The 121,896-nt window shown below is 42.7% G+C and overlaps 2 protein-coding genes across 4 annotated transcripts; both read left to right on the forward strand.

Moving 5' to 3' along the window:
• The first annotated feature begins 5,815 nt into the window (after positions 1–5,815).
• MPV17L (MPV17 mitochondrial inner membrane protein like) lies at positions 5,816–16,368 on the forward strand. 3 transcript variants are annotated; one of them, XM_030579080.1, is made up of 4 exons: positions 5,824–6,194; positions 10,615–10,688; positions 12,282–12,311; positions 12,715–16,368. In XM_030579080.1, the coding sequence occupies exons 1-4, from the start codon at positions 5,882–5,884 to the stop codon at positions 12,892–12,894; spliced, it is 597 nt and encodes a 198-aa protein (XP_030434940.1). In that variant the 5' UTR covers positions 5,824–5,881; the 3' UTR covers positions 12,895–16,368. The 3 variants fall into 3 exon arrangements, with proteins under 3 accessions (XP_030434942.1, XP_030434940.1, XP_030434941.1); XM_030579081.1 differs by having other exon boundaries at positions 5,831–6,194; positions 10,618–10,688; XM_030579082.1 differs by lacking the exon at positions 10,615–10,688 and having other exon boundaries at positions 5,816–6,194.
• A 12,056-nt stretch (positions 16,369–28,424) lies between these two features.
• Positions 28,425–116,987, forward strand: BMERB1 (bMERB domain containing 1). The gene is made up of 6 exons (XM_030578272.1): positions 28,425–28,720; positions 67,502–67,625; positions 100,986–101,059; positions 109,030–109,144; positions 111,869–111,951; positions 116,754–116,987. The coding sequence occupies exons 1-6, from the start codon at positions 28,603–28,605 to the stop codon at positions 116,864–116,866; spliced, it is 627 nt and encodes a 208-aa protein (XP_030434132.1). The 5' UTR covers positions 28,425–28,602; the 3' UTR covers positions 116,867–116,987.
• Positions 116,988–121,896: the final 4,909 nt, after the last annotated feature.

Consider the following 121,896-nt stretch of genomic DNA (forward strand, 5'->3'; position numbering starts at 1 on the left):
AATAAGACCATACCTAATTGCGATCCCTGGTCCCTACACAATATTCATACCCTAAATGCAATACATTGCTATCTGTCATTTTTCTTTCTCTGGCATTTTTAGCCAGATTTTGGCCTAAAAACCTTCCCAAGCCTATTTGAATTATTTTTTCTAGGAATGTTTCTGATACAGTCTAAAATGTATTAATAATATCCAAATATATGGCATGTGGATGTACTATCTCCTCCTTCACCCACTAATTCTGCAGTTCTCTCAGAAAAGACAATCAGTTTTGTCTAATTCCAGTAGTGCCCAAAGCATTCTGCTGGTGGGATCTACAGATGTCTTCTCAGCACCTAGAACTTGTCTGTCCTTTGGCTGTAGAGATTGCAGATTTAAATACTGGGCCAAACTATTAAGGGACAAACACAATTCCGCCTCCCCCTTTTTTTTAGCCTTTATAACCCTAAAAGATCTATAATTTGACTGGATAACAGGTGTCCTTTTTAATAGATTTGTCAGGCTCTCAACCTACATCAGCAATACACAGGTAATGTGCATCTGTTTCATAGGTATTCTAATCTTTATTGGATTTTCCTTTGAAATGATTTCACCAGGTGCTGGTATAATCTCCTACACATATGAGTTATTTAATGGTAAATTATACTCATTTCAGTGGAAATGTGGCCTCTTGGAATGAGTTAGCAGTCTTAGCCCTGGTCTACACTACAAGTTTAGGTTGAATTTAGCAGTGTTACATCGATTTAACCCTGCATCCGTCCACACGACAAAGCCGTTTTTTCGACTTAAAGGGCTCTTAAAATCAATTTCTGTACTTCTCCCCCGATGAGGGGATTAGTGCTGAAATCAACCTTGCTGGGTCGAATTTGGGGTAGTGTGGTCACAATTTGACAGTATTGGCCTCCAGGAGCTATCCCACCGTGCTCCATTGTGACCACTCTGGCCAGCACTCTCAACTCAGATGCAATGGCCAGGTAGACAGGAAAAAGCCCACAAACTTTTGAATCTCATTTCCTGTTTGGCCAGTGTGGCAATCTGCAGGTGAGTGCAGATCTCATTAGCACAGGTGACCATGATAGAGTCCCAGAATCACAAAAGAGTCGCAGCATGTACCGAATGGGAGGTACAGGATCTGATCGCTGTATGGGGAGATGAATCCGTGGTATCAGAACTCCGTTCCAAAAGATGAAATGCCCAAACATTTGAAAAAATCTCAAAGGGTATCAAGGTTCCTTCCCCACTCTGAACTTTAGGATACAGATGTAGGGACCTGCATGAGAACCTCTAAGCGTAATTACCAGCTTAGATCTGGTTTTATTGCCACCACCCAAATCCTGTAAGAGTTATTTGGGAAACTCTGTCTATCTTCCCCCCAGAGTATTTCCCTCTCAGTAGCCTGGAGAGACTTCACCACCAAATTCCTGGTGGACACAGATCCAGCCCCCTGGATCTTAAAACAAGGGGAAATTAATCATTCCCCCTCCTTTCCCCCCACCAATTCCTAGTGAGCGCAGATCCAACCCCCTTGGATCTTAAAACAATGAAAAATCAATCAGGTTCTTAAAAAGAAGAATTTTAATTAAAGAAAGGTAAAAATCATCTCTGTAAAATCAGGATGGAAAATAATTTCACACAGTAATTAGATTCATAGAGCCCAGAGGAACCCCATCTAGCCTTAGGTTCAAAGTTACAGCAAACAGGTAAATCCTCTTAGCAAAAAGGAAAATTTACAAGTTGAGAAAACAAAGATAAAACTAACATGCCTTGCCTGGCCATTACTTACAAGTTTAAAATATGAGAGACTGGTTTAGAAAGATTTGGAGAGCATGGATTGATGTCTGGTCCTTAGTCCCAAGAGCGAACAACCCCAAAAACAAAGAGCACACAAACAAAAGCTGTCCCCCCCCAAGAGTTGAAAGTATCTTGTCCCCTTATTGGTCCTTTGGGTCAGGTGTCAGCCAGGTTACCTGAGCTTCTTAACCCTTTACAGATAAAAGGATTTTGGTGTCTCTGGCCAGGAGGGATTTTATAGTATTGTACACAAGAGGGCTGGTCCCTTCCCTTTTTAGTTATGAGAGTGTCAGAGTCCAGGAAAGCACAATATGAATGCGAGGACAGGTGGTGGGCTGAAGATAATAAGTGGCGGGTTGAAGATGATAGGTGGCATCAGCTTGGTGACAGAAGCAAGAGGCAATGCTGATGCTACTGGAGGAACAAACTGATACGTTCCGGCTTATGGTTGAGGTTCAGGAAAGACAGCATGAGCACAGACCACCACTACAGCCCCTGTGTAACCAACCGCCCTCCTCCCCAAGTTCCATAGCCTCCTCACCCAGACGCCCAAGAACGCGGTGGGGGGTGGGGCTCTGGGCACTCCATCCCAAAGGACTGCCCAAGCAACAGAAAGCTGGCATTCAATAAGTTTTAAAGTGCAGTGTGGCCTTGTCCTTCCCTCCTCTCCCACCCCTCCCGGGCTACCTTGGCAGTTATCCCCCATTTGTGTGCTTAATTAATAAAGTGCATGAATGTGAAGCAACAATGACTTTATTGTCTCTGCAAGTGGTGATTGAAATGGGGAGGGGAGGGTGGTTAGCTTACAGGGAAGTAGAGTGAACCAAGGTGAGGGGTCATAAAGGAGAAACAAACAGAACTTTCACACTGTAGCTTGGCCAGTCATGAAACTGGTTTTCAAAGCTTCTCTGATCCCCCCATGCCCTCCTGTACTCTGCTAACCACCCTGGTGTCTGGCTGCACGTAATCAGTGGCCAGGCGATTTGCCTCAACCTCCCACCCTGCCATAAATATCTCCCCCTTACTCTCACAGATATTGTGGAGCGCATAGCAAGCAGTAATAAGGATGGGATTATTGGTTTTGCTGAGGTCTGAGCGAGTCAGTAAACCGCACCAGCATGCTTTTAAACATCCAAATGCACATTCTACCACGAGTCTGCACTTGGTCAGCCTATAGTTGAACAGCTTCTGACTACTGTCCACGCTGCCTGTGTACAGCTTCATGAGTCATGGCATTAAGGGGTAGGCTGGGTCCCCAAGGATAACTATAGGCATCCCCAACGGTTATTTTCTGGTCTGGGAAGAAAGTCTCTGGCTGCAGCTTTTGAAACAGACCAGAATTCCTGAAGATGCGAGCGTCATGTACCCTTCCCGGCCATCCCATGTTGATGTGGTGAAACATCCCTTGTGATCCACCAGTGCTTGCAGCACCATTGAAAAATACCCCTTTCAGTTTATGTACTCGCTGGCGTGGTGCTCCAGTGCCAAGATAGGGATATGGGTTCCATCTATCACCTCACCACAGTTAGAGAATCCCATTGCAGCAAAGCCATCCACTATGACCTGCACATTTCCCAGAGTCACTACCCTTGATAGCAGCTTTTTGATTGCGTTGGCTACGTGGATCACAGCAGTCCCCATAGTAGATTTGGTCACTCCAAATTGATGCCGAACTGAGTGGTAGCTGTCAGGCATTGCAAGCTTCCACAGGGCTATCACCACTCGCTTGTGAACTCTGAGGACTGCTCTTATGTTGGTATTCTTGCACTTCAGAGCAGGGGAAAGCAAGTCACAACGTTCTATGAAAGTGCCCTTATGCATCCGAAAGTTTTGCAGCCACTGAGAATAGTCCCAGACATGCAACACTATGTGGTTCCACCAATCTGTGCTTGTTTCCTGGGTCCAGAATCGGCATTCCCCAGCATGAACGTGCCCCATTAACACCATGATGTCCACACTGCTGGGGCTTGTACTTTGAGAGAAATCTGTCCATGTCCTCATCGCTCTCATCACTGGGCTGCCATTGCCTCCCTCGTCTGGTTTTGTTTTTGCAGGTTCTGGTTCTGCATATACTGCAGGATAATGTGCATGGTATTTACAGTGCTCAGAATTGTGATCTGAACAGGCTCCATGCTTGCCGTGCTATGGTTTCTGTGCAGAAAAAAGGTGTGAAATGATTGTCTGCTGTTGCTCTGATGGAGGGGTGACTTGGCTTACAGGGAATTAAAATCAACAAAGGGGGTGGGGTTGCATCACAGATAAACACAAACAACTGTCAGACAGAATGGCCCCCTCAAGGATTGCACTCAAAACCCTGGGTTTAGCAGGCCAGTGCTTACCACTGAGCTATCCCTCTCCTCGTTATTCAGAGGGGGGGAAGTAAATGAATACAAAACAAATCTGGTCTTTTGTTTTGATCCACTCCATCTCTCTTATATACCTTAGACTGGCAGTACGGTGCAGTATGGTGCAGTATGGTGCAGTACGACTGCTAGCCATCCTCGTCTTCTGGCTGCTCACCAGAAAACGGTGCAGTACGACTGCAGGTAGGACTGAATCTACATGGGACGAAACTTAAAAGGAGTATGACCTGGAGTCACTCCTATTTATGTCCAGGTGCCGAGGTCTGCCAGGAGCATCCATGTCTGCCCAGGCACCCCGACCAAGCTCACCGAGGTTGGTTAAAAGAGCACCCATTACAACGGCTACCAGTCATAATGCACTGTCTGCTGCCAAAAGGCAATGAACTGCTGCTGTGTAGCAATGCAGTCCCACGTCTGCCAGCACCCAGGAGACGTACGGTGATGGTGAGCTGAGCAGGCTCCATGCTTGCTGTGGTATGGCGTCTACACAGATAACCCCGGAACTAAGGCTCAAAACGATTGTCTGCCGTTGCTTTCCTGGGGGGGGGGCGGGGCTGACGACATGTACCTAGAACCACCCACAACAATGTTTTTGACCCATTAGGCATTGGGAGCTCAACCCAGAATTCCAATGGGCGGCGGAGACTGCGGGAACAGTGGGATAGCTACCACAGTGCATCACTGCAGAAGTCAATGCTAGCCTTGGTACTGTGGACGCACTCCGCTGAGTTAATGGTCTTGGAGTAGGGACACACACAATCGACTGTATAAAATCAATTTCTAAAAAATTGACATCTATAAATTCAACCTAATTTCATAGTGTAGACATACCCTTAGTTTATTTCTCATTGGTCAAGTGATCACATTGCAAAACCCACCACCACAGCTGTTAGTAGAGCTGTCACAGACTGAACATAAGAGCCTGAACTGCCACCTCCCTGCTGGAGCACAGCTCTGTGCACAGTTTCAATACAACTGTGCATAGGAGTCTGTTGTACAAATAGACATGACTTTTGCTCAGGAAAAACTTGGGATGATGGAAGTTTAATAAAATAATAAAGCTTGATACCAATAAAATATGTGGACAGGATATTAAACCTTGTGTTTCAAGGCTTAAAGAAATCTCCAGCTATGAGAGGTGAGGATGAGACATCTGTGGAATGATCTACCCACCACCTATATCTACAGGAGGGTTCTTACTGCATCCTCTGATGCGTCTGCTGGAGGATACTGTGCTTCGTGGTCTGATCCAGTACGGCTGTTATTGTGTTAACAGGGTCCAGGAAGTTTGAGAGCAACGGGGAGATGGTCTTCTGCTGGGTTTATGAACTGGGGCAGTCTATGGAGGAGCAGATGCGACGGGTCAGGAGAAATGTGGGGGGCTCTCTGAGAAGAAGACAAAGGTTTCACAGGAGAGGCAGGTGGGAGCGGGGGTAGTTCCTGCAGCGGGAGGGAGTGACAGGACTCGGAGCAGGTATGGAGGGAGGGCTGGGGCAAGGCAAGGCCAGAGGCGAACGAGAGGGCTGGGGTAAGGCGGGGCAATACCGGGAGGAGAGGGGCAGGCTAGAGGCGGGTGCAAGGCGGGGCTGGCAGGAGGAGAGCGGGCGAGAGGCTCGGGACTGGGCGGCTCCGGCAGGCAAGAGGCGGGGCGGAAAAGGCAGCACAAAGCGGCGTTGTGCGCTCTGGCCCGGCGGCGGGTGGAAGCCGGCACCGGAGGCCGGGAGCCTATGGCCGGGCCGCTGCTCCGGAGCGGGGTGCGCCGGTTCCCCTGGCTCTGCAACGTGCTGCTCTACGGCAGCCTCTTCTCGGCCGGGGACGCGGCTCAGCAGCTGCTGCGGCGGCGCCCGGGGCAGGAGCCCGACTGGGCGCAGACCCGGCACGTGGCGCTGGTGGCCCTCAGCTTCCATGGCAACTTCAACTACGTGTGGCTGCGGGGGCTGGAGCGGGCGCTGCCCGGCCGCGCGCCCGGCGCGGTGCTGGCCAAGGTGCTGTGCGACCAGCTGGTGGGGGCGCCTGTCGCCATCCTGGCCTTCTACACGGGTGAGTGCGGCCGGGAGCGGGCCTGAGGCCCCGACACCCTCCCGTGGCTCAGTCCCCGGAGTCCTCTCCCCACGGCCGAGCGCCTCCTGCGTCCCCTCCCCGGGGCCGAGCCCCCCGCGCCCCCTCCCCACGGCTGAGCCCCCTGCGCCCCCTCCCCGGGGCCGAGCGCCTCCTGCGCCCTCTCCCCACTGCCGAACGCCCCCTGCGCCCCCTTCTCGGGGCCGAGCCCCCCGAATCCCTCCCCATGGCTGAGCCCCCTGCGCCCCTTCCCCGGGGCCGAACCCCCTCCCCATGGCTGAGCCCCTGCGCCCCCTCCCCGGGGCCGAGCGCCTCCTGCGCCCTCTCCCCACGGCCGAGCGCCTCCTGCGTCCCCTCCCCGGGGCCGAGCCCCCCGCGCCCCCTCCCCACGGCCGAGCGCCTCCTGCGTCCCCTCCCCGGGGCCGAGCCCCTCGCGCCCGCTCCCCACTGCCGAGCGCCTCCTGCGCCCCCTCCCTGGGGCCGAGCCCCCCGAACCCCTCCCCATGGCTGAGCCCCCTGCGCCCCCTCCCCGGGGCCGAACGCCCTCCCCATGGCTGAGCCCCTGCTCCCCTTCCCCGGGGCCGAACCCCCTCCCCATGGCTGAGCCCCTGCTCCCCTTCCCCGGGGCCGAACCCCCTCCCCATGGCTGAGCCCCTGCGCCCCCTCCCTGGGGCCGAGCGCCTCCTGCGCCCCATCCCGAGGGCCGAGCCGCCCAAACCCCCTCCCCATGGCCGAGCCCCCCGAACCCCTCCCCGTGGCTGAGCTCCCTGCACCCCCTCCCCACAGCCAAGTGCCTCCTGCGACCCCTCTCTGGGGCCGAGCCCCCTGAACCCCCTCCCCATAGCCAAGCCCCCTGCGCCCCCTCCCCATGGCTGAGCTCCCTGCACCCCCTCCCCACAGCCAAGTGCCTCCTGCGACCCCTCCCTGGGGCCGAGCCCCCTGAACCCCCTCCCCATGGCCAAGCCCCCTGCGCCCCCTCCCCATGGCTGAGCTCCCTGCACCCCCTCCCCACAGCCAAGTGCCTCCTGCGACCCCTCCCTGGGGCCGAGCCTCCTGAACCCCCTCCCCATGACTAAGCCCCCTGCGCCCCCTCCCCAGGGTCGAGCCCCCTGAAACCTCTTCCCATGGCTGAGCTCCCTGCACCCCATCCCCGCAGCCAAGTGCCTCCTGCGCCCCCTCCCTGGCGCCAAACCCCTCCCCATGGCTGAGCCCCCTGCGCCGCCTCCCCGGGGCCGAGCGCCTTCTGCGTCCCCTCCCCAGGGCCGAGCCGCCCAAACCCCCTCTCCATGGCTGAGCCCCCCGAACCCCTCCCCGTGGCTGAGCTCCCTGCACCCCCTCCCCACAGCCAAGTGCCTCCTGCGACCCTCCGCGGGGCTGAGCCCCCTGAACCCCCTCCCCATAGCCAAGCCCCCTGTGCCCCCTCCCCGGGGTTGAGCCCCCCGAACCCTGTCCCCATGGCTGAGCTCCCTGCACCCCCTCCCCACAGCCAAGTGCCTCCTGCACCCCCTTCCCGGGGCCGAGCCCCCCAAACCCTATCTCCATGGCTGAGCTTCCTGTGCCCCCTCCGCATGTCCAAGTCCCCTGTGCCCCTCCCCATGGCTAAGCCCCCTGCACTCTGTCCCCATGGCCGAGGTCCATGTGCCCTCTTCCCATGACTGAGCCCCCTGTACCCCCTTCCCAAGGCTGAACTCCCTGCGCCCTCTCTCCGTGGCTCAGTCCTCCACACCCCCTCCCCATGGCTGTGCCCCCCGTGCTCCTTCCCAGTAGTCCAACTCCCTGCACCCCCTTCCCGCGGTTCAGTCCCCTAAGTCCTCTCCCCATGGCTGAGCTCCCTGCGCCATCTCCACGAGGCTGAGCCCCCTGCACCCTCTCCCTGCGGCTGAGCCCCCTCTCCATGGTTGGGTCCCCTGTGGCTGAGCCCTCCGAGCCCCCTCTCCCCATGCTTCCTCCCCATGGTCCGGCACCCTGCACCCCCTCACCATAGCCAAGCCGCCTGCAACCCCCCACTATTGTGGAACACTCTTCAGTCTCTCCGTATAGTTGAGCTTCCTGCACCTTCTGCACCCCTTTCCACTGACGGGCCCCCAAGACCCCCTATCCATGCCTGAGATTGTGCTCCTTCTTGCACCTCAACACCATGTCAGCGTCCCCTGCACCATCATCCCATGGTTCAAATCGCTGTGTCCTCTCCAGAAGGGGTTGGTTGAGCCCCTGCCCAGCCCCAGCAGCAAGGAATGGCTGTGCCCCTTGCACCATATGCCAATGTGACCTTTGTCCTCGGATTCATCCAAGCTTCTTCAGTCTCCGTGGTGGGATATTTGCATTCCATGTGCTTTACTGCACCATGAGTCTTTTAAACAAAACTTTTAAAGAACAAGGCCTAGTCTCACAGTGTGCTAGCAGTAAGGGCTAAATTTTTGGCCAGCCTTGGTTTTCAGGATGTGCACAGAGCACCTCACACATTATACCCATAGATGGGAAAGCAGTTCTGGGATTTTTTAGAATGAATTCAATTAATTAATAATACCAGCTACATAGTGAACATTTATATAGTGGGCTAGATTCACTTCAGCATGATTTGTGTTTTGCCTGAATTACGTCAATGATTTCAATGAATTACACCAGTGCAAAAGTGGTAATTCAGGCCTATCACCTTCAATTAATCCCAAATGATCTGAAGCACTTTACAGACTGCTTGTACCAGCTATATCTGATGAAACTAGTCTGTGTTACTTTACTCACGATTCTACATCGGCTACCTCCTAGCTGAACACAACTGCTGTTTAATAGCAAATATCAGCATTACACAACATGTTAGAAACTGAACTATGCCAGATCCAGTATTAGGAATATACACCAGTAGTGGAACACTGCTGTTAGAGATGGTGATGATAATATGTAACCTTAACAAAGCTAATGAATGTGAAGACTTCAAAAATGAGTCAGATGAGTAGAAAGAGAAATAATGTAAGAAACCATTATAGAAAAGACTAGTGTAAAATGAAACTATCATTTAATTTAAACCATGTGTGGGATAAGAGCTAAGAGCTTGTCTACTCCTGAAAATTCATCCAGAATAAGGTGGGCATGTGAATTTAAAGTGGACTAGCTATTATTGATTAGCTCCATGTGTGGATGCTCTTGTTCCAGAATAAGTGAGCCTTATTCTGAATTATCTTAATCTAAAATGATTACCTAAACTGCACAAAGGCACTCTTAGTGCAGAATAAGAGTATACACACATGAAGCTTGTGAGCAATAGCTATTTTGACCTTCTTTCTATGTAGACACGCCCTAAGTGGTCAGACTCTTTTACCATTGTAAGTATCATGAGATTCTCATTTTATGGTCAGACAGAGATCATTCAGGGTATGATTGGAAGGAAATGAAGGGAGGACAGACGCTCATAGCTAGTACAGACGTGACTGTCAACAAATGCTATCTGTCTAGTCGCCATTGTGAACAGATAGGTGCAATGAGTGGTACAGTGAGACACTACCTACCAGGCACACCATGGCATGCAAATATCCATTATAGTGGGCCAATCCTGAGTTGTGCTGACCATCTTCAACTCCCATTGGCTACAGTATGTGTATATTCATAGATTTGTAGATTTTAAGATCAGAAGGGATCATTATAATCATATAATTTAACCTCCAGCATAATGCAGGCTATAACTTCTGGTTGGATTAGAGCACATCTTTTAGAAAGACATCCAGCACTCCCAAACTCTATTCATAGTAATTTGTTCCAGGGGTTGATTCTCTTTACTGTCCAATACTTGCATTTGTCTAACTTCTATCTTCCAACCATTGTTGCACGTGCACAGCTCTCCTCTGGATCAGGCTCCTTTTGTGTAATGACAAAGCTCCCATGTGTATATTCTTAGGAGCCTAATGGGCAGTAGATCAGCTAGTGTGTGTATAAATTTCAAGCTGCTGTCCACAGTATATTAAACAAGTACATTTTAGAGCAACTCTGCTCTTCAGATCTACACTTTGGAGTTAATCAAAGGTGCTGTTTATGATGGCAAAAAATGGCATTTTGATCACTTAGTCAGCTAATCCTGAGCAAAATGCAGAGCCCTGTCTACACCACAGTTTCTACTGCTGCTACCATTGATGAATTATCCACCCCATTTTTGTCACTGTAGATGCAGCACAGTAGATTTAGTTTGGATCACCTCTTTGGTATCACCACTGAAGATTAAGAGAATCAGATCAGGAGATGTGATATAGCAGGATAAAGCAGCCATGCAGAACATTTGCTCTTTATTATCCCTCTAACTTTTCTTTCCTTCAAAGAGACTTGTAACATTGTGACAGAATGTGAAAATTCTGATGCAATAAATAAATGTTGGCCCTTTTTGCAATCTTTCTGATTGTCTCAAATGTTTTGCTAGCAGGCATGAGTATACTTCAGGGGAAAGAGAACATTTTTTCCGACTGTAAAAAGAAATTCTGGAATACATATAAGGTGAGGCAAATAGTTGATTAATCTCCCTCTTAAGCAAAACAATTAATGTTATTGAATGCTATAGTTAAATCAAAATAGGATGCTAGTCTCCAACATTGTTTCTGTTTTAATTCTGCTTCCTCTCACTTCTTTTGTTTTGGGATTCTGTGTAGGGGGCTCCATGCAGAGCTGCACTAACACTGAATTATAGGTAACCAGATGCCACTACCATCTCCAGTTGGACAAACTGATTCCATCCTTAAATTGTATAGCATATGTATTTACAAATGTATCGGAATCTGTGTCAATTACAGTATCCACAATGTAATAAAGACAATTATACTCAAGGGCTGTAATACCATTTATCTTGAGAAATAACCACCAGTAAATAGTTGTACAGTTGGCACCACTTTCTTGAACACCTGTTAATAACATTAGTTATGAAGACATCTTTTTTAGTTATCAGTTTCACTCTGTACTTTTCACTGACCGTTTTCCCTTTTTTTAAGAACACTTTTAAGACTACTGATGTCCAATTTAGATCGGTGACACTAACAAGTGTTGGGTTAAAGTAGCACAAATCCTAAATCTGAGCAAATCAGGGACTTTCAAGATTTTTCGGGCTTTGGAAGAAAAATTTATCATGAGAAAAAAATTTACAAGATAAACATTGCAACAAAGTCAGCATTTCACTTCTTATCATGGAACAATTACACTATGAGGATAAAAGGGCATTTTTGTCACCATGGAGGGTGTTCTTATAACCAGTGCCCACTATATCTTTGTAAGAACATTTGGTTTAACAGTGTCCTACTGATCTTGCTTACTCTGAGTAAATTAATCAATTCAGTTCTAAGAAAGAGGTTTACAGTATATGAGCAAGTAGAAGGAGCGTTGCAAGTGTGAAATAAATGTAAATTTCAGTGGTATTTTTCATTCACAGCTGAAATAAACATTCACTCATTTAAACATTTGTTCAACCATCTGGTAAATGTGCTTATATGTGAGGGATCACATGATTTTGAAGTTCGCATTGTCAGATTTTTGTATATAAACCGAGGCAGAATAATCTCTTAGACCAGGGGTCGGCAAACTTTCAGAAGTGGTGTGCCGAGTCTTCATTTATTCACTCTGATTTAAGGTTTCGCGTGCCGGTACAGTAATACATTTAAACGTTTTGAGAAGGTCTCTTTCTATAAATCTATAATATATAAGTAAACTATTGTTGTCTGTAAAGTAAATAAGGTTTTTAAAATGTTTAAGAAGCTTAATTTAAAATTAAATTAAAATGCAGAGCCCCCCAGACCGGTGGCCAGGACCCGGGCAGAGCGAGTGCCATTGAAAATCAGCTTGCGTGCCGCCTATGGCACGTGTGCCATAGGTTGCCTTCCCCTGTCTTAGACATTCTTAGGGTAGCAGCTGATGGGGGTTATTTGCAGTTCTAATATTACCACCTCTTATTTGAACCACCTGATTTGAATCTGAACACCTTTTATTAACTTTGTTGAGGTATTTCCTAGTCCTTGTTAAATACTGTCAATAAAAAGGAATACTTGAAATAAATCATTGTAACTGAATTACATAATAGTAATTAATCCATCACTTTCATTTCAGACTGGGCTGATGTACTGGCCTTTTGTGCAGGTGAGTTTCAAGTTAACATCAGTGCTAACTCAATAACCCTTTCTTAGCCATAGAGTCATAAGAACATAAGAATGGCCATACCGGGTCAGACCAAAGGTCCATCAAGCCCAGTATCTGTCTACCAACAGTGGCCAATGCCAGGTGCCACAGGGGGAGTGAAGCTAGCAGGCAATGATCAAGTGATCTCTCTCCTGCCATCCATCTCCATCCTCTGACAAACAGAGACTAGGGACACTATTCCTTACCCATCCTGGCTAATAGCCATTTATGGACTTAACCTAGCCTATCCTTAGTCCTATCCTGTGTTGTGCCCACCCAATGCTGCCATTGAAGTCAATGGAATTTTTGGTTGTATAAGGAATGCAGGATCAGGTCCTAACAATGAACTCTCTTTCCAACACAGCTTTCAAACTTCGTTCTGGTCCCTGTTTACCTGAGAACAGCTTACACTGGGCTCTGTGGCTTTCTCTGGGCTATCTTCATTTGCTTTTCACAACAGAGCGGTGATGGCACAGCAAAGTCGGCTTTTCTGTGGTTCCGAAGAGAAAAGGTCAATGCAGATGGAGAACCATCAGAGAAATGAGGAAGTTGTTTAATGGAATATTTATTTTAAATGGTTAAAATGTGCTTATAAAGGGCAATGAATTGCACCGCCAGCTGATTGCTGTGTTTTAAAATGAATCTTCATCCGAAGGCTCAGTGGTCATTATATACAGTGCAATCGTTTGGTTTTGCACCTGTTTATTTTCACAGAAAAGAGGCTCATTGTATATTGCTGTTTAATTATTTTCATGCTGGCAGCTAGTCTCCTCTGGGGACTCTAGCCACTTGCTTGTCACAGTGCAGCAAGAGCATTTGCACAACATGGTAGCCAGCCGCGTTGGGGAGAAATATTAGCTGTAATTTAATTTTCAAGCAACTTCTAATTGCTAGAAAAAGGGGGAGAGAACATTAAATCATCAGTGTTTATACCTGCCAGTTATTATGGGAGCAAGATTGCTTTTGCATTCCCTGGAGTTTTCTCTGAATTGCAACCTATGGTACTGAATCTATATTTATTCTGAGAAAAAAATGTACTCTTTTTTTTTATAGGAACCGATTATAACATTTTAAAAACTCTTGCCTTAGCCTGCAGTGAGAATCTGTACAACGACAATAACTTAGCCTTGCAAAATTTACCAGCCTAAGCACAAAATGTATTTGCTCACCCTCTACAATGATCAGTGACACAGAAAAATTAACAACATTTTATGTACTTGTCTATTTAGCATAGTTTCCCAACTGGAGTAAGTGAATGGAATTTTGCAAGACTGATGTAGCTGTTGAATTGTTATTGCTGTGTGTGTATTTAATATCCTCAAGATAATGAGGCAATTAAAAGATGGCTTTATTTATTCTGGTTAGAGCTTTTAAAATCAACATTATATTTGGATATTTGTACTCCTTTTCAGTAATATTCATAGTGTATGGAGTATGGATGAATGTGTATGATAGAGACAATATGCAACACTCAAAAGCAAATTAGAAATAATGTGCTCAAATTAATGCTTTTTGTGATAATTCTATTACAGGTAGTGCTTTTATTTTTATTTCTGCATGTGCCTTAAATGTATAGTGATGAACTGTATTCATTTAGAAGAAAGGAACTTGGGAGGAGTGCCACTGCAGGGAAAATAAGGGAAATTGACAAGGATTTCAAGAAAGAGTATACACAATCTCGATGTGATCTGCAGTAAGATGTGGAAAGCATTCAATTGGTATCGTTTTTGAACTTTTACCAATAAATGTGACAGCTATCAGGATTGCAAATAATAAGAAATAACGTTCAGTTTGATATCAGATTACTAATCCCTCCTACGGAGTTGAAAGACAGTTATTTTCTGTTCCCTGTTTCTTTACCTTGTCAGCATGCACAAAATGAAAAGAATATAGTTCTTGGAGAAAAAATGATGACTGAGATTTAGTGTTGCTTTGCTGTGTGCTATAACAATATGCCGATATGCCTTGAAGTAGATACAGTTCGTTAGTGGATGAAATGATTCATATATACTTATAATTGTTAGTAAAATTTGTAATGAGAGGAACACCCCTCTTATTTTTAAAGCTTTGGATGTTTATACAAGCTGTGCATTAGTGCTATATACTTTTCTGATGCCAGTTATTCAGGAACTTGGCTTAAATAGGATTTTTGTCTGGGTAAGAACTTCAGGATTTATCTCCATGTTTTTTCTGTTTGCAGTATATAGAAAGGTAGTTCTTTGTTCCTTTGCTCTTTTGTGTAATCACACTGGAGCATGTAGTTCTCATGTTTCAGTAAGCTTAAGAATCTAAGTAATCCTTTTACTCCCTCCATTTCTCTTGAAAAGTTGCTAAGGGCTACATAAGTAAACTAATCTCTCTTCCTGTTCTAAAACCTCTTTGTAATCACAAGCTTTGGCAGTTAGTAGGAATGTTTCAGGGGTGGGAGATGCAAAAATGTGGCTATTTTGGGCCAGATCCTCAGGTGGTATAAATTGGCATAGCTCCTTTGAAGTTTTTGGAACTCTGTCAGTATACACCATCTGAAGAACTGGCTCCTTACTTTTTGGAAATACTATAATTTCTTACCACTTTGTAGATTAGGAGACTCTAATATGACTTTTCCTACATATGCGGGGCTAATGAGTTGGTGATATAGTACTTACCAACAAGAACATACAAAGTAGCAAACCATGGACAAGCAGCTGGGCAGGTTTGCCCTCATGTCTGTTTGGATGCATGTTTCATAGATGGTTCCAGAGAGTCCACCTAAAGGAGCTGTAATAGACTTAATGCCAACTGAACACTGCACAAAATTCACCAAAAAAGTATGGCTAGATATAAGAAGTCAAGGTGGAACTCAGCTGATGGCAGAGAGTTCCCTCTGTTTGCTATCAGGCATGTATTCACATGACACCTCCATTTCATGGGGTTGTTTCTAAGATCAAATGAGTAGAGAAGGCAAATTCTGACCAAGTGTGACAGCAACTTGGTTTTATTCAATGTAGCGGTGTAGCTTATACAGGGTCTGAATTTGGCCAAGTGAGAATTTGAAAGTCTGTTCCAATTACACTAATTTTAAAAAAAATTACTGCCCTAGATCATTTTGATATCTGAGTCACATTCTGCTAGGAGTTCAGGTTGGTATCTAGAAAAAGCCCAGAAGAAGGTCTGAGTTTTTCCTGCCCTGGAAAGCAGCAGCCACTGACATTCCCAGAATCTTAGGTTTCACAATATTGTACATGAGAAGCTGCTTGGCTCACATATGTACTATGCTAATGAGCACTATCTAAGTATGTATAGCATATTAATAATAATATTGATGCCACATTTGCGACCTAGAAAGCTTCTGCCGTCCCATTTTCTCCTGGTATAGCCAATGCTCACTTTATGGCAATGGGAAAAGGGGTACAAGGAATATACCTATATTAGGGTGCGAAACATCCATTTTAATTTTACTTGGAAAATGGTTGTATTTTTGCAGAGAATCAGTAAACAGTAAAAGTCATTATTTGGACGTGACTGTCTTTAATGGTGTGTGTATAAACCCATGTTTTTGTGAAAAGTTCCATGGGATCATCGTGGACCATAAGCGGTGAAGACCTTAGTTTTACGTCACACCCAGAACATAGCACCTCCTATTGCAAAGTCCTTATCACAAAGAGCAGGTTATGGAATTACTAGGATCAGAGTTATTAACCTCATTTTACAGGTGAGGAAATTGAGTCTCAGAGAAGATTAATGACTTACTGAGGGTCATTCAGCAATTCAGGGGCAGAGCCAAGAACAGAATCTAGAACTTCTGCCTTCAAAGCGTTATGCTATAGCCACTGGACTCTACTCCCTCTCAGATTAGAGGAAAATAAAAATCTGGGATTATTATTAATTACTTATTATCTAATAAAATAATATATTTCCAGAAGCAAGCATGGACATCCGGGAGGAAAGAAAGGCATAAAATCTGCGGCTCCAGGCATCAGCGCTCCAAGCGCGTGCCTGGAGCAGCAAGCCATGGGGGGCACCCTGCTGGTCCCTGCAAGGGCAGCAGTCAGGCAGCCATCAGCAGCTTGCCTGCGGGAGGTCCGCCGGTCCCACTGATTCGGCAGTAATTTGGCGGCGGCTGTGCTGAAGCTGTGGAACTGGGGACCTCCTGCAGGCAAGCTGCCGAAGCCGTGGGACCGGGGACCTCTCGCAGGCGCGCCGCCGAAGGCAGCCTGCCTGCCGTGCTTAGGATGGCAAAAAAGCTAGAGCCACCCCTGCATAAAATGACAGCTTCAATAGATGTGTAAAATCAACATGCAAAGATTAGTGATGGTATGTTAGAGACTGCTAAATTTAATCATTTATTTATGAAATTATTGAAGAGGAAGCTGTCCAATGGATTTGAGGCAGTCTGAAGTAAACAACATGTAGTGCAATGGACAACAATTTAAACTACTTGTGCAAATGCCTGTGAGTTTAGAATTGGTTGTAATCTCTCAGGGGAAAGATCTATGGTCATTGTAAGCCACTCAATTAAGATGCTTGCTCAATCCATACCAATGATTAAAAAAGCAAATGAGATGATGGAGTATATTAGGACAGGGACAGAAAAAGTGTGAACCCATTCAAAGTAGTAGATATTTTATATTATTTTGATATTTATAAAGGAATTGTCCTCAGTGGAAACATTTTCTGCTTCTCTGAATGGAAATGAATTTTGCAAATAAAACCAAATCTGCAAATTTTTTAACATGAGGCAGAGCAACTGTCACAAAAAAGAGGTGCTGGAATCTTCCTGTATTGGAGATGTTTGTTTTGATGCTTCATAATAATACATTAATCATTTTCTCTACTGGTTCTGTAAGTCATTTGCTGCCCTTTCATCACTCCATTGATGTCAGTGTAGTATTGAGGGTGCCTGGCAGATAGAGCAGCAAATGAAGTGTGTTTCACTCCCCAGACCTGTAATACAATATGTACAGATTAGCATCAGTCAAAAAGTTTGTGTTCGTTTCTAAGATATACGTGCACAGTTCATAAAGTAGGTGAGTGCTACTTGTGTTAAAATGTATGTGGAATTCAAGCAGGAAAAGAGAATGCAGTGAAATAGCATGGGATGCTTGGCATTTTATTAAACTGTTTATCCATCCTTCTTTTCATGCAAATTGCATTTCTTTCTTGAAATGTACATGATAGGGCTGCTGTTGAAGAAAACAAAAAGGCTAGATTATTATTATTTAGAGATACACATTATACATGTGGAATACATTGGTCTGTTCCACTTGCTTTTCACACCAGGAAGAAAGGCAGCTTAATCAGATAGCTGGGGATTCCCCCATTGCAGGTGTATCTCCAAGTGGCACAGAGCTATGGTCCTGAGGCTTTTCTAATCTACACTGCAGGCTGAACCCAGCTGACCCCAGGATTAGAGAAGAAGAAAGATAGTTTAAAGTCATCTTTGCTCATTCGCTCCTCAGCTGCACAGTGCGGGTTATGGCCCTGTAAATTTAGTTGCTTATTTTATTTTATTACAGATTAACAATTGATACTGTAAATTATTTTTGTATACAAGCATTACAGAGATGTATCAGATGACCATGATAATGGAATACAGTCAGGGCCGGCGCTACCATTTAGGCAGCCTAGGCAATCGCCTAGGGCGCTAGGATTATTCGGGTGGCGGCATTTTGCCGGGGGGGGAGAGGGGCAGCAGACGGCTCCGGTTGACCTGCCGCAGGCATGCCTGCGGAGGGTCCACTAGTCCGCGGCTCCGGTGGAGCTGCCGCAGTCATGCCTGCGGATGGTCGGCTGCTCGCATGGCTCCAGTGGACTGCCCGCAGGCATGCCTGCGGCAGCTCCACTGGAGCCACGGACCAACAGACCCTCCGCAGGAACGACTGCGGCAGCTCCACCGTAGCCGCGAGATCAGTGCGGGGGGCAGCGAAATGGCTGTGCGCCTAGGGTGTGAAAAAACCTAGCGCCGGTCCTGAATACAGTAGAGGTAAATCTGTGTATGTTACAGGTTAAAACAGAAGAGGAAACTCTTTGGGACTTTAGAGGTCTTTTTAGGGTGAAGAGAAAGTGGTGCAATCAGACTTAGGGAACTCCCTGCTGGAAATATATGAATTGATGGATTAGCAGCAGCTCTGGCAAAAATTCTTTCAGACTTTTCAGAGATTCAGCAATTCCAAGGCCAGAAGGGGCCACTGTGAGCATTTAGTCTGCCTTCCTGTATAACATAGCCATAGAATTTCACCAAAATAATTCCTAGAGTAGTGTTTCTCAACCTGTGGTCTGCAGACCATGTCTAAGGGCTCAGCAAAAGACTAAGACTGAAAACTGACTAAACAAAATTCAATTACATATACAGACAATAGATTTCCAAAACATCCGCACCTCCATTCAAAAATTTCTAGAGGTCTGCAAATGAAAAAAGTTTGAGAACCACTTCTAGAGCATATCTTTTAGAAAAACATTCAATCTTGATATAAAAATTGCCTGTGATGGAGAATCCACCACAACCCTTAGTAAATTGTTCCAATGGTTAATTACCCTCAGTGTTAAAAATGTATAACTTATTTGACTTATGGTGAGAAAGATCAAGAGTCTCAAATGAAGACAAAAACCAAGAGAGAAAACTCATTGCATTTCTCCATGCTGAAAATGGGTCAATAATGTACAGGAGACCAGTATGAGGAGGCTGTATCAAATACAGTGGGGTCTTTTTTTAGTGAACTCACATATAGTGAAAACACCTTTCTAGGGAAGCAGAATGGAAGATCAAAATGGCCTCCCATTGTAATGTGCAAATTCCAGTTCTGGTTCTAGTGAACCTCTACTCAGAGTGAAGTTGGTTCAGTGAGAAATAGTTTCAATATAAGAGGGCCCCACTGTAGTGAGTGTTTGTAAAATGAAGTGATTACAGTGTAATATCAGTATCTAAGGAAAAAGTCAGATTTACCTACAGTATAATGTGTGGAAATATCATGAAGCTAAAATGACAAATGTGAGAACTGGAACAGTGTTAGCGACATAATTACATTGGAACTTCCATATAATAATTATTTGCATTAATTTCTACAGTATTTTTCATCTGAGCTGCTCAAAGCCTTTTACAAATGTTCAGGGGGGAAATCCTCCTCTTAGCACCCACCCAGAGTAACTAGGCTGGGGACCGATGATCTTTGTGGGAGCAGAGAGGAGTAATCCTCTCCCAGAGAACCTGCCCTGAGGCCCACTTCCCAGTCTCAGGAACAGAGTAGTCTCCGCAGCTCTTGCAGCCCACTCTAGATGTGTGTGGAGGCGGGGGAAGGATTTGGTCAGTGACCCAACGATCCTGTACCCAAGAAGCTGAGCACAGAAACACAGCCAGTCTACGTTGAACAGGGCTTTGACACACACAGTTTCCAACCCACATGAACTTCCAAAACCTGTACACACAGCACAACTGCACGGTTCAACAGCATCTGAGACTCTTCTGCCTGTGGAGAGATGGCAGCTTTTGCTCTGAATTAGTTAACCTTCCCAATGCCCTTTTGTGACTAGTTCATGGCTGGGGAAACTGAGGCACAAATGATTTCCCCATGGTCATACAGTGAGCATATGGTAGAGGACACTCATTCCCTGACTCCTGTTCCTGAGCTTTTATCAGAAGACCAGCTTTCCCCCCACTGCACCTGTGTTAGTGATGCCACAGGCTTTTTAGGTGGAGCTTTCTTCCCCTTACTTTCATGTTTTCCACTAGTGCATGGCTTATGTAACATCTTTAGTCTTTCTCTCACCCTCGTTGAGTGGCTGAGATTGAGGAATCTACGTTTCTGGCGTTCCTCTACTGCTTGTGGTGTTCTCATCTCACCGTTACTTTAACAGCCCAATCCTACAGCCATAGCTCAGGCAAAACTGCTGTATAATTCAATGTGTGTGGTTTGTCTGTATTAGGATTGCACACTCAGGCCCTTGATATAGTCTCGGTAATGATGAGGTTTGATATCTCACTCTTTGAAATAAGCGTCACATTTATTTATCTAATAAAATATACTCAGCTGCTTCCATTTCACGCATCACATACTTTTATTTTCACATCCAAAGCACAACAAGATAATTAGTTGTACCTGAGCTGCCATAGTAGGCCAGTGACATTGATTGAAGTACTTTACGTTAATTACATGCTCAATTGATAATGGTCACAATACATAGTGATGAGAGACTAGTAGAGTGTAGTAATTACATTTTGTGTTATGTAGAAGTACTTGTACTGTTCCAGTGCAATATTTCTCTTGTTCTGTAAGTAGGATTCTGAAAATTCAATGGGACATAGGCTCCTCAGTCACTTGGAGATGAATTTTTAAATGTATTTAGGCACTTAAAGATGCAGATAGGCACTTAGTGGGATTTTCAAAAGCTCCTAGCCCCAATTCCCACTGAGAGCTCAGTCCTGCACAATTCCCAATGGGAGTTAGGGATCTCGGTGCTTTGAAATTCCCATTAGGTGCCTATCTGCATCTGTAGGTGCCTAAATAAATACTTTTTAAAATCTAGCCTTTAAACACTTGTGAATATCCTGAGAGACATGGAGCACCTGCAGCTGCCACTGGCTCAGAGGAGTACAGGGGCTATTTTGTGTGTCTCTCTTGGTGCAAGGATCCCAAATGGAGCAGGCAGGCAGTAGGGTTCTGTGCTGACTCAGAGAATGGACTGGCTGCATTTAGTGGATCATGTTGCACTGTCCTTGCAGATGATGTAGCTTGCATAGCCCCATATTCACTGTTAAGGGAGGGAATTACAGCTCTTTTAGACATGTGGGGCTGTACAGTTCCACATTGTCCACTACTCAGCCTAGTGAATAAATGGCACAGTTTGACCCATCAGACTGAAGCAGGAGATGGAAGATTACAGCTGCCATTTCAAGGTGAAGGAGAGAAGAGAATGCTAAGTGGAAGGGACAGGCATACCTATGGTATTGCATATGTAAAATCGTTCTTATACTGAATCGAGTTTTTTGTTGTTCTTGTAGTTTTATTTCTTGTGGATCAGCAACAAAATAACACATCTTTCTTCTATGCTTCTGGGCCTGTGAACGTTTTTGAGCTCTCATGTAAGATCAGCCCTTGTGCAGGGAAAAGGGATGTCCACATGCAATTACCTTTAATTTTTGGACTTTCTAATGCCAATGCAGGTTAACTCTGAACCTAAGTGAGATGGCAAAGTGATACTATGTTGGCATGTTTTTTATGACTTTTTATTTTAACAGATGTATCTGTGTATTAAAGTTCAATACACTATTGTACACTTCTGTTAGCATGCAACCTATCATATCCTAGACCCTGTATCTGTGTGTAATTCAGGAATCTGTTTTTCTGTGTATCTGTTACCACCCAACACCCATGTAAAAACTCTGCTGCAAGATAATGGCTCACCTACATGACAAGGTGCTGAAATTGGTCCAAAGATGGAAAAATGTGAATATTATACTGAGGACTTTATTACCAGTACTATTTGTAATGTATCCAACTTTTACAAGTCAAGTAAAAGTACAGATAATATGATGGTTTTTAGTGTACTGCTGTAAAATTTACAATCAAAGAGCAAAGTGTGAATGTAACATGAGTTTACTGAGAAAAATAAGAAGTCAGATATCTTTTGTTGTGGTCCAAAGTACTGCCAGGTGAAACTTGGTCATTAAGCCTCAACTGGGATACTCAAACTGTTTCTGTTCTATCTGCCTGGACCTGTATATGCTCTTGTGTATGGAATACCAGTTTGTACTTCTAGGGCTGCTGTATTTTGTATTCTGTAATCTGACCTTTCACATAGAATGGAATCTGAGTAAATAGATTTTTTTAAAATGCTGTTGTGGTCTCTGTTACTCATCTCTCTGCAACCTTTGCAATCAGACTTTGTATAGACACAGACACCAAACCCCTGCCTTCAAACAAATCACTCCACTTAAACAAAAACTCAGCATAACCCACCATATTTTGACGATTTCCACCTAAAACCGTAAATCAGCTCAGCTTCTCTTGAAACCCAGTTCAGACACAAAGGTTTATAAGGCTTGGTCAACCTTGTCTGTGTATTAGGGGCTCAATCCTGCAAGAATCTGAGTGCTGTATCCCTGATCCAGCAAAGCCTTTAAGCACTTGTTTAATATTAAGCATGTGATAATGGAGCTGAATGCATGCTTAAGGGCTCTGCTGGATTGGGATCAGAGAGTTCAGCCTCTTGAAGGACTGAGCTTTAGGTTATTGATACAAAATGAGACCTTACATGGCCTGGCCTCACACAGTTTAAGTTACAAGTCAGAAAGACTGTGGAACAAAGTCATATGTGAGGCAAATTTGCAGATTTTTTCCCCAGAAAAACAACTTTGGGAACACAAAATGGTGCAGTATTAAATGAAGAAAATGTCCACTAAATTTTGCCAATCATGTCATTTTTTGCTTGGCATTTTATTGATAATGTCTCTTGTCATTTTTCAACACAAACTGTACTTTAAATACAAGTAAGTGGAAATAATAAAGAATTACTAATTAAATGCTAAGTTGATTAATTCATTCTTGATTAAACAGATAGTCAGTGATACGTTAAACCCAGAGGTGTACCCATTTAATAGTTCACATTCCAAGCACTAATCAAAAATCAAGAAGTCAGAATAAGATGACATATAACCCAGAGAACATGAATGCACATATGTGCTGATCCGCATCTTAAATTCAAGGAACTTCATATCTCCCTTTAATATGCTCCTTAGAATGCTTTGCCATACTGCCTTTAAACTACAGAGTACTTTTCCAATCCTGGCAGAAATGTAAAGCAGCAGCGGGAAAGGAGTAACACTCCAGTTTTTTACCTGCAACAAGTCTGAATTATATATGAAGTTATTTTGGCCTAAAATACATTTACAGGAATGATTAATGATAGGAAAAGCCATGTAAGTACATAAATCAGGCAGTAACTATTCATGGTATGGGAAAGATTCATAATGAGGAAGTAATATCAATACTGATACATGATACACGTTAATCTACTAGCCCTGACCCTGATCTTGCATAAGGATCTGCTAGAGCAATGGTTTTCAAACTTTTGTATTGGTGACCCCTCTCACACAGCAAATATCTGAGTGTGTCCCCTCCCCTTATAAATTAAAAACACTTAAAAATATTTAACACTATTATGAATGCTGGAGATGAAGCGGGGTTCGGGAGTGGAGGGTGACAACTCGTGACTCCCCATGTAATAGGGTGACTAGATGTCCTGATTTTATAGGGACAGTCCCGATATTTGGGACTTTGTCTTATATAGGCTCCTATTACCCCTCACCCACTGTCCCAATTTTTCACACTTGCTGTCTGGTCACCCAACCAAGTAATAACCTTGAGACCCGCTAAGGGATCGCGACCTCCAGTTTGAGAACCGCTGTGATGGAGCAGACTCTTGCATCCCTGTGGACTCCCACTGATGTGCAAGGGGGAAGGATCTGTGCCTCTAAGAGTTCTTCTTTCATGACAGCACACAACGGAACATAGTTATAAACTGCAAAAAGATATTAAGCTATCTCTTGCCCCTCTATTTTTAATTAGGATTTATATACTCTGAAGAAACAAATAAAATTTACTTTTGCCTAATATACATTTTAAAAGAAAATGTGATACACACAATATCAGAAACAAAGAGAGAAAGAGCCTTGATTTTTATAGGGCAGGAACATGAATGGTCTCATATACATTGGCAAGATCAAACTGTGTTATAATGTCACTGACATATTATACCCCAATCTCCTTACATAGTAAATTTGTCTGGATAGACAGCTCATGACATTATGGGGACAGGAGATTATGTTTAATGTGGTCTTGTTCACAGATCCAGATTCCCAAGCTATTGAGTTCATCTATGGCCTACATGCATCTCTGTTGAGGAATCTGGTTACAGCACACTTTGACATGTCCCAGACTTCCTGGACACTCTGAAAACACAGGCAGGTCCATTCTACACTACAAAATTGAATCATTGAGGGAGAATTTACATGGTTGAAATTCAAGTGCAGATGGTACCAGTATGAGCAGGAATTATTTCATGTAAACTGTGCTGTATTGTGTTTTAGAACAATGCTGTAAACCTCTCTAGGGTGTTTGTTTTTATATCCTAGATCTGTAGCTTGGTTTGGCTAGCAAGTTGCTCAGGAAACAAATCCCTGTGGTAGAATTGTGCTAGTGTCAACAACTTGTTGCTAACATGGTTTCAACTATAGTATAGCCAGTATAGTATATATAAAAGGCTCAATAAGGCTAAAAATAATAAAAAAAAAATCTGCTGGCCTCTTCCCACAAGAAATTAAAATCAGACACTGAAGTGTAAAGTATACATGAATATAAGCAAAAGATAAAATACTTTTACATATAATCCACAATTTAATTTTACTTTACTAGGTCAAATTTCAAAAGGTAAATTTTAATGATGAATAAATATAAACCTTTGCAGAAGTTTTACCAATATTTTTATGATGTTGGAATGACTGAACAGTCAGTCTTACAAGGAACAGTGCCCCTACTTCCTGCTTCCCCTGTGGCCAAGAATTAGCCAGATCTGGCCCTTGGAGAATATCATTAGTGTAATCAGATTGCCAGGATAATAGAGCCCTGCCTCCCTCTCCCCATTATGCTAGTCATAAGACTATGCCAGGAGCTTCCCCAGGGAAAGGGGAATGAAAAAAGTGCTGCTGTGATCTGGCTATTCTCAGCAACAAAAGTTTCTTGTGGGCCATTACAGCTGAGTGTATATTATAGCAGCCCTCTGGCTCCTCTAGCTTTCACCAACATTCAAATCATCCCCCAGCCAGCCCAGAATCTGTTATCCCATAAATGGACCATGAAGTACTTTTCCCCCTTGCCTTGTGAGCTGTTTTGAGCCAAAGCTCAGAACTGGGGTCAATGCATTTGTGATAAACATCAAGGAAAATATTGTCAGCTGGTTTTAGATTTGGTTTCAAGAAGGATAAGTCTACAGCAGCTTTAGCATATTCCAAAATGAAAGGGCTTGATGAAAACAGAATATTTTTTCTCCAGATGTTAAATAGGCCAACCATGAAACAAATGTAGTCAACTTTTCTGCTAAATCTCACTAAATTAAACTGAGCAGTAAGCTGCCTATAGCATCCACTTGTGAGACTGGGAAATTAGAGACAGACCGTTCCCTCCTTTGAAAAAATACCCCAAGGAAATAAAACACTTCTACATTGTTGTGAAGTCTCACAGTGGTTTCTCTTCTGTATCATTCCTTCACTGAGTTGGGATTGAGACCTGTGGAAAGAACAAGGCCTCTAGTACCCACATAAACAGGGGATCTGTGGGAGCCTGAAGCAAAAAAAATCTGTAGATCCCTGACAGCTATGTGAAGCCAAAGATTATTCATGCACACCTTCTTCTACTCTGATTTACACGGCATGCTGCCATTCTCTGAGTAAAGAGCAAACAGTATATATAGTGTCTTGGCTGCTGCAGGAGATCATTGGTATGTACTGGAGGGAAAGGGAGCAATAGATTGGCACACACAAAAACTGTCCAATTTCAAATGACTAGCCACAACACCTGAAGACATTACTTGATGAATAAATCATTGTAGGAACTGAAGCAGTCAGGTGGTATGATTTAATGAGAGAAATATAAATCAGACCTGAACATCTGTATTTTTCTACATCTCAAACTTCTGAATAACTGGAATGAACTGAGATTTTCATAGTTTCTTTCCCTATGATGCATTCAGTAAAAGAGAACAAATCTTGTGGGCATAAGAGTAAATATCTTTTTGAGGTGCATTCAAGGGCATCATTAGCTGCAGGGAAATTACTTCAACTGCAAATGATGCCACATCACAATAGCAAAAATGCTAGAACATAAGCAACTTAATTTCTTCTGATAAGACCTCAGTCCTGCAAATGCTTGCACGTTAACTCATCAGGACTACTCCAATACTCACATGTGTAACTGTTTGCAGGTTCAGCCCTAATATTATAATGTAGATTTATCAAAGGTAAGCAGGTGAAAACACACTATCAGAATATGATTAATTGACTGATATGCTCTGTCACCTACAGTTAATTTCTCCAAATATCATGATTTCTTACTATTGCTATTCCTTTTTTCTTTCAGGTTAGCAAACTCAGATCTTAAAATATTTGATTATTTTCCTAGTTTCTTCCTCTATCTCATAAAGAAAGCATTTGGGTTGCAATTATGAAAAGCACCCAAGGGATGGATTAAATCTAAATGGGGCCCAGATGCATCCATATATTGGCCCTCCTCCCCACTCAGCCTCTATCTCCTAGTCCAAACCTGGCCCCTATCTCAGATAGGCTTTTGTCTTCCTCCCACTCCTATGTTCTTAATTCCTTCAAGTGAGTCAATACAGCCACCCTCAGGCAGTCACATAGTCACCCAGTTAGCTGTGCATTGTGCTGCCACCTGCTACGCTGCTTCTGACTCACAGCTCTGTCTGGGCTCCTTCTCACTAAGGGCCGAAATCTGCCAGAATTTAGCATTTCTTAGTCACTGAGATGAATTCAAGAATGTCTGGGACCCAAAATAGTCCCAGCAAATCTCCACAGAATGCAGATGAGAAGGAAGGAGCCAGGTGTCCTGCAAGCCTTCTAAAACGTTGTCCAAGTAATTCTAATTTGCTAGCTGGCTTCATTCAGTGAAAAGCAGAAATGCAACTAGGCAGAGATTCTCTCAATGGTACAATTTTGAATTTTGCTTTTTCTGTGCAGCCCCTACCTCTCCAAAATTAAAAATAACTCCCTCAATGCTGACTTCAAAAAACCCAACATCATCTTTTGAAATCCTGTCCACAGACGTTCTACACCCTTATTATGTCTGTAATTGAAAATAAACATTCAGAATTACTGGAAATCCATCAGTTGTCATGAACCAGTCACTTGATCTCTCTTAGCTTTTTTATGTATGACTTCATAAGGAGACACTAACACTGTGATCCAGTGGTTAAAACACTGAGTGGGAAGGCAGAAGACGTCAGTGCTGGTCCTTACTCTGTCACTAACTTGCTGAGTGGCAATGGGCAAGTTAATTAACTATGCTTTATCTGGGCTTCTCATCTGCACAATGAGGGTAATACCACTAACAGTAAAGTGCTATGGGAGCTTTGGATGAAAGGCACCACCACAATAAAATAAAACTAATAATTGCCACAGTTGGAAATTAGCTTCCTGCATAATCATTTCCTTCTCTTCTAATCCCAGGAGACTGCATAATCAGTGAACGTACATGTTTATGAGAAATGCAAAACCACATCATTTGTTTGGGTGCCATCCTCTGGCTTTTGCTGAAAGTGAAGCTAGAAAGCATGGAGCTCTGCAGAACTCTTGCAGAGGCTGTTGAAGTGCATATGGTGGCTGGGGCGGGGAGGGTTCACTGTGAAAGTAAAGCTTAGCTCTCCATGGTATTATTATTTATGAGGTGTAACATGCACCTGATGTGCTCAGCACTGCACAAGACACAAAAAGAAAGACAATCCCTGCCCTGACGAATATACCTCTAGTCAAGGGTTCATAAACCTGGATTCCAGGGTCATGCAAATGTTCATGAGGTCAGACTCTTCATGTCTCCTAACAGAGCATTTACCTGGCTACTCCTCTAGAAGAAATGAAGAGGGAGAGTCACCAATCCAGCTGCCCTCAAAAAGATCAGGAGCTGAAGCGGACACGAACAGAAGATGATAGAGGGCGGGGGTTAGGCTAGTTATGTATATGAAGGGGAGAGGGAAGCTAGCCAGTGCCTGGTGAGGAGAGCAGCTTGGGGGAGCGGGCAGGAGATAGGACCATAGAGATGGGCTTTGAAGGGAGGTTTCTTGTGAAGTGGGAAGCATCCTCCTCCATAACCGCTTGGGGGATGGGATATTCAGGCAAGGGTCTTCTTCCTTTGCGTCTCTGCCTGGAAAATACTATCCCCAGCCCGTGTCCTTCCCAGCCCGTGGCAGAATCCCTAGCCAGTGATCGCCTTTCCCCCCCGTGGCATGCTTTTCCCCATTGTTTTCCTGCCTCCCCCTTCCCTTCTCCCTTGCTCTCACCCAGCGCTTCTGTAGACAGCATCCTCGCACTGAGCATGTGCGCTGCATCCCTTCCCCTCCTCCTCCTCGGGTACCAGCCCGGCGACGAGGTTCAGTGAGCTCAGCAGCGCCTTCCAGTCCAGCCTAGCAAAGGGCTGAGCCGGAGCCCTGCCGCCCCGGCTCGAGTGGAGTAAGCCGGGGAGCCCCATGCACACAGACTGCCCGGGCAGTAGCCATGCATTCAGGCGTGGAGTTAAAGAGAGCCATTTCTGCCAGCATGGAGGCAGAAAAACCAATGAGAAGCTACGGGGCAGTGGAGGAGACTGAGTGGAAAGCTGAGGGGCTGGGGAGAAGTAAGTGCTTTGGATTGCTAGTGCAAAGGATGAAAACGCTGAGCTGCTGCTTATTTCCGGATCCCCGCATCAGCACTTTAAACCAGAGGAAGGAGGGGGTAGGGGGTGAATAGAGCTTTAAAGGGCCATTCTGTTTGATAGATATTGTGTTCAATCCGCACTGGAATGACCTGATCCCCTTAGCTTAGATTTGGCAATGCATACATACATGCAAATGAGCAACGGGGTCTTGGTAACAAAAGGAAACAGCCTTTGCTTTGGGGCTGGGCAAGGTTTGTGCGATCATTTTGCCCATTGAGGCTGGTGGGAGCCTCTGCCTTCTGAACTGGGTTGAGTTCAAGGCAAAGGACTTTCCCTCACTGACCCTAAGAATGGACAGGGGCTGGATTCATTCTAAGGCAGCTCAAATCACTTTGTTATTTCGTTGGAAAATGGATCACTTACTTAGCTCAATGAAGTGCAGAGATGTTACTGTTTTGGAGGCTGTGGGATGGGGAAGGATAATTGGGACATTAGTTTTCCTTTGATGTCTATACAATGTGATTTAATATATGGCATTTAACAAAGATTGGCAGCATTTTATAGGCTTCATGTTTGAGATGCACAAGTGACATCCATATTATTCATTCCCATGTTCAGTTGGAGGGTATTGAAATACTGTGCTTCATTCAATTGTATAATAATGGATGTACTGTATTTATTGGCTCAATAAAAGATCTCTAGTGCAAGAGTGCTCTTCAGTGAAATCAACATATTTCAGAATGCAGGAGCTGACACATCCATTCCAAAGTGCTGATGACAAGAATAGGTATAGAGATAAATGCTATCAATTCAAGCTGTCAGGAGGACTCCTCACTGTCCCAATACTAGTAACTGTTACTCTTTTGGTGGCAGAGCCACCTCCCAGCACAACTTGATAAACCTGTAAATTCCCTCCCATTTCCTAAATAACCATTTGTGGCTAACATCCTTGAAAAGGAAGTCAGCGAAAAGCTGTGCATTCGTTGCAGGACAAAATTATGATAAGTTTTAGCAAGGATTCAGATTACACTCTATGGAGAATGCTTTGTGGAGAATGAAATGTTTGCAATAACTTATTTGTTAAGACAGGTTGTGGGCCATAATGTTTGCTGGTCTCTGAGATCTGTCATCCACCTTTTGATATTGTGCATCATAACGTCTTACTAGAATATCTTTAATATCTTTGGTTTGCAGCAACTTGGTATCATATTTTATCCACTGTTTCCTGCTTTGCTCAAGTTTCTAAGATATTGCCGTGTTCCTTAGGACTGTGTGTAGGGTTCATATTTTACCTCTGGCTTCAGTTTTCCATGAATATGTTATTACATAGATCATATGCTGATGACAGTGAAATCTAACTCTCCCACACTCCTGATGTTTCAATTGCAGCATTGGTTTTGTTGCAGTGCCTGGCATAGGTTCAGGACTGAATGGCTCAACGATTTTCCAAACTGAACTGGACAAGACTGAAATCGTGTTGGTTGACTCATATACATGTAACAGTTTCTACTGCTTCTGTGCACGGACTAGACTTGTGCTTGTCTCCTTGTTTCTAAAAATAATACTCTTGGTATTGTTTTAGAGACAGATCTTGAATGGTAGTGACCATGTAGCATCTGTAATAATGATAATAATTTGTACTTATAGAATAACTTTCATCCAAAGTCCACCAAGATCTATATTACTACTGTTCCAGTATCTCTACACAGTAAACTCAGGCTTAGAGAGGTGATTAGCATGATTTTCAGAACTGCTGATTACTTATGACTCCCACTGAATAGCAACTTAAAGTCAGAGAACAATTCATTGGCAGAGTAAATGGCAGGGAGGAATAGAACACTGGTATCTTGACTCACATGCCCAGACTCTAGCCAGTAGAGCACTACTGCTTCACACTAGCTCCTGTTTATTGATGACTTTTTTTTAAGTCGCTTAAAAAACATTACAGATTATATCCCAGAGTAGTACTGAGGTGTTAGTCTGTTCTCCAGTCACCTTGAGTACTATTATGAGGCTTTACTATTTGAATAATTGATCAGTTGGTTCATAGGCTTCAACTTGCTTAAAATATTATAGAGAGGCTATTTACAGTAGCTGTTCTAAATGATCTTTGCACATCTTTCCTGCTCTGATGCCTGCACTGACTTCTAATCAGGCTTTTACACTGATTTTAAAATCTTATTTTTGACTTTGTAAAGTGATTCCAAGCACTTTGGTGCAGAAAAAGGTGGCAGAAGTACTCTCCAGAACATGTGGGAAGCAAAATGTAGAGTGTCATATCAGAGTCACTCCTCCCAGTGCACCAAATTGGCTTTTCATGTTGATACAGCACTTTGAACATGTGAAGTGTTTATTATTATTATTAACAAAATCTGATGCACAGAATAACCATACGTAGTTGCCTTCCCTGTTCTCTTGTTTGTCTCATTTGTTTTCTGTGTTTTGTCATAACTTAGATTGTGAGCTCTTCAGGGCTAAGATGATCATTTTTTTGCCTACCTTTACCGTGCCTATCACAATATGGCCTTGTTCCCCAGTTAGTGCCTCTAGACACAACTGTAGTACAAATAAATAATAATAACCAGGTCATGTACATTTGTTTTAAAGTCACTTGATTGTCTAGGTAATGTGGTGGAGAGTGATGGAAGCCAATGTAATGGAAATAATATAATGGAAGCCAGATAGTTTCCATTTAACTGTTAAACAAGAAGGAACTCTTTGCTAATATATATCTAGATTTGCAAAACTAGAAATAGCGTACTTATTGGTTGTATCAGAGATTTGTTATTTTTAGAGCAATTAAGTGTAACACTGTATGAAATCCTATTCGACAACAGTCACTTTTAGCCAGTGTGACAATCTGAATGAATTTCACATATAAATCTGAAACAGCTTTGTTGTAAGACATGGGTTTTTAAAAGTTTGTGAGGCACTGAACTTGTTTACTCACATGTGTGAGAGAAAATTTCTGAAGAGAGGAGAACAACATAAGAACGACTGCTTTCCATACATGGAGCAGTTCTTGTGCTCAACAATAAAATGCATTCAGACTTGTGAATGGACAGCAGTTCCAGCATATAATAATAGTGTGGTGACAACCTTCTCTATAAGTGATATTTATAATATACTTTTGGAAAGGCTTCACTGAACCAGAGATACATAAATGTATTTCTTGGCCATCATTAGCATACACACAACTTTATTTGGAAGCAACTGTATTGGCTTCAGTAGGGTTATAGAATTTCCTGGGTAAATACCAAAATGCCAGTCCAATGAAATAATCACACAGAAATGAATGAGGAGAACAGTATCCTATTAAGCCTCACTGTTCACAGGTATATTTCTGCATGTTATTGTTTTGAAGTTTAGAACCAAGGTCAGGATACAAGGTCATGCCCCAATTTTGGTCAGCACAAACAGAAGTACATGTCAGGAGACTGCAAACGAAGAGATTTGATCTAATTTAATATGAGAATAAACAACAAATATTCTGTTTTTCACTTGCTAAGCTTTAGGATTTTGTGGGTTATCCCTATTTTGTGGTAACAATGTCAGATGTAAGCTGCAGTGGTTAATTCAATAGTTCTTTTTTGCTTAAGTTTGAGTAAGAATGGTAGGCTAGACAAAGGAGTCAGATTCTCACTCAACTTCCCCTGTCACATGGGGATTACCCAGTAGTTTAAGGCCAGCATAGCCAGCTCTGAGCCACCTGCTCTTCCTCTATCCTCCCAGCACATGGGGTATGTCATTGGTGTGCCATTGGCAAGAAGCAGTCAGCCTGGAATGAACACCAATCAGGGCGGCTCTAGGTATTTTGCTGCTCCAAGCACGGCAGGCAGGCTGCCCTCGGTGGCTTGCCTGGGGGAGGTCCCTGGTCCCGCGAATTTGGTGGCACGCCTGTAAGAGGTCCACCAAAGCCATGGGACCAGCAGACCCTCCGCAGGCATGCCGCCGAAGGCAACCTGCCTTCCGCCCTCGCAGCGACCAGCAGAGCGCCCCCTGCGGCTTTCTGCCCCTAGCACGCTCTTGGCATGCTGGTGCCTGGAGCCACCCCTGATACCAATAATCCTGGGCCATCAGAACAACACCTGTGGGGCTATTCCAGCTGGCATAGAACAGTCCTGTGGTTGCTCTAGTTTGTGCCAGGGGTTGAATGCCACCTCTGCCTCCAGCCCTGCAAGGGCACTAGGTAGAGCTTTGGCCCACTTGAGGATTTGTTTCCGAGTGTTTTGTTGATAAGTCTCTGAAAAGCTTATTACCTGGTTTACCAAAAGGCTATGATGACAGCTATTTTAACTGCTCTGTCACTGAGTAGTGTGGCTGATCTATGCACTGAAAAAATGCACTATGTAATACGGGCACTCATTTGATAAGAGACTGTTGAAGAAACATATAACACCTTTGCTGTTGCCAGAACATGCATAATACTGGGGAACTAGATTCCTCAGGTAATGGGAAATCTTTTACGTTTACACAACTGGTTCAAAACCAGGTCATGTTAGTGGTGCTCTTTTGTGCAGAGGTAGTCCCCCTCCCTGAGTATGGGCAGCCTGAAGAGGCTGAAAAAATAGCTGAAGTTAGCATACCACAGGGGCATGATTAGGCGTGTCCCATTCCTCTAGCCATGCATTCTTTTTCCTGCTCTGGCATTGGCAGGAAGGGGGAGAGGCATAAGAGCTCCTACTCAAGTGCCATACCACTAGAGGTCACTCTTGACCTGGGGCAATCCTCCCTTGGCTGGCTAAGTCAATTTTAAGACCAGATTTTGCTAGCAGTGCAGTGTAGCCTCATCACAGAACAGAATTTGTCTCAGGATGTTTAACGTGACTTAATAATGTTTTATAATCCTTTGGACAGCATCTGATGTAATATTTTTTAAAAAATCAAACAGCAGTAGGGATATACACTTGAACTGCCAAGACAAATATCTACAGTGCCCAGCTCCAAGAGTTTGTCACTCTTGTCATCCTGTTTTTAAGGTAGTTTAAGGCTTTTCATGTTGGATTCACATTTATCATTGTTGATGTTAATCAAATACTTGTGTACATTAGACAGAAAACAGGTAAACGATCATTCATTCCTGAATTTGTGTGTCAGCTTCCTGAGATTCTTATTTTCATAGCCCTTTAGAGACAGACGGTCAGACACACATGTACAAACAGACAGACAGGTAGGCCCAGTCCTACATCATACTGAGTGCCTTCTGTGATTTCTGACTTCACTGGGAATTGAGGGTGGTCATCACCTTGCTGGATGGGCTCTATGACTATAGAAAAGAAGCAGATGGATTTGTCTAAATACCATTAGACTGTCCATGGCGGAATAGATTCAACTAAAGCTTCCGCAGAGCTAAAATAAAACATGCTTTAATTCAAACCAACATCCAAATGAGTGAGACTCTACTGTCCCACACACCATAAGTTATTATTATTAATTAGTATTATTAATAATAAACTTCACTGTATAGTTATCCAGGTCCAAAGGTTTCAAAACAATTTAGTACAAATAACAAAAAACAAAATTAATCATAAATTGATGAATCATGAGCCAAAGGAATAAAGAACAGATGAAACAACATGGGGGAGACTTTCAAAGGCATTAATGGGAGTTAAAAAGTCCAACTTTCATTGATTTTCAATGGCAGAGGTCCCCTAAACTGCTCTTTGTGTTACTGGAGATCTCCCCAGTACATGTGTAGTGTGCCCCCACATTTCTAAATATAGAACTATTGTAAGGTGACTGTGGTTTATAGATGCAAGCAATGTCATTCAAGGTAGTGAATGCCTGCTGTTTAGAAGCTCAGAATTAGATTTGTGGTAAAGAAAGGAGGAGAAACATTTTAATACACTTCTGTTTGTGTGTATATTGTATTGAAGAGTGTCATGTATGTCTAAGTGAAGAATCTGCATGATACTAAGGGCTTCACTCAATGCCTATGTAAGTCAATGGGTGTCTATGCATTGATTTCTGTGGCTTTTGGATTGGGTCCATAGACATCTAGGCCTTGTCAACAGGAGAAAGTTGCACTGGTTTCAAAGTTCAAGTTTTAAAACCTATTTAGTTAAACTAGGGCAAATCTGTGTATGCATACTCTTATTTCAGAGTGGCTTAATTCAGTTTAAATTGATTTTTAATTTATTTAAGCTAAAATGAAATAAACTTGGTTTAAACTGAAATAAGACGTACCACATAGAGGTTTGCACTAGTTTGACTAAATAGATTTAAAATCACACCTTTAATAGAACGGATGCAACTTTCTCATGTATGCAAGGCCTTAGATGTGTGTTTGCCATTGATAATTTACTTCAGGCTAGTGCATCAGATGGTTCAAGTTCTGGGGAACCATAGAAGAGTTTCGCTACTAAATGCAGAGACAAAGGGCCTAGTTCCCCACAACCTTGTGCCATGTGCCATAGAAGTGTAGGGCTGGAAGGAACCTTGAGAGGTCATCTAATTATACATCCTCCTGCACTGAGAAGGGACCATTATCATCGATACCTATGCAAAGTAAGTATAAAAAATCCTAACATATCACAATGGTAGCATTTTACATTCACTTTGCACAGGAGTAAATGATTACACAAGGAACAAGGCAGTGAAGAATCAGGACCCCAAAAGATGGAGAAAAAGATAAAGTGTAAGAAGAATAGAAAATCAAAGCTTTACATAAGAAAAGAGATTGGTGGTAAAATAAAATTTAATGCCACAAGCGTGAAAGAAGTTAAAAACTTGTTTGAAGTTCCAGATGTTGAATAGACTCAGCCTCTTAACCAAATAGATTTAATTTTGCAAAAGATTCTTGCTTCACTAAAGAGGCAGTGTGGTCAAAAGAGTACAACATGGGTTCTACTCCTCACTGTTACTGATCTGCTGCATTACACTGGGCAAGTCATTTAATTTTCTTGTGATTCATTTTCCATTTCTATAAAATGGAGATAAAGATGCATTGTAAAGCACCTGGAGATCTCTGGATGAAAAGTTCAGCATTAAGAGCTAAGTATTAGAAACTGTATCTATTCCAAGCAATATCATAGACAAAACTGCTTTTGGTTTATTCAGCACCAGCCCACTGGGAAAAGTGGGAAAGGATCTAACCCCAGGGTATGGCAATTAAATATCTCTTTGCAGAAGCAGTGAATCTGCTGGTTTTATGAACATCTGAAGACAGGCTTTAAATAGACTGAGACAGTAATTAAGATTCTTAACATGTTTCTATTTTTAAAAGACCTGTACATTAATTTTTAAAGAAACACAAAGAAACCAAGAAAGCAAATTTGCAGTGATAAAACAGCAATAAGTAATCCCGCGGCTTTAGACAATATCGGCTCAAGTAAAACCTTGTAGAATATTTTGGCACCTATTTTCTAACAGGCAGTAAGATAGATATTGAAGGATGAGTCCAAGCCAAGATTATTATTGTCTCTTATTATTGTAATTATTAGTATTAACATATTTATATTGTATTTCTTAACTGAGGAAAGTCAGCTTTTGTCTCATTAGTGCAGCAAAGACAATACTTCCCACTGAAGAATTTTATCCTTTCTAAAGGATGGAGTCTAATCCAGTTGAAGTCAATAGCAAAACTCTCATTGACATGAGTAGGAGCAGGAGTGAGCCTTAAAATTCTGTTGTGTGAACGTTTCTATAAATGACTGATGGCATTGACCAGTATCAGAAACAAGTAACTGTGCTTGTATTTCTGGCACAATTGTAGATGCTTTTATTTATTTGAATTCTCTTCTTGTATTTATTTCTACCTGTGTTAGGTCCTGAACTCCCTTTCTCGCAGAATATTACTTATGTATAGGAAATAACACTTAAAAATTCCCCCAAGGTTGAGCCTGTGTTGCATGTAGCTCTCAAAGGGGAGAGGTTTTCCTACTTCGCAGAGGGTGCAGGAGCATGACTCACAGACCCCAGAAAGCTTGAGGATTCACAGAATGACTAGTTTCCAAGCTAGCAGAAGCTAGAAATGACTAGTTTCCAAGCTACCTGGTGTCAACACAGATACCGCTATCTCCCCAGCGACGTAGCTCCTTCCGCTACAGCTATGGACTCCAAGGAGCTGCAGGGATGGTGTGAGAATGCAGAAGAAGAACACTGTTTCCAATGCCAGTACACACATTTTTGCTCAGAATCCTGCCATTAGTAGAAGGAAGCATGCTACTTTGAGCAGCTGCTTTCTTGCTTCGGTCCCTCTTAGTCCTTGGAACTTTACAAGAACCTTTACAAGAACCACAGAACCTTGATAGTGCAGATTGGCATGGAGGGGCTGTTTTGGCTTCTGGTGATGGAAGTGGAAACAGACCAGGAAGCTACTGGTTTCCTCCCACATTCTCTCTATCCCAATTCAGTATGGCTAGACTTCCTCCTATACACTAGTCCCTTTTCTAGCTGAGTCGCACGGTTGCAAATTACTGCCTCTGCATTCTATGCACAAGCTGAAACCTCTGATTTATTATTCTACCAACTCAATTTACACCACAAAAATGGTCTAATGAGAAAAACTGCAAAGAACCTCCCCAAACAAAACAAAATAACCTCCCCAAAAAGGGAGTGGTTTGAAGAAATATGGGAGGTGTCTGGGCAAAGCCAATATATTATGCAGAGTACAATGGAAAAACAATGAAAGTTAGTGCAATAAATAAATAGCAAATCATTGCTGCACTGATTAAATGTTTTCGCAAATAAATTTGTTGTTAAAATACTCATAGGTCAAAGAGTTAATGAATTCCAAAGTCTTTATATATGACAGTGAATACTTAAAAAGGTAAATTAAACGTAGATATAACTCAGTGTTAATATTTGGGTGAGTGTACACCAATAATTATTTGAAATGTTATTTGTGGGGCTCAGATATCATATTCGGGACAGTTTCTCATTAGCTTTCACATATCCTTTAAATATAATTTATTAAAAGTAATATGGCAGATCTGTAAAATAGGACACTTTGAACATAAATTCCTGCCAATAACCAGTGGCATTATGCACTTCTATTATGTAATTTTCTCTTTGTGTTTGGTCGTTGACTTCTATGCTTTATAGCGTGCTTCTCATAGGAGCCACTGTTTACTTACGCCTATATGGGTGTACAGAGGCAGTAATAAAAAAATAGCATTGTAAGATCAAGCCCACCTGCCCTGAGCACCTCTGAGCATTCCTCAGGGTGCTCAGTCACTGTGCAAATTGAAACTCAGCACCTAGCAATATTGAGCCCAAAGGTGCTAAAATCTGCATCAGGACAAGCTCCTTTTGGTAGAAAATCTACAGTGCAAAATACTTGATTATTTTCCTTTTGGGCTTTTAAATAAAGCCATTTCATTTCCCTGAGAAGCATTCTGCTGTATAACTAGATTAAAGCTATAGTATAAATTCACTCACAATTCAAAGATGAAAAATGCATGCTTGGAGGGTGAAGTATATGAAAAAACAGTGTGAGTGTCCCTGGATAATTCTGTTAGTTGCCCTACAGAATTAGCAATGAAACATTAATTAACCACATTTTGTCAGTTCATAAAGGGCAAAATGTTTGAGAAAATCATTTCAAGAAAATTCTTCATTAAATGAAAGAATAATTTCCAGTGAGACAAGTGGCTCATTGAGCAGTTCTAACGATTGTATGTGCTCCCAAAAATGCAAAACGTAATGTGTTGTATGAAGAGCAGGAGCAGGGTTGTAAGTATCTTTTTACTGGCCTGAAGAAACCACTTTATTGATTGGGGATTTATGAGATTTTGTACAAACCTGTTTGTTTTTTATACTGACAAACTGGAAAAATCTGTCATCTCCAAGTGATTTAATGGAAATGTGACAGCAGCCTCTGTTCACCTCTTAGCAAAAAAATTCAAAAAGGGCAGAAGAATCAACAAGGAATTCCACCTTTTATGTATTTTCAGAATACGAGGCCAAGCTCGTTCCTGGAGCAATGCCAGTGAAGCCAACTGAGCTACTTCAGGGGTGAACTGGTATTGTGGTGAACTGGTGCAGAAGTGTAACACCCATTCTCTTATTTTTACAAACACAGAACCCAGTCCTGTTCCACTGAAGTCAATGGGAGTTTCACCATCTACGTCAGTGAGAGCAAAACTGGGCTTTGTGCTTGCAGCTATGTAAGTCTGGATCACTCTGATTTTCTGCAAAAATACCCAGGGAAGGGAGTTTGAAAGATGTGTACAATCTGTGATGATTGCCTTGCAGAGATTTTCTGGGATTGTTTCATTAGCATGGTGGAGTTTGTGTCCTGTCCACCTCTCCCAGCCAGAGAGAGTGCTCCTGTTCTTGACTCCCAGGAATCCAGGTGATCAATGGGGATTCATCTTCTTGGAGGCCCTGTGCATCTACATTTGTTCTAGGGATCATTGTCTCAGTCATTTAGCTCCTGGGCAGTGTGGCACCATTGGGCAATGGACCTGGGGCATCATGAGCCAGTGGCTTTCCCTAAAACCAATGTGTTTCCCAGTTGCAGAGGGAGAAGAGAAAATTTAATGCTACCTGAAATTAATTCATTCCCTTGGCCACACTCTTGGTCCTCCCTGTGCTACCCCATGTCTGTCACCTCTGCCACTAAGGATACTTAACCTCTCAGAGGACTTTCCACCAGAGTCTGGGCTGAGGAGAGGTGAACAATGCTGCTAAAGTGAATCAGTGCAGAGGTTTCCCTCCATGCTGCTAATTTTAGAGCACATAAAGAATGCATAGGCATACACAACCATAGAGACGTGTCAGCCAGTGGAATTGAGGTAGATTTGTCCCTGTTGTGATGAAACCTACATATAATGAGGTTAAGACAACCCCTCCATCAACAATATCCATAATATTATCTCCCCCTACCGACAGAAGGTAAGTATCCTGAATCCATTCATTTCTGAGCTGACGTTTAGGGCTCTGTTACGAGGTCTCCATTTCTTCATCTCTAAGAATACAGGATAGGCAATCAGCTCAGTGGTTTCAGTTTTATATCAGTCCAGTGACAGCTGCAATGGAGAATGCATTAGCACGTTTAAAGGACATTGAAATCAGAATAAAATTAAGCAATTAACTTTGTGAAAATGAAGGTTCATAAAGTGCCTCCAGGTCCTCAGATGAAAGGTGCTGTTTAAATGCAAATAGTCATTATTATTTTGTGTAAATATAAACAAATAAGAACCTCTGCTATGCCACCAGAGCTCTGTTAATCAGTAACAGTTAACACACACATGGGAAAAGTATTAGAAGATCTTGGCTCCACTGTGGGCCAATCTACTCATTCTGGAGATAGGCTGGTCAGTGGGAACCATTTTCTTGATTGCTTGGGGCCCTGACTGTGGCAATACAAGGGAGGAAATTCTGAGATTTATGTCTATGCACCACTGAAGTCCCACTTTAGCCTTAAGAATGAAGGATATCCATGTAGCTACTACCGTTACAGTCCAGGGACTGCAGTAGTAGCTGTGGTCCCTGCATGCTCCTTATGTAAGAATATAGGCTATAGAATCCTCATAGTGTTGACCCATTTTACAGGCCATCCCCTGAACCTGTCCCTGTTTCCCCTCCATGGAACCTCAGAAAGCATCATCTATGGCATCCTGGGGGCACAGAGCCTTCTATGTGGCATCTCCACAGCCTGGCCCCACCCTTTGTAGTGGAACTGTGCAAGTCTCACTGTATTTTGAGCCTTGTATGCCCATGGGGTAAGGAAAACCAGCATTTGACCCTCTGAGCAGTTAGCAATCATATCTCCTACAGTGAATCTCCTCTTTTCCTGGCTTCTGAGAAGAATCTCCTCAATATTTAATTAGTTACCTGTCTGGGAAAGTGCTATATGCACCAATTTCTGTTATGTCTGAAACAATTCTCCATACCAGTATCACTTTGGGCTTTGTTAGACTGGACTCAGATATATAGAATTATTTATTCAACAGCTACTAAGATTGCTTAAAAATACTCACCCGCTGCTTGGAAGATGACTAGATGCTTAGAAACCCTCTTCTAGAGAACTATATTAGGCTACATCTACACTGTACTTTCATCTGTAAAACTTTTGTCAGTTAGGGGTGTGGAAAAAAAACCTCTCAAAGGTATGAATTTAAAGTGGATTAGTTAAACCACATTAAACTCCTGTGTGAACACTGTCATTCAGAATTAGAATGGTCTTAGTTTAGTTTAATTCACTTCCAAGCCTTGAGTGTCTCTTTGTAGACAAGCCTTAAATTATTGCAGAGTACTATGACACTGTAATGTGGTACAGAGCTCTATGAAAGAGAACCAAGTTATATTGTAAAATGATTGGATAATTTGAAAACCAAAGGAAACAATTACAGAGAATTTAAATTTGGGGAAATACCATTGCTCGTTTTACTACATAAATTCACCCAACTGTGTGAATTTCTACCAATTATTTTTCATTGTTTAAAAATACTTAGTGAATGATATTGGTGATACTGTGAGAAGTTTAATGTAAAACTGTATATTTTTAAAGGAACACAGTAAGTTTGGTTAGTTAGTCTTCAGATTTCAGTTTTCAGGCTTTTTTGGTGAGGCTAGGAGAAGAAAAAATAATAGAATTAGAAAATATCTTTTAAATAATTCAAATTTAAATTGGGTGTTTGGAGTTTTATTTGAAAACTGAATTTTGACATTCTTTTGCACTGTTGTGGTATTTGAAACCCAAACACTTGCTCTTCATGCAAGAGAAGCAGAAAATGACCCTGGCTGTAAACCAAATTTAAACCCACCAGGCTGTTTTCATTGTTCAAGGCAAATAAAAAGCAAAAAGGAAACCAACAACATAAACCAGGAACAGTCACTTGCATTTCTAAATATTCTTTCTTTTTTTTAATAATCTATTGTGTTATAAATACAGATTATAAATGTGTTATTTGAAATGTGATATTTAACCTGGCATTAATCCCAATTCCACATCACTTACTGCCTGGAACGTCCATTGACTTCAGTCAGAGTCTCATGTAAAAGGTGAAATTCGCCCCTGTGCACATGCCCAGAACAAGACTATACACCACTTAAGTTCTATTTAAGTCTTCAAATTGGGGATCAATATCACCCAGGGACTGGCTGAGGGATCAGGACAAGTGACCCTTTAATGATAGTCTTCTGAATCAGATTAAAATACCCTATTTTAAGTAAAGGTTCAATCCACCTCCACTGAAATCAATGGATATTGACTACAATGGAAGTTGGATCAGGCCCTCAAATACCATTTTTTTCTTGCTTTTCATGCACTATTTTGAGTCTTTTTTCACACAGAGTTATTATCAAATCAAATATGGTTAGCAGCTTTGACACAGAGGAAGCATACAGATGAGTATTTTTCCACATCCTTTGAAGGTCTAATTGCTGTTAATATGTAAGGCCACAGTATTTTAAATTCACTTTTAACAAGTGCTGGCAAAGGGAAAAAGTGCTATGCAACATCATCAGTAAATCTATAGGCAATACTATTTATTTGAATTTAAAACTTTTTTTGCAAATTATGCACACTGGTTTGTGAAAAACAAAACTAAGTTTAAACAGCCAACTATTAAATCTCACCAAATGTACCCAGATATCAAGGTACAGATTGCAGCCAGCCCCTGTAAGGGGTGGGGGTAGGTGCAAGGAATTCTATTCCTCTTATTTCCCAGCATAAAGCTAGTTGGAATCTCATTGGGGAACACAGTCTCTGATCTCAGCAGCTCCCTACCAGCTATCTGAAAGGGGAAGAAGAGAGGCAGGGTTAGAGTGGCACCATGGCCATGCATGGGGTGGAGAATGTGTTTTCAGGTTCCCTCTTTAGGAATGAAAAAAGGATCTCTTGGGGTATGTTTGGTCAAACGAGATAAACATGTATCAAATGCAGCATTGTGAATACAGGGGCTCAGTCCTGAAGTTTCTTGCTCAAGCAACACTCCCACTGACTTTAGGTCTGGGCAGAGCAAATCTAGTAAATATAAAGTAGGTTGATTCTGAGGCCTTTGCTTGGAGTAACTCAGGGATGTTTGGACTGATGGATCAGTGTAGCGACAGTGCCTGAACTTATGGTGTGAATCCCAGCCCAAAGCAAAGAGCTTGTATGAGAACTGCCTTATCTCACCTGTGCACCTTTAAGAATGTCCTTCCAGTTTATTTCTCTTTGTTACACTGATTTAATAAAAACTTCTTAGGTGATTTTTTTCTCTGTGATATAGAAGAAACTCATTTGTGTTTGCTTCTCATGCATAATACTTGACCTGGATATAAACTCTGCCTTGGTAGGATTTCTCATGGTAAAAGGCAATCAAGTGTAACAGCACACTTTTTTCATCTTTCCTGAATTCCAGGGCCAGATTCTGCTTGCAGTCACAGTAGGGTAAATCCAGTGTAACTGCATTAACTTAACAGAGTCTTGCCTAACGCAGTGTAACTGGAAGAAAAAGCTGCCACCATACATGAGTCATAGAAAGGTACAGGTGTTTGAGTCAAACAAATCATTGACTCCTTTCTGCATCATTCAAAAATGAAGTGTAAATCAAACATTGTTTCTTCAAAGCTAAATATTGCTTTAAACCGTGCTGTTCCACTTTACAACACAATTACAAGGAGAGGACCATGTACTGCCCTACACAGAACAAAACATGCAAGATGCAGAATACTCCAAGTTTATCTTTGCAGAGTGTCCTTCTCATTATACCACCATAGGTACTTGTTCTTTATGGTAGAAAGTGTAAATTTCAGAGATAAATGTCATTTTATGTCTACTATAATAAGGACTATCAGACCTCTCATTAGTTTCTAGATACTATTGTGATTAGTGTCCTAAAAATATATGAAAGACACATAAAGTGGGTGGATGTCAAAGGGAATTCTGTGTGCAAAACAAGGACAGTATTAACCCCCAATTAATGACCTAAGTCAGGAGCGGTGCCAGGGTTATTGGCGCCCTAGGCAGGGGTCCTTCCGCGCTCCCGGTCATTGGTGGCAATTCTGCGGTGGGGGCAGTCCTTCCGTGCTCCCGGTCTTCGGGGCACTTTGGTGGTGGGTCTCAGAGCGAGTGAAGGACCCACCGCAGAATTGCCGCCGCCGACTCAGAGCACGGAAGGACCCCCCGCCATCAAATTTCAGCCGCGGGTGGCAAAATGCCACGCCTCCCAAATCCTGACGCCCTAGGTGACCGCCTAGGTCACCTAAATGGAAGCGCTGGCCCTGACCTAAGTATATGTTAATAGGCAGTAGTATGTTAAAAATAATAGGCAGCAAGTTTAAAACAAAAGGAAGTATTTTTTCATATAACGCACAGTCAACCTGTGCAACTCCTTGCCAGAGGATGTTGTGAAGGCCAAGACCATAACAGGGTTCAAAAAAGAACTAGGTAAATTCACAGAGGATAGATCCATCAATGGCTATTAGCCTGGATGGGCAGGGATGGTGTCCCTAGCCTCTGTTTGCCAGAAGCTGGGAATGAGCGACACGGGATGGATCACTCGATGATTTCCTGTTCTGTTCATTCCCTCTGGGGCACCTGGCACTGGCCACTGTTGGAAGACAGGATACTGGGCCAGTAGGGCCATTCTTATGTTCCTGATTCACATATAGAGACTAGCAAACATGAGAGACCATCAGTTTTTGTCATAAATCCTCCTACAAGAATTAATACTACAACTGAATAAAAACTTCTAAACTAGATGTAAATAAAATACCATAGAACATTCACAACAGCAGAGGAAGAAGGTAAGTATACATACTGCACTAGTGTGTGCTTTATTCTTTAGAAACATACATTGGATGAGAAATACTTAATTCAGAAGAAAGGTCAGTAAAAATGGACGTTCATCACATCCCTGGAGGTAAAGACAACTTTGATGAGTTAATTAAACAATGTATAAGCTGTAATGAATCCTCTACAAATAAATGCTAGTTTGAAAATGTATCTATTCTGTGCTTACACGCAGAAACATTTATTAAAAGGTAAATCCATTGAATGTGAAAAGTCTACTTAAAAATATCACACTTTTGTTAGACCAACTATAAATCTACAATCACTAGTAACAGGTAAGGTTACTGGCCTGAAAGAGATTATAATGAACATTTTTGTCTGTTCATTTTGTTTACTTTGTGCATTTGAAAGCACTGTGATACACAGCCATAATTTTCTCCTGGTGCCTGTGAGTGGTTCTCACACAGCAACAAGAAAGAGATAAACACTTTAGGAAATAGGAAAATGCAATTGGTAAAGCTCAGAATGTTGCAGGGGAACTCAGGAACAGATTTAGTTTAACAATGTTTTTTTTAAATTGACAGAGTTCATGTTACTGGCATCCCAATAGTTTATTCACTGATAGGTATCTCTCCAGCTTCTCTCTTCACATTGAAGCATATTTAATTTATATAGGGAACTGCAAGAATTTCCACCCACACCAGCCTCAGAAGGCAAGAGTTCTAATCACTGACAATCAGAAAAATATATTATCTATTACCTTCCTTACCAACTTATTATGGAGTAACTCTCTAGTTGGAATAATTTTTAATTTGGCAACTCTTTATATGCAGACATGGCAACAGGGGAAATGAATGTTAAGGAAAATTCAGAGCCAGAGAAATTGCTTGCAAAATGATTGTGAGGGAAATAAATAGTTTGATTAAAGTCCACGTCACAGTTGCAGGGCTAGCTACACCTCTGTCCCTTCTCTGATTTCGCTAATAGCACCCCCTCAGATCTTAGCCTTGTACCTTTACCTATCACGGGCTAGAATTCCATAATTCTCCCACTCTTAGATCTAGCTCTGAACTACAGTACCCTGCATATTACTCATTGTTCTTACCCAGTAGGTCCAACCAGACATCCATGGTTCTTTCCTTCAGAGTCTGGGACCAGTGGTGTTTTTAGTGACCTAATAGCTTTCTTAAACCAAAATATTGTTTATTTTAACAGTAGGAACAAAGTACTTAGAGAAAAAGGATTTTAAATAACAGTCTACACATATCTCACCTAAACTCTTATCATCCCCTGACAGCAACCTAGGTAGTCTAACTTCTTCAGATACTGTAGCGAGTAGCTGCCTGGTTCCTTGAAACAAGTCCATCCCTCTTCAGTAATGTTCTTTTTTTTAAATCTGTCACAATTTTTCTAATCTCTATTTCCAGGCCTTTTCCTATCCTAGCATTGTGTTAAGAGTAAGAAACCACAGGTAGCCTGCTTACCTGCTAGCTTAACCCTCAGGCAGTCTAACAAGCACAGCTGGCCTCACTTGTGCTGTCTGATTGGCTAAACTGCCCAACTGGCTGAGGGGATCATCAGATCTGCTTTTAAGACCAGCAGCAGGGGAAGAGGTAGTTCAGAGCATTTGCTAGTGGTTGTGCTAGAGCCTGTGTCTGTTTATTTTCAGTCTTGTTCTAGCCCTCCTTCTGCCTTGGCCCACTCCAGGAATCCTGGTTTTAACCCTTCATTCTGGCATGTGGCTTCTGACACCAGCTCTGACCCTTGATGCTAATTTCTGACTTCTGCCTTTGGCCTCTTACTCTAGTTTTGAGGCCTTGCTCAGATTCTTGGCTACTGACACCTGCTGTAGTCACTTGGCATGACCACCCACAGCCCAGTCTCTGACACAGTGTCTCTTAATAAACCCTCAAGTGTTTGCAGAGATATGGCTTATCCTGTGCTATTCCTTTTCTTTCCAGCTTGATTTTTCTTACAGTCCTCTATTAAACTAAAACAATACATTCTATAGTAAATATCCCAATAACCAGGTCAATGCACAGTATTCATAAATTATTATGCATCATTTGATAACGACCTGTTCTGCTCATTCCCTCTGAGGCACCTGGCATTAGCCACTGTTGGAAGACAAGATACTGGGCTAAATGGACCTTTGGTCTGACCCAGTATGGCTTTTCTTATGCTTTTATTACAGAGCTGCTTCAAATCCATTATAGACAGTAACTTTGATATATTGGCATAGAATACCTAGCTGATAAGATCCAAGTGACAAGCACTAAAAAAACCTTTCACATTCTGAACAGAATGTTGTAAACAGCTGGACTCTTCAATTTCCATATAATAAAAATCTGTGCTGTATTGTAGAATAAGTGTTTATGTAAGTTCACGAAAGAAGACCCCCTAAATCAGGAGTGAAAATTCATCTTGAACTGTAAAGCATCTGTCAGATGAAAATATACTGAGCTGGGAAAAAGACAAAAAAAATAAGAAATTGCAAAAAATGTACAGGCACAGTCCATGTGATCAGGGCAATAATATAGCAGTTATAATAATTGTAAAGCCAATGACACTAGTAAAAGGACTTCTGGAGATGTACTTACAGCCACCACATACACCAAGGACATGGCACTATTTTAGAGGCATAAGGCCATTTTCTGCCTTTGATATATAATTCCCATTGACAGATGCAAGCTCTACCTGTGCATCACAGAGAAGATATTGGGACCCAGGCTTTTAAAATGGAGATTTACTGAGATCCAGACTGGGATGTCAGGTGAGAAAGCTGTTTGCCTTGCAACAGTTCCCTCAGGATAAATCTGACTTTAAAAAATTGTATTTCTTTAGAGAAGATGGTGTCCAGTGGCTCATTAACCTCATACTAAAAACTGTGTTACCACATAACTATATTAGAAAATATTTATCTGAGCAACATTTTGAAATGGGACATGTTTCTGTGGTAGGTGCAGTAGTGAGGAAGTCCTCTCTGAGAGGAGATTATGACATGGACTATATGCTTGTCCAAGGAAATAAGAAACCCTCTCATATCCCGGTGAGGGCTATTTAAATGATGGGTCTGGGAGACACTGACTGCATAAGAGTATCTATTGGCTGTCTGGGAAGTGCTAAAGGATCCTCCCCCAGCCTAAGGGGAGGAACCACAGGGCCACAGAACCCACTGAGTTCAGGGGACAACTAATAAAAGAACAGGGACAGGAGTGAGGTCAAAGGGTCAGAAGAAGGGAACCTGATGGGGACACCAAGCAGGGAACCCCGGACAGCGCCCACTGCTCCTCGAAGGCATCAAGGGAGCCAGTGGACGCCGCCCAGAGGAACTCCGCCCGGATGCGTGATCGGACCATGGATCGGAAACAAGCCCCACAGTCACCGGAGTCTCCATCGGCCAACCTCCCCTCCCTGGTCGCATGGATGGTCTTTTTTGCCAGGGCGAGGAGGAGGTGACCAGGAGGACCCGGGACTTCGTGGGGCCACGGATAGGGAGTGCGTACAGAAGGAGGTGAGGAGAAAAGTGCAACCAGAAACGTAAGAGGATGGCAATGAGGAGCCGGTGTAGGGGCTGCAACCTGGCGCACTCTAAGTAAACGTGCGCCAGGGTCTCCCTCACGCCACAGAAGGGGCAGGTGTCTGGGACAGGGTAAACCGCGCCAAGTACACGCCCGTGCTCATGGCCCCATGGAGGAGCCGCCAACTGATATCCCCAGTGGGCCTTGGGACTAGGGTGGAGTAGAGGCTGACCCACCGGGGCTCCTCACCCTCCAGAGGTGGCAGGAGGTCCTGCCACTTCGTATCGGGGCAGGACACGAGGGTGAGGAAGTGAAGGGTGTGGAGCACGAGCGTGTAGAGCTGTTTCCGTGGCGCGGTTTGGAAACCGACTGGCTGCAGGTCGTGCAGCCGGCTTGCGGAGAAGGGGCGGGGGGGGCTGGTCGGGCCTACGGGGCAGAGGCCCGATGAAAAGGTCCGGAGGGCTTGGGATGGGGGGTGGGCGCGGCGTGCCATGCCGCAGGACCCGGTCGAGGTAGGCCCGAGCAGCAGGCGGGACTGCATAAGAGTAAGCAGGGCATCTAACCTGCCAACTGCTTCCCTAGAGCAGGTAGATGGGGAGTAGTAGCAAATGAGAAGAACCATGGCTCCACTCCTTACTTGCCAGTTAGGGTCACTGAGCCAGCATGGGGTAGAAGGATTGAGATTGTAATTTACTACTGGTTTATAGAGCAAAAAGAACAGGGAGTACATTGGATGCATGCAGTGGACACTGCGTGCCTCCAATGAAGTGGGGTTTAGCCCACGAAAGCTTATGCTTAAATAAATTTGTTAGTCTCTAAGGTGCCACAAGTACTCCTGTTCTTTTTGCTGATATAGACTAACACGGCTACCACTCTGAATACTGGCCTATTAACCTCCCATCCCTAGGAGCAAGCAGGGAGCATCAGTGCCACAAAGCCTCCTAGGGCTGCTCCCGGTGCTGGTCCCTGAAGTCAGAGTTTAGTCCTCAGTCACAAACAATTACAAGGAAATAAAGTTCACAAACCCAACCTGCAGCTGTCTATCAAAACTGATGAAATCCACTGCAGGACAATTTAGACTACACAATACTATCAGCTGCTTCTTAGTCACAAGCAAATGAACTCAACTCTTGGGAACTCTGAAACCAAAAGCAGTTCTTCATATTCAAGCTATCTATCCCCAATCATTTAAATGTCAAAACAATGCTGAGGGAGATGGGGTGTATGCAAGATGTGGTGTAAGGTGAAGATTTGTTCAGACTATATACCTTATATTAAAAAAATTGTTTTTGGTCAGATACACTATGGAGAAACAAAATACAGGAAGCATTCTCACTTTGCTTTTAAATGCTAATGCTTTTAAAAGACACTGAAGGCAGCTTTTCCTGGAAATAATGATGAACAGGAGACTCAGTGACATGAAAAATAAGTTGCTGCATCTTTTCCAAAAGAAAGGAAGAAAAATGCTGATCCACTATGGTGGATATAGTAGGACAAATTAGGTTGCTTGGTTTCAGATTGGCATATAAGGTGGCCTGCATGAAGTTGCTTTCACACTCATCTAAAGGTCACCGTCTAAATCTGTGAAAAGTCCTGCTGTTAGAGCATCTGACAATTACTAACCCTAGCAACAATTAATAGTTTCCATTAAGAGAGTGGTTTGCATCAGGAAATAACAGTATCAGCCATGTAATGTCTCAGATGGAGTCTTGCGGTTGACTTCAAAGGCACAAGATTGAGCCCCATAATTGGAATGTCAAAAAGTATCCTTATCCGAGCTGCTGCAAGGTAATTCTCATTAATGGACACATTTCTGTGTGAATTCCTGTGCTGTCTGCAGATTTTCAACCACACAAAAATTATGTGAATTTTTGACTTGAGAGTAAGGCAATTTATAAAGAGGTGTGAGGTTGTTAGTTGGCTGATTACAAAAGGACTTAGTCACAGAATTTCTCTTATATTTTCAATGTTAAATTCAAGATTGGTGATTGTGGCTCATTAAGCATTTGTTGCAATGGGGGCCCCAAACTGTACATATGTTAGCTTCTGTATTGCTGTGTGATTAACTTGCTGAGGAAATATTGTCTCTCAATAAAAACTGCATTGTCATTTGGGGGGATGTCAAGGGTACTGAGAGACACAGATCAAAGGCACGATATAAATAGGTAGCATTATAAAAAAAATTAAAGATCTTAACGACAGCAAAATTACATATAAATTATAGCTAGAGTACTACAAAACAGCACCAAATCAGATAAGTCTTACAATTGAGTCTCATTATAGATAATTAGGTACCATATTGCCTTATAGTACTGAATCAGCTACTTATATAGGAAAATACTCTCAGATCCTGATGGAGTAAAATGTAAGGAAAGACAACACATTATTTTGAAGTGGATGGATTGTCTTTCCATCCGCTAGATGGTTTCACTTGACAGGATGAATATTTTGATTCTCTGCAGATGAGAGAGAATCTTGGAACCACTACATTGCAATATGTCTGGCTATGCAGAAAGCTACATGTAAGGACTGGATACTCAGCTAGTATACACTACAGTGGAGCCTTGCCCATTTTATTCCAGATGAAGATCTGGCCCCAAAACCTTGTGTAAAGTCTGTCCCCCTTCTAAGAAGCCATTAGGTAAGACATTTGGGGGTTCTTCAAGACCTGAACTTCTTCCATTTCCTGCACAGAAGAGGACATCTGGGATGAAACTCAGTTTTTCATAATTGTTGACTTTAATCATAGGCAGGGCCTCATCTACCTATCAGTTCTGCATTTTGTCTCAGAATCCACCTTGTTCTGCAGAAAAGTGCTCCAGATGTTAAACTTTCATTGAAAAAATTATAACCCTAGCCCTTGTTATCGTAAATAAAACTTCCTAAATGTGACTCAAAAGAGGATGATTCAGTGAAATCTGCCTGAGTCTGGTGCTAGCTCTGAAGACTAATGGTAACATTTTAATTATTAACTTTTTTATTAATGATGAAAAATATTGTTAGCAGTGTAATTATTTTCTTACATTTTATCAGTATGTAAATTTACTGTACTTGTAACTTATATTGCCTCAACTCTGCTTTTACATCAACATTGCTAACTGTTTTATAAATGATCGTTTTAGCAGAAATGTCCAACTAATGTTATCACACAGTCCAAAACCACCTCCCAAGACTTCTTGGATGCTCAGGCCACAACTATCCCCTACACAGTTACCAAAAGCTCCAGCTTCACCCAGCAGACAACTTCCCCAATGTTTTTTAGCAGAGCCATCTTTAGGATTTATGGTGCCCTAGGCGGGATTATTAAACTGGTGCCCCTGACCCTGTCTTGCTCTTAGCAACACAAACATAAGCTTACACTATTGGAAAACTTGCCACATGCATGTTATTAAAACCAGTTGAACGTAGTGAAGCCACTGTAATGCTGATGGATTAGCACTAAAGAAGCAGCACTATAGAAAAAATTCTGATTTGACAGAATGATGCAAATAATATAATTTTTTTAATTTCTCAACATTTTATTGGAAATTGCTATGAAAAGGTATTGACACAAGGATTAGCTTTAATTAAAAGCAATCTTTCTGGCTTTTTTGGCTGCAAAATCAGGAATAATGTCATTGTATGACAACGACAAAGTGATGCAAGAATAGCAAGACCAGTCAAGTGTTCCTGACTCCTTGTAGAGTGGAGATAGGTTTTAATGAGCTTTAGTTTTGAGAAACTCTGTTCTCCTGATGCTCCTGTTACAGAATTTGTCAGTAGAATATGAGTGGAAATGTATACATTAGGATACAAGTCAACAAGTTTGCTGGTATGAGTAAACTGTACAATATCCATTATCGATTTTGCATGTGGCAACACTGATGACAGTGTACTCAATTCTTCATACAGCTCAACTCCATTTAAATCAAAACGATTGCCATGCTTCAGGAGGCTCTCTAGGTCAGGGGTCCCCAATGTGGTGCTTGAAGATGCCATGGCGCCCGCAGGGGCCTCTCAGTGCACCTGTGTACTGGCCAGTGGACAAGCATCTGCCGAAATGCCACCGAAATTTGGCGGCATTTCGGTGCCGACGCCTCTGGATGGCGCCACTTGCCGCTGATAAGCAGCGTCATCCAGAGGCGTCGCTGCTGAAATGCCGCCGAATTTTGGCGGCATTTCGGCAGATGCTCGTTCACTGCCACAGTCCTTCGTCTGGTGACCGCCAGATGAAAAAGGTTGGGGACCACTGCTCTAGGTTCTTGCACTTTGTAATTAATTGCTCTTGTTTTCCTATTTCGTTGAATTTAGTCCTGCTCAGCCAACCTACCAGCTGAGTGAATGGAACTCCAGGCCGACAGTGGGTTGAGTGGCTCAGCTGGGGTCTCAGCCAGCTGGGGTCTCAGCCTGCTCAGCCTGCTGCCAACCTGGGGTTCCTTGGGGGTCCCCAGGCCAGCAGTGAGTGCTGAGTGGGGCCGGTGGCCGGGACCCCAGGAGGCATTGGGGCAGCAGCCGGAACCCCAGAGCAGTGGCGGGCTGAGCCACTCAGCCCACCACCGCATGCCAGCAAAAATCAGCTCGCGTGCCACCTTTGGCACATGTGCCATAGATTGCCGACCCCTGCTCTATACATTAGTAAGGAGATGAGCATATTACAGTTGTTGGAGGGCTCTATTTAGCAGTAACAGGGCTATAGGAAAGTCAGTCAACATTTTTTGTTTCTCTGATGAAAACTGGCCCACTCTCTTCCCCATACCAAACTTGTCACAAATAATTGTCAACAACTTAATTTTCTGTTTTTGGCTAAGATATTGATTTTTTAAAAAAAAAATATTGAAATTGAATTCAGGATTGTTAGCAAGCATTTTTGGTGAACAAATTTGTTAAATGACAATCTAAATGGCAACACAGTACTGCTTTCATGCTTGGCTCACCCCCCAGCCCGCTGGTCCAACAGCTGCAGTAGAGGAGGAGATAGGTGGAAAACCGCAGGACCCCAAAATCCACCTCTTGGAGTGCAGAGTGGCAAGAGCAGCAGCAAAACCTCAGATCTGATCACACGCCAATGGGCACCACCATCAGCCCAACGGACCATGGTGAAGTTAGCACAGCATCTGATCTCAGGGACGGGGCACCCATGGAGCCACAGCAGCTCATCCTGCCCTGTGCATTTCCCCCTGGATGAGATGGATCACTGCCAGCCCGAGGGAGAGACCCACTCCCCAGCTAGGGTGACCAGATCCAGATTTCCTGATTTTATAGGGCCAGTCCCGATATTTGGGGCTTTGTCTTATATAGGTACCAATTACCCCCACCTAGGGTGACCAGACAGCAAACGGTGGGGGGGAATAGGAGCCTATATAAGAAAAAGACCCAAAAATCGGGACTGTCCCTATAAAATTGGGACATCTGGTCACCCTGCAGGTGAGTTCCTTCCCCCACCCCTTCCCAGAGACCCCAGCAGCCAATCCCCTCCCTCAGACTGTGCTGCATTCATCTCTCTCTAGGGCCCAGCAGCCCTGCTCTTACATGCTCCACTGCTTCTCATCTGTCTGGGCTCCCAGCAGAGCAGTGTCCCCAGACCTAGTGGTGCCCTACGCGGCTGCCTGTTCTGCCTATGGCTAAGGACGGCCCTGTTTTTTAGGTATTATCACTACAAAAATCAGAGGAATACTGAACATTTGGGGGTAGTGTAAAATGAATGGAATGTAATAATAAAATAAAGAATGGCTGTTGGCCTGATTGTATTCATGTACATATTTAACTTAATCTAAAATGTCCAGTGTATCACTTTAGAGTTCCATAAGAACAAGGGGCCTGCCACCAAATGTAGGTGTCTAACTTGCTACCAAATACACAGGGCCTTGACCAGTGGACAAGACTGAGGGAACAGTTAGTCAGAGATTAGCTCATTGTTAAGGACGTCAGTACAAGTTGGAATGAAGACTTTTTTCCACAGTTAATGAGGAAATGCTGAAGGTTCTCAGACTAGGAATATATTTTTTCAAGTGGAAAGAGTATAATGCTGAGGGGCTGTATAATTATACACGTAGGAAATTAGAACTGTTAAAAATGGACAAAATATTGAGCCAGGATTAATTACATCTCCGAATTTTCTCAGGGGAATAAACAAGACAAAGGAAAGAATATGATAGATTTTTTGAGAGACAATAAAAAGTCAAACATGATGTTTAGATGTACTTTACTTTTATGAACATATCTTGACATTGATCTTTACCTAGGGGACAATAGCAGGATATTGTCCAAAATATATAAAGCTGGAGAAATTATTTAACCATTAAGGCCCTGACTCAGCAAAGCACTTAAGCACATGGTAAAAACTCATCCCTAATTGGCAATCAATTTTGCTGAATTGAGGACTATATGTCTCCAAGTAGAAGGGTTTGAATCTTAGAAAGGCAAAAGTCGGGTCCACTTCAGTTAAAATTTTTATACTAGTCTTATTTGTCACCTAGGATATGGCTATGGTCTGTATACCTAATGTATACCAGATGCAAGGCAGTAAAGAATCTCATTTTGAACAGTAGGCAAGGAGATACACCTTCTTATATCAGCCTGAATGGAATGTGACCCGTTATGCACAATTCTGGTCACAACCAGATAGAAAAGATATTCCAAGTATCAGATAAGAGAAATCAAAATGAGTGGAATGAGTTAATATTTTATGCTTTGAATCTGGCCTTGGTATTGCAGGAGAGATCTCACTGAGGATACTGCATACAGAACCCAGGAACAGAAGGAAATGGAGTGCTGCCAACAGGCCTTTTGCAATCATAAAAATAAAAGGGCAACAACTGAAGATAAAGAAGAGAAACTATAATATAAGCAACTAAAAAATAATCTCTTTATATGAGAGATTGTTAAATATGGAGCAAAGGGGGCACTGATTTTTGGAAAAGCATGCAAGCAATTGGAGACATGGGTAATCTTTATAGTCTCTGCTGATCTAATTTTAAAATTGGGTCATGTTGTGGCTTGTAAGCTAGGCACCATTTTAAAGTGGAAATCTAAGGGCTTGTGCAGAAGCCTAACTGTGCCAGTTTTATGTTTGGAGTATAAATTACACAACATAGTGCTATAACTGTGCTGTCCCATCCTATTCAATAAACAGACAATTCTGTTTGAATATGGTTGCTTCTAACTGTATCTGACAAGCAAGCATTTATAGCTTGGGAGGAGGTAATGTGTGGCAAGTGTGGACTTGTGTGGCAAGTTTCTAATGGTTTTTGTCAGTGAAGCCTTTTGATCACACTACTAATGAAACTCCGCTTTTGATTTAATTCTTTAAAGTTATGTACATGTGCTTGTTAAATGTTGGTCTATCAGAGCACTTGAAAAAATTGAAATAAATATATATAAATATATAAAAATAAATTATAATGGACCCTCAGCTGTGCAGAGCATAAGTGGGGTCTGCTGTGCTATTATTAAAAAACAAGTAGGAGTATTTATTTTGTATTAAATAAGCAAAGTGACACCTTATTAGCTGATATTGAATGTTGATGCCAAGCAAGATAGAGAGGCAGATCCAATATTGAATGAGAGAAAGAAGCTGAATTGGGCAGAAGAACTAGTCATATTATTTGCACACTTTTTTTCTCCAAATGAAGAATTAGCATTTAGTTCAACAAAATATCAAAACACTGTGTTCTAAGCTTGCTGTGTTTAGTATAAAGTAAATATTTGTTCAGTTTGTCTATTCAAAGTGCATATGCCTTTCTCGGTTGTTAATTACATTGTTAATATATCCCAGATTCCCTAATTTCCATTTTGATTACATAAGAAGTAGTTTACACTAACACTGTGTAACTGCAGCTATTATCTTGACACACACTAGGAAAAAGAAGTTTTTATTCCCTTCAACTGCAACATAGTGATATTTACTCTGCATCCGAGAGCTATAACAGCACTATTTCAAATGACTCTAAATACCACTAGACAATTTATCAAACTTGATTTCTTGCTTACTGATAGTCAAAAGTAAGCTTAAATATGTGATAATTCCTTGTGATCATCTCAGGAATGTCTGTATTTCTCTGTGCAGGTCTAAAGATTGTAGGATTTCTAATCACTTGAACTCTGAGATGCTGGATGTAATACATAGATGAAAGGGTCACTCTTGAACACCAGTGCCTTTTCAAACAGTAAGTGGTTTCTGCAGCAGGACCAAGGACTTGAGAGAGCATTTTCAAAGAGTACATGATGCCTTGCTCTGTTTGTGTGGGCTCTGGGTGTGTTCATTTGGCTCTCCCTAGCTTCACCCTTTGTGATACAACTTCAGTTGCAGCCTAGGCCAGTGATTCCAGAATGAATAGCTGTGCTGCTCATCCCAAGTGGGAGAAAGAAGAGATTTTTTAGCACTTACACAGCCAGAAAAATTCTTCCTTTCATGCTGGAGGCTGAATAACCTTATATTCTCCCCAGTATTTGGCATACCAAAGCTTTGGAAGCCAAGTGGCTTTGGGAACTTAAGTGCATATAGTAGCAGTGCAACATTAGCACGTTGCTCCACTACTAACTACTCATGTATTGCACTAGCAGCTTTACATGCTATTATGTGTTTCCTTTGCTGCACTCTACTGGGTAGAATGGTAGAACTAGTCACGTGTGTGTAATCAAATGGATGACCTATAGCGCTCTGATGCACTTCTAAGTAGCTAGCCTATAACCTGGCTATAACTCAGGTGGCCTACTGAGCCCTGATACCACACTGAATGCCTTATCATAGCGCTACAATTGCTAGAGATTCTCCAACAGCTGATGTGAAGAGGCTGTCTTTCTGGAACAGAAGACTTTGAGCGCTCTCCCTAATGATGACCATAAAGTACATGTGGCCACACTGTCTAATGACTGCAGTGCAGTTAGTAAACACGCAGTGCATCAGGTTGAATGCAGCTGCCAGCCCTGTTCCAGAGGGTAAGTTAGAAAAACATATTCTATTTTGGTAATTTAAACTTTAACAGCAGAGACAGATGCTGTTCTGTCGTTAGTGTAAAAGGAGAGGTTTTGGTGACAATCAATACAGGAAGGGAGAGGATGCCCCGGGGCAGGAACGGAGGCTGAAATAGTTGCTAATCTTCTCTAAACTAATGACTTTAAATGAATTATAGATTTTTTCAAGGCAGGAATGGTCTGATAGGATGTGTTTGTATGTGCCTAGCACAATGGGGCCCTGGGCTTGATTGGGACTCTAGGTGCTACTGTAGTACAAAAACCATAATAATAACTGGTAGCAGGTAATATAACTGTTAACCATTATCCAATACAGGTGTTTACAGGTAAAGATTATAATAATTATTTTTGTAAATATACATTTCTTTGCAACATTTTCCAGAGATAATCATGAACAAGGAAGGTGGAATAGGCCACTAAGCTGATCCTGGGGAACTTGGGTCTGATCCAAAGTCCATTGACTTCAAAGTCAATGACTTCAATGGGCTTTGGGTCAAGCCTTTTGTGTACTGATGCCAGGGGCGGCTCCAGACACCAGTGCAGAAAGCTTGTGCTTGGGGCTGCACGCCACAGGGGGCGGCATGCCAGTTGCTGTGAGGGCGGCAGTCCGACAGTGTTCGGTGTCACTCCTGCAGGAGGTCCGCCGGTCCTGCAGCTTCAGTGGCAATTCGGCGGCAGGTATGCCGAAGGCGCGGAACCGGCAGATCAACCACAGAAACGCCGTTGAATCCGTGTGACCAGTGGACCACCTTCAGGCATGCCGCCGAAGGCCGCCTGACTGCTGTGCTTGGGGTGGCAAAAAACACAGAGCCACCCTTGACTGATGCTACTCCTTGGAAAAACCTTGCCGCCCCATTTAAGATCACATTAACACCGTGTACCCCAGAGACGCTAGAAACAAAACATAATGCAGCTATTTGTAGTGTGTTTAGCTAGTATTCAGATTTCTTTGGTTATTCTAGCATAATACATTGAATAAATAAAGCTGTACTGATGCGTCAAATTACATCACCTTTAGCGCTCTCAATGACAAATTTCTGCTGCAGCCTGGATTGGGAGTCAGTATTTGGGTGTCTTTCTTGCCAACATAGGCTAATTATTAGCCATGCCATTTTTGCCACCCTATATGTTAATTCCTAAAAATACCATAGCAGGAGAAAACTGAATCCGTATTCACAGAACAGAACAAGGTACAATATCTGGCTAGATAGCTATATTTTGTTCATGTTTCCAGGTGGCAAGTTAGTGAGCAATTAAATGAATCACCTGATCCTCTTTACATGTATTTGTTATCCAGAGTATTATTTTGTACATACCAATTAATTTTCCTGCATCATGTAGCTATTTTGGTTTCCACCAAGCATGTTGATTTTTTAAGCTGCACCATTTGGTTCTCTTCTCATCTGCATTTAACCTGTACCTCCTGCTTGCTTCTGCTCTGGCTCATCAATATAACTGCTCTTGAAAGTCCTAGCTTTAGTACATGAATCAGTCTTCAGAATATACTTCAAACCATATGTTCCATTAGCATTTAGGAAACTTAAGTAGTAAGGGTTGTGTTAAGTGTTTTTCTGAATAATTGAGGGAACTTGCAAAAGTGTTAATTTGTATTGAAATGGAAACTCCAGACACTTATGAAATTTTAACTAGAATTATCTTTTTATTATAGGATGGCTCAGAGGTTGGAATAGGATATGAACCCTTACACCTCATATCGGCCAGTTTAAATTCAGTCCAGATCAGTAGCAACCTAAAATCATTGCCATCCGAGGGACAAAAACTAGGTAGTCTGAGTGAAACAAGTTGGTCTTCTTGATCCCTTATGTAGTGGAGAAGTGTCCACATTAGAGGAGCCACCGTCACAATTGGCATGAGTTGGTATCCTCTTTTGAGAGTCTTAGAGAGTGTGTTTATTGAATGAGTGTGGAGACTAAACTGAAGGTGGTGGATCCTCCAAGTCAGAGGTGAAACAAAGTGGTAGGGTAGTGTGGCAGTCTCAGATCTGTTGATAAAGGTAGGATATTGTCTCCAGAGCTATCTGTCTGGCACTTTTATCAGCAGCATAATGCCAAGCAAGAGAAATGTGAAGGATGAAGAGGAAGACTGATGCTCTTAGAGAGACAATGTAGTCTCACTAGATACGGCACTGGACCTTTTACTGGCTCTACCATTGACCTGCTGCATAGTCGTAGGCAGATCACTTCACTTCTGTGTGCCTCTTTTTCCCCTTTCAACCTTTGTCTTTCAAGTCTGTGCTGGAAGTTGTTTGGGACAGGGATTGTCTCTTATTATGTGTTTGCTCAGCTCCTAGCAGAATGGAGCTCTGTTTGCAATTCAGGCTTCTAATACTATTATATAGTAATAATAGCAACAGTTTTGTGCTTGTGGCATAAGAGCAGGTGCCAGAATATTAGGTTCTTGTACAGACCTTGTGACCTTGTTCCTGTGTGACCTTGGACACATCCGTTTCTCTGTGCCTCAGTTTCCTGTGAATATGTGGATAACAATTCCCTCATTATGGGGCTGTGGGAGACTAAATCAATTCATGTCTGTAGAACACAGTGGGCTTCTCTGATGGACAATGCTATAACAGTGTAACATACTGAAATTATTCCCCATTTTATCACTTTTTCTTACAAATGTGCCTGAATATGCCTATAATTTGATTTATACATTCTTCCATTTCTCATTCTGTTAGTTCAGGCTTTTTCCAAAGTTTTCTTTGCACATTGAAAGACTTTGGCCTGGTCTACACTACGTGTTTAAACCGATTTTAGTAGCGTTAAACCGATTTAACCCTGCACCTGTCCACACAACGAGGCCCTTTATACCGATATAAAGGGCTCTTAAAACCGGTTTCTGTACTCCTCCCCGACGAGAGGAGTAGCGCTGAAATTGCATTGCCATGTCGGATTAGGGTTAGTGTGGCTGCAAATCGACGGTATTGGCCTCCGGGCAGTATCCCACAGTGCACCACTGTGACCGCTCTGGAAAGCAATCTGAACTCAGATGCACTGGCCAGGTAGACAGGAAAAGCCCCGCGAACTTTTGAATTGCATTTCCTGTTTGCCCAGCGTGGAGCTCTGATCAGCACGGGTGGCAATGCAGTCCCAAATCCAAAAAGAGCTCCAGCATGGACCGTAGGGGAGATACTGGATCTGATCGCTGTATGGAGAGACAAATCTGTTCTATCAGAGCTCTGTTACAGAAGATGAAATGACAAAGCATTTGAAAAAAATCTCCAGGCTATGATACAGAGTCCACAGCACAGTGCTGTGTGACAAGCGTAACGGAAAGCCAAAGAATCAAATGGATGCTCATGGAGGAAGGGAGGGGGGACTGAGGACTCAGCTATACCACAGTCCCCGCAGTCTTCGAAAAGTATTTGCATTCTTGGCTGAGCTCCCAATGCCTGTAGGGTCAAACACATTGTCTGGGGTGGTTCAGGGTATATCTTGTCAATTTACCCCCCCTCCCTGCCCGTGAAAGAAAAGATCGTTTCTTGACTTTTTTCAATGTCACCCTATGTCTACTATATGCTGCTGGTAGACGGGGTGCTGCGGCACTGAACAGAAGCATCCTCTCCCCTCCTTTCCCCAGTGGCAGACGGTACAGTGCAGAAAGACTGGTAGCTGTCCTTGTCATCATCCTGTGAGTGCTCCTGGCTGGCCTCAGGTGAGATCGGCCAGGGGCGCCTGGGTAAAAATAGGAATGACTCCCGGTTATTCCTGGCAGATGGTACAGAATGGCTGGTAAACGTCCTCATCATAGCAACTGTGGGCTGAGCTCCATCAGCCGCCCCCCCCCCGCTTTCATGTCTAAAGAAAAGATTCTGTACTGCCTGGACTATCATAGCAGCAGGATGCTGGGCTCCTCTCCCCCTCACCGTTTAATGTCCTGCCTGGACTATCATAGCAGCAGGATGCTGGGCTCCTCTCCCCCGCACCGTTTAATGTCCTGCCTGGATTATCATAGCAGCTGGAGGCTGCCTCCCCCTCATTTTATCTTTTTTCTATTTTTGATCCCGCCAGTTAAAATAACTCTGTAGCAATGGAACGCTACAAAAAGCAAAATGACGATTACTGATTCTTTGATCTAGCAATGAAATGCAATTTTACAAAGAGCAAATTTGGAGCCCTGAGCAGTTCTGCTGTAAATTTGCCAGTTAAAGGATTCCTGTTAATAAAAGCAAAAATTATAATTTGTTGGGTGACTCAAAAAGCAAAAATAACCCAGCCAGTGCCAATGAACATGTTGGCCAGCTTAAAAAGTTTTTAAAATACAGTAATGATCCTTTACCACACTTTCCATATTTTTTTTTAATAATTAGAATGCAATTCATTTTCCTTGGATAAACAATGAGGAGTCCTTGTGGCACCTTAGAGATGGACAAATTTATTTGGGCATAAGCTTTTGTGGGCTATTGTCATATAACCTGGTCCCAGATTTGGACCTTAGCATCCAAAATATGAGGGTTAGCATGAAAACCTCCAAGCTTAGTTACCAGCTTGGACCTGGTACTGCTGCCACCACCCAAAAAATTAGAGTGTTTTGGGGCACTCTGGTCCCCCCGAAACCCTTCCCTGGGGACCCCAAGATCCAACCCTTGAGTCTCACAACCAAGGGAAATAAATCTTTTCCCTTCCCCCCTCCAGGTGCTCCTGGAGAGATACACAGAAGCAACCTCCGTGAATCTAAGCAGAGGGAGTCCACCCTCTGTAATTCCAGTCCTGGAAACAAAAGCACTTTCCTCTTCACCCAGAGGGAATGCAAAGTCAGACTAGTAAATCTAACACACACAGACCTCCCCCTGATTTCTTCCTCCCACCAATTCCCTGGTGAGCTGCAGACCCAATTCCCTGAAGTTCCCCACTAAAGAAAAACTCCAACAGGTCTTAAAAAGAAAGCTTTATATAAAAAGAAAGAAAAATACATACAAATGGTCTCTCTGTATTAAGGTGACAAATACAGGGTCAATTGCTTAAAAGAATATTGAATAAACAGCCTTATTCAAAAGAATACAATTCAAAGCACTCCAGCAACTATAAACATGTAAATACAAAAGAAAAACCTACTTTGTACTCACAACTTGGAAACAGAAGATTAGAAAGCAGGAAAAAAATCCTTCTCTAGCTGAGAGAGATTCAGGCAGAAGACAAAGAACTCAGACACACAATTCCCTCCACCCAGAGTTGAAAAAAATCCTGTTTCCTGATTGGTCCTCTGGTCAGGTGGTTCAGATTATTCCTTTCCAGATGAAAGAGACATTAACCCTTAGCTATCTGTTTATGACAGCTATAACCCACTTCATCAGATGCATGGAGTGGAAAATACAGTAAGCAGGTATAAATATACCGCATATGAAAAGATGGGAGTTGCCTTACCAAGTGGGGGGTCAGTGCTAATGAGGCCAGTTCAGTTAGTGTGGATGGCGCATTCTCAACAGTTGACAAGAAGGGGTGAATATCAACAGAGGGAAAATTATTTTTTGTAGTGCTAACGAGACCAATTCAATCAAGATGGATGTGGTCCATTCCCAATAGATAGGTTTGAGTATCAACAAAGTATTTTTTGTAGTAACCCAGCCACTCCCAGTCTTTATTCAGGCCTAATTTGATTGTGTTAAGTTTGCAAATTAATTCCAATTCTGCAGTTTGTCAATGAAGTCTGCTTTTGAAGATTTTTTGTTGAAGAATGGCCACTTTTAAGTCTGTTATTGAGTGTCCAGGGAGACCGAAGTGCTCTCCTACTGGTTTTTGAATGTTATAGTTCTTGATGTCTGATTTGTGTCCATTTATTCGTTTGTGTAGAGACTGTCTGGTTTGGCCAATGTACATGGCATTGCTGGCACATGATGGCATATATTACATTGTTAGATCTGAATGGCCCACATCCACCATGATTGAATTGGCCTCGTTAGCACTACAAAAAGTAATTTCCCCTCTGTTGATATTTACCCCTTCTTGTCAATTGTTGGGAATGGGCCACATCTACCCTAACTGAATTGGCTCGTTAGCACTGACCCCCTGCTTGGTAAGGCAACTCCCATCATTTCATGTGCTGTACGTTTATACCTGCTTACTGTATTTTCCACTCCATGCATCTGATGAAGTGGGTTATAGCCCATGAAAGCTTATGCCCAAATAAATTTGTTAGTCTCTAAGGTGCCTGTAAGGAGGCACCCTGGCTCCCCGCCGCGCCTGAGGGGGACGAGCCAGAGCAGGCGCCTCAGTGGGCGGAGTCAGCACGGCCTGTCCCCGCCCCCCAGAAGTCAAGGAGCGGGACAGGAAGTATAAAAGCCCAGCCCCAGCACTCAGTTGGAAGTACGCTGCTGGAGAGAACAGACGTTGGTGCCAGGCTCCTGCCGGGCCCAGCTTGCCCCGCGCCCACTATCCAGAGGAGCGCTGGCCGGACCTGCCCCGCGCCCACTATCCAGAGGAGCGCTGGCCGGACCTGCCCCGCGCCCACTATCCAGAGGAGCGCTGGCCGGACCTGCCCCGCGCCCACTATCCAGAGGAGCGCTGGCTGGACTTGCCTCAGACCCGGTACCTGGAGGAACGTCGGCCTGACCTGCCGTGTGCCCGATACCCCGAGGAGTGGCCTGAGCTTCCCCACGACCGGTACCCGGAGGAGCCCATGGTCTGGGACCCCCCAAACGCCGCTGGCAAGGACCAGGTACCCAGAGAGGGGGATGTTGGAAGTGGCCTGGGGATAGCCGACCCTGGTTTGGCTCCTGAAGAGCCCGAACCCATGTCAGTATGTTGCGGCCAGGATCCCCACTGACCGCAGCGGGTCTTGGCCGCTGCTAGGGCCCCGGGCTGGAACGCAGTGGAGTGGGAGGGCCTGCATTCCCCCTGCCACCCATAACCGGGTGGCAGACTCCCCCTCTTCCCGCCTATTGCCACTGCTCTGCCCTGACCCAACGGGCCAGAGCTAATTAGACTTGTGTTTGGTGCCCCGCCCGAACCAAGGGCTGGCCCCTTTGACTTTGCCACTGCTCTGTCCTGATCCAGGACCCAAAGGGCCAGAGCTAACTAGACTTGTGTTTGGTGCCCCGCCCGGACCAAGGGCTGGGCCCCTTTGACTTTGCCACTGCTCTGCCCTGACCCAAAGGGCCTGAGCTAATTAGACTTGTGTTTGGTGCCCCGCCCGGACCAAGGGCTGGGTCCCTTTGACTTTGCCACTGCTCTGCCCTGACCCAAAGGGCCAGAGCTAATCAGACTTGTGTTTGGTGCCCCACCCGGACCAAGGGCTGGGCCCCTTTGACTTTGCCACTGCGCTGCCCTGACCCAGAGGGCCAGAGCGAACTAGATTTGTGTTTGGTGCCCCGCCCGAGCCAAGGGCCCGGGCTGATACTGTGTTTGCTCAGCCCCTGCTAGAGGCCTGAGCCTGAACTATTACTGCCCGCCCTGTCCAAGGGCCTGGGTTGATACGGTGTTTGCTCAGCCCCGCTAGAGGCCTGAGCCTGAACTATTGTTGCCCGCCCTGTCCAAGGGCCAGGGCTTATTGACTTTGAGAGCCCCGACCCCGGCTAGAGGGCCGGGGCTCTACCCTGTTTACTGACCTTATACCCCGCTCAACACCTGCCGAGGGGCTAAGCCGACCCGGACTGCAGTGCGTAAGGAGGCGCCCTGGCTCCCCGCCGCGCCTGAGGGGGACGAGCCCCAACGCAACCGGCTTACAGTGCCACAAGGACTCCTTGTTTTTACTGATACAGACTAACATGACTACCCCTCTGAAACCTTTCACTGGATATTATATGTAACTCTGCCCATTGGTCTTGTGGTAGTACAAAGTGATACATGTATTGGGTTGAAGTTCAGAACTAGAGTGGTCCCTTGATCCCAGACAGGCCAGGGCTGGAAGGGCTTTGCATTAGGGACTAAGGCTAGAATTTCCAGAAGAGTTGGATTTCAACTCTCATTTAGGCACCAAAATAAGTGACTGGATTTTCAGAAGAGCTTTTCGGAAAATTTGGCCACAAGTTTCACAATGGAGAGAATAATATAAATCATAGAAATAGGCTGTTTCCAGCTCCTATTAGGACATCTAGATCATGCCTTGCCTCTGGAAGAGATTCTAACAATGTTCTAACTGAAAAAAAATCTTCATTTTGCAGAAGAAGCAAGTCGTAGTCATAGTCTGCTCCCTTTCCTTTAGCCTTCCACCCATTAGAACTGCAAAGCTCCACACCAGGGACCTGCATCAGAGGGGCTTCTATGGTGTCCAGGGGAAGCATGTTATAGAGGGATGGTTTCTTCAAGCACATTTTTTTACCTGTTTTGCTGCCCTTTGCAATGTGTGGCAGAAGGAAGGATGTGTCTAAGTGTTTCTCTTTCACTTTGAATATCTGCATATCAGATTATTTTCACCCAGATGGATAACTGTTTTCTATGATGAATCCCATTTTGTTGCCTCATGCCTATATTTCTCACCTCTCAAAATTCCTACATATTATTTCTGTTATTTGTAAGGCCTCCGTTTAATAGTATATATATTTTTCATTAATGTGCTGCTTACTCCATTGGTCACTAATAATAATATTCAGTAAGATGGGAACTAACACTGATACTAGCTAGAAACCTCTCCTAAATGAAATACATCATCATCATCTATAATTTCCACCTTATTTAGGCCCTTTAGATTGTTTCCAGTCCATGAGACAGAATCAAGTCAGTTTGGATTAATGCTGCTAATAAGATTTTTAATTTCCAAATATACTGTATAACATTCCTTCATCTATCAGTTTTGTAGTTTTTATTTTAAAAGCTATCAACTTTTGGTCTTTATAAAGCTGTGCAACTTTTGCTCATGGTTCTGTTATCTTCTAGCCATTTAGTGATTTTACTTTTCTTTTCATATTTGCTCCATTGTTTTACTAGGAACTGAAATTGCCAGTCTGTAGTTGCCAGGGTAACTCTTCATTCCTTTTTTGAAGATTGATTCTATATTTGCTTTTTTTCAGTCCTCTGGTATTTTCCCAATTCTCCTTGACTTTCCAAGAATAGATATTGGTGAGTTAGCTAATACAGAAGCCATGCTGATTGCAGGTATTTTGAGGAAAACCACATCTGGATGTCTTCCTCTGTGTTAATAATAATAATGGCTATTTCTTATACAGCACTTTCCATCATTAGATCTCAAAGCACTTCACAATCTTCTCAATGTTCTTCTCACAACAGCCCTGTAAGATAGTAAAGTAAATTTAATGAATGGGTCCCGGAGAGGCTAAGTGACTAGCCCAAGGTCTCACAGGAAGGCCATGGCAGAGCAGGGATTTGAACCCATGTCCCATGCTAATGCCCTAACCACTAGATGATCACTGTAATATGAGACCTTAAGAGCAGTTGGGTAGAGTAAAAAGGAAAACATAAGGAGACTGATAGTGCTTGAAGATGGATAACGCCACAGAGGGGACTGTAGCTTTATACATATTTCACGTCTTCTTTGTAAGAAGTTATGTTCAGCTGCCTGGATCTGGTCTTTATGGTGGTACTTTCATAATTTGTTTCCTTGTAATTGGTAGAGCTGCATTCTCCTAATTCAGAAATGCTGCTAATGCTACAATTTCATTTTTTGCTTTTTTGTGTCCTGTACACATGGATGTTCAAATGTAGCTAGTGAGTTTGGGTGTCTCAGTTTTTGTTATTTAACCTGAGACTAAAGGGGCCTGATTTTTCAGAGGGCAAACGCTCAGCACTGCCTGAAAACCAAGCCTCTTTATGTTGCTTCCCAAAATCCGAAGTACCCCAACATCATTAGTCACGTTTGAAAATCTTAGCCAAGATAAATAAATGTGATAAAACATCAGTATAAGGTTTTCTGGAGGTCAGACTCCTGCTTCCCAAAGCAACTCTCTGCAAATTGATAGTACCTACTTCTGCCAATAGGGAAGAGAGAAGGTGTCAATTACACAAAAATAATAATAAACCTCCTACAAAGTACTGTGTATCCTCCACTCCATCTGATTTCAATGGAGATCATGATTACTAGCATTTCACAAGAAGCATTCTGTGCTTCATAGGATTAGACCCTTAGCCTCTTATACACACTCTTTAGCCTCTTCTCTGATAGACCTTTTTCTCTGGGCTGTCCTTTTAACTGCTTGTCCAATTGAAATCAATGGAGTGCCAGGAAGAATCATAGGAATTATATAGATAGAAAATTCTTATTAGTTCTTTTTGTCCATATCTCTTCTAATGCAGGATTGTTCGTAATAGTGAATTCTTGTAGCTGGGAAGTTTTGTAGCAGTTATATTGCTATGTTTTAAAAGTCTGTAGTGATGTAAAATAAGGCACAGCAGCTCTGACTGTAGACTGAGTTACTGTAAGTTAAGCTTTCTTATGAATTTGTAATATATTCTGATTTACTGAAACACATGTCAAATCGTATTAGAGATTTATAGGAATCCTTTTATTTTTAAATGATGATAAATTATTGAAAGTACCCAGCAAAACAAGAAAGGACCAGTCCACCTACCATCCAGCTACTATGTTCCCTGCTACCCACATTAATTACGCCATGACCTGGCACCTCTGTGATTAAGTTGCATTCTTTAAGGTCCGGCTAAGTCAGTTTGACCAGCCTCATTCATTTCCTGTCTTCCTTTACACACACAGATCAACTTGACATCATCTCAATGGCTGAAACAACAATGATGCCTGAGGAAATCGAATTGGAGATGGCAAAGATCCAGAGGCTTCGGGAAGTCTTAGTCAGAAGAGAATCAGAGCTCAGGTTTATGTAAGTAGCAACTCTTCTGGGAAAATGCTAAGCAAAACTAATCAAAATAGGAGTTTAGGGTTTTTTTTAATCCATTTGACACTTTAAAAAAAGATGAAGAGTGCCCATTTTAGCTGAATGTTTGCAAAATGCCAGTGGGAAATGATTTCTGTAGTTGCAAAGGAAGTAAAATTTTTTATCCAACATGTTTTACAGAATTTACAAAGAAGATCTATTGCTTACAAAAGAAACATTGGAGCAATGCTTCTGGCAGAGTATGTTTTTACACCAGAGCTCATATCCTATGTGGGAGTGAGCATGGTGTGAAAAAACAACTAAATTCTATTCAAGTCTCATTGAAGTTAGTGGGATCTGCACACGAATATCCAAGGGAAGAATTTAGCACTGCTCATATAGGGCCAGATCCTCTGCTGATGTAAATTAGTGGTTACATTTATTTATACCACCTGAGAATCTGGCCCTTTTCTCTTCCTACCTAGGCATCCATTTTAAAGGACAAATATAGAGCCTGATCCTTTAACTCTTACTCATGCGAGTAGTCCCATTGACGTCAATACTCCCTTACTCTCCTCTTTGACTCACTTGTGTGAGTAAAGTGGGGTTGGCCTCCTATTTTTTACAACAAATCATGCAAACATTTTTTATCCAGGTCTGGAAATTGCACTGTATTAGTGAATTTCAGTCCAGAGCAAATGTACAGCCATAGTTTACAACCTTTTAGAAATAATAGTTTGCTGACAGACTCTTTGTAATACTGAATGGAGTGATACTGCTAAAATAAACAAGAACAAGATTGGTTTTGTTACACCTGCTTCTAGGTAATCAAGTAAATACTTGGCTATCAGTTTCTATATAGATAGTCAGGCAAAAGCGTTGCTAGAGACACCTGTATTTCCCTTGAAATTTTTTATATCAAACAGTGCAAAGGGATTGAAATAAATTATCCTAGTGAAAGAGTACAATAGTAGCTGTCTCTCTGTCCAACTTTACTATATTATTTCTCTTCTCTTGGTCTATTTTTCCTCATTTCCAGCCTGCCTTTTTCATTTCCTCAGTGCTCATGCTCATAGCTGTTCTCAACGCTCCTTTTCTCCTGACAGGGTCAAAGTCAGCAGATTAACATGGAGGATTTGACAGTCAGACTGTTGAAAAGGGAACTTTGCCAAAATCGGCACCATCTACAGTGCTTTCCAAGTGTTATCCATAATTTGAATACACTCTGCTTAATACCCAGAAGCACACAGCAGCTGTCCACTTGCTGAAGTAGGACAGCTTCTCTGAGCACCTACCACCTGTGCTGTTCTACATTGACTTTGGGATGCAATTCAAAATGTGGATGACGATTGATAACTTTTAAAGGCCTGAATGGTCTGGAATCTGGCTGTCTTGCAGGCTGCCCCTTGCTCTGTTTCCCCCTACAGCAGATAAGAGCATCTAGAATACTGTTGCTATTGCTTTATGAGGTGACACTCTGACGCTGGCTGCAGTGACTTCTCTCCAGCAAGGGCCTCCAGCATTGGAAATTGCTACCCTTCACAGTCCCTAACTGCCTAAGACCAGTGAACTGCTGTGACTAAGATTAGTAGACATGCTGCAACATGCGTCTGTTTGGTTTATTTCTTCTGATTTTAAAAAATCTTCTATTTTATTCCTGAAAAATGAGAGGAATATTGCCAATGTTTCCCTAAGCCAAATCAGCAGAGGTTCTTTACTGCCACTCATTATGGATAGCTCACGTAAATTGTGGTGGGTTTCATTTTTATAATCCAAACCCTGCTTCCCCTCAAGCTAATGATGCAACTTCCATTAACTTCAGTGGGTCCAGGGGTACGCATTTTACAGCTGCTCAGGCCATATATGCTTTATAAATGAACCTATAAAAATAAAAGGTAGGTACTCTCATTTATGGATGACTTTATTACTTTCAGTTGTTTCCTGAAGTAAAAGACTTGTAGATGTCCTGAGACTAGTGATCTGTAGATAGTTAAAGCATTTCAGTAGCTGCATTCTCTTGCCAGGACTTGGTCTCTTTTGAAAGATTTGTATAGTCAATTATATGGCCTGAACATAGTGAAGGGCTGAATTGATTCAGCCAGACTTTGAACATGTGATAGCTGGGAAACTAGCTATGCCATATTTAGTGCTCAGTCCACTAAGTCTTCTCCGGCTTGGATGAGAACTCCAGTCTCTAATTAGTTCTGCTGCTGCTGTAGATTTTCAATTAATGGCATGATCAAAACAAGCCAAAGAGTATATGGTGGTGGAGCCCAGAGTGTGGAAGTGTGAGGGAGTGGAACAGAGTTTGGTAAGTGTGACTGCATTACTTATAATTAACCAAGATGCTAAAAGACTTTCTGGTATTGGAATATTGGACCCTTTTTTTGAATTCATACAACAGTGAAAACAAACTGATCTTGCCACAAGCAGACCGGTTATATTTTTCCTAGTATCCGAGGGTAGCCGTGTTAGTCTGGATCTGTAAAAGCAGCAAAGAATCCTGTGGCACCTTATAGACTAAACGTCTGTTAGTCTATAAGGTGCCACAGGATTCTTTGCTATATTTTTCCTGTTACTTTTTCCTTTAGTCATGACTTTCCTTCCTACTGCCGTTCTGTGATGTTGCTGTTTTGTGTCCTGCAATGCCAGCCAAGGCAATGAAGTCTCACATGTACTATATATTACTGCTTCCACTTAAGAACAAAGAAAATAAATGAACTGGAACATAAGTGGGGCTGGCTCAGATGCTGACTATGCTATAAACCATCAGCACAGTGGTAGTGCCACTTCCCACCTTATAACTTTTAGCCCAGTGCTTAGTGCACTTCCCTAGGATGTGGGAGACCTGGGTTCAACTTCCCCCTCTGCCAGAGGGTGAAAAAGGACTTGAACAGAGGTCTCCCAGTGCTTAGGGGAGTACTTTAACCACTAAGCTATGGGATATTGTGATATATAGTGTCCTCCTCTCCTGTTTAGTCTCGCCTAAGTTTGGATAAATAATTAAAGAGTCATTAGGTCAGAGAGAATAAGACTGAGAATAACTCTATAGCTTAGTGGTTAGGACACACACCTGGGTGGTGGGGAACCCAATCTCCCTGCTCCAATGACTAATTATTTATACAAAGTGGAATAACTTCAACAGGAGAGACTGAGGGAGCCCCACATCAGAATATCACAGAGCTCAGTGGTTAGAGCACTTACCTGACAGGACTGGGAGACCCCTGTTCAAATTCTTTCTCTCCTTTGCTGAATTGGGGTCTCCCACAACCCAGGCAAGTGTTCTAAGTAGGGCGCTAAATGTTATACGGTGGCACCTCCTCCTCCAGCTAGATTTTGAATGGGTCCTGATCCAGTACGTGGCTTCTGAGTGCATCTACCAAATTGAGCCCTGCATGCTAGTGAGGTTGATGAATCCCTATCTTCCCCCACTTTGTGGATCACTCCGGGGCTTAGGCAGAAGACAGGTGTTCAGATGCATAGAGTGAGGCAGCCAAAATGTACGTGCCAGGGAACTTTAATTGCAAAATTTAGGCACTGGGTGTGTTTAGGGACATACAGGGTTAGGCAGCAGCTGAGAGTTTTGTGGGTCACAGCGGAACCTAAAATTGTGATTTAGGTGCCTAACTACCTTTGTGGATCTGTGCCATGATGCCTAAAGTTAGGCATCTAAATAATTGGCCTGATTTTCAGCCCTATAGCTCCAACTGAAGTCAATAAGAATTGTGGGTCCTAAGTAGCTCTAAAAAAAAATAAAAAATCAAACCACTTTCTGAGGTGTTTACATCATGATTTAGATGCCTAACTTCAGGCACTAAAGTTTTAAAGTGCAGGTTTAAGTGTTTTTTGCTCAAGGTCACAGAGGAAGTAGGTGTTGGAATGAGATTGAGGACCCAGAAATTCCTGTCCCCAAATCCTGTGCTCAGATCATTCCATTCTCCAAGAATCATTGAAGAGAACAGCAACCATGGACTGAATTTTAACCTTTGGGATTCCACAATTTACAAGTAGGATTTTCAAAAGCACTCACCATAAGCCTAACTGTGTAATAGCTTTTCGAAGCCAATTGTAAAATTCCCATTTATTTCAAGGGATAAAGAGTAAGGTAATTGCTGAGTGGTTTTGAAAATCCCAACTATGCTTTTACAACTGTAGTCTAAAACAGTCATTTTCTGCAGATGTTTGTTTCGTTTTGTTTTCACTTAATTACAGACTAGCATCCCCAGTTCTCTGAGAGGAACCTAGGGAGTTAGAACAACTTTATAAATTCTATTTTATTGTAATTTCAAAGTCTGTAAACCACAAATAGTAATCAAAATAAAAAAAGTCATGAAATATACTGCTAGAGATCTATTAAATAACAAACAAAATGAAAATGTCATTGCAGGTAAAATTTTTACTGCAGAGAGCATATATATTTAAACACTTTAGATTAATTTTTCTTCCTTTAATTCCAAAACTATAACGGGCCACTATTTTCTGAAAGAATTACTTCTGCCAGATACATCAATTTTACCACTATTGCCTCACTGGAGTTAGAAATGTCTCTCCATTTTATAACTTAGTTTAATTAGATAATTAAATACCAGGGACTATCATTTACACAGATATTTAAATGTAATTAGATACATTTTGTAGTTTTGTTTTTAAAAAGCTGTCTTTGATACTTTTAGAATTTGATCCTGAGCTTTCAAAACCACTGACTCCTGAGAGAATCAGCAGCAAACACATTTAATCATAGAATGTTGACTTGGCTATGGTCACTAGAGACAAAGCAAATTAAAAGAGGCTTTTCCATTTCAATATGTAAAGCTTCTAACATAAAACCCATCCCCAGAAACCTGATGCTCAGTCCCATCCTACTTCACCAAAGGTTGCAAAAATGGACAGTTCCCAGTGCAATAATGGGGTTGGAGCATTTGTCTGCATTGGTTTTCTGTTAAAGGTTATCAAGTGTTGTTCCAGAAATTTCGCCATTGCCTCATGGTCTCTGCACATATAGGGCCGGCTTTAGGAAGTACGAGGCCCAATTCGAACGGTTTCAACGGGGCCCCGGCAGGGATGACTATAAAAAAAATTTTTTTTTTAAAAACACATGGGGCTTGTACTCACCGGGTGGCACTCTGGGTCTTCGGCAGTGGATCCTTCACTTGCTCCAGATCTTTGGCAGCACTGAAGGACTCACTGCCAAAGTGCTGCCGAAGACCCAGAGCAAGCAAAGGACCCACCACCAAAGACCCGGAGCGCCGCCAGGTGAGTAAAAATTAAAAAGGCGCCTCTAGCCAGGGAAGAGATTCTCACTGGGTGCGGAGCCCTCTTAGGCGCGGGGCCTGATTTGGGGGAATTGGTGGAATTGGTCTAAAGCCGGCCCTGTGTACACAAGCAGGGCAACAAATCTCAAGTGAAATTCATCTTTGCTTGTTGGATAGGAGAGAGGAGTTCCATAGGGTATCCCATCAGATTGTCAGGGTTTAACCAACAGTTAGTTCCATATGTAGGGTTATAATTACACATATTCTTGAATCCATAGGACACTGAAGACATCACTTATGCTCCATGTCCTGTACTGCCATGGTATCTGCCTGTCTGCATTACCTACGCAGGCCTAATCTAGCTCCCACCAGGAGCTCTGCTTCCATCTCCATTATCATTCCTTCCCTGAAGCACATGAACCACCACCCTCTTCCTCAGCTAATCCATCAAGCATCAAAACATCACAACAATTTTAGGGAGATGAGAGCTACAGACTTCCTGCTTGCCATTCAGCATCACCATCACTGCCTCCCAGCTGTTCCATGCTGCTAGCTCTTCCCCATCCATGCCCTGTTCTCCCAATATGAACACATCCTCTAGTGCAGTGGTTCTCAAGCTTTTGTACTGGTGACCCTTTTCACACAGCAAGCCTCTCAGTATGACCCCCCCCCATTATAAATTAAAAACACTTTTAAAAAATATTTGACATTATAAATGCTGGCAGTGAAGCAGGGTTTGGGATGGAGGCTGACAGCTCGTGACCCCCCATGTAATAACCACATGAGCCCCTGAGGTGTCCTGACCCCCAATCTGAGAATCCCTGCCCTAGTGTGCCTGTGGATCTGATGGAAAGATTTTAGCCTAGCTTAATTACAGATCAGTTATTATATCAAAAAACCTACCCGTTGATGATGTTGTGACAGACTGGATCACCAAAACCCCCTTGGGAACTACCAACTGATGTGCCAAGACTACTTCTGCCCCTGCTTTCCCTGCCAGTCTGGGACCCCAGCACCCTGTCTTGCTGAGCCAGAGGTCTCTTTAGGGGTGGAGAGGCTCTCTCTTCTGCCGGCTGAAGACAAAATGGAGGGGGTCTCACACAGGCTTAAATAGACTTTCTCTTGTGGGCAGAGACCCCCTCCTCTCATCTATGCAAAGTCTAGCTCTAAGTTGGAGTTTTGGAGTCACCTGGCAAGTCACATGTCCATGCATGACTGAGTTTCTTACCAGCCAAGCCAGATTCCTGGGAAAGCCCAGATGTGGATTGGTGTCTCCAAATTCATTGTTGGCTTAAGTGTTTTCTGACTGGGCACTTGATGAGAATAGTCTTTTCTCAGGAAGCTAACCAGCTGCTTCACTACAGCCTACTTAGACTCAAACAATCAAATAAAGCCTCATGGAAGGTATTGTCAGAGATGTATTTTAGGAGCTTTTATCTCACTGCTTTTTGTACTCATATTGGGAGTGTGAATAAAAATAGAGGCCCAGATCCCCAGTTGGTGTAAATCAGAGTAGCTCTGGTTCCACTGAAGTCAGTGGAGGGATACAGATTTACAGCAGATGAGAACCTAACCGAGAGATTTCTAACTGAAATGATATGACGTTACTTTCTTTGGGAGGTTGCACTCTAACAAGCTCAGCAAAGGGTTAGTGGAGCAATAATAAAATTCACTTATACTGGAGGCTTGAAATGGCTTAGCAATAATACGTGCATTGCCTTAGATAGTCACAACATTTACTGCAGCACATATTTTAGCCAATGAAATATATGCTGCCATGAACAAAGGACATTTGGTGAAGAGAAATTCTCCAGGTTAACATAGTTTCTAGTGCAAAAATAATGAGGTCTGGCTGCTTAGCAGCCAATTAGCATTCTCCAACTCTCTTGTCTTCTGTGTATAAATGAGCAAGAACTTATCCACTGGTATGTGATTTCATGGATAATGTAATGTTCCCTCAGGCAGTTCCATGTTTAGGATCTATGTAGCATGCATCTCCTACTTGGCATTTTCTCTTCTCCCCTCCACACAGCATGAGGTGCAGTTGAAGGAGACCATCCTGCCTTTATTGTGGTTTAGAGACGGATCTGCTTGCCTGGGAAGTTAAGGTGTAAAAGTCGAGCTCTAGTTATTATAGTTGGTGCTGTATTGCACCATGCTGAAGATAATTAACTATTTCTAGATGCTTCTCCGCCTTGAACAAAATGATATGAATGACTAATGAATCTTGCAGGAAAACCTTCACTAAGGATAAAATGAAATGTGTGGCTGCTGTGTCAATAGGCAAATGCCAACGTGTTACATTACAGCATTCAGATTAGTAACACTCCAGTATTTAAATAGGACCTTTACTAAACTGGTCACCACCACTAGGAGCTTTGTAAAAGTCATCCTGATGCAGGAGGAGGCCTGAGGAGGACAGAACAGGCGGCTGATGAGATAAAAGCCGTACACTTAAACATCATCATTTTTAAGGCTAATTTTAAAGTACTTGATGATGGCGAGGGAATAAAGAGACAGACCCTAAGACTGAGCTCAGAAATAAAGGAATGTAGTAATATCTGACTTAGGCCATGTCTACACTTACAGTTCTGCAGCGCTGGTAGTTACAGCTGCGTTCGTACAGCTGTGTAGGGCCAGCGCTGCAGTGTGGCCACACTGACAGCTACCAGCGCTGCAGTGTGGCCACATTTGCAGCATTTGCAGCGCTGTTGGGAGTGATGCATTGTGGGCAGCTATCCCAGCATTCAAGTGGCTGCAACGTGCTTTTCAAAAGAGGGGGGTGTGGTGGAATGTGACAGGGAGCATGGAGGAGACAGACAGAATGGATTTTTGGAGTTGACACTGTTCTCAGCTCCCTGCCTTGCAAGTTCTAAGGACTGGAAGACACACGGTGCCTACCTTCAATCATTTAAAAAGTTCTGACTCCCTTCCCCCACTCCTCTCTCATTCACTAAATGCAAATTATGTACTCCTAAATACCCGTCAGACCAGATAAGCAACTGCTCAACACGGACTTCCCCCTCCCCCTCTGCCGTGTGAGAGTGCTGTTTCTCTCTTCAAGCAAACAGCTTTGAACATTCCAAAGTAATTCCCCTGCCTGCCTCCACTCGCTCAGCAAACAGGAGCTGTGTTTGTTTTTTAAATAAGCAGTTTGGCTGAACTCCGAGCTCTCCCTTTCTTCCGGTTTGTTGTGGACAGGAATTCTGGGATACCTCCTTATACCCCGGAGGTCAATAAAAGCGCTGGTGGGGTCAACACTTGCTGACCAGCGCTGGATCACCAGCGCTGGAATTGCTACACCTGAGGCTCGACCGGGTGTACAGCCAGCGCTGCAACCAGGGAGTTGCAGCGCTGGCCGTGCTTTGCAAGTGTGGCCACATCCTAAGTTGCAGCGCTGTAACCCCCTCACCAGCGCTGCAACTCTCTAGTGTAGCCATGGCCTTATTAAACTATATTCAGTGCTACACTTTAACTTCCCTGAAGGAATATGTATGTATGTTCTATATTGGACACATATCCAAGTTGCAAAGTTTAGGTGAAGTCAGGTCTTTGGTTTTGGTTCAGACTCCTCTCTAATACATATCATGTAGACAGCTTCAGAGGTCTCTATTTTTCTGCTTACCATATTAGAGTTATGTCTGAAGAAGAAGTAGTTTCATACTAAAAGAAACTTTTTACAATCTCTTAATTTTTGACATTTTGATGAAATTTTGAATTGGAAAAAAATGGGACAAAACTTAAGCCAAAATTTTAAAAATTGACCTTTAATTTTGGATGCTTCTGTTTTTGGGAACTCAGCTGCAGACACCTTGGGATGCATCTTCAGAATTATGGCAGACTTACAGGTCCAGTTGAAGTCAATAGGAATACTCACAGATGTTTACAGGATTAGGATCTTATAATATATGGTGCAGATACAATATTTGTGACAACAGAGTCATCATCTTGCATAGTTGTTCTTCATATATGCCAAGATTCTCTCCAATAGCTTTAATATCCCTGTGTAATGGTATTTCAAGTATAGTGCACTGCTTCTGCTCACAAACACACAACAGATTTAAAAAAAATGTTTTTTTAAAAAGGAAATAATTATAGGAAATAAGGAAATAATTCTATTCGACTTCCAAGAGGGTAATTGATTGAGATAGTACCGTGGTAAATAGAAAAATCATAAAATGGAGTCATTATTTTCTTTTGTTTTTTCATTACTAAATGAAATCTAAATTAAGAACCATGACTTTGACAAAATGATCATCTGCAGCTGCTGGTACAAAATGATTGTTTAAATAAATGGAGGGGGTGAAAACATATGGTGTAAAGTGCATCCATTGTTTGCAACAAGATGAAGAGTGAGGGAGAATGATTATAATCAGTGTGCATAACAATTTTGGAAAGGAAATAGTATTGACAGGCCAATATAAAATAGCATAACTTCTTTTTCAGATGTGTTTAATTGGATTTTATCATTGGGTATAACATTGACATAAATTAGCGGTTATCATTTGATGGATGATGCACTAATAGTTGGTTCCCTACAGGAGAAAAAAATGGTTTTCATCAGTCTATAGATGTTCAGCATTTGATTTTTCTCCTTAAAAGAAAAACTGGTATTTCATAACTAAATGAAGGTTCAGTTGATAACTGGGACCCTGCACTCCTTCAGTGGATGGATGATTCAACATGAATACTTTACAATGCATTATGGATGAGTTATCATTGAAAGAGCAGTCAGCTAATTCCAGACCCTTCACAAAAGGATATTTTTGTGATTTCATTCATCATTTTGTGACTGGGTCTGTCGTTTTTTGATGTTATCCCAAACAACAGAGAATGTATCTGTTAATGAATGATAAATCCCATAACTGGCTTCTAAAGAAACCATCAACAGATAATTAAATGATTGAAGAGCTATTCATATAGTAGTGAAGGCTGATTAACTTTTCATTTAAATGATATTCATTCTATGAGGAAAGAAAAGCCTGGTTCCTGGGATATTACTTTCTGTTTAGAGACAAAAATATTAATTATCTGACAAAACTGATGGTCTGCCAAATTATTGATAAGAACTACGGGTTCATTCAAAGTCCATTGAAATCAATGGAACTTTGCTACTGACATCAGTGGGCTTAGGGTCAGGTCCATAGTCAACAGCAACAGGCTGGTGAATTTCCTAAAAAAGTAAGAAAGGACCCCAACTGGCTTGTAATCCCTGTGCCAGATCCTCAGCTGCTGTAATTTGGCATAGCTCCATTTCGAATATGGGTCAGACCAATGGCCCATCTAATAAAGGATCCTGTCTGTAATTGTGGCTAGTACAGGTTGCTTCAGATGAAGGCAGAATAAATGCTGTAGTAGGCAGTTATAGAATAACTTGCCAATAAGGAATGTTTCTTCCTGGTTCCCATTAATTGGCTTATGCCCTGAAGCATCCCTTCACAACTCTCTGTTAATTTTTATCCCTTATCTCTAGATATTCTTATTATCCAAATAAATGTCCAGTTCTTTCATAATTCTTGCTATGCTTCTGGTCTCAGTGAGTTCCATATGCTGATCATGTGCTATGTAAAAATTCATATCTTTATATCAGTTTAAAATTTGTCACCTTTCAGTTTCATTGAAAGTTATCTTGTTTTTGTACTATGTAAAAGGCGAGCAGAAGTTCCAGATAGAGAATCTATCTTCTCTATGCCATTGAACTCAATGGAGCGATATTGATTTAAACTAGCTGAGAAGCTGGCTCTCTGCATTACACAGTATCCACCCCAGTCTCAAACAACGGCTGTTATAGCATCCATTTTTTTTTATTATTCTACATTATGGAAATTAAAAAGAAAAACACTGGTTCTGATTTAACAAACGAGACTGCAAAGCAAAACAAAAAAACTCTTACATTTCAGAAGAAAAACTCCCATACTGTGCCTGTAGATTAAGGAACAACCAGGAGACAAACTGTGCACAAAAGTTAATGATTAACCAGTCTAAGATCAATGACTTCTTATTCTTTCCTTTGGTGCAAATATCTGAGGACATAGTTCTTTCTTTAACCTTTTTGTTTAATCACTTCCATATAATCCTCCTGAACCAAGGTTTCGTGCACAAATTAACCAACCATTAAGTATCATGCAGTACGTGGTAAATCTGGTCACCAATCAGTTCCTTATATTCAAAAGCAATGGTGGTTCAACATAAAACAACACAAAGGCTCCGAGATTATTTATCTGGGCTGTTGCAAAAATCCGCCTATTGTTTTTAAATTGAACTCCTTCACAAATCAATGCCTCTGTTTTTGATTTCTCACTGTTAATGCTGTGATATTGTATGGAATCTGGAGACACTTCATGATATTGTTGATACCAGTATTATAAAATTGCAAGGAATTTGCCCAGATATGCCATGTAAGGTATCTGGGAAAATGTTGGTGATCTTGTCTATATGTTTGTGTCATCTTTGTATTGTTAGTTATAGATATGTATGGTATATCTGTATTTCAAAAATTGTGCTCTGTTTCTGGGTGACACTCTCAGACAGATTGGCATCAGCACTGCCTAACCTGTTTGATGGCCCATCAAGGGTCATCAGCTGTACAAGAGAACCCATTGAAAGGAGCCAGGGGATATGTTTATGAGTCAGCAAGGCATGTAGGGGCATGCCGGTGGGCAGAGGCTTTTCCATGTCATGTGCTGTGAAGCTTGTGTTTGGGACACATGAAGTACAAGCCACATGAAGAAGGAATATAAAAGGCAGCTGCATCATCTCCATTTTGTCTTAGTTCACTCCTGCTTCTTACCTCTGGAGTAACATTTCTACAAACCAAAGCTCTGAACAAAGGACTGAATGACCCAAGCTGTGGCTGTGTTCCAAAGGGATTTTCAAGCCAGCAAATTCACCAGGGCTGCTAAGAGCCTGATATATGGACTTTGAAGTCTCTGTATGTATCTGAGTGTTTTGTCATTTAACAACTCCCTTATTGTTCTTTCTTTCTTTTATAATAAACCTTTCGTTTTAGTTACTAAAGGATTGACTGGCAGCATGGTATTTTGGTAAGATCCAAACTAATATTGACCTGGTAATGTGGCTGGCTTTTTGGGCTCAGAAGAATATTTTGTATAGTGAGCAGTGTTTTTAAATAACTTCTCACTGTACTGGACCTATGTGCTGATTAGGAACCAGAGAACTGGAAAGCAATAAAGAGCGATGTATGATTTCTTTTTTTGCTTCTTGATAACCAGTGTGCACAGATTATGACTGGCTGGTGAGTCTAACCTCAGTGTTAATCATCAGTTTTTGGGAGAACCTGCTCTCCTCTTTGCAGCCCACCCTTACCTTGGCATTTTCAGTGAGGTACCCTGGTCACAAATGCCTTCAAAGTAGAAAAAACAGAAAGTGAGAATACATAAATATTGAAATGTATCCAATAAATTATTATTCCAATAAAGAGGCTAGTCTAGTGGAATCAGCCCAGGGTTAGGAGTAAGGAACTTCTGAATTCAAATCCTCTCTCTACTGTAAAATTACCTTCCATCCTGATTATACAGGGGCGTTTCTTTTACTTTTTTCTTTATAATAACGTTCTTCTTTTAAGAACCTAATTGATTTTAGGGTCCTAAAGGTAAAGGGTCTGGTCTGTACTTTTATTAAAGGCAATTGGTTGGTATATTATTCTCAAGCCTCCCCAGGAAAGGGGGTGAAGGGGCTTGGGAGGATATTTTGGGGAGATAGGAACTCCAAGTGGTCCTTTTCCTGAATCTTTGTCTAAATCACTTGGTGGTGGCAGCAGTATCATCCAAGGACAAGGAAAGGATTTGTGTCTTGGTGAAGTTTTTAACCTAAGCTGGTAGAAATAAGCTTAAGGGGACTTTCATGTGAGTCCCCACATCTGTACCCCAGAGTTCAGAATGGGAAGGGTACCCTAACAGCACTGTAGATTTAAACCCCAGCTTGCCATGCACTATTTTCCAGGAGAAGCCCTCAAGTATACCTAGAACATCCCTGACAGATGTTTATCTAACTTTTTCTTTAAAACCTCCAGTGACAGGGATTCTACAACCTCTCTTGGTAACTTATTCCAGTACTTAATGAGCCTTGTAGTTAGAAAGTTTTTTTTCTTAGTATCTAATCTAAATCTCCTTTGTTGCATAGTAAATTGATGACTTCTTGTCCTACCATCAATGGACAGTGAGAATAGCTGATCACCCTCCTCTTTTTTGCAACAGAAAAGCTTAAAAAACAGAATCCAATGAGAAACTGCTGAGCTTGAATTAATATGCAAACTAGATACCAAAAACTTGGGTTTAAATAGAGACTGGAAGTGGCTGGGTCATTATACATTGCATCTATTTCCCCATGTTAAGTATCCTCACACTTTCTTGTCTACTGTCTAAAATGGGCCATCTTGATTATCACTACAAAAGTTTTTTTTCTCCTCCTGATAATAGCTCATCTTAATGAATTAGCCTCTTACAGTTGGTATGGCTACTTCCACTTTTTCATGTTCTCTGTCTGTATATATATCTTCTTACTATAAGTTCTGTTCTATGCATCTGATGAAGTGGGCTGTAGCCCATGAAAGCTTACGCTCAAATAAATTCGTTAGTGTCTAAGGTTCCACAAGTACTCCTCGTTCTTTTTGAGGATACACACTAACACGGCTTCTGCTCTGTGTCCTCTTTATAACATCTGTAACTTGAAGAGATTGATCAGGGCCCTACTCAGTCTTCTTTCTCAAGACTAAACATGCCCATTTTTTTAACTCTTCCTCAGAGGTCATGTTTTCTAAATCTTTCATTTTTGTTGCACTCTCCTGGACTCTCCAATTTGTCCACATCTTTCTTAAAGTGTGGTGCCCAAAACTGGACTCTGTACTCCAGCTGAGGCCTCACCAGTGCCAAGCAGAGTGGAACAATTACCTCTGATGTTGTATATAAGACACTCCTGTGAATACACCCCAGAATGATATTTGCCTTTGTTTGTAATTGCACACATTGTTCTCTCATGTTCAATCTGTGATCCACTATAACCCCTAGATCCTTATCTATGTACTACTTGCCAGTTATTCCCCATTTTGTATTTGTACATTTCAATTTTCCTTCCTAAGTACTTTGCACTTGTATTTATTGAATTTCATCTTGTTGATTTCAGACCAATTCTTCAATTTATCAAGGTCCTTTTGAATTCTAAACCTGTTCTCCAAATTGCTTTCAAACCCTCCCAGTTTAGTGTCATCTGAAAATTTTATAAGCATACTCTCCACTCCATTATCCAAGTCATTAATGAAAATATTGAATGGTACTGGACCCAGGCCAGACTCAGTCTCACAATGAACCATTGATAACTACTCTTTGAGTACAGTTTTTTCACCCAGTTTTGCACACATTTTACAGTAATTTCATCTAGACCAAATTTCCCTAGCTTGCTTATGAGAATGTTATTTGGGACTGTTCTAAAGTCTTATTAAAATCAAGATATATCACAACTACTGCTTCCCATCCACTAGGCCAGTAACCTAGTGTCAAAGAAGGAAATTAGAATGGTTTGTCTTGATTTGTTCTTGTCAAATCTATGTCAGCTGTTACTTATTACCCTATGATCTTCTAGGTGCTTACAAATTGGTTGTTTTAATAATTTGTTCCACTATCTTTCCAGATATCAAAGTTAGGTCTGATTGGTTATAATTCCCTGAGTCCTCTTTGTTCCCATTTTCAAAGATAGGTGCCAGGCTTGCTCTTTTCCAGTCCTCTGGAACTCACCTGTCTTCCATGAGTTCTCAAAAATAATTGCTAATGGTTCTGAGATTGCTCTAGCTAAGTACCCTAGTGTGAATTTCACCACTCCCTGCTGACTTGAATACATAACTTATCTAAGTATTCTTTCCCTATTTTGGTTCATGTTCCTTCCCCCTTGTTGGGGGTGCAGGCTCTGGTGTGGGACCAGGGATGAGGGATTTGGGGTGCAAGAGGGGGCTCTGGGCTGGGGCAGGGGGTTGGTGTGTGGGGGCTGAGGGTGAGGGTTCTGGCTGGGATGAGGGCTCTGGTGTGGGTCCAGGGATGAGGGATTTGGCATCCAGGGATTTGGGGTGTGGGAGGGGGCTCTGGACTTGGGAGTGGAGCTGAAGGGTCAGAGTATGGGAGGGGATGACAGACTTGGGGAGTGGATCCAAGGGATTCAGCATATGGGAGGGGGCTCTGGGCTGAGGCAGATGGTTGGGGTATGGGAAGGAACATGGGCTGTGGGCTGGGGATGCAGGTTTCAGGGTGGGGCCAGAAATGAGGGGTTCAGGGTGTGTGAGGGGGCTCTGGGCTGGTGGTTGGGGTTTTTGTGGGGGTGAGGGTTCTGGCTGAGGGTGTGGGGTCTGGTATGGACTGAGGATGAGGGATTTGTGGTGCAGAAAGGTGCTGGGGCTGGAGTGGGGGCATGCCGCTGCTTCCGGGAGCTTCGCGGAGCCACAGCAGCCAGGGAGCCTGCCTTAGCCCCGCTGCGCCACCAACCAGACTTTTAATGACCACTGTCAGGGTCCCTTTTTGACTGGGTATTCCAGATGAAAATCAGACACCTGGCAACCCTTCACCTCACCCTTCTTGGTGTTGTCTTAGCTCTCCTTCCCTGCTAAGTAGTGGGCCTACATCTGCCTTCATCTTTCTCTTGCTTCTAGTGTAATTATAGTTCCTCTTATTTCCTTCAATGTCTCTTGCTAGATATAACTCGTTTTGTGCCTTAGCCTTTCTGATTTTTCTCTAAATGCATGTGCTATTCTGAAGTTGGTGGTAAAACTCCATGCCTGTCCTCAGAAAAGATTTCAGCCCAAGATAGCAGAAATGCCACAATTCAGGCAGCTTGAGTGGTGCTGAAATTTATTCTAGTTTGAATTTGTCTGAAATATATTAAATATGAACTGCAATGGCTGGGATTTTCAAATACCCTTGCCTTCACCTCTGTCAAACATCTGTGATAATTGAATTACAATACTATATCAAAGTACCAGTACAGTACCTTCCCTTCCCCCTCCATGCTTCTTCAGGATCAGACAGTGCTTTTAACTAGAAGAGATAACCCCACTTGCTTTAATACTTGAAGTTAATCATAGGACTTTTGATTTGGAATGTGACCAGCCAGGCAGGGCTAGTCAGAAATCTGTTACATTAATTGCAGGCTCTGTGTGTTCCTGTCTGAGCATCACCAGGTGTCAAGCTGAATAACAACATAATAAACACATACCATAATGACTCAGATAATATGTACTATATTCTCCTGTATTAAAGGTTATCTGGGAATTCATGGTTTTATAATTAGAAGCTTCAGAAATCCAAGAGGGAATCTGTAATGTACTGACAGGGACAAATGAAATAAAACAGCCAGTTTTAGAAAAGGGACACATATAACCTTTCCATATCAATACAAGAATCTCAATTAGCCTCAAGATTAAGTTAGCGATTTCATTCCCCCAAAATCTTTACTGTAGATATCCCATTCCATGTTCCCTGTGTCTACTAGTTGGCCTTAAATATAGACAAAGCTAAGCTCTGCAATTCTCCTAGCCCATCCCTACCTCTCCCTCCAGTCGTACTGATAGATGGGGAGAAATCATGCCACCAATCTCCCCATCATCGAAGATTTTGCGGTCAGACTACTCCTCACTATTTCTGTGTAGATTTTTACTCCTAAATATCCAGTTAGTTCTGCTATACTCCCCTTTGATTTCAATTATATTCTTCCTTTAAAACACAGAAGTCTCCCTCACTAATGTCCCCTCTCTGAACTGGTGTTCAACAACCACTCCTACTAATGATGTTTAGGGGCAAGACTACTATAAACTCTTTCAGTAGATCCTCTGCTGATTCTAGTGTAGTAATATCAGCTTATGGGTCTGCATCATCATCCATGATTCTTCTTTTATAATCTCCCTTAGGGTGGATTCTTCCATCTCCTAAGATTTTTATTGCAATGAGCAACTTTACTTCCAGACAGGAATATGCCCCATCAGAACTACAGAATGAAATAGCTGCTGGCAAAACCAGTAAAAGGGCTGCTAAAGAGAGTGGACCCACAAAACTATCAAGTTGAAAATGTGGGTTTGCTTTTGAGCTGCACAAATGAATTCAAAAGGGTTTCATGGCCCAATAAAGAGAGAATAAGAGAAACTTAAGCACACTCCTACGGATACTCCAAGGAGACAATAGATCTATTTTGTAGCCTTCAAAGTCAGTCAATAAAATTAGCAGACACTCTCTAGATACGCTGAACTGCTAAACTTATGCCGAAATCATTGAAGAAAGTACTTGAAGTTTACTTATACAGTTCTGTTATTAACAGCAGGAAAATTAACAGGGAAGTCAGGGTTTCTGGCCACACAGAGCTTTTATGTGATAATTTGATAAATGAGAGAAAAAGCGGGTGAGGAAATATTTTGTATTGAACCAACTTCTGTTGGTGAGAGAGACAAGTTTTTGAGCTACACAGAGCTTTTCCTCAGATCTGGAAAAGGTATTTAGAGGGTCACAGCTAAATACAAGATCAAACAGGTGCCTCACCCAGACCTGAGAAACAGCTCCGTGTAGCTCGAAAGCTTGTTTCTCTCACCAACAGAAGTTGGTCTAGTAAAAGATATTACCTCACCCACCTTGTCTCTCCAATATCCTGGGACTGACAACAGGGTGACAATAACACTGCATACTGCTTTGATAAATGCCATAGGCCAGATTCTCAGCTGGTGCAAATCAGCATAGCATTATTAAAGTTGGTGGAGTTATGTTGATTCATGCAAGCTGACGATATGGCTCTTCTATATGTGGCTCAAATGTCTGACTGCCCTATATGAACAGCGTAGCCCCCTTCAAATGGCTTTAGTGTGAAACTGGCAGTTCAGTGTGACTAAAGAATCCTACTTACTTTTACTAATTTGCTTCTGTGATAATGAAAACATAGCGCCACAAGAAAGCTGGCTGTGATTACTGCAACTAGGGCTGGGGAAGCCAAGTTGGGTACAAGAAGGAACTCTTTTTCCCGCCCCTCAACTCCACTCAAACTTGAACCAAAACTTTGCTGCAAACTGAAAGAGCTCAGTTAACTCTGCTTCCCTGTTTCCTAATTTGGTGCATCCCTGAATTCTCAGAACCTAGCGAGGCCTGAGAGCAGAAATGGCCAAATAATATGTTTTCATGGTAGAAAGAAGCAATGGAAATTACACAAGAAATCCTGTTCCTGCAGTTTCTCTGCCTGGTAATACAGGTGGACAATTCAGATAAGCATTGAATAAAAAATAACTTAATATTGTGATGGCACTTTCTGACTGAGGATTGGAAAGCACTTTGAAACATTAATTAATGTAGTTTCATAGATTCATAGACTCTAGGACTGGAAGGGACCTCGAGAGGTCATCGAATCCAGTCCCCTGCCCTCATGGCAGGACCAAATACTGTCTAGACCATCCCTGATAGACATTTATCTAACCTATTCTTAAATATTTCCAGAGGTGGAGATTCCACAACCTCCTGAGGCAATTTATTCCAGTGTTTAACTACCCTGACAGTTAGGAACTTTTTCCTTATGTCCAACCTAAATCTCCCTTGCTGCAGTTTTAGCCCATTGCTTCTTGTTCTACCATTAGAGGCTAAGGTGAACAAGTTTTCTCCCTCCTCCTGATGACTCCCTTTTAGATACCTGAAAACTGCTATCATGTCCCCTCTCAGTCTTCTCTTTTCCAAACTAAATAAACCCAATTCTTTCAGCCTTCCTTCATAGGTCATGTTCTCAAGACCTTTAATCATTCTTGTTGCTCTTCTCTGGACCCTCTCCAATTTCTCCACATCTTTCTTGAAATGCGGTACCCAGAACTGGACACAATACTCCAGTTGAGGCCTAACCAGCGCAGAGTAGAGCGGAAGAATGACTTCTCGTGTCTTGTTTACAACACACCTGTTAATGCATCCCAGAATCATGTTTGCTTTTTTGCAACAGTATCACACTGTTGACTCATATTTAGCTTGTGGTCCTCTATGACCCGTAGATCTCTTTCTGCCATACTCCTTCCTAGACAGTCTCTTCCCATTCTGTATGTGTGAAACTGATTGTTCCTTTCTAAGTGGAGCACTTTGCATTTGTCTTTATTGAACTTCATCCGGTTTACCTCAGACCATTTCTCCAATTTGTCCAGATGATTTTGAATTTTGACCCTGTCCTCCAAAGCAGTTGCAATCCCACCCAGTTTGGTATCGTCCGCAAACTTAATAAGCATACTTTCTATGCCAACATCTAAGTCGTTGATGAAGATATTGAACAGAGCCGATCCCAAAACAGACCCCTGCGGAACCCCATTTGTTATAGCTTTCCAGCAGGATTGGGAGCCATTAATAACTACTCTCTGAGTACGGTTATCCAGCCAGTTATGCACCCACCTTATAGTAGCCCCATCTAAATTGTATTTGCCTAGTTTATCGATGAGGATATCATGCGAGACCGTATCAAATGCCTTACTAAAGTCTAGGTATACCACATCCACCGCTTCTCCCTTATCCACAAGACTTGTTATCCTATCAAAGAAAGCTATCAGATTGGTTTGACACGATTTTACAAATCCATGCTGGCTATTCCCTATCACCTTACCACCTTCCAAGTGTTTGCAGATGATTTCTTTAATTACTTGCTCCATTATTTTCCCTGGCACAGAAGTTAAACTAACTGGTCTGTAGTTTCCTGGGTTGTTTTTATTTCCCTTTTTATAGATGGGCACTATATTTGCCCTTTTCCAGTCTTCTAGAATCTCTCCCGTCTCCCATGACTTTCCAAAGATAATAGCTAGTTCTGTGAGTTAGGGATGTATTATTATCCCCTTTCTTCAGATGAGGAACAGAGGTGGTAAGTGATTTGCCCAAGATCACATAGGAAGCCTGTGGCAGGCTGTGAATAAAACTCAGATTTGTGCCTTAACTACAAGATCTTCCTTTCTCTTAAACAATGGCTGGGCAGGGTGAAGTTTGTCCCCAAGCCACTGAAATGGAGCCTAATTCTGAATCTTAAATGCTACTTGGCAACAGAACCACCGTCGCTCAGCAATGCTATCACCTGAAACTCTGAGATCCAAAGCTTTTCAATCTTTATTCCAATCTTTAAACAGTTTGATCTTCACCCACCATTAATTGTAATTAAAACTCTTCAGGACATTTTTTCCCTTTAGATGATCATTACAGTTAAGGAAACAGCGGGAAACACAGAATCTGCTCAAGCTTTTATCATCTTTCTTCCCCCTCCCCCCACAATAGAAGCACCGTTCTGTATAACAGCTGGATCTTAAACTACAAGTACAGGCCTTTCTTACTCCTCTGGGAGAAACCTCACAAAAGGACTGTCAAATAATATTCAACTGTTTGAAATGAACTAATGCTAAAGTAGAAAACAAAAAATCTCAAGTACTGAAATAAGCATGAATCATTTTTAAAGCCCTGTTAAGTTTTTTACAATCTTTTTATTATCAGGAAAGTCTTCAGGCAAAATTCTGCTCTCACATCTGCACAGTGGGTCTCAACTCCAGTATGCTGCCCTTCCAGTAGCAGTGCTGCACAAGTATGGAGGCAGAACACTGGAATCAAGATCCAGAATTGGATCAGGGAATAGAACTATGCTCTTCCTTGGCAAAATATATTTAAAGTCAAAACATGAAAAATGTCTCTTCTCTCTTTCTCTTGTATTTCTTTACTCTTTTTAAAAAATAATTTGACATCTATCTTCACCTTACACTGAGGGTATGTCTACACTATGGGATTATTCCGATTTTACATAAACCGGTTTTATAAAACAGATTGTATAAAGTCGAGTGCACGTGGCTACACTAAGCACATTAATTCGGTGGTGTGCGTCCATGGTCCGAGGCTAGCATCGATTTCTGGAGCGTTGCACTGTGGGTAGCTATTCCGTAGCTATCCCATAGTTCCCGCAGTCTCCCCCGCACCTTGGAATTCTGGGTTGAGATCCCAGTGCCTGATGGGGCAAAAATCATTGTCGTGGGTGGTTCTGGGTAAATGTCATCACTCATTCCTTCCTCCGGGAAAGCAACGACAGACAATCATTTCGCACCCTTTTTCCCTGGATTGGTCTGGCAGACGCCATAGCATGGCAACCATGGAGCCCATTCAGCTTTTTTTTACTGTCACCGTATGTGTACTGGATGCCGCTGACAGAGGCGATACTGCAGCGCTACACAGCAGCATTCATTTGCTTTTGCATGATAGAAGAGATGGTTATCAGTCGTTCTGTACTGTCTGCTGCCATTGTAAATTGGCAAAGAGAGGACAGTTATCTGTCGTTCTGTACCATCTGCTGCTATCATGGGCGCCCCTGGCTGAGGTCGGCCGGGGGCGCAAAGACAAAAATAGGAATGACTCCCTGCGTCAATCTCTCCTTTATGGTATCTAAAAATAGAGTCAGTCCTGCCTAGAATATGGGGCAAGTGTACTAGAGAACCAGTGTATCAGAGAACCAGAGAGCACAGCCGCTCCATGTCAGATCCCGCAGAAGTGATGAGCTGCATGCCATTCACGGGGGGTGCCCCTGCAACAACCCCACCCGTTGGTTCCCTCCTCCCCAACCTTCCTGGGCTACCGTGGCAGTGCCCCCCCCATTTGTGTCATGAAGTTATAAAGAATGCAGGAATAAGAAACAGTGACTTGTTAGTGAGATAAAATGAGGGGGAGGCAGCCTCCAGCTGCTATGATAGTCCAGGCAGGACATTAAGCGGTGTGGGGGAGAGGAGCCCAGCCTCCAGCTGCTATGATAGTCCAGGCAGTACAGAATCTTTTCTTTACACATGAAAGGGAGGGGGCTGATTGAAGCTCAGCCCCCAGTTGCTATGATGAGGGGACATGATAGCAGTTTTCAGGTATCTAAAAGGGTGTCATCAGGAGGAGGGAAAAAACTTGTTCACCTTAGCCTCTAATGATAGAACAAGAAGCAATGGGCTAAAACTGCAGCAAGGGAGATTTAGGTTGGACATTAGGAAAAAGTTCCTAACTGTCAGGGTAGTTAAACACTGGAATAAATTGCCTCGGGAGGTTGTGGAATCTCCATCTCTGGAGATATTTAAGAATAGGTTAGATAAATGTCTATCAGGGATGGTCTAGACAGTATTTGATCCTGCCATGAGGGCAGGGGACTGGACTCGATGACCTCTTGAGGTTCCTTCCAGTCCTAGAGTCAATGAGGACAGTTACCAGCCGTTCTGTACCATCTACTGGGAATGACCAGGAATCATTCCTATTTTTACCCAGGTGCCCCCTCCGGCCAGCCTCACTTGAGGCCAGCCAGGAGTATTTAGCAGCTATCAAGCATATTGTACCATCTGCTACCGGGGAGGGAAGAGGAGTGGATACTGCTCTTTACTGCCACAGCATTGCGTCTACCAGCAGCATTCAGTACACATAAGGTGACATTAAAAAAAGTCAAGAAACAATTTTTTTCCCTTTTTTTCACGTGGGAGGGGGAGGGAGTAAATTGACGAGCTATACTCTGAACCACGCTGGACAATGTGTTTGAACCTACAGGCACTGGGAGCTCAGCCAAGAATGCAAATACTTTTCAGAGACTGCTGTGGACTGTGGGATAGCTGGAGTCCTCAGTACCCTCTCCCTCCCTCCATGAGCATCCATTTGATTCTTTGGCTTTCCGTTACGCTTGTCACGCAGCACTGTGTAGCCTGGAGATTTTTTTCAAACACTTTGGCATTTCGTCTTCTGTAACGGAGCTCTGATAGAATAGATTTGTTTCCCCATGCAGCGATCAGATCCTGTATCTCCCGTATGGTCCATGCTGGAGCTCTTTTTGGATTTGGGACTGCATCGCCACCCGTGCTGATCAGAGCTCCACGCTGGGCAAACAGGAAATGCAATTCAAAAGTTCACGGGGCTTTTCCTGTTTACCTGGCCAGTGCATCCGAGTTCGGATTGCTGTCCAGAGCAGTCACAATGGTGCACTGAGGGATACAGCCTGGAGGCCAATACTGTCGATTTGCGGCCACACTAACCCTAACCCTATACCGATTTTAGTGCTACTCCTCTCGTTGGGGAGGAGTACAGAAACAGGTTTAAAGAGCCCTTTATATTGATATAAAGGGCCTCGTTGTGTGGACGGGTACAGTGTTAAATCGGTTTAACGCTGCTAAAATCAGTTTAAACGCGTAGTGTAGACCAGGCCTGAGAACTAGTTAGACATCATTTAATGGAATTTCCCCTGTGGTCACTGCTTTTTCTTGCTCTAGCACTGTGGAGAGCTGTGATGACTCAGGCTGTGTATCAAACCAGAGGATAGTATGGGAACTACTGCATTATGGCTCAGGGCATTCTTCTCCTAGTAAATGGATCATGGCATGATGTATCAGTGGGCTGTGTCACTATACCAGCTTACTGCAGGGCTCTTTAAAGCTGTTTATTTTTCTGTCATTTGTAACATGTATATAAAGTCATTTGTTCACATTTTTATTCATTATGTGCCATTTTATAGTTCATGAGCAAATAGATTGTCTGGTTTTAGCTTTGGAGGATATTTTTTAAAATTGCAAGAGGGTTGATAATTCTTGCTATGCAGAGGTGCTATCATGTACAGGATTTATTGAAAGAAGCCGTTAAATAACAGAAGAGGAATTATAAAAAGAGTGTCAGGAATGCTTTGAAGTATATGCCCAGATTCATCCCTGGGGTAGCTCCACTGAAGTTACTTCAGGAATGAATTTTGTCTGTTATTAAGAGAAACACTTCACCATACTTGTAACTCACACAGGGCTTGTCTACATCACAAAGTTGCAGCGCTGGTGAAGGGGTTACAGCGCTGCAACTTAGGAGGTGTACACATCTGCAGGGCATCACCAGCGCTGCAACTCCCTGTTTGCAGCGCTGGCCGTACTCCCGTTTTGTCTCGGGTGTAGAGGATCCAGCGCTGGTGATCCAGCGCTGGTAATCAAGTGTAGACACTTACCAGCGCTTTTCTTGACCTCCGTGGAATAAGCAGGTATCCCAGCATACCTGAGGAAGCGTCTGGTAATCAAGCAGGTCTCCTTCCCCGGTTTGCAGGGGGGTTCGGGGAACGCGAGAGCAAACCGCGGCGAAGCTGGTCTCCTTTCCCGGTTTGCTCTCGCGTTCCCCGAACCCCCGTGCAAGCAGGTCTCCTTCCCTGCGGTTTGCAGGGGGGTTCGGGGAACGCGAGAGCAAACCGCGGCGAAGCTGGTCTCCTTCCCCGGTTTGCTCTCGCGTTCCCCGAACCCCCCTTGAAGCCGCCCAACAGCTCTGCAGTGTGGCCACATCTAACACCACTTGCAGCGCTGGTTGCTGTAAGTGTGGCCACTCTGCAGCGCTGGCCCCATACAGCTGTACTAATACAGCTGTAACAACCAGCGCTGCAAAATTGTAGATGTAGACATACCCACAGACAGCATTGTTGTGCCTGGAACCTGTGCAGATATTTAAAGCTCAGCTCTTATGGAAACCAGACAAACTGTATAGCTCTTCAATTTACTGTTGCCTTTACTGCAATGTATGGTGCACCAAAACTGTATGGTGCTTTAGGGAGACTGGATAAAACGCACCATATACCACACACACTGTGCTGTGTTCTGTTACATTTATTTGTGTATTGCAACTTTCATATAAAACATCTCAAACTGCTTTGCAGATATAATAGCTGGGCTGGGAATTTCATCCATACCATACTATGCCATGCCATACTGGATGGAAAGGAACTTTGGATTGATTGACCTGATCTACCTGGTTACTATTCAAAATGAGAGAGCATTGTGGTGGGGAAGCAGATCAGGCCTTTTAGATAAGCTAAACAAAAGCGTATATGTCTTTTCCTGATCATCTGCCTTGTGACCTTGTGGATTTATTTGTAGGCCATATGTTGCTTTTATACAAAAGCTGTTGTAATAATTAGGAGAATTAGAATGTCCTCTCAGCTGTCATGAATGGAGGGAACTCTGCTCTGTAGAGCTTTGGGGGTGCAAAAAGGGATATTGCTTCCTCTGCTGTGTAGATTGCCCCCTCTTTGGGACACTGCAGATAATCTTCTTTCTGTCTTAGGTGTTTCTATCATTGCCATATCCTAGTGCTTACACACTGGAGCTGTATGAAGTTTATGGTACATTAGATTTGGAGGTGGGGACCAGTCTTTCTCTCTCTCTGTCTCATTATGCCTTGCTGACTGTGTGGATTTTGAATGAGAAATCCATTGGGAGTTGGTGCTTTCTGAAGCAGCATTAATTCCCACTGGGTCTTCCTTTGGTTGCTACTGTAGGGCTTGCAGGGGGGGCTCTCTCCATGCAACTAGGGGACAACTAGGCTGTTGGGGCACAAGTGGGGAGAGACCAGACCAGCTGTACGCATTGAAAGGCCCTCCATGTGGCTGGCATTCCCTTCTCTTCCCAGGGGCCAATGGGGTTGGGAGGCTGCACCCCCAGCCTCTTCTGTAGGGCTCCTAACAGTTCCCCCCTTTGAGGGGACAATGACATGATCCTGGCTCAGGATAAACTGATTTAGCCCTGGGGCTTCATGTTATGCTGCTCACTACATACACTTGGTCAGCTTTATATTTACATCCAAACGTGTGAGTTCCCACATCCGTTTATTATACCATGTGTCTGAGGACTTAGCTCGGAGTTTACAAACAGGCACCCTGAATCTTCTTTAGCCATCTGAATACATTGAGCAGATTTTTGCTAGGCAGTACGTGGAGTGGATGAGATACAAAGGTTGTTTCACACTGAAGGGAGGAAAGATATTAGAAGTAGCTTAGAAAGTCAGTGCAGATGGTGGGTTTAGCTTTTATCAGTCACAAACCCACCAGCTTGAGGGGCTGCGGCTTTGGAAAGGTCAAATTGCTCATGACATTTAGGATTCAGATGGTAACAGGGCTATTTCTGCCATGGAGAGTTATTTACTTATCTCCAAAGGGCTATGAGTCAGGAATGACAAAGTTCATGAATCAATAGAGATATGCTGGGAATATGGTATGTGAAGAAAGCAGGGTCTGCACTGCTGGGGGCCTCTGGCAGCCAAAGCTCCATGCGTGGCCCTAGTGGGCAGAAATTGCAGTGGTGATGGAGGCCATAACAGTCTCTCTATGGCTGGGGAAAGTACAGGAGGCCAGCACTACCACCAAACTGGGCGATGCTGGCCAGAGAGGAGGTGTGGCCAGCAAGACCTGGGGATTAATTGATGGAGCACATCTTCTTAGCAGGCTCTATCAACATTTGAAATCCCTTGACAGAAACTGTGAAGATGGACAGCAATTAATATCACCCTCTGGGACTTCATTTTGGAGTGGAGGTGGTCAGACTGGCACAGTGAGGAGTTGTGACCAGCACCTCTCTGGCCCAGGTTTTCCAAATTGGGACCAATTTATACGGTAGAAGAAGAATTTTCTGAAGTAAATATTATGGGCCAGATCCTCAGCTGGTATGAATTGACTGCACTGGAACTACACCACTTTACACCAACTGAGGATCTGGCCTGTAGACACGAGCCAAAAATAGCAGGTCAATACTGAACATCTTCCTCCCAAGAAAAATGTCTCCTTCCTGAGAAGTCATTTTATTCAAATATATTAGAGTAGTACACAACACCCAAACTGTGCAAATACAAAATGGATGAGGAGCTATATAGTTTGCTTACTTCCCAGCACGTTTTATTACTGAGTCTCCTACAGACATAGTGTTTCAGATTATTAATTGATAAAAGTAATTTCAGTACCATTCAGCATAATGAAACAGATTTTGCTCATGCTGATCATGAGCAATGTGGAGAACCTGAGAGGAAAATATCCTTCAGCATGAAGGTTTCTGCCTCTCTGTGTATTGGGTACAAACATAATAGTGAATTAGTGATTAGGCCACAGGGTGACGTTTAATCATGATATAGGAAGAGCAAGATTCTCATCCTGTCGGCAGACCATACAAGCAGAGATTCTGGAGGATGCGTTGCTTCCTGGTTGAGGTGCACAGTGGCATTTGGAACTGATGGGGAAGAAAGGAAGGAGGTCATAATGAAGATTATCCAATAGGCATGTGCGGCACATTTCATTAGGATGTGCACACAGGGAATTTTATTTTTTTATTTTTAAAGGTGCACATCATAGACGTTGGGGTGTGGGGGGGTGCAGGGTATGGGAAGGGGTGCGGTGTGCGTGAAGGGCTCAGGGCTAGAGATTGGAGCAGAGGAGGGGTTCAGGGTGTATGAGGGAGCTCAAGGAAGGGGCTTGGGGTGCAGGAGGGGTTCAGAGTGCAGGAGGGGGCTCAGGGCAGGGGGTTGGGGTGCAGGAAGGGTGTTGGGTGCGGCAGGGGGCTCAGGGCAAGAAGTTGGGGTGCAAGAGGAGCACAGGGTGCAGGCAGGAGGCTCAGGGCAGGGAGTTGTGGGGCAAGTGCTGCTTACCTGCAGTGGCACGCTCCCTGCCTGCCTGACCTGGCCCCATGCCGCGCCACTCACCATGGCCCTGTGCGGCCCCTGGGGGGCGGGCACGGGACTCCAAGTGCTGCCCTTGCCACACCTCCAGGTACCTCCCCCAAACCTCCCATTGCCGCGGTTCCCCATTCCCGGCCAATGGGAGCTGCAGGGGGTAGTACCTAAAGCAATGCACAGAGCCCTCTGCCTCTCCCAGGGACATGGTACCATGCCGGCCGCTTCTGAGAGTGGTGCGGCCCGCGGCACTATGGGAAGGAAGCAAATCTCACGGGCCAGATCCAAAGGCCTGAGGGGCTGGATTCGGCCTGTGGGCATTAGAGTGTGCCTGGGCACACCCAGCACACCCCGTGCACACACCTATGATTATCCCACTGACACCATCTGTGAGGACAGAAACCAGACCTGGAAGGAATAGCCATTACTCCCTTCTTACATAAACAAAGGAGCAGGGAAGATGGAGATAAACAAAGCAGCAAGCAATAAAAGGATCAGCATGTTTTAATAGCAATAAAAGCAGCTGAAGGATAGGTCTTTGGGGAGGCCAGTGCAGGGGACTGAGGGAGGATGTGAGCTCAATTTGTGATTAAGATCTTGCTTGTGACAGAAATGCCTACTTTCCCATTCCTCACTTAATTCTATAGTTTGATTTCATTATCCTTTGCTCTCTCCCTGATTGTGTCTCATATGAGTCTGCTACAGTTCTGGGCCTTCTAGCACAAAGTCCCCTTGCAATTCCCTGTGCTATCATATCCTCTGCCACATTCAAAAGGCTTGAGTAATAGGAATTGTGAAATAATATAATCATAAGGATGGAGTGTGTAGCAAACATTCAGCAGAAATATAGCTGACTTAGAGAATCAACTGCTGGAACTGGAGTATGTGAAACAGGGAGTCTGTAGGTGGGTGCAGACAGAGCTAGTATTGCTGATCTGGGAAAGATACCTGAGCAGAACAGTGTATCTTCAAGGCTAATTTTTATATTCTTTTTCTTCTTTGAAATGTGATTTGGAAACAGCAGCCCCAGAAACAGCCCTCAGCTGCAGTACATGAGCATAAGCACAGTGCTGCTAATGAAGCTGAATTCAAATGTTAATCTAAAATGTAGTATTTGTTGGGAAGATTGCTAGATCACAATGATTGCTAGATCATCAACATTTGCAATGTATTGCTGCTTCTACCAGTGATTATGAATGCCACCCTCTGAGGTGCTATCAGATTCAATGGGAGCTGATAATGCTCAGTACCTCACAGAACTGGGTCTTAGGGTATGTCTACACTACAAAATTAGGTTGATTTTATAGAAGTCAATTTTAAAAAATCGATTTTATACAGTCGATTGTGTATGTCCCCACTAAGCGCATTAAGTTGGCGGAGTGTGTCCTCACTACTGTGGCTAGCATCGACTCACGGAGCGGTGCACTGTGGGAAGCTATCCCACAGTTCCCGCAGTCTCTGCTGCCCATTGGAATTATGAGTTAAGCTCCCAATGCCTGATGGGGCATAAACATTGTAGGAGGTGGTTTTGGGTACATGTCATCACTCTCCTCTCCTCTCCTCTCCCTCCATCCCTCCCTCCCTCCCTCTGTGAAAGCAACTGCAGACAATAATTTTACACTTTTTTGCCTGGGTTACCTGTGCACATGCCATAGCATGGCAAGTATGGAGCCCACTCAGCTCACCGCTGCTGTTGTGAGCACTGTAAACACCTCACGCATTATCCTGCAGTATGTGCAGAGCCTAGCTAGGAGCCAGCACGAGGATGATTGTGAGGAGGACATGGAGACAGATGTTCTTGAAAGCACAGGCAGTGGCAATTGGGCCATCATAGCAGCAGTGGGGCTGGTTGATACAGTGGAATGCCGATTCTGTGCTTGGCAAACAAGCACAAACTGGTGGAACCACATAGTGTTGCAGATATGCGATGATTCCCAGTGGCAGTGAAACTTTCGGATGTGTAAGGCTACTTTCCTAGAACTCTGTGAGTTGCTTTCCCCTGCCCTGAAGCACAGGAATATCAACATGAGAGCTGCCCTGATTGTTGAGAAGTGAGTGGCGATAGCACTGTGAAAGCTTACAATGCCTGACTGCTACCGGTCAGTCAGGAATCAATTTGGAGTGGGCAAATCTGCTGTGAGGCTGCTGTGATCCAAGTAGCCAATGCAATCACTGACCTTCTGCCAACAAGGGTAGTGACTCTGGAAAATGTGCAGGTCATCGTGGATGGCTTTGCTGCAATGGGGTTCCCTAATTTTGGTGGGGTGATAGGTGGAACACATATCCCCATCTTGGCAATGTACCACCTTGCCAGCCAGTACATAAACTGCAAGGGGTACTTCTCAATGGTGCTGGAAGCACTGGTGAATCACAAAGGACGTTTCACTGACATCAGCGTGGGATGGCTGGGAAAGATGCATGATGCTCGCATCTTTAGGAACTCTGGGCTGTTGGAGCAACTGCAAGAAGGAACTTACTTCCCAGATCAGAAAATGACTGTTGGGGATGTTGAAATGCCAATAGTTATCCTTGGAGACCCAGCCTACCCCGTGCTCCAATGGCTCATGAAGCCATGCATAGGCAGCCTGGACAGTAGTAAAGAGCAGTTCAACTATAGGCTAAGCAAGTGCAGAATGGTGGTAGAATGTGCCTTTTGATTTTTAAAAGCTCACTGGTGCTGTTTGCTGACTAGGTTAGACCTCAGTGCAACCAATATTCCCATTGCATCCGACGAAGTGGGTATTCACCCACGAAAGCTCATGCTCCAATACATCTGTTAGTCTATAAGGTGCCACAGGACTCTTTGCTGCTAATATTCCCATTGTTATTACTGCTTGCTGTGTGCTCCATAATATCTGTGAGAGTGACAGGGAGCCGTTTATGGTTGGGTGGGAGATTGAGGCAAATTGCCTGGCTGCCAATTTTGAACAGCCAGACACCGGGGCAATTAGAAGAGCACAGGTAGGCGCACTGCGCATCAGAGAGGTTTTGAAAACCAGTTTCATGACTAGCCAGGCTACGGTGTGACCGTTGTGTGTGTTTCTCCTTGATGCAAACCCCCTCTCTTTGTTGATTTTAACTCCCTGTAAGCGAACCACCCCACCCTCCCTTCTATCACAGCTGCAATCTGCAATAGCCTCAGAGACAGAGATGATAGGGGGAGCATAGAAATATTTGCACCTGTGGGAGGGAAACAGAATTCAGTTTCCAGGCAGCCACGGTAAGCCAAAGGGTACGCAGGTTTAGCTTCTAATGCCTTCATAACACATGGGAATGTTTTCAAACTGCAGTGCCCTCCTTTCCTATAGCAAGCAATGCTGGTTGGGTTTGCCATTTAAAAGGAGGGGCTGCGGTTTTGGATGTGCAGCACACACCTTTCCCCCCCTTCCTCTGGTGTGGCTCCCCACCCTCAAGCGGCTATTCTCAGGGATGATCCCTTTTACCCAAGCAAAACAGCCCAGCAAGAACGGGGTCCTTTTACTGATACCTTACAAAAATTCCCCTATTTCAACCAGGTGACCATGAATGATATCATTCTCCTGAGGTTAACACAGAAAGATATAGACCAAATGTTGCTTGAATGCGACCAAAACCCAGGACCATTTGCTGCCATGCTTTGTGCTGCAATGATTCTAGACTACTTGCTACTGGCTTGGCATGGTAAAGTGCCCAGAAACCTTCTGCAAAGGCTTTCAGAGTACCTCCAGGAAAGCTTCATGGAGATGTCCCTGGAGGATTCCCACTCCATCCCCATACACGTTAAAAGACTTTTCCAGTAGCTGTACTGGCCGCAAATGCATCCCAAGTCTTCACGGCAAATCAAACATTAAACTATTGTTTTTAAACCCTGTACTGTAGTTACAAATGTGCACTCACAGAAGGGCCTTCTCTGACTTCAGGGTCAGGGATCCCGCTTTGGGAGGGTATTGGCTCCAGGGTGATGAAAAGGTCCTGGCTGCTGGGGAGAATGAATTCACTGCTTGCCTGCTGAGCATTCTCCTCCTCCTCTTCCTCCTCCACAAAATCCTCCTCCATGTTGTGTGAGACACCCCCTTGCAGGTGTCCACGGACAGTGGTGGAGTAGTGGTAGGGTCCCCCCTTAGAATGCCAGGCAGCTGGTCATAGAAGCAGCATATATGGGGCTCTGACAAAGAACAACCGTTTGCCTCCTTTGTCTTTTGGTAGGCTTGCCTGAGCTCCTTGACTTTCATGCAGCACTGCTGTGTGTCCCTGTTGTAGCCTGTGTCTATCATGCCCTGTGCAATTTTGGCATATGTATTTGCATTTCTTCTTTTTGGTTGGAGTTCTGCCTGCACAGATTCTTCTCTCCGTACAGCAATCAGACCCAGTGTCTCCCGTTAGGTCTATGCTGGAGCTCGTTTGTGATTCTGGGGGGCACTGCAAGGTCATCTGTGCTGCTGAGCTCGTCACGCTGGACCAAACAGGAAATGAAATTCAAAAGTTTCTGGGGCTGTTCTTGTGTACCTGGCTAGTGCATCAGAGTTGAAAGTGCTGTCCAGAGTGGTCACATTGGAACACTCTGGGATAGCTCCCGGAGGCCAATAACATTAATTTGTGTCCGCTCTACCCCAAATTCGACCCAGCAAGGTCAATTTTAGTGCTACTCCCCTCACTGGGGAGGAGTACAGAAATTGATTTTAAGAGCCCTATAGATCAAAGGAACGGGGTTGCCTGTGTAGATGCATTCATTATAAAATCGACCAACATGGCTAAATTCGACCTAACCCTGTAGTGTAGACCAGGGCTTAGTTATCTTACATTATTCTCTACCTATTGTACTTATCTGGCCTCCATTACTATACTATCTGAGCACCTCACAATCAGGGCCAGCTCCAGGCACCAGCGCAGCAAGAGGGTGCTTGGGGCAGCCAACAGAAAGGGACAGCACATCCGGCTCTTTGGCGGCAATTTGGTGGTGGGTTCCTCAGTCCCTCTCGGAAGGATGAAGCGGCAGCAGTAGAGCTGCTACTGATCGCGGCTTTTTTTTTTTTTTTTGCCCCTTGGGGTGGCAAAAACGCTGGAGCCAGCCCTGCTCACAATCTTTATCTTCACACCGCAAATACTATTATCCCCATTTTAATAGCTGGGGAACTGTGGCACAGAGAGATCTGCTCAACATCACAGAGGAAGTCAGTGGTAAAATAAATAATTGAACCATTGTCTCCCAAGTCCCAGGCTACTAGTCTAACCACTGAACCATTCTCTCTTTCATACTTATACTCTCCCTTTTCCCTAGTGAATGCCAGCTGAACTGTAGCAATCAGGGATTGCCCTGCTTATTGCTGTAGCCCTTGCCACAGTTCCACTGCTGATTTATTAAATATGCAGGTGCCCATTTTCAGAGGTAGGGCGAGCTGCAGAAAAGGAAAAAGTAGGTAATGTGACAATAAAAATATATAGATTAGGTCTGCATGGTACAAAAAGCACTGATAGGAGAGGTCACCTGGTAGGGCATTATAATGGAGGATATTTGTTCTGCAACACTGTGCGTTGAAAGGTGTCTGTGGCTGATGGCAGTTTGGTGCATGGGCTAAATATCTGTGCCTCAAGCAGATGCATGAAGCCCCAAAGAAAGGGCTGTACTACAGGTTTCACAGGTGTTTTATCTCGACCCACAAATAAATGTAACATGTATGTATGGTCCTGATGTGCTTTTTCTGTTTCTGCAGGATGGATGACATTCAGCTGTGCAAGGACATCATGAACCTTAAACAGGAGCTGCAGAATTTAGTAGCAATTCCAGGTAATTTCTATGCCAACCTTACAAAGTGCTTTGAAAAACAGAAACTCTTCTAGGGGCCAGATACCTGCAACCCCAAGCCAGGCGCAATCCCTTTCACTGTCATTTCCATCCCTCTTTGTGTGTTTCCTGCACTTTGCTCTCTTTTCTAATGTCCTTATTTTCGCTCAAGTTTTGTTTGCTCTTCCTTCAGCTCTCTATTTTTCTGAAATTCTTTGCTGTATTTCATCTGCCCCTTCTGATGGCCAGGACTGCAAATATCACTCCAACAAACTGCATTATTCCAAGATTCTTTCAATCCCTTGAAAATCTTATGACAACCACTGTTGACAAACTATGTTGACGCATTATGTGAGGGAGAGTGTGCTAAAGAATGGAAAATGTTGATGGATATGGAACACCTGGTGATGGTCTGATGGGAAATTAAACCTTGGATGTGAGTTTTTGTGTGTTTCCTAGAGATACTAATTAATTGTTACTCCCTATAAGCCACGCTATAACCTAAGAAAACAGTTGAAAGTATGAGGCTTTCCAGAGAGGGCTGAGGAAAAGGTCTAGTCCATGTTTACCTGAATCTTTAAGGGCCTGATCCTAAATTCTCAACAGCTTCATTGCTCCAAGTATGTGCAGAATCCTCCTTGGGCACAGTCCTGGAGTCCTTACTCAGTAAAAACTCCCACTGAAATCCATTGATAACTTTCTTTTAGTAAGAACTTCACGGGTTGGCCTTCTTGTTATTTTAGCTCAGCTACTCCTCCTGTTACTTTGCAAAATACTGAGCCACCATCTTATTCCAGAAAAGGAACATGGGGCTTGACCCTACAAGCATTTACTTCTGTGATAAGCCCTGGGTAGGCTCTGTTGACTCCAGTGTGTCTGTGACCAAAAGCAGAATTTGGCCCATTCCCATTGATTTTACTGTACACCCCATCTTATGAATTCATGCCAAACCTTCAATTCCTCAGTGTATTCTGGCTATACATTTTGTGAATCCATTAGTCAACGTAGTGTTACTCAGCAGCTGAGATTGTGGAGGAGGGGGTATTTTATTTTTACCACCTTTTGAACAACCTTTATTCATTCTCTAATAAACTTTTTTAAAGGATTGTGCACTTGCTGACATTAGCATGAATGCAAAATCAGTGCCACAATCACACTCCCAGAGCCAAAAAACCTGAAATACTCTTTGCCTGTTCCTAGTCACTGATCTTTCACTCCACAATGAAATCTTTGCAGGGTTTACCTCTCTCTCACCCATGAATCTACTGTTGGCAGAGATTTTGATCCAGAGGGGGATGGCAAAAAGTTTTGATCCAGAAAATGAGATTAGTTCCACTGCCATACATGGGAACTATTAGAAGGGTGGGGGGTTACCAGAGCATGGCTACTCGCTTTTAATAAAGTAATGAAATGGCCTTGTATCATTCAGATGAACATAATTTCCTCTGGGGCAGAACTTTGGCTAAGAAGTTATAATTAGATATGAAATCTTCCATGAGCCTTTCAAAAAGAACAATACAATCCACCTAGAATGACTTAAATAAAAATAAATCACCTCAGGTAAAGCTGAATCCCGTGTTTGTATTTTTAGTTTATCTTAAATAAAAAACGTAGTAATGCTAATTAGGATTGTGTCCAGTGGATAGTAGAACTCAGTGAAGAAAACCGTTCCTGTAATGACATGAGATATTTTAATAAGAATAATATGTGCATTGACTGAGATGTTTTCTTTACCATAGCAATTTGTCCTGTTAACCCCATGCTGTATTATTAAATGCAGCAGATTTGCTTTCCCTTGGCAGGCTCTGGTAATGATAATGCATCAGTGTATTCATGACCCTGTGAACACTGTGTACACTGGATCTAGATTCCACAGTAAGGTTTCCTACGTAAGTTCTGCAGCATAGTGTAATGCCATGTCCCTGTGCGGATCATCAGTAGAGGGGACTGAACCTAAGACTTCTGCATCTAAATATATGAGTGTCCACTGCCCAAGCTAAAAGACTCATCTTTGTCAGCCAAGATTGTAGCAGGCTTCCATATGTGCACTAGACACCACTAGGAGACAGAGTGCCACATTGTGTGAGGGCAGGTTACAACAGCCTTGCTGAATTCAGCTATGAGCTAGAAACTCTGAGGAAGGGGGAAATGCCTAGAAATGCATTAAGAAAATTAGCCTTTTATTTCTTAAATCAAATTATATGCAACAATATAAAATTGATACTGAGGTCAGAAAGGTTTTAAATCAGCTTTGCACTCACTTTGTACAGGTGGAAATGACTTGGCAAGGTGCAAGGTCACAGAGGATCAGGGCTGAGAGGAAAAATCTTGCCCCCTTGTGTGCCAGCTGAAAGTGGAGTTGTCTGGAACTCAATAGCCCATCTTGATTTACAGAGCATAACTGTAATTCTGAATGGGGATTTCTGGCAGCACAAAATCTCCCATAAGTGGAGAGAGAGTCCTCCCCTGACCCCCGTTTGAATTCAGTCCTCTTGGCCCCTTGCTGTAGGGGACATTTTGGAGTAGAAAAGGTGTGGCTTGCACACGCACTGCAACTATATTTGCTGGTGTAATGCCCACTGGTGGGGTGGTGGAGGTGTTACACAAGAGCTCTGCTTAGAGCAGGACTGAGGTTGCTTTAAGTTTTATCAGACTGAAGTGGTTCCCTGACTGTCCCCAGGATCATACATGTGAGGGGAAGAAGAGATAGCAGAAAGTCACTGTTGCCATGTACATCCCCAGTCTGCCAAGCACTGCTGTGGTGCTCCTGGGATTTTGGTCCCTCAGGCAGTGCTTATATGAGAGGTGGGGGAAAAGAAAGGTTTGCAGTACCAGCAAAAAACAGTTTTTTTAAATTGAGCTGGTTTGCTGAGGGACACTCTTTAAACACTGTCTTACCAAACCTGCTGCTCCCATTTTAAGCACCTGGGGCCTAAGCATAAGTCATTAAAAACTCTTAAATAGACTTCCAGGACAACACTGATTCACAATTGCTGCTTATATGTACAAATGTGCCTCATACAAGCCAATAAGTACAACTACGCCAGAAGTATGTATGGGGCCTATAGTACCTTTCAGAAATAATTTACTTTTACCCAACCGTTAGGGTGGGTTTTGAGTCTTCTAGTCATTTGTCCTTTATTTTTCCACTTATCATTGTGAGAAAAACTTCACAGCTAGCAAGCAAGGTAAAAGAGAAGAAAAAACCTTGCCAGAAATGAAACAGCAGGTCAGTCATAAAATAGGAAGCTGATTACATCTACACTTCCCCCCTCTGAGCCCAGTAGACAAATAGCAGCATTTCTCAGTGGGATAAGAAGCTTTCCACGTTTCATGCACATCTAACAAAATACATTCATGTTTCTTCTTTTTTTTCTTCTTGACATTATCTCAGCTACTTTTGCGCCAAACAATTCCTCCAATATTTTGCTAACACATGTATGGGATGAATAGTACCCAAGGGAGAATAATTCAAGCAGAGGTTATTTTGCAAAAGATTGTGAATGCTGCATAGATAACAAGTAAGAATGATCTACTCTTACTAGTGCTCCTGTATTCAAACCTCTCATTTAAACTTCTGTTTACTTATACTTAGGACTACTTTTTCCTAGAAACACCCTCCCACAGCTTAAATTACAAAATCTTAATTAAGTAAAGTTTAATATATGGCAGTTCTTTCTTAGACCTTAGCACACTGTGCACCATGTACCACCCAGCAATCCTTTCTAAGAGTCATATTTGCATATCTGACTATTTAGCATTTCTTTCCAGCAGTGCCAGCTGTTGGCAAATTCACATACAGAATATTTGAATATTAAGAGCAGGCAATGGGATTAAGAAGTATAGGGCTGTTGGCCTTTGCACAGTATTAAATGCTAGCATTGGGATTTTCCCAGCCTAGAGAAACATGGACTAAAGCAATTGTCATGCCTTTTATGTATATTTTGTCTGTGCTGTGTATGAGCCAGCTCATGCTCCCATTGGTTTCAATGGACATATTGCATTGACTTAAATGGGAACAGGAGTAGGCTTTCAGTAAAAGGAAATAGCTGAATAAGGACTGTAGGACCCAGACCTAACACTCAATCTGCATTTACTTGTCAGCAGATCCCCAAAAGGGTGGGGCGGGCGGACAATCTGCATGTGAGTTTATCCCCACAGCTCTCTCCCCTTTCACACCTGGCCTTCCATAAGTGGATCCATGTGTTTTGATCCCACTGATGGCTCTTCACCTGGAGATAGAGAAGATGGTGGTGTTGTAACAATTGGAGCATAGCAGGCCTGCTGCAGTGGTGAGTCCAAGTGAGGAAAGTGGATGGAAGCTTATGAATGGTTCAGTCATCTGTATTAACAAACGGTGTTGGAAAAAGGTAACAAAAGTCCAACTGCAACTGTTACATAACATTGTTTATAAAAATTAGTAAAAGTGAAAAACAGAAAGACTAAGTTAATCTAAACAAAAGGGCTTTACTGATATAATTCAAAGACTGTGTTGAGATCATACCTGGTAAACTAGAAGAGTTGTACTGGAATTTAATAGACTATATGTGATATGTCAGAAGTTAGGTCTGATGGTGAACAAATAATGAGAGGATGGACTATTCTGACCGTTAACCCCTTTTTGAGAGGGCTAAAAAAGAGACTTTGGGGCTGAGTACCTGTGAACTGGCAGGAAATTCCTGAAGGAGGGAAAAGGCCTGTAGGCCTCCATCCCATGCCCCTCCAGGGACTTGGTCCTTCACCTGTGGCCCTAGAAGGTTACTGCATCATCTTCAAGTCCAGACCTTGGCACTTCCTCAGGGTCACTTCGTCATCACCATTCTATAAACCAGAGACACGTGAGATCCTGATTATTTCCCGTTCCCTTGCATGTTCCCCTTTCTTCCCCACTCTTTTCCTCCTATCTTCTCGCTCTCTTGTCTTTCCATGTGATTTGATCTTGAGGTCAGTTGTAGCACATGGCACCAGCACAATCAGATGAGACAGCCCATCCAGCTCTAGCCAGCTCTTGCCCAGCCTGAGATAGACCAGTAGGAGAGGGGCCAAATCAAACAGATGACATCCCAGACCAGGAAATAAGCCAGAGCTCAGAGCAGTGCTGTTGTGGCAGACTTGCCAATCCAAAGCATCTGTCTACGACTGACCTGCAGCTTGGAATTCTCCATCAACAAAAGCTGTATTTTCTCCACCTTTATTAGCCTGTTTCTTCTTCCCCTTCTGTCTGCTGGTCAAAAGCAGAAGTTTTTTTTTTAACCATCCTTCACAATGATGTTTAATGTTGGACAGTGACAGAGTCATGCTAATACTGCTGACTCTTCGGGCCCATTTATTCCAACTCAGTTGATGTAAGTGTCATAATGGTGGCTGGTCCCTACCTTTCAGGATGGGAGAGGGAGGCTCATTGCAACATGGTCCAGCAGTTGTCAGTTTTAAGAATCCTTTTTTATTTTTGCTGAACATGTTAAGATTAAGCATTCATTGACATTATGCCCAAGTATTCCCCCCTCCCCATGCCCATTTTAGGTAACAATAAGGAATCTTTGAAGAACCAACAGAATTTGATAACAACATGCACACTTAATCTTTTGAATAAAATATTATTTTCATAAAAAACTAAAAATACTTCTTGTGAAAAACAAAGTAGCCTTGTTGTGCATTACAAATTGTTTATTTCCTCTTTCACTGGCAAACCATAACATACAGTTCTCGAAGGAATAATGATTTTCCAGCTCTGAAAGCCAACTTTCAAAATGCCTTTATTCCATTTTTTAAAGATGTGGATTTATTGCAGAAATTTCCAGTGGGAAATACAGCTGGAGCCCTTGGGCAAATCATTAAGCTGTAATAAAAAACTCTTTTCAAATGTCTGGATTTTTAGAAGTATTAGGAGCCCTTATAAATTTGGTCAATAAACAAGATATACTGAATGCATCACAATGTAGGTGTGTCCCAGGGACTTTCAATATACTTGACTCAATTTGATGTTTCTCTGAGCTCAGTTCCACAGCTCCACTACTGAAAACAAAAATTCTTGATTTAATGTGAAGCTTTGTTTTCTGCTCATAAACATTTTGAATTCTTTAAGGAAATGTATGGGCTAGGTACCCCTCTGGCTTTCCCATCACTGTTCCAGTTGCTCAGTTTTAGCCCTAGGGAGTTTTGTCTTAACTATATTTGTTTTATACCTTTGAACTATATCTCCCCTAAGCCCTCATATTTACAATGTTAGCATGTGACAGCCAAATCTATCATTCAACAGAAACGATCGTTTTCAGACAATCTAGTCATGATAAATTGGCTCTGGTTTTGCCTGATTAACTAGGACAATATTGATTACACTGGCTTTGAAATGTTGGGTAAATAATAGTTTTATTTAGCTCCACTATAATGTAATAATTCTACTACCTGACTTTTATCAGAGTTGATGTTTTGATGCTGCTGTATGTACCAAATTACACTGAGAGAGGCAGAGCTGACACATAGGTTGCTCCATTTTATCTGAGGCCTGATCACATTCCCATATTAAGTGAATGGGAGTTTTGCCATTATTCTATATCCATTGTGCCCTTACTTAAAAATGCTCTTCTTAAAGAGATTAGGAAAATAAACTCTAAATGGTGCCATGGAGAGATTTCTAGACTGAAAATTTACCAAAGGTTTTAAACTCATGAATGTTTTATTATTAATATCACAGTAGAGCTATTGTGCTAGGCACCGTGCAAACGTGCAGCAAGAGACAGTCTCTGCCCTGAAGGGCTTACCCTTTACATAGACAAGACAGACAAAGAGTGGCAGGGGAAATAGAGATACAGTGACTAGAGCTGGTTAGGAATTTTCTAGTGGAATGATTTTCCAAATAAAATAGCCTTTTGGTAAGATTGAAATTTTTCATTTGGCCAAAAGATTTCAATTTTGCAGAAAATTTGATTTTCCATTAGGCAAATTGAAATGATGGCTCCTCATCTGTCCACCTGGAAGGCTCTTGTCAGTTTCACTTTCTGCCTAAGGGAAAAGCAGGTGGCTGAGCACCCTGGCTCTCCGGCTGAAGCAGCTGTGGAGAGCCTGGGTGCGCAGCCTCTGGCTGCCTGTCTTGAAGACTCTTGTCAATTTCTCTTTCTGCCTGCAGGTCGAAAGTGAAGTTGCCAAGAGCCTTTCATGGAAGTACCCAAAAAATTCCCCTGTAATTCTCCCCAAACAATATTTTTCTGGAAATCCCCTCCCATGAAAATTTTGCACTTTTAACTTTTCAGCCTGATTTGGGAAAAATGGAAAAACATGTTTTTCAAAACATGAAGATTTTCACAGTCGGAGATTTCTATTTTCTGGCTAGTCATAACAATGATTTGTCCAACACCACACTGCAGCTCAGTGAGAGTGCTGGTAGCCAAACTCACATCTCCTCACAACTCCAGTGTCCTAGTGGTAGGACAGCTGGGCAACCAGCTGTGGCTGGAACAGGTGTTGGAGCAGGAGCAGGAGCAAGCACTGACTGAAGCCAGGGTCAGAAACAGGAGCATCCTGGAGCAGAAGCAGTCTGTCAGAATAACCAGGGAGTAGGGAGCATCCTCAACAAGGTATCAACATTGGACTACAGTGCCTTGCTTTCATTATGAGCCTATATACTTTCCTTGGGATCACCTTTCCAGATCCTGGAAATTATCTCAAATGAACACAATTTACTGATTAACCTTATGTATTTGCACTGAAAAAAATGTTTCCCTTTCTCACTATATCCATTCACTCCTGATCCTTTCGGTAAAGAGTGGATTGTTGCCTTGTGGTTTCAGGAGAAGCAGGGAAGAATATTTACCAAATAATAAAATGTCTTGAATATTATGGCATGGAAAATTATGACCCTGGATCATGCCCTGCTCTCCTGCTGTAAATCTGGACAAAGGCCATTGACTTTCATTGGTCAAATGTTAGAAATCCGAGTACCTAACCCTTGTCTTATTCTTTCTGTTTTTGATCAGAAAAAGAAAAAACAAAAATGCAGAAACAAAGAGAGGATGAATTGATTCAGAAGATCCATAAACTGGTGCAAAAAAGAGATTTTCTTGTAGATGATGCAGAGGTGGAGAGATTAAGGTAAGGATTGAAAGTGCCTGAATTTGTTTCAGAAACTTAGCAGGCCAAATAGAGTACCTGATACACTTTGGTGTCTTCAAACACTGCATGAGGCTAAACGCCTCTCTCTGGCACCACATGAAATGCATTCAAACTGGATCACTATGTCTCTTTCTCTCTCTATTTCATAATTTTACTTAATCTTCTGATCACGGCTACCAAGGATTAATGTCCCTTTGAATTTATTACAAGAAAATATCTGAGCCCTTTACTGTTATGAAAAAAGCTGGGCTGTACCCACTCAGGCCTGGCCTACACTAAAATTTAGATTCGCCTAGCTATGTTGCTCAGAGCTCAGAAAAAGTTTGCACCTTGAACACCGCAGTTATGTTGACCTAACTCCTGGTGTAGACACGGGTAGATGTTCAGAAGAATTCTTCCGTCGCCCTAGCTACTGCTTCTCAGGTTATATGCCCACAGTAGAAACACTACAGCAGCATAGCTCTGGTGCTACAACTGCACCACTATAGTTCGGTAGAACAGACACCACCTACTACAGCGATGGGAGAGGTTCTTCTGTCACTGAAGTAAACCCAATTCTCTGAGAGGCAGTACCTAGGTCGATGGAAGAATTATTTCATTGACCTAGCGCTGCCTATACTGGGGCTTAGATTAGCATAACTACATATCTCATGGGTGTGAATTTTTGACACCCCTAAGTGATGTAGTTGGTCAAGCTAACTTTCTAGTGCAGACCAGCCCTCAGAGAGATGGAAGGAAAAACTTTTTCAATTGATGTAAAAAATGTCTACACTATGGTACTAGAATGGCACAGCTGCAGAATTCTTCTGTCAGCTTAGCTACTGCCTCTCTCAGGGAGGTGGATTACCTATGTCGACAGAAGAGTCCATCCTGTCTGTCTAGATAGTGTTTTCTCTGAAGTGCAGTGGCAGTGCAGCTGCAGCTGTGCCACTGTAACATTTCAAGTGCAGATAAGCCCTTAGTTCCGTGTATGAAGCATGAAGCATCATATATAGCCAGAGAATATAAAAGCCTCAAAAAAGTCATTCTGCTAGACTACTGAATATACAGGCAATACAGCTGAAAATGCATTAGTGCTCTCTATTGCTCACTTGCAACGTTTATTGGTACTTTTACTTTAATTAATCTGATTTTTCTACACTAAACTGAAATACTTCTTAATCATTTTTATTGAAAAAATGGAATAATAATGAAAATTCCATAAGTGCTAAAGGCTAGCAAAGTGATGTTAATTTCCTTAGGGCCTGATCCTGCCATCCTCACACAACCACAACACTAGTTAACTTTAATGAGAGTTCTCATAGCATGAGACAATAAAATAAAAATCTTCACTTAGACAGGCTTTTAAAGATAGAGAGCATTAAAACACATCATAATGTTCCTTGGCTATTTTTTCTAGGAGCCTGGTGTAGTGGTTAGAACAGGAGTGGGCAAACTTTTTGGCCTGAGGGACACATCTAGGTCAGTAAATTGTATGCAGGGCCATGAATGTAGGACTGGGACAGGGGGTTGGGGTGCAGGAGGAAGTGTGGGGTGCAGGAAGGGGCTCAGGGCAAAGGATGCAGAAGGGGGCTCAGGGCAGGGGTTTGGGGTGCAGGGTGTGGCAGGGGGCTGGGGGCTCAGCGCAGGAAGTTGGGGTGCAGGAAGGGTTCAGGGTATAGCAGGGAGATCAAGGCAGGGAGTTAGGGGGCTCAGGGTAGGAGGTTGAGGTGCGAGGTGTAGGAGGGATTTGGGATGTGGGCTCCAGCCTGGCACCACTTACCTCGAGTGGCCTCAGGATGGTAGCAGCACTCAGGGGGGCTAAGGCAGGCTCCCTGCCTGCCCTGGCCCCGCACCACTCCTGCAAGTGGCCAGCCTGTCCGGCAGTGGCTCCTGGAGGGGGGGTGGAGCAGGCAGCTCTGCCGCACACTGCCCTCACCTGTGGATACCACCCCCAAAGCTCCCATTGGCCACAGTTCCCTGTTCCCGGACAATGGGAGCTGTGGGGGGTGGTGCCTGCAGGCAGGGGCAACCCACAGAGCCCTCTGTCCTTCCCTCTCCCAGGGGCCACAGGGACATGGTGCCAACTGCTTCTGGTGGTGCGGGACCAGGGCAGGCAAGAAGCCTGCCTTAGTGCCACTGCGCCATGGGGCTGGCAATCCCATGGGCTGGATTTAAAGTCCTGATGGGCCAGATCTGGCCCGTGGGCCATAGTTTGCCCTCCCATGGGTTAGAAAGTGGGAACTGGGATTACAGACAATTGGGTTTGGTTTTTAGTTTTGACATTGATTCGCTGTGTGACCTTTTCAAGCCATTTAACTTCTCTGTGCCTTGGTTTTCCTACTGGTATAGGCCCTGATTCACCCAAGCATGTGCTTTACTTAAGTGCTTTGCTGAATGAAGGGCATAGTGGAGCTAATACTTGCCTATCTCTCAGGATTAAGCAGTGAGCATTAGAATGAAATCCCAGTCCCACTGAGGTCAATGAGAGTTTTGCCACTGACTTCAATAGGACCAGGATTTCTCTCTCAATTCATTAAGTTTCTAATGAGCTTTGAGATCTTTTAGATGAAAAGTTCTAAATAAGAGCAAAGAAGTATTACTGCTATTAATAAGATTCTTACGGCTCTTGCCTTTACACAAGGGGCTGTTTCTCTTAGTTACGTAGAAATCGCTGCTTTTTCTTCCACAACTTTTTTTTCCTCTCTCTTTTTGCACCAACAGAGAGCAAGAGGAAGACAAGGAGATGGCTGAATTCCTGCGGATCAAATTAAAACCCTTAGACAAAGTAACACGATCTCCTTCCAGTGAGTTTAACATTTAAAAACAAATGGGAAAGAAAAAAGTCTTTGAAAAACTCTGGCAAGGAAGGGGATAGATTTTCAAAAGCACAGAGGGCAGCTAGACATCCAACTCCCACTGAAAGTGAATGAAAGGTGGGCTTTTGCTCCCAATTGTGTCTCTGAAAATCTCCCCAAAACAGCTTAGACCAAAATGAGCTAATATAAAAATATAAATCCCCCCCCACTCCCCACCAAAAACAAACAAAAAAAAAACCACATGAAATGCCAGCTTCTGTTTCTAGCTATTTCAGCTGAGATTTTGAAAACCACCTAGTGAACTTGGATTTCCAATTCTCATCAACATTAAATCCATATGTGCTAGGTGACACCTCTCTTGCTAGTAAAAAGAGTGTGTTTTTCAATCATGTTAGTTCAATCAACTGAGCTTAACATGATTTAAAAAAAATCCTGTTAAAATGAAGATTACTGTGCTTGAAACCATTTTATCTAGCTGCCTTTCTGCCTTTGAGGAGTCTAGAGTTTTAACTACTGCTAGCATGACTTCCTATGTGATAGTGACAGTTAGTCTATATCTTAATGATGGTTAACTGGGCTTTTCAGTCAGATAAAGCCAACTTGCTTGAGATAATACAATTGAAAGACCCACCTTTTTGTCTATCAAGACAGGAACTACACAGGTTGGAAAGTATCTTGAAAATCTTATACACTACAATACCAGGTGTACTAGGGATATGGGTGTAATATGCTCCAGGTTTCTAGACAGGACTTTGTAACAACCCAAGAAGGGACTGCTATCAGAGAAGTCTTCCTGGGCTTTACACTAAGCCCAGTGCATGCTGGAACAGGATGTTCTGAGTTTAGAACTCAGTCCTACTCCCATTCAGGTCAATTGCAAAACTGGAGCACATTTCTGGGTTAGTCCAAGGATGGATGAGTGAAGCTCTTTCCAGTTTTACTTACCCTTTGTTAAGAAACTCTCTAAAGCTGTTCTTGTCTCATAGATGTATTTCCCGGTCTTAAACTTGTTTTATCTAACTCTGCTCTTTAGTTTTACTACAGAGACAAGGTGGGTGAGGTAATATCTTTTATTGGATCAACTTCTGTTGGTTAAGGAGACAAGCTTTCAAACTACACAGGGCTCTTCGTCTGAACCTGTGTATCTTGAAAGCTTGTCTCTCTCACCAACAGAAGTTGGTCCAATAAAAGATATTACCTCACCCACCTTGTCTCTACACAGATACAACACTGCAAGCATTAGTCTTACTGTCCAGTTTACACTGCTTTTACCACCATATATCTCCTTATCTAGGGCATGTTTGCCTTATGTTATATTTTCTGAGATGCATGTTAGTTTATCTTCTGCCAAAAGCAATGGCTGAGTTTCCTATTCTATAGTAGTTGTCTTTACTCTTCATGTTTTTCTGACAAGAATCTGACATATATTTGGAGAGTGATCATGACTTTAAACTTATCATATGGTTCTTCTAAGAAGGTATGGATTACAAACCACATGCGTTAATGTTATTTGTTTCTTCCCCCACAACTGGTTTCTATATTTGTAGCTGTCCAAGGTATATGCATTTTCCCTACACTTGGATAGGTTTTGTTTCCTTACTTGCTGTCCATTAAACCCCTATCAGAAAAACACTTCTAATATGTTCTTAACTGTAAAACCTACTCAAGTTCCATTGACTTCAATGCACATGCTTAAGTGTTTTACTGAATTAGGCCCTTATTCAACAGAATTATGTTGAAAGAGTGAATCTCCAATTTTTCCATATAGTTGCATTCTTACTCTCTTGGGTTCCTTGATGAGTTAATCTGTCAGTTCTATAGTTCATGTCTGTTTTAATCTTCACTTTCAAATAGGAAGGAAAGGTCCTCAAATTAACAAATTTTGGAAAATACTCTCTAGTGGCCTGATCCAAAACCAACTGAAGCCAATGGAAAGGCTTCCATTGACATAATGGGCTTTAGATCAGGTCCCAGTCAAGGTGCAAAAAGTTTTAGAGCAAGGATTCTCATGTATATCTTAACAGAGAGATGGCTGCAAAGGCCAACTGCCCATTATATCATGCTATGCAGCATTTTTATCTTATTTTCATCAATAGGAAAAGATGATTCCTCTTTATTAACTGAATAATATGTAAAGAGGAACTGGAGTAAAGCATGAAGGTTCTGAGTGTCTGACAAAACCATATAACTTGGGCACCATCATTACCTACAGAATCACATAAGGAAGATATGAAGGAGAGATTTAATTGCTGATAAATCTGGCTTTTTTAAAATATACCATAGTTTCAATGAAAATACAATAAATTTAAGTGCCAGCCACTGATGTTCTTCCTGAGTCCAACAAAGGGAAAGTGCTGTTGTCAGGGTTCTTTCCCCACGCTGAACTCTAGGGTACAGATATGGGGACCTGCATGAAAGACCCCGTAAACTTATCTCTACCAGATTAGGTTAAAAACTTCCAAGGCACAAATTCTTCCCTTGTCCTTGGAACGGTATCGCTGCCACCACCAAGTGAGTTAGACAAAGATTTAGGAAAAGGACCACTTGAAGTTCCTGTTTCCCCAAACTATCCCTCCAAAACCTCTTCACCCCCATTTCCTGGGGAGGCTTGAGAGCAAACAAAGTGAGCACAGACCAGCCCCTTTGGTTTTTAGGACACTAAACACTAACCAGGTTCTTAAAAGCAGAACTTTATTATAAGGAAAAAGTAAAAGAAGCACCTCTGTAAAATCAGGATGGAAGGTAATCAGATTCAAAACACAGAGGAATCCCCTTTAGGCAAAACTTTAAAGTTACAAAAAAAAAAACCAGGAATAAACCTCCCTCTTAACCTAGGGAAATTCACAAGCTAAAACAAAAGATAATCTAACGCATTTCCTTCCTTACTTACAATTTCAAATCTTAGATGCTTAGTTCAGGTATGGCTTTAGGAGCTGTATTTTCCCTGCCCTGGTTCCTTGCTGTCCCAGAGAGAACACACAAAGAGAGCACAAAACAAAAACCTTCCCCCACAGATTTGAAAGTATTTTCTTCCCTTTTGGTCAGGTGCCAACCAGGTTATTTGAGCTTCTTAACCCCTTACAGGCAAAAGAGGAATTTTATGCTACCCTTAACAGTATGTTTATGACAGCTGTATATGAACATTCCAAATCCACAGACTCTTCCACTAGCCCAAAGATTTATCCCTTTTCAGCATCCTGGCTTATTTATACACATTGGGAGATATTGAGGATAAAATTGACCAATATCAGTTCCAGCAACATTTTTATTCAGCAGAGAACAATCCAGGCTGTCAAGCAAGCTATTGTGAGCATCTGATATATGGAAGCCCTGGAATCTCACAAAATAGAGCCACTGAGGAAAGTAGAAGATGACCCAATCTCAGGAGGAGTGGGAGATAGTATTAAATACAGAAGCAGCTGGGTTCCAAGTTAGGTTGGAGATTCATTCTAATAGAAACAGATGAGGGTTTAATGGATTGATCTGCTGTAGGTGCCAAACCTGATCCTAAAGGGAGTAAGTGTGGAAAAGTGGCAGCACAGTCTTACATGGAGGTGCAGTTGTAGATGAGAAAACTAGCGTAAAAGAGTTCTGTATCTGAAAAGGGCATTTCCCTCACATTACCACTTTACACTTGTGAATCCCAAAGGATAGAAATCTTGCTGAAGTGGATTTACAGCAGGGATGTGAATAGGCCCTGATGTTCAAGTATAAGTTTGAGAAGACCTTTTAAAATGTGTTGCTAATTATTTAACCTATTTTAGTCCTGGTGATTGTGACTCACCTCCCTTGGTAGTTCTCTCCTCCTTGTCTTTCTTTTTATGCATTGTATTGTTTTAAATTAAATGTTATTGGTAATGATATTTCTTTCTCCCTGTAAAAGAATATCCATCTTTTGTCCTAATGATTGTGACATACAGGTCCATAAAGAGAATTCAAAATATCATGATATTCATGGTAGTCAGTTGTACATATCCCCAGTACATGGGTCTGATACAAGAAGCTGACTTTGTGTGGAAGGGGATTGGCAATGGAATATAAAGCCTTTTGCCTTTAGAGTTAATTTGAATCTGACATAGGTTGTCAGTGGCTGAAAGCTAGTCCCATCTGATGACCATTTGTTGGACAAAGCAAAATGAGGTTCTTCACAAAACTTGTACCGGGCATCACAAAACCACCAGGACAACTGGTACCAAACTGATACCAAAGGTATCAGTCTCTGAGGGCTGAATGGATCAGGGAACTTGGTCAGTGGAGTTATACTGATTTACACCCACTGAGGAGCTGATCCTCTCACATTCTAGATCTGGCTGTGGACCAAGGCACTTGGACAGAGTAGTGAGGGGAACTTATACTGCTGCAGCCCACTCATTACCTTACTGTAACAGAATACGTCAGTCTCCAGGGCTGCCAGATAGTTTCCACTGATTCCTTGGACTCCGTCTCAGAGTAGTGGGTGTAGTCTGGAGTTCCCTGCTTAGTTTCCCTTTCTTGTTCCCCCATTTTAACCATATGATTTACATCTAAATCCCCCATTTTCAGTTTGATGTCTGGATTCTGTGGCCCCTCTCTCAGCTGAGTGGGCAGGCCTTCTGTTCCTTTTGTGGGATCAGTCATCACATAGGCTAGTATCTTTCAACATCACTAAGAACATTGTTTAAAGAATGTAAAATAAACTCAATCTAGAAGGTAGGCCTGTGTGATACTGCAGAATACTGTGTGCTGAAAGCAGAAGGAAATAATTTGGTCTAACTCTAGCTTTTAATGGTGTCCTGTTCTGAATGTCACAGGTACCCCAGCAGAAAAGAAGGCAGAACCTCCTCCAAGCAAGCCCACCGTTGCCAAAACAGGAATAGCTATTATTAAAGATTGTTGTGGGGCCACGCAATGCAACATCATGTAACTCCAGTCTCTCTACCAATTGTATCTGTCTTTTTTTCAAATGTTTTTATTGGATAAAACTGTAGGGTGAAAGGATTTTAAAGCATCCCGATAGTTGAATCAAGAAATACTGTAAACATTACAGTAATTGTTAACATCCATGAGAAACTTTAGCTGCCAACTATTATAAAAAGACAATACATCCCCTAATTCTGTCTTCAAGATTAAAAATAATAAACATAAAAGGTGAAGTTTTGGGTACTCAAAAGATAGCAATACATAAAATAGTGGTTTCAAAACTAAGGGAAAAACAATTAGGTCTGATACTTTGATGTTTCACATTTCAATTGGTATGCAGATGAACACATGTAAAATATAGTTGTCCCTTTACTAGCTGTCAATAAGATGGTGCATCTGTGTGACTAGTGTACCATATTATAGGTGTATGTTGTGATGGGTGTAAGTAGTTAAATGAATGTGTTCTGATGTGAAAACATGGGGCTTTAAAAAAGATGATTGAATGTTCCTAAAAGAAAAATGTCTTTCAAGCTGAACAACTGTTTCTTAATACTGGATAAGCAAAACACTACATATAAACCCACAGGAAATAATAGTTACAGCAGGGGAAACCAATAAAAAATATCAGTGAGTTATGTAACTAAAGGTAGATGTTAAACACTTCTGAAAGAGCTGAAGCACCGTTTAGTTCAGATTCAGGGATGTAAACATTCAAAATAATATAAAAACCAAACTGCCTGAGCTGTATTGGTCCTATATGTAGCATCTGCATCTCCAAACAACCTGTTTCACTGTCACAGACTCTTTTCAAGAACCATACTACGAGAAGACTAAAGAGCAGCAGGGCAGCAGGCCTAAGAAACAAAGAACATATGTTACTTCAAAATGTTCCTTAGGGATCAGAAATAAGTGAGGAAAAATATTAAAGTTTTTCTCGAGACACCAGCAGCACTTTAAATATTTTAATCAAAGTACTATATGGATGTGCATGTGTGCTGACATATAGCTTCAAATTCACCTCTGGATCTGTCAGAATTTGGTGTATCTATATTTAGGTCAGGTTGGTTGCAGGGTCAGTACAAAATGTTCATCAAAGCAGAGAATTGTTTATAATCTGAATAAACTTTAAGGAAAATGCACATGAAAAAAATCAGTCAGACTGTGGACAATCAAATAACCCCCCTATAGTTTCCGATACCTTCTCATTGCTTTGGACCAGTCCCTCATTCTCTATCGTGCAGTGTCTTAACATAAATATTGGATGGTTATATTATATTATATATATTATTAACAGGGGTGAGGAAGAATGTAAGTAGTGTTAGGAGTGGGACTTGCTCAAGAAGTGCCAAATTTAAGGTCTGAGAGAGGAATCAGCTGTTTCATATACTTCTTTGTGTATACTGGTGTCAGGAAAGCTGGGTGTCCTGAATAATAGGCTAATCACAAGGTTGCAACTGATAGAGAGGACTTGGAGACTGGGGTGGGTGGGTAGTATGAGTATTTAGACTTTCTGTCCTTGGTCAAGATAAGAGAAATTGCTGGGGATTCACATCTGGAATCCAAACCCACATCTGGAAGGTCAGATTCTGTTGAGGGATGGGGAGAAATCAGCAGGATTTTCCAGATGGGAGGTGGGCCTGGACAGCAAATTCAATTAAAGGACAGCCCCAAAACAGACCTTTGTGTGACTGGGCATTCGTAATTGGGATACCTCTCCACAGTAGTGGCAGTAAAACACCTTATTACAATTAAATTAAAAAGAACAAGCACAGCAAAGAGAGCTAAGCATCTATGAACGTGGCTGTAATCAGGCATTTGCAATTGGTGTCTTGAGGGAACAGAACTGAAGTATCAGTAATGAAAGTGATCCTTTCTTTTTCAGAATTTACAAATCAGATCAGCTAGAAGGTCTGTTTTATCTACTTTTGTATTACTTGGGTTGAGTAAGGCATAGAAGTTGAGTGACTTGTCCAGTGTTAATCAGTGGCTCATTTAGAAGTAGAATCAAGGATCCTGAGGGCCACAAGTCTTGCAATGAATTACTAGATGGTGCATAGTCAGATTTTTCACAGCCTTACTCTACACTCCCCTAAAGTCAGTAGAGAGTTCACATTTGGACTCCAAACCCAAGCACTTAGGCTTTGATGCTTGTGCAAATACCACCCCATTTTCTTTGAAAACTGGACTCATACAGTATATATTTCAAGTGAGAGTTCATAGCCATTTAGCTCCTCAAAGTTAGTAAGAGTCATGTGGCTAAAACCCATCACACAATATCTTGGAAACATAATTCCTTCCATGACTACAGCTTTTTAAAAGATACTTAGCTGACATTTTCAAAAGCGATTAATGATTTTAGATGCCTCAGTTTTGGGGGGCCCCAACTTGAGACATTTAACAGAGCCTGCTTGGTTGGTAATTTCTGAAAATCATGTTGCATAAGGTGTGTCAAGTTGGGCACCCAAAATCATTAGTCACCTCTGAAAACCTTGGCCATTTATTACCATTTGTATCAAGTTAAATACCAACATATCAGAAAAATCATCAAAGTTCAAGAGAGGAAAGACATGTTAAAACATCAAGTATATCTGTCCAGGGACAATTGCTACACTACAGCTACACTAGGTTACAGTTTGTGAAGGATTTTGCAGTCCCAAAACACCACAGAAAATGATGAAACTCTACAGCAAAGTAGAGATAAATGTGTTTCCAAATAAACAAAGATGTAGTGTTATCTAAAACATTTGTTACTTTTCTTCAAGCTACCAAGAGCAATGAGTGGTTGTGAACTAGAGTAGGATGTACATGTCTTGTGCACAGTCTCCTTCCAGAAAAGTTAGGTTAGCTTTGTGCAAAAAAAGAATAATTTTGTAAATTCACATAGTTTGTGAAAGAAATCTGAAGGGCTCTATTCCAATGAAAAAATGCACAATCTCCCACAGATTTCACTCCATAGAAATCAGTAAAAAGGAGCCACTTCCATGACTTTTCCCTTGAACTAAGCACTGCAGAAGTATAATTTGACATGTCCCAGAAAGATGCAGAAACCAAAACAATTCCCAGCCCTGCGTTCAACCTCGGTCATTTGCAAGGTGAGGGAGAGAAGGGGACAAGGGAGGTAAAGACCTCGGTATCCAGTGTACCATGCAAGATTTATTTTTTATATAGTATATGACATTGACCCTTCCTGAATCAGAGATAAAAGCCCACCTTGGCCAGAATGGTTTAACAGCAGCCAGGGGAAGGTGTAAAGTCCATCAGAGGCTGCAAGAGTCTATGCTGTCTACACTGACTGGTGTTTTCACTAGGGAAGTCCATTACCGGTTCTACCTGCAGTCCAGTGCTGTGTGTTCTCAGGATCCAGCTATATAGCGGTCCTAAAATGACATACCATGGTGGACCGCAGATAACACATGGGGAAGGAGGAATGATGATGAGGTCAAGAGATATTGTTAGAGGATACTGCTGCTGCTTCTATATTATTTTACCACCTCTGTTTTTGCGGCTGTAGGAATCACAGCAAAATGGTATGTGCTAATGAATTAAGAGTTTAGTTTATTTTACTCCTACATTTGGAGTAATAGTGTTCCAGAATTTGTAAGAAATATCTAACAATAACTGATTTTATTATCAGATTAATTCAACTCATCTTAACTGAATTTATAGGAACAGGAGATCAGAAAGATGCAAAGATAAAGAGAGACATTTTTTCCCAAATTACAGTGAACCAATTCAATCCAACTCCAGAGAAACTTCTCCTACACAACTCTCCTTGTAGGCTGGAAGTGACAATAATATACTAAACCAAGATATATTGGGTATGTACAATACATATTAAATAGATTACACCATCCAAACCCTAATCTTACTAGGAGAACAAGATATTGTTAACTAATAGCTACTGGTAGCTGACACAGTTAACCCTTTCATAGGTGTCACCCTTAACAGAAGGATATTAATTTTTTACACATGAATACTTCTAGGCCATCATCCAAACCCACACAATTACATCCTGAACAGCAATGTATGCAAAAGAGGAAAAGTTATGGAATGGCTATATCTTTTTGTGGTAAATGGAGCCCTATGTGTTTTATTTGGTTGGTGCTCAAAAGTTTATATATGATTGTCAAGCTTTGTTCACACTTCATATTTTCCCAAATGGGCTTAAAAACCTTTCTGCAAATCAGTTAAATGGACACAGTCAGTGAGATGTTTCTTTCCTCTGACCTATTTTTCCAGTATGTTATCCAGTTTGACCCTGAGCCATGCTGCTTGGAGTTAAAAAAAAAAATTAACATTGTTTTGAACTAATAAAGCGCAGAACGACTGGGTTACTTGATAGGTTGAATTTTGAACGGAAAGGTGTTTTTTTCACCTTACAAACACATCTGTTTGTTTTGTATTAATTGCAACTTTGTGTCCTGATTCTATAACTGACTTGTGTGTGATCTTCAATAGGAGTTTCATGTGTAGAGCAGCTACAGAATTAGGCTTATGGGAAGTGAGATCCCATACGGAAGCGCTGTTTTTAAGCTATTCATCCTTTACTCTGTAATGGGTAATGTGGAATCATAACTCTAAATCCAAACACCTTGAGATCTAGTGGAATTTAGATCCACCTCTGAAATTCACAGATGTCTCTTTTCTGTATAGTTGGCCAAACCAAAATCCTGAATCAACCACTCAGGAAATTTGAAGAAGTTAGCTTCATATCCAGAATTCACTTCTGGGCCTCTTCTTTACAACACACAGGGCTGAATCAAATCTCTGGATCTGAACACACCCACGTATCAGGGAAATTTAGATCTGCATTCCAACTTTATGGTTTAGACTCAGCCGAAAAATTAGGCTAACTAGAGAATGATTATTTATCGCAGGTAAGAAATGTGTAGCTTCTAAAAATGTCACAGACTTTGTTTAAGGGAAATATGGGGTTGAGTGTGTAAGTGTTGGGGTGTTTTGATATCCAATTAATATGTATTTCTAAGCAGGACTCTACTGAGTCTTGCATCAAAACATGAAACCACATTACTG

The sequence above is a fragment of the Gopherus evgoodei genome, chromosome 10, assembly GCF_007399415.2.
Source record: "Gopherus evgoodei ecotype Sinaloan lineage chromosome 10, rGopEvg1_v1.p, whole genome shotgun sequence".
NCBI classification, from domain to species: domain Eukaryota; kingdom Metazoa; phylum Chordata; order Testudines; family Testudinidae; genus Gopherus; species Gopherus evgoodei.

Excerpts from the sequence above, each read along its gene's own strand:
- BMERB1 (XM_030578272.1), top strand. The coding sequence starts at position 28,603 with ATGCATTCAGGCGTGGAGTTAAAGAGAGCCATTTCTGCCAGCATGGAG. Across the intron at positions 28,721-67,501 it reads AGCTGAGGGGCTGGGGAGAA|ATCAACTTGACATCATCTCA; the intron begins GTAAGTGCTTTG and ends TTACACACACAG. Across the intron at positions 109,145-111,868 it reads GCAGAGGTGGAGAGATTAAG|AGAGCAAGAGGAAGACAAGG; the intron begins GTAAGGATTGAA and ends TTGCACCAACAG.
- MPV17L (XM_030579080.1), top strand. The coding sequence starts at position 5,882 with ATGGCCGGGCCGCTGCTCCGGAGCGGGGTGCGCCGGTTCCCCTGGCTC. Across the intron at positions 6,195-10,614 it reads CATCCTGGCCTTCTACACGG|CAGGCATGAGTATACTTCAG; the intron begins GTGAGTGCGGCC and ends ATGTTTTGCTAG. Across the intron at positions 10,689-12,281 it reads AATTCTGGAATACATATAAG|ACTGGGCTGATGTACTGGCC; the intron begins GTGAGGCAAATA and ends CTTTCATTTCAG.